Source organism: Phodopus roborovskii, unplaced genomic scaffold (assembly GCF_943737965.1).
Source record: "Phodopus roborovskii unplaced genomic scaffold, PHOROB, whole genome shotgun sequence".
Classification (NCBI taxonomy): domain Eukaryota; kingdom Metazoa; phylum Chordata; class Mammalia; order Rodentia; family Cricetidae; genus Phodopus; species Phodopus roborovskii.
The window spans coordinates 7,025,894-7,167,446 of NW_026126645.1; the positions used below are offsets into that span (position 1 = coordinate 7,025,894).

At 48.1% G+C, this 141,553-nt stretch overlaps 3 protein-coding genes across 3 annotated transcripts; all 3 read left to right on the forward strand.

Moving 5' to 3' along the window:
* Window positions 1-2,651: 2,651 nt before the first annotated feature.
* On the forward strand, window positions 2,652-63,132 carry Fbxo42 (F-box protein 42). The gene is made up of 10 exons (XM_051173758.1): window positions 2,652-2,759; window positions 20,274-20,539; window positions 24,989-25,105; window positions 33,656-33,790; window positions 53,144-53,297; window positions 54,123-54,233; window positions 56,570-56,666; window positions 57,118-57,174; window positions 57,937-58,053; window positions 58,476-63,132. The coding sequence occupies exons 2-10, from the start codon at window positions 20,290-20,292 to the stop codon at window positions 59,589-59,591; spliced, it is 2,154 nt and encodes a 717-aa protein (XP_051029715.1). The 5' UTR covers window positions 2,652-2,759; window positions 20,274-20,289; the 3' UTR covers window positions 59,592-63,132.
* Window positions 63,133-68,667: 5,535 nt separating this feature from the next.
* Window positions 68,668-73,911, forward strand: Cplane2 (ciliogenesis and planar polarity effector complex subunit 2). Its single transcript, XM_051173696.1, has 6 exons — window positions 68,668-68,834; window positions 69,104-69,253; window positions 72,211-72,363; window positions 72,864-72,988; window positions 73,250-73,386; window positions 73,553-73,911. The coding sequence occupies exons 2-6, from the start codon at window positions 69,142-69,144 to the stop codon at window positions 73,800-73,802; spliced, it is 777 nt and encodes a 258-aa protein (XP_051029653.1). The 5' UTR covers window positions 68,668-68,834; window positions 69,104-69,141; the 3' UTR covers window positions 73,803-73,911.
* Window positions 73,912-95,917: 22,006 nt separating this feature from the next.
* Window positions 95,918-105,970, forward strand: Arhgef19 (Rho guanine nucleotide exchange factor 19). The gene is made up of 15 exons (XM_051173670.1): window positions 95,918-96,361; window positions 96,695-96,964; window positions 97,114-97,222; window positions 97,290-97,366; window positions 97,567-97,829; window positions 98,640-98,800; window positions 98,882-99,034; window positions 99,225-99,354; window positions 99,721-99,795; window positions 99,883-99,972; window positions 100,113-100,273; window positions 103,161-103,319; window positions 103,603-103,682; window positions 105,242-105,346; window positions 105,674-105,970. Exons 1-15 carry the CDS (start codon window positions 95,944-95,946, stop codon window positions 105,829-105,831), a joined length of 2,409 nt encoding a protein of 802 aa, XP_051029627.1. The 5' UTR covers window positions 95,918-95,943; the 3' UTR covers window positions 105,832-105,970.
* Window positions 105,971-141,553: the final 35,583 nt, after the last annotated feature.

Below are 141,553 nucleotides of genomic sequence, written 5' to 3' on the forward strand. Positions count from 1 at the left end.
ACCACTGCCTACAACTTCAGCTCCAGGGTATCTGGCACCTCCCCACACATGGTGAGGAAACATACACTCGGGCACACACAAATATTTGTGTGTGTGTGTGTGTGTCTGCAGGTGCCCTCAGAGGCCAGAAGAGCTGTAACTGGAGTTACAGGCAGTTGTGAGCCTTCCTATGTGGGTGCTGGGAACTGAACTCAGGTCCTCTGCAAGGATGGCAGGCACTCTTAACTGCTGAGCCATCTCTCTAGCATCCTTCCCCACCCCCACCGCAATAAATTTTTTTCTAAAAAAAGTTCTATGACTTTCCTTTTTTAAATTTAATTTTTAATTTTTTAGGTTTTTCGAGACATGATTTCTCTGTATTGCTTTGGAGCCTGTCCTGGGACTAGCTCTGTAGACCAGGCTGGCCTCAAACTCACAGAGATTCACCTGCCTCTGCCTCCCGAGTGCTGGAACTAAAGGCATGTGCCACCAGTGCCCAGCTCTAAATTTTATCTTTTGAATATATTTTTATTTTATGTAAATTGGTCTTTTGCCTGCATGTATGTCTGCGTGAGGGTATTGAAAAACTCCTGGAGCTGGAGTCATAGACAGTTTTGAGCTGTCATGTGGGTGCTGGGAATTGAACCCAGGTCCTCTAGAAGAGCAGCTGCTCTTAACCACCTAGCCATTTCTTCCACCCTCATTTATTTTTTCCTTTAAACGAGGGAGTTGGATCCCCTGGAACTTGAGTCACAGACAGTTGGGAGCTGCCATGTGGGTGCTGAGAATTGAGCCTCAGACCTCTGGGAGAGCAGCCAGTGCTCTTAACCACTGAGCCATCTCTCCAGCTCTGACTTTTCTTTTCTTTTTTTTTAAAGCAGTTGCTCAAGCTAGAACCCAGACCCTCATATTTGGCAGGCAGAAGAACCCAAGTTCAATTCCCAGCATTTCAGTGATGGTTGTGGGGTCATAACTGCTTGTAATTCCATTTCCAAGGGATCTGGCACCCTCTTCTGACCTCCAAGGGCACCCACACATGTGGTACACATAATGTACTCAGGCACACATAGCATTTATTTGTGTGTGTGCAGGCTCACAGTGTTATTGTTAGAGAATGAAGGTCAGAGGGTAAGTAGTGGGAGCTGGAGTTGATTTTCTCCCTCTATCGTAAGGCTTGGGGCAAGAACTCTTACCTGCTCAGCCATTTTGCAGTCTAAGACTTCTTTCTTTTTTGGAGATGGGTTCTCATTATGTAGACCTGGCTGGCCTTGAACTCAGAAATCTATCTACCTCTGCCTCCTGGGCTTAGCAGTGAACTACCACACCATGTCAGTGGAATTTCTTAGTTTCTCACACACTGTATGCCAGGATTTTTTGTAATATTCGTTGGAGGAACATAAATGTTTCGTAGACTGAAACTCCTCAAACTGGTTTTGAACTGCTGGAATCAAGTAATTCTTGCCCTTAAGCCTTCTGCATAGCTGGGACTTAAAAGGAGTGCCACCACACCTTGTGGTATTTAGCTTCTGACCCAGTCCTATGTCCCAAGAGCTAGCCTAGGAGGTCTACTTTATCCCAGGGCAATTTGCTCGACGTTTTAGGATGTTCCAGTTGCACAAGAGGTGAAGCGAAGCCCTTGAGTTCTCTGTATCTGGCATTTATTTAAACCAAACCTGTAGGGATAGTTTCTAGAAGGTTCTCACCTACACAGGTTTTTTTTGTTTTGTTTTGTTTTCTTCTTTATCTGAGATAGGGTTTCTCTACGTAGTCCTGCCTGTCCTGGAACTTGCTCTGAAGACCAGGCTGTCCTCAAACTGAGAGATTCACCGGCCTCTGCCTCTGGGATTAAAGGCATGAGCCACTACTGTCCGGTTATTTTATTTTTTAAAATAAAGTAGTTCTTTTTATTTTATTTACTTTTCCTTTTAAGACAGAATGTCTATTATGTAGCTCTGGCTGTCCTAGAACTCACTATTTAGACCGAGCTGGGATTAAAGACATGTGCCGCCACCGCCTGTCTCACAGATTCCTTGAAGTGAGACTTTGCGGGACCCCACACCCTGATGATGGCGACAGTGGGAAGCACAGAGAAACACTGAGGCCTGTTTCCTCCTGGGCCCACGCTCTACGTGGGTAGCTTTGAGCCTGGGTTTCCTCATTTATTTAAAAAAAAAAAAAAGGAGGAAAAAAAAGGGTGGTAGCAACATAGGTGTTGCTACAGTTTCCAAAGTCTTCTACCGCGGTGAGATGACTCTGGCGATATCTAAAGGCACTTGCATTCGCCTCTGCCCTTCTCTGTGCTCAATGAGAACCCTGGGGCACAGATAGATGACTTAATCTGAGTAAGTCTTAAGTCTCAAACCAACCGGAAAATAGCCCAGGTACCCGCGCCGATTCCAGACGGAGTGCAGCTCCCTTCGGCCCTTCTCAATATGGCGCCGCCCAGCGGCCACCGCGCACAGGCCGGCCGCGTTGACGTATGTGCGCGCGCGCGCTTCCTCCGCGCCCCGCCCCTGAGCATGCGCACTGCGCGCTGTCTTCTCCCAGCCTGAGCAGCAGCGGCGGCGGCGGCATCAGGGACAGCGGCGGCGGCGGCGGCCGCGGCGGCGTTTGAGTGGAGGAAGATGGCGGCTCCGGGCTGCCTCAGGTCCCGCCAGCTGTGACGATCCCCCGAGCACGGCAAGCACCGGCCTGCGGCACAGCGGCCGTGCCCTGGCCCTGACTCCTTCGCCATCGTCGCCGGAGACGCGAAGCCGAGAGCGCGGAGCGGGCTGGGCCAGGTGAGGCCTCTCCCGGTGCGGGGCCGCAGCCGGGCGCCGACGCCTCCTGCGCTCTATGTTCGGGGACCCCGGGGCACCCCGAGTCCGGCGCGGGCCCGGTGTACTGCGCGGGCGTGGGTCTTGGCGGGCCTGGGGTCTTGCTGTCGTCATCCTCGGTTCCCCTGGCTGAGGTGGGGACAGGCGCCTCTTCGCTGCCTGCCCTCGGGATGGGTGCAGACCTGTGCCCTCTCCTCAACAGGGTGGTTCTGGTCCTCACCCGGGCCAGGAGAGGATGCGTGGCCAGGCAAGAATGGCTTTCGGGGTGCCATCGAGCCTCACCCCGCCCCCTGAAACCCTTAAGTCCTCGGAGAAAAGCGGGAGACGGCTGCCCTCCCGAATTAGGGCTGCGGCGGCGAGGGGCTGGCATCTGGGAAGCTGCGGCTACAAAGAGATGATTTTTTTTTTGGAACTGGCTGACAAATTGAAACACAAGCAGTTCCTTTCCTGACCCCTAGCCGTTTGAATGTTCTCTTAGGAGTGGGAATTGCAGCTCTCCTTGCTGGAGACAGCAGTCCACGCTGTGACTGAGGAAGGCTTGCCCTGGTGAGAATTGTCTGTTCAGAGAACTGTGGAGGGTGGGAACGAGTTTGTAAATCAAGAAAAGCACAATTGGGTGAAATCCTGATAGTCTCAGCAGAGAAACTTCAGATGATGGAGTTGGTTCGAAACCTTTGGAACACCCGATTGCATTGTCTGTTGGATCTTCTGAGTTTTAATAGGGAAATAAATGCTTCGTCTCGTTTCTCAATGGCCAAGATGTTTGGACTCTTCTGTAGGAGCGTTCCAATGGATCTAGATGCAGAACCAGACACATAACCGGTTTTCACTTGCTGGAGGCAACACTGTACTATTTTGTTATTGTTTTTTTCCCCCTTGCAACTTTTTGTTGATGTTGTTGAAATACTAGTAATTGAGACACTTTGTTTAGTTTTTTTCGGGTAGAGAAGACTGTTTGATGCCTGGTGGCCTTTTCACTGAGGAAGAATGGCTTCAGTTGAAATTGTGTTGTGAATTGTTGGGACCATCTCTTTTTCTTGGACACACCAAACGTCTTTTGTAACAAATCGGGCTTTGCTTGTGCTTAAGAATGATGACATCATGGATTTAAAGGGACAAGGGAAATTGCCTTAGAAACATCCTCACTTAGAATTCAATCTGTAGCTCTTAAGCTAGAGAGGGCTCAAATTTCTAACTGAGCTTGTTCAGTTGTCTAGTGTGGTTGGGTGTCTTTTCTGTTGCACGTTGATCAGTTTATATCTTATAGCTGCTTGCTTTAGATAAGCCCAATTTAATGTAGCATTCAATCTGCATTGAGCCATGAGTGGTTTTGTTTAGTTTGCACTTCAGCCAGCTTTCAATGACAGCTATTAAGTTAAAGTGACAGTTACTTTATCTAATATTATCTAGTTTTTTTTTTTTTTTTTTTACCATTTTTCCTGCTTTCTTAAATCAGCGTTTCCTATAGAAATGTATAGATTTCCTTAGTGTCTTTGCCAAAGCCAGAGACTTGAACTTAGGGTAGGAAATTGGAGGGCCATTCTTTGTGTTAATTTGCTAGTGGAGGGTCGTGATGGTTTGGCATCATCTGTTGTGTCACCGTGCTACATAATCATCAGCTGTTGATGGAACTCTGTGTCATCATTCACTCTGCAGCATTTCAGCTTTGTTTCCTTACCTGTCTCAGGTACGAAAAGAGAAAGAGCAGGAAAAAAACAGCTAAGGCTGTCGTTGTTGTTGTTGTTGTTTTAGCTTTATCCATTTCATTTCATGTGTATAGGCGCTTTGTCTGCATGCCCATTTATGTGGGCCATGTGTGTGCCAGGTGCCATGGGTCCCCTGGAACTGGAGTTATGGGTGGTTGTGAGCTGCCATGTGGGTGCTGGGATTTCAATCCCAGTTCTGGAAGAGCAGTTGGTGCCCTTTAACCTCTGAGACATTCTCCAGCCCCCAATTTATTTTTATTATTAAAAATTATGTGTGTGTGCGTGCATGTACACACGCCTATGCATAAGAGAGAAAGGGAGAAAGAAATTTAGGAACAGGGCTAGAGAGAGAGAATCCATGTGTTAGCAGAAGCCAGAAGCATCAGATCCTCTGGAGCTGGAGTTGCAGGTGGTTGTGAGCCATTTGGTGTGTGTGCTAGGAGTTGAACCTGAATCTGCAAGAGCAGTAAGCACTTTTTAACCACTGAGCCATCTCTCTAGCCCTAGCTGTGTGATAGCAACCTTCTCTAAAGCGCGAACAAAAAAGAGCTAGCCAAACCTTGGCTTTATGAGAATGTTGAAGTCTCCAGGGAGGCTGATCTAGAGAGAAAGAGTATGTGATTATGTGTTTTCAGGAGGTTTTAGTTAGTGAATTAATTCTTTATAAAACCCAAAGCCCCTTGATTCAATAGTAGTATTCTCACTTTCCATATCATTATGTAGATAAAAAGAGATAATGCTTGTGAAAGTGCTCAGAAAAATGTATACTTTGAAATATGTGAAATAGTTGGTCTTGACCGTGCAGGCCATTGATCCCAGTACTCGTGAGGCATAGGTAGGCAGATCTCTGTGTTTCTTCTAGGTCAGTCTAGTGTACACAGAGTTCCAATATAGTCAGGACTTTATAATAAGACCCTGACTTTAAAAAAAAAAGTACAATACAAGGGAAATAGAAGAGTATCTCTTCATTAGAACATCTATTAAAAGGCTGCCTTTATGTGTTGGGTACTTAAGGAAGGAGGTACTAATGATTCTAAGGACAGCTTTTTATCTAAAGTTGCCTAGAGCCTGGTTGGAAAGGCAGACAAGAAAACCAGTGCACTTGTCCAACTTGGAGAGAGGAGAGAGGTTCTCAGACTTGGGGTAATTTTCTCCAGCCTTGCCTATTCTATTAGTCATTTATTTCTTAATTTTTTTGAAATTTATTTTATGGGTATGAATTTTTTTTCCTGAATGTGTATTCACCATGTGCTTATTTGGTGCCCTCAGAGTTGAGAAAGGAAGGACATGGGATTCCCCACCTGGAGTGGTGGATGGTTGTGAACCACCATGTAGCTGCTAGGAATCCAGCTGTTGTTCTCTGGAAGAACAGCTGCTACTCTTAACTACTGAGACATCTCTCCAGCTCTGGGATTTGTTTATTTATTTCTTGTCTCAGGATGTAGCCCAGGTCCTCACCATCTTCCTCCTGCCTTCCTTCCCTAGGGTTGGAATTCTAGGTGTGGACAGCCACACATGGCTTATGAAAACTTGAGACTTTTTTTTTTTTTTTTTTTTTTTTTGGTCCTGAGTTCTTTTCCCTTTTATTCATTCACTGTCATGATGCTTCTTACATAGCCTGCCCCAGTTAGGCTTTCTGAATTGTCAAAGATCCAAGCAGTCTTGGGAGAGCCTTTCTGAGTGAGTCACAGGCACAGGCAGGAAGCATTTCCCTCAGCGAATGTCCCTCAGGTTCTGAATGAGGAAATTTTAGAGAGACACTTTTTATGTTTTGGGACAAACTGGCACATGAGCATTGTGTTTGTTGCTGCTACAGGGCTGGTGATCATGGGGACTTAGCCCTAGCTTTGCCATTGAGCTCCATCCCTAGCCCTGTTTTTATTTTGTTTTGTTTTGTTTTTCGAGACAGGGTTTCTCTGTGTAGCTTTGTAGACCAGGCTGGCCTCGAACTCACAAAGCTCCACCTGCCTCTGCCTCCCGAGTGATGTGATTAAAGGCGCGCGCGTGCATGCACTCGCGAGCACACCACCACTTGGCTCCTGTTTTGTTTTTATTTTTCATTGTGTGTGGGTCTTTTGCCTACATTGTGTATGTGCACTATGTGCATTCCTGGTGCTCACAGAGGCCAGAAGAGAGGGCATTGGATCCCATGAAACTGGTTGCAGAGGTTTCTGCTGCCATGTGGTGCTGGATTCCAATTCAGGTCTTCTAAACAAGCAGAGAATGTTCTTAATTATTGTTGGGCTATCTTTCCAACCCTTTCTCCTTCCCCTGTTTGCTTGTTTCTTTTGAGATGGGTAGCAGAAGATAGATGACCTGGGACTTCTGATCCTCTTGCCTCTGCCTCCCTAGCAATAGGATTACAGGTCTGTACTACCAAGCCCAATTTATTTGGTGCTAAATCTAGCTATAGGCTGTGTATGCATGCCAGACAAGTACTCTAGCAGCTGAGCCACTTACCCGGCCATTTGTTATTCTGTATTATGACAGTTTGTTACATGGAAGTAGAATCTGACATATATACATATAAAATTTTAAAATTACCTAGAATTGAGTGCATCATGTTATTTCTGAAATTGTTCATGTGATATTACAAATCTTGGAAATTATGACTTAGTGGCATTCCTTGAATTTTTGCATTTCCTTACTGATACATATTGTAGAAGGCAGTTTTACTGTGAATTCTGGATGTTCTTCTTTTATTAAAATTTTTACCTTTATTTGTAAAAAAAAAAAAAATCATTTTATTTTTTCCCAGTGTTAATCTGTTTTGTTTCAGAAGATGGAAGTATATGGTGTGTTTTATGTACATATATGAATCTGATAAACATGTCGGTATTATGTAAAATTTTGTTGTTCAGGATTGTAGCTTAGTTTAGATAACACACACCTTCCTTCTTTTCCCTCCTGGCTCCCTCCCTCCCTTCCTTCTGAATTGAACCGAGGGACTTCTGCATGCTGTGGTCACAGCCCCCACTCTACCACTTGCCCCCTGAGCTGTGCTCTAAGTCCCTGACAGTAACTTTCACATTTCAACATGGTCACATGCAGTTTTGAGGCAATTCAGTTAGTTTCTACAAGGGCAAATGAGTTTCAGTAATGTTCCTAAGACTAGTTAGCCATGCTCTTCCAATGCTCCTTTATTCTCCAGGCAGCCTGTTTAGATTTTTTTGCTCTTCATTATAAAGTTCCTTTTTAACAATTTAAATTTAAAAATTCAAAAGACTCTCTCTCTCTCTTTCTCATATGCATGTATGTGTGTCTGTCTGACTGTCTATCTGACAGAACCTGGAAATCACAAACTGGCTAGACTGTCTGGCAAGTAAGCCAGTATTGGGACTACAGGTACATGCTGTTCTGCCCTGATTTTTGTGTGGGTGGTGGTCTGAATTCAATACTTTCCCACTGAGCTGTCTCCTGGGAAGATTGTGGGAAGATCTAATTCAGATATTTCTAGAAGTAGGCCGTGTAAGTCACCTGGCATGTACTTGAAAAATGTCGGAGCTGTTGATAGTATACAGAAGCTGGGGCAGGAGAGAATGGGAAATGTATAGCTGATGAGTGTGGACTGTCTGAGATGGATGGTAATGTGTACAACTAGCAAAAGGACTTAATGCTACCAAACTCTACACTTCAAGACAGTAGTGAGTGAAATAGCTTATTACAAGAAAAGTTGAGATGTCAGGGGATTGGGGCGGGAGGCGACTGAAGAAATGGCTCAGCAATTAAGAACACTTGGCTATTATTCTTCCAGAAGAGCTGGGTTCAGGTCTCTACAGGTGGCTAACAATTGTTACTTCAGTTCTGTGGGACCGGATCTCCTCTTCTAGCCATTGAGGGCACTTCATGCAAGTAGTGTACAGATATACATGTAGGCAACACATTAATTCACAGAAAATAAATAAATTTTAAGTTTTTTTTTTTTTTTTTTTAGTTTTTCAAGACAGGATTTCTTTGTGTAGCCGTGGAACTCACTCTGTAGACCAGGCTGGCCTTGAACTCAGCAATTCACCTGCTCTCCTATTCAGTATTCCACCTGCCTCAGACTCGGCCTCCTCAGTGCTAGGATTAAAGGCATGCTCTACCACACTGGGCTAATGTAACGAAATTTTTAAACAGATCTGGGGATATGGTAGAGTATTTGCCTGATGTACACAAGACCCTGGTAGGGTTCAAATCCTCAGCACCCCCCACACACACACACAAATAATAAAAGTAAAGAACATGTCAGGACTGGGGAGATGGTTCAGTGGTTTAGAGTGTGTAGCGCTCTTGCAGAGGACTGAAGTTCATATGGCTTTTCTGGTTCTTGCTTTGTGGCCCAGGCTGGTCTTGAACTCACTGATAATTATCTGACTCTGCCTTCTGAGTGCTGGGATTAAAAGTGTGTGCCGCCTGGCAAAATTATTTATTTTTATTTTATGTATATAGTGTTTTGACTGAAAGTATGTCTGTATATGAGAATCAAATCCCTTGGAACAGCAGTTATAGGCAGCTCTGAGCTGTCATGTGGGTGCTGGGAATCGAGCCCAGGTACTCTGGAAAGAGCAGCCTGGGCTAAGCCATGTGTCCAGCCCCTAAAAGCAAATCTTAATAAAATGACATGCTAATGGCCTTTTGGTTTAAAGAACAAGTGTCCAGGGGGTTGTTTGAGACAGAGTCTCAATGTTTGCTTAGTATGAGTGACCTAGAAGGCATTTACTATGTAGCCCAGGCTGGCCTTGAACTTTTCTTGAGACAAGAGTCTCCCTGTATCTTTGACTGGCCTGGAACTCTCTATGTGGATTAGGCAGGCTGGTCTTAAACTCAGAGATCCATGTGCCTCTACCATGTCTGGCTATGTTACAGTTTTTGAGTGTGGAGGTGCCATGTTACAACCTGTGGGAGTTATTTCTCTTCTTCTACCACATGGGTCCTGTAGATAGAACTCACGATCATAACCCTTGATGTAGAAACTGGCCAACAAGAGGAAAGTGAGCAATTTTTTAACTCTATCCTTTAAATGCTGGCCCTTAAACCCTAATTGCAATGTTGCTGACTATAGCCATCCCCACTTTCCCACCTGTGGCAATACATTATGGGGCGGCACAGAAAATTGAGGACAATCTGTAATGGCACTTTCCATGTATCTGGACCTGATTTCCTTTTGTTTTTGGGTAGTCCCAGCTGAGCTGCAATGTATTATGTAGATGAAGCTGGTCTTGAACTTGTAGCAGTCCTTGGTCCTGGGGATTATTACAGCATGAGCTGAGACTGTACACTTTATCTTTTTGTTTGGTTGGTTTGGTTTTTTTGAGATGGTCTCACTTTGTACCTCTGGCTGTTCTGGAACTCACTATATAGATCAAATTGGCCTCAAACCACAAAGATTCACATATGTCTGTCTCCCAAGTGCTGGGATTAAAGGGTAATCACCATCTGGCTAGATCCTGTATCTTGAGGCTTACTTGCTACCTTAAAGCAAAATTCTGGCTGTGCGTGTTACATCTTATTATCTTCCTGCTATTTATTGCCTTTGTCTCCACTTCCATGGAAACCATGGCAAAGAGAAAAGAAGTGTGGGTTTTAATTAGGTGATTGGTGGGTAGAATCTAACTTGTAAGGTGGTAAAAAGCAGCAGCTCTCTGCATGGTTGTCTGAGTTGGCTTTGGTCTTGTAGGCCATCTCACTCAAGTGTTGACACAGCTCTAAGATGATGAAGGGGTAGAAGGTCAGGAGAACTTCACTAGCTGAGGGTCCCACTGGGGAGGACTACTTCATAAGTGGGGATGGTCAGCAAGAACAGAGGTTCAAAGAGATCTGAAGATGTCTGAGGACTAGGGGCTCAGTGGCTGACGTGAAACCTGTGGGACAGACCACTAATCTCACTGGTTATTCCCTGGCCGCAACATGGTAGATACTGTCTGACGATTCTAGTTTTTGTTTGGAGTCAGTGTTTCTCTATATAACCTAGGCTGGCTTTATACTTGCTCTGTGTACCCAGGCTGGCCTAGAACTCAGGGTCCTCTTGTCATGGCTTCCATGTTGCTAAGATTACAGGAGTCCATCTCCCCACCCCACCGTAACCAAGCAGCAGAATACACCAATTAGGTATCCTCTAATTCAGTCACTCATTTAATTGACACTACCTGAAGTTATTGGTAGTTTTAAACACCCAGATTGAGAGTTCAGGACTGCCAGAGTAACCCAACTCCCCACTCTGATGTCAACTGTAAGTCTAGTTTCTCATGATTCCTTTTGACTCACCTCTACAAACACTACAATACTGCATTGTAAAGATGGCGATGGGGTACTGAATCGAAGGATGTCTGCAGCATTTGGTCCCATATAACAAAATAGATGTGATCCCACACAAGATCACAGCACTGAGCAAGACCCTGACAGAAGGATTGCAGGAATTTAATGGCCACCACCCATAAAGACTAGCTCCAGGGTCAGTAAGGGACCCTGCCTCAAAGTAATAAGGTGGAAAGTGATGGAGGAGAAATCTCCTGGCTTCCATGTGTATGCACAAGACACACACAAGCACACACACTCAAAACTCTAAAGGCTATATCTTCTAGATGCCTCTACATGCTCAATATATATATATATATATATATATATATATATATATATATATATATATATATATATGTAGTAGTAGTAGTAGTCTGGACTCTCCCCAAACCCAGATTTCATTTGCTTCTTTTTTTGTTTGTTTATTTGCTTTGTTTTGTTTTTTTAAGGCAGAATATTGTATAGTTCAGACTGGCCTCAAACCATCTATTATAGATGAACATGACTTTGAGTCCCTGATCTTGCTGCCTTAGCCTCCTGAGAGTTGGGTTACAGCCTTGTACTTCCATGCCTAGTGCCTTTTTGAGTTTGATTGATTAAACCCTTGGCTATTGGTGATCAAGTTAGCAGTGGAGGGTGGGCCAGTGTGCTCCCTTTTAATCATGCCTTAATCTTGCGTGTGAGCCCAATCCTGAAGCTCCTGGGGCTGTAAGTTATAACTCAACTTACTACAGAAAGATTGTACTTTGGAATTCTCTGGTTTTTAGGAGTTGTGTGCCAGGAAACAGAAGAAAGGACAATTATATATTTCACAGTTATCACAGTCACACAGGAATCCTTAGCATTTCAAGGTTATTTTTTTACAACCAGTCATTAACATTAACTTTGTCAGTAAAGGACTTTATGGTCATTTCATTAGAGTATTGACAGCCAGGCATGGTAGTACATGCCAGTGATCCCAGCATTGGCATGGCAGAGACAGGGGCAATGTAAATTTGTGTTCAGCCTGGCTACATATCAAGTACCTGCCTTAAAAAACAAAATGCAGAGGCTGTTGAGGTGGCTGAGCAGTTAAGAGCACTGGCTGTTCCTGCAGAGGACCTGGGTTTGGTTCCCACCACCCACATAATGGCTCACACCATTTGTAACTTCAGTTCCAGGGGCATCTGATGTTCTCTTCTGACCTCCCAAGGCATCGGGTATAAATGTGATACACAAATATATATCCAGGCAAAACACATAAAACAAAACAAGGTGATAAAACAACAACAAAAAGGTGTTAAAATTGCCTGGGAGTATAATCAGTTGATAGGGTGCTTGCTGTGGGTTTGATCCCCAGCACTGTAAGAAAGCAAAATATTGATACTGATAAATCCTTATTAGTATGCTGGAGAGGTGAAGTTTTAAAAGCAAGCAGGCTTCCTGGTGACATCCGTTGGAGATTCGCAAAGGTTAAAGGTTCATTGATGTTAAACATTAGTAAGCCAAAGTTCCTCGTGGAAGAATGCTTTAGATACCTGTGGAGCCCACTCATCTCCACCTAATGTCAGTTTAAATTATGTGGTTAACAAAGGGGCAGTTGATGCTGGTTTAGCTACTATAGTGAGCTCTACACTAGGACAATCAAAGAAGGGGACTCAATATTTTTTTGGGTGGGGGTTTCAAGACAGTGTTTCTCTTTGTAGCCTTGGATGTTCTGGAGCTCACTTTGTAGACCATACTGGCCTTGAACTCACAGATCCACCTGCTTCTGCCTCCCAAGTGCTGAGACTAAAGGTGTGCGCCACCACTGCCTGGCTGTGGGACCCAGTTTTAGTCACCTCAGCTTTGCAGTTTTTTATTATTACGAGGAAGGTGCTCGAAGCTGCCTCTACACATGTGCTGTGTGTATATGACTGTTTGCAGTGGAAAGGTGCCTGAAAATTACCTTGCTCAGTCAAGCCCCCTCCCCTGTTTACATATTTAAATGGCTAAATGTTGCCAAATGAAGTACTTAAACTTTTCTGTCCTCTGTTTTTCTTTCTGCCTGTGCAGTAGCAGAATCACTTGGATGGCATTTGCAGATGCAGCTAGGAAATGTTAGGAAAGAACAGTTCCCTCTGCAGAACTGGTGTACAGAGCACAGTGGATTAAGCTAGTAAGTAAAGCTGGTCCTTGTATGGACACAGACCTGCTGTGGATGAGTGCATGGCTCTGTTTCTCTTAAACTGGAGTCATGATGCAGTAGTCTCCTGTCACATGTTCCTCTGCAGCATGTGAGTTTTCTGGCCTGTATAACTTTGTAATAAGGTTTGGACTTTCTCTTCAGTGGCAATAAACTAATATCATGTGAAAATCCATGGGATAAGGTTATGAAACTGACCTGACTAATATATTAGAGTTTTTTGATATAATCAGTTGGAGTTTATTAGATAAAAGTACAATATAGTGTAAGGTAGTTAAATTTTGTTAACAATATAGACCTGAATAATGTAATAAGAGAGCTGTACATGGTGGCACAGGCAATCAGGAAGCTGAGGCAGGAGAATTACAAGTTTAAGACTAGCCTGGACTGGATAGAGACCAGGTCTGGAAAAAAAGGATTGTGTGTGGGGGTACTGTTTGTAACTTCCCTTTTGATTTGTACTGTATTTTACAACAAAGTCTTCTGTTTAAAGTTAGTTATATACCAAATTGTTATTTTTTAATTCTTTGTTCTTAACTACTGAGCCATCTCTCTAACTCCTATATACCAAATTATTAAAAGCAGGGTTATCCTATATTTTGCATGTTTGTACCATCTTTTCTTAGATGAAGAAATTCAGGGCTAGTGAGGTGGCTGCTTGGGTAAAGCTGTCTGCTGTACAAGCCTGGCAACCTTGTTCAGTCTCTGCAACCCTCAGCCTTGATAGAGGTGGAAGGAGAGTTGTCTTCTGACCACACATGTGGAGAAACCCTGTCTCCAAAAACCAAAACAACATTAAAAAAGTTTGCGTATTACAGTTTGATTATGCTTTTTCTACAAAGTACAGAATGTTGAGTCTTTATAAGAAAAATTTGGAACCTGGGATATCTCTACTGATTGTTGAAATCAGTGTCCTTTATACCAGCATATGCTTAGCAGTAGCAAATCCTTTGACTGCTACATACAGACAAGGAGAGTGAGTAGCTGTGAGGCTGGCCAATTTCTATAGCCCTTTGAAAGTCCTAAGGTACTTTTATTTAATATTGGCCGTTGTAAAGAATGGTGTAATTTGGGACTGGAAAGATAGCTATATGGTTAAGAGCAATGGTTGCTCTTCCAGAGGACCCAGGTTCCATTTTTAGCATCCACATGGCAGCTCACAACAAACTGTAACTCTAGTTCCAGGGGAATCTGATACTCTCTTCTACCTCCAGGGTGCTAGGCAGTACGTGGAGCATCAGGTACACATGTGGTACACAGACATACCTTGTAGACAGAATTATCCATTCACATAAATATGTATATATTTTTAGTCAGGCGGTGGTGGCGAACGCCTTTAATCCCTGCACTTGGGAGGCAGAGGCAGGCAGATCTCTGTGAGTTCGAGGCCAGCCTGGTCTACAAGAGCTAATTCCAATACAGCTTCCAAAGCCACAGAGAAACCCTGTCTCAAAAAACAAAAATACAAACAAACAAACAAACAAAAAAGTATATATTTTTGAGCGTGGTGCCACTTGCTTGAAATCACAGTGTTTTGGAGGTTGAGGCAGGAGGGTCACTTAGAGAGTTCTAGGCCAGGGCTATGTCAAATGACTGTCTCTAAACCAAAAGAATGCATGCTGGGTGGTGGTGGCACATGCCTTTGGTCCCAGCACTTGGGAGGCAGAGGCTGGTGGATCTCTGAGTTCAAAGCCAGCCTGGTCTACAGAGTGAGTTCCAGGACAGGCTCCAAAGCTACACAGAGAAACCCTGTCTCAAAAACAAAACAAGAATGCTGATGGGAAATATAGATAGGTAATTTGAGGACATACTTTATTTTCTTATTTTATTAAAGGGAATCCTAATTGAGTAAGAGACATATTAACCATTGAAAATATCCTCACTCCTGCTGACATCTGTTATTAAATGTGGGATGCTTTATAGCAGCCACTCAGTGGTGTCTGTGTATCAGAGGAGTTCAGTTTGCTAATAGCAGAAGTACAGTGGTAGCTGTGCCAAAACGTTCTATTCCTAGACTTTTGTTAAATCATTGACTGCCAGGAGTGAAGGAATCTCCTGATTATGAGCTTCTATTACTATAGATATTTTAGTATCATGAGTGTGATCAGAACATCTGTTTGAGTGCCAAATGGATTTTACCCTTTTCTCTAGTGTGTTTTTCTAACTGGCAAGTTATCAGCTTAAGAAATAATAATTTGAAACCCTTCTATCTCCACTTTCCTTTTGATTCTCTGAAACCGTACCTGTTAGCCAAATAGAGTTCAGCACATCTCTCTAGCATCTTACAGTGGGTAGGTCCTCACCTCCCTTGATCTAATCAAGCTTGTTACCATGCATAATTTATCATATAGCTCTGCTATTGCTCATGTATGTGTGACTAGCTATTAATGGGATCATTCTCTTTTTGTACCTTCTGTGAGATCCAGACAGTATTTTTCATAATTGAAACACTTTTATTTATGTGTGTGTGTCCATCTGTACATGCCGCAGTGGATGTGAGAGGGCAACCGTTGAGAGTTGGCTTTCTCCTCCCACCACAGCGCCATCCTTAGTGCTGTATGACAAGTGTATGACAAGTACTTTTATCGTCTCCCCAGCTCCGAATATAGTCTTTTGGTCTGTGTACGTGTTACATTGATATTTGTTGATTGCACAAACTGGGGCAAAATATTATCCTTTATAATTTTCCACTTCCTGTAACTTTTCATTTGACTTGCCACGAAGATGATGATAATGGTGGTGTACTCTTAAGGCTTAGGATGCTCTTTGGGTGAACTGTGTTGTGACTGTGTATAGATTCCTCATCCAGTAGTGTTTGTATTATCAGGAGCTCACACTGGCCCCTGTGAGGTGGGAGCCTCCTAGCTTCTAACAACACCTGTGTGATTATAGTAAAAAGCTTTGGAAGTCATGAAGAGCAAGCTGGAGTCTGTTCTAACTCTTCAACCGCATTTTAAGTGAATCAACTGAATTTCAGTTTTGTCTGTGTCTGTGTGCGTGTTCTTTGGTGCATGTGGGGAGGTGGGAGAGAAATGTATGGGAACTGGTTCTTTCCTTCTACCATGTGGGTTCTGGGGATTGGACTGAGGCCATCATGCTTGGGGTAAAGTGTCTACCCATCGAGCCATTTCACCTACCTTTTAACCTTATTTGAGAGAGGGTCTCCCACTAATGCTGGAATTCAGTAGTGCAACTAGTGTGGCCAGTTAGCAACCTCTTGGCAAATAAAAATTGGTATTCTTAAAAACAGACCAAAAAAAAAAAAACAAAAAACAAAAAAACAAAAACTCAACAACAACAACAAAAAATCTATTCTTTCTGCTCCCCTCTTTAAAAACAAAACTTCAGAACTTAAGGGACATAAAAATCATATAAGGCCCAGCAGTGATGGCGCACACCTTTAATCCCAACACTTGGAGGCAGAGGCAGGCGGATGTCTATGAATTCGATGCCAGCCTGATCTGCAGAGCAAGTTCCAGGACAGGCTCCAGAGCTACACAAAGAACCTTTGTCTTGAACACCACCCCCCCAAAAAAAAATCACATGTTAGTTTTGGCCAGCAGACTATCTTGTCACTTAGTTACTGATGGGGGTGGGGGTAGGGTTTGCTGTACTGTGACTTGGTTTCTATTATAAAGTGAAGTGAGGTCAGGATACAGGTGCTCTAAGAGTGTGATAATCGTTTGAATGTAATTGGCCCCCATAAGCTTATGGGGAGTGGCACTATTAGGAGGTGTGGCTTTGTTGGAGTAGGTATGGCCTTGTTGGAAGTTTATCTTTGTTGGGGTCGTAAAGTCTCATAATATGCTCAAGCCATGCCCATTGTCTCAGTTCACTTCCTGTTGCCTTTGGATAAAGATATAAAATTCTCAGCACCTTCTCCAGCATTATATCTTTCTGCACGCTGCCATGCTTCCCGCTATGATGATAATGGACTAAACCTCTGAAATTGTAAGCTGCTACCCCAATTAAAAGTTTCCTTTATAAGAGTTGCCAAGGTCATGGTGTCTCTTCCAGCAATAGAAACCCTAAGATGGAGGGGAAATATCTAGAAACCTTATGTTCATTGGGATGACCCAATGGAAGGCAAAGAAGCCCAGTTAAGCAGTGTGACTTGGCACTCTATGTCTATTGAGATGACTTCAGGTTGTGAGTTTTCCCACAATCTGAAGAGATCTGATACTGGTGAGGATGAGAACTTGCCTTTTTTAAACAGCTTCATGAAAACCACATTCCTTGAGTTAATGCATTTACGTGGGAAATGCTTTAGGCAAAATGAAAACAAAAAACAAAAAAAAAAAAAAAAAAACAAAAAAAACCCGAAACAGAATTCAGAGTGTCAAAAAACTGCCTTTATGCCCTCAGGAGCTGGGAGTACTTGATCAAAGACTGAGAAGGAAGCTCTGTGTGAAGGGGTGTGAAGCACACAGTTACTGAGGAGAGGTATCGGCCACCCTGTGTCAGGGCGGAGCTAGCAAGGGGAGCCTTTAGGGCATGGGAGTGATGTTTCTGTGAACCCAGCAAGCGTTGATAGTGAAAGCTCCTTAAAACTTACATAGGCAGTGGGAATGCTGCCACACAGATTTGCTAATTGTGCTTTCAGAAGATTTGGACAGGAGGTAAATTGTGAGACAGATGTACTCTACATGGGAAATGACCTTCCATAGCCTCTTCTGGTTCAGTTATTCTGAGGCCAAGCTGGGCTCACTGTCAGTGTTGTGTTGGCTGCCTCATGTATTTGAAGTAGATATGAAAAATGACCTCACCCAACGGGTCTTTTTCTTGGGTAAATTTAGAGCAGAGTGAGGTTAACGTAACTGTGAATCAGCAAAGGGAATCAGTTGTGTGTATGTAGAAATAAAAATAGGAGCAAAACTCTTTAGGGGACACAGGACTGATGAGCCCGGTGAGAATGGGACTACAAGGGGAAGGAAGATGGGGAAGTAAGCTCAAAATACTTCATGTACTTGCAAAAGTAGGCCAGGTTAACCCATGGCTTAGCCAAATAGTGATACAGGAGCTTCACTGTGTCCATCCTTCACCAGGTCTTCCTAACTGGCTGTCTTAGTAAGGTCTGCGAGACAGACTTGGCCAGCTTGGCATCATGATCTGTGTCTCCTCTTGTCTGATCCCTGTTTCTCCCATACCCCTTAGAGAATTTTCTCCCCACTAAACTTTTACAGTCCTAATTCTGCTTAGCACCTTCTCCTTTCAGTCTAACTGGGACATAAGACAGGGTTCCCCTGGGTAGTCCTGGCTGGCCTTGAACTCCAGAATTCCTCTTGCCACTTCACCTCTCAAGTGTTGGGGTTAAAGGTGTGCACCACTATACCTGATCTTACATAATGACATTTCCTTAATTTTACTGTTTTATCTTAGGCTTTGGACATGCACATGACTTGTTTCTCTTTGTGTATGATACTGAATTTCCTTTGTAGAAATTTCTGGGAATAGAGCTAAGCACAAAAGGAAATTTAAATTATCTATACTGTCTCCACTAGAAATGTCTACTAACAGGAGCATATTCTGATCAACTCTTGTGAAGTACAAGAGTATTCCACCCATGACTCTTTCACAAAACATGTTCCCAATTAGGAACAGAATTTTACCAGGACTTCTGGAACTTTGTATGTTAATCTCTGTCTTCACTTATTATAACACAGATTAACTTTGAACTTGTGTAAATAGTGTAGTATTCATTCTGTCCTCTTTGCTGAGTGTTGCTTCTGAGAAACATATGTCATGCTGTTGTGTTTTTGTTTTTTGTTTTTTGTTTTTTTTTTTTTGAAACCAGGTTTCTCTGTGTTAACAGCTCTGGTTGTCCTTGAACTTGCTCTGTATAGACCAGGCTGGCCTTGAACTCACAGAGATCTGCCTGCCTCTGCCTCCTGAGTGCTGGGATTACAGGTGTGTGCCACCATCACCCAGCCCATACCTGTCATTCTTGACTTCATGGGTTTGCATTGTGAATGACAGTTCACACTATTGATTCTGTGGTTAGGCATTTTGGTTTTTGTTTTTATTGCCTAGATTTTTCATGTTTTCTGTTGCCTATATTGCTTTATAGTTTGTGGTTTAGCCAATTAAGTCTGTTCTTAGTCCTGTAATTGAATTTTCCTGTGTAAGGGCCAATACTCTAAGCATGCACTCTACTGTTGAACCATAGCCCCTTTCAAACTGATATACATATATATATGCATATATGCATACACACACACACACACACACACACACACACACACAGGCACACACACACATCTCCCTGAGGCAAGTCTCATTATGAACCTTAGGCTAGCCTCCAACTACTGCTACTTCAGCTTCCCAAGTACTGGGATCACAGGTGTGTGCCCTTATACCTGTCATAAAGCTGCTGGATTTTTGTTTGTTTGGTTGTTTGTTTGTTTGGTTAGTTGGTGGGTTGGTTTTATGTTTTGAGACAGGGTTTCTGTGTGTAGCCCTGGCTGTCCTAGAACTCCCTCTGTAGATCATGCTGACCTCCAACATAAGATATTTACCTGCCTCTGCCCCCAGAGTGCTGGGATTAAAGGTGTGTGCCCCCAACTCCCCATGCTTAAATTGCTCTTTATTAATTCTTTCCAGTGTTCTTCTCTTTTGTAGGACCCAGAATAAGTTTTTCCTTGTCAGTGGGAGGTTTTGGATCATTGGCTGTTACCTGAATCATGTATTAGTCAGATCTCTGAGTTAAAGGAATTATGAAAGAACAGATTTTCCAGGTTGTTTTTGCTTGCTTGAGACAGGGTCTCACTATGTAGTCTTGGTTGGCCTAGAACTCACTATGTAAACTTTAGAGTGGTCTAAAACTCACAAAGATCCACCTGCCTCTGCCTCCCAAGTGCTAGAATTGAAGGTGTTATGTTACCATGACAAGCTTGGTGGTGGGTTTTGTTTTTAAGATTTATTTTTAATGTGTTTGCATGTTTACCTGAATGTATAGTCTGTGTACCTGTCACATGTGTGCAGTTCTCATAGAGGCCAGAAGATGGTGCTGAATCCTCTGGAATTGGAGTTCAGGCTATTGTGAGCCACTTTGAGGTGCTGGGAACCAAACCTGGGCCCTGTCTATAGAGTACTCTTTACTGCTGAGCCTTCTCTCTAGTCCCAGTTTCCCTGTTTTAAGATTATACCAGAACTTGAGTGTGATTCTAGGGAGAAGGAGAATGTGATAGGTTTGGCATTTGAACTCTGTCAAATTAAGATGGCCCAACTAGTGTGGGGAAGTGCTGGAGCTAGTTCATGCTATGTAGGAAAGAGTCCACGAGCACTTCTGTGCTCCGAAAGTTGTACACTAATGTTTATTTCTTCCTGCAGCTTCAAGTGGGATGTCATGGCCAGCTCCTCGGACAGTGAAGATGATAGTTTCATGGCTGTGGACCAAGAAGAAACTGTTCTGGAAGGAACAATGGAGCAAGATGAGGAATCCCATCCAGTGCTGGAAGTTGAAGAGACAAGACATAATAGGTCCATGTCTGAGTTGCCAGAAGAGGTTTTGGAGTATATCCTGTCCTTCCTTTCACCGTATCAGGAACACAAAACTGCTGCTCTGGTCTGCAAACAGTGGTATCGGCTTATCAAAGGTACCATGGAAAAGACAGGCTATTTCAAGTGTTTTAAAGAGATTATTATTATTTGTGTGTGTGTCTGTGTGTGTCTGTGTGTGTCTGTATGTATATACTCCATGTGTGCAGGTACCCATGAGTCCAGAAGAGGGCATCAGATCCCCTAGATCTTGAGTTACGGAAGGCTGTGAGTCACCCACTGTGGTAGCTGGAATTGAACTCAGCCCTGTGGAAGAGCAGCAAGAGTCATGGTTATGTTATTGTTATTTTATTAAGTAATTAGTTTTAGATTACCCCTTCTTCATTTGTATTTATCTTTATTTATAGAAAATTTATATGATATATTCTGATTTCCCCTCTAGCATCTCCTCCCAGATACTCTCCACTTACCCGCTCCTCCAACACCAATCCTTCTTTTTCTTTCTTTTTTTTTTAATTTATGATTTTCCCCCAACATAATATTTTTATTAATTATTTTGGGATTTCACATCATGCATCCTTATCATACTCACTTCTCAGTCCTTCAAAGTTTGCCCCTCCACCTTTGTGATTCCCTCACAAAAAGATGAAGAAAACAACAAAAGAAAAACATGTCTAACTTGTGTTGCCCTTATACTCACTGTAACATGATTAAACTCCTGGTGGCCAGCCCCCTTAAAGAAAACTGTGTCCTTCCCCACCCGTACCCCCACCAGAAGCCATCAGTTGTGGGGAGCTACACTTCAGCATTCTTATTACAGTTTTTAAGAGTTCCCTTTGATCACTGTATTGACATTCACAGTCAGTACTGCCACTGAAGACCATGCTGAGGTTTGGGGCACGTGCTGAGGCCAGAGACCATGTGGATGTCCGTGGTTCTTACTATCACTAGAAACCTCGTGGAAGTTCATGATCCATGCTCCTGCTGACCTTAAAGGGCAAGGAAGCTACCTTTACAGTGTTATTAATGACACACAGTTGAGAAAGAGGGGCAAAGAAGGCATCTATGACAATCCCTGCTCCTACTCTGTCCCCCCAAAAAGTAACAGCCTGGACAGAAAGTCATTGAAGAGAACTCTTAGACTCCCTTTTTTCTTTTCTCCCTTAAAGACATTATTGTTGTAAAAATTAGTATTAGATACGTTAACACATTTTTCTTATCTTGGTTAATTTTATAAACAGCCGGAACATTACTATTATAATACTATATACAGTTATAGAATAGTGATACTATTTGATTAATTTGCAGTTTCAAAATCATGTTTGTTTTATTTTTAAGGATTGATTTATTTGGATGGGTGGTGCTGGTACACTCCTGTAATCCCAGCATTTGGGAGGCAAGAGGCAGACAGATCTGTGATTTGAGGCCAGCCTGTTTTACAAAGTGAATTCCATGTGTATGAGTGTTTTGCCTAAATGTATTGTCTGTGCTCCCTGTGTAATGCCTGATGCCTGTGGAGGTCAGAAGAGGGCATCATATCTCTAGAACTGGTGTTACAGACAGTTGTGGGCCTGCTGTGTCTGTCTTTATCTGTGTTTGTGTATGTGTGTGTGTTGTTTGTACCTGTTATTATGGTTGTATGTATGTGAGTGTGTGGATGTGGAACCTGAGGCTGACTTCCAGTGCCTTTCCGCAAGTGCTCTTGGCCATTTTTGGGTTTTTGTTTGTTTGGTTGGTTAGTTGGTTTTGGTTTTTTGAGACAGGGTTTCTCTGTAGCTTTGGAGCCTGGCTTGGAACTAGCTCTGTAGACCAGGCTGGCCTCGAACTCACAAAGATCTGTCTGCCTCTGCCTCTTGAGTGCTACGATCAAAATCGTTCTCCACCAACACCTTTGCTTGACCTTCATTTTTTTAAATAATCTTTTTTCAAGATTTTATTTATTATGTGTACAGTGTTCTACCTGTATGTTTGCCTGCAAACCAGAAAAGGGCACCAGATCTTATTATAGGTAATTGTGAGCTACCATGTGGTTGCTGGGAATTGAACTCATGACCTCTGGAAGAGCAGCCAGTGCTCTTAACCTCTGAACCATCTCTTCAGCCCCTTAAATAATTTTCTTTTTAAATGAAGCAGAAGTGGGGGACAATAGAGGCATTTTAATATATTCTAAACATAAAGGGAAGAGAAAGAAGAGTATGCTAGAGAGATGGCTTAACAGATGTGTCCTTCCAGAGGACCCTCAGCACTCAGGCGGCAGAGGCAGGGGGAATCTCTGTGAATTCAAGGTCAGCTTGGTCTACAGAGTGAGTTCCAGGCCAGCCAGAGCTACACAGTGAGACCCTGTCTCAAAAAGAAAAAAAAAAAAAAAAAGAAAGACCCTTTCCCAAAAAAATAGAGTTGGGGCCACAGTGCTCCTTGAGGCTGGGCCCACACCTGGGTGTACCTGTGTTGTCAGTGTCTCTGAGTACTTTGTGCTCTCAGGCTCTCGTGGTTTTACTTTAGAATCACAGGTGAGTGTGTCTGTGAGAGTATATGCCAGGTGTGTACACCTTCAGAGGCCAAAGGTGTCAGCTTCCCATATGAGCTCCACTTGTATACTAGCATACAATACATTTCTTTCTCTGTTTCATTTTCAAGTTAGGGTTTCTCTGTGTAGCCCTGGCTGTCCTGGAACTCACTGTCAACTCACAGGTCCTCCTGACTCTGCCTCCTGAGTGCTGGGATTAAAGGCATGCACCACCACAGTGATTGCTGTTCTTTCAGAGGACCAAGTTGGATTTGCAGCAAACATAAGAAATTTCAATTCCATGGCATCCAACTCCTCTCTAGCTTTCCCAAACACCAGGCATTCACACAAAAACAAAAAAACCAAAACAAACACAATATGACTTTAATGAAATCAGTTATTAGAATGATATATTAGAAAAATAGATTGTTCCACAAGCACAGAGCTTTTAATTTTTTAAAGTCTACTATATAAATACACATGCTTTTTGAAACGAGGTCTCCTTGTGTGTAGCCCAGGCTAGACTTAGACTTATGAGCCTACATCTCAGCTTGGCTTAATGCTCTGTTTTTGGAGGAATTGTAGGTATATGGCCAATAGTGGTAGGCACAGAATTTGCTATTCACCTATGCCCGTGCACACTAATAGCCTCATTTTTTGTTTGTTTGTTTTACAAAACAGGGTTTCTCTGTAGCTTTGGAGCCTGTCCTAGAACTTGCTCAGTAGACCAGGCTGGCCTTGAACTCAGAGATCCAGCTGCCTCTGCCTCCTGTGTGCTGGGATTAAAGGCGTGTGCCATCAACACCTGGCAATAGCCTCCTTTCTTGTCAGCACTGCCTGCCATAGTGGTACCTTGTTGCAGTTGAAGAACCTATATTGGCATATCATTACCACCCAGAGACAGACCATCCATCCATCCATCCATCCATCCATCCATCCATCCATCCATCCATCCGTGAAATGAGGTCTCATCATGTAGCCTGGCTGGCTTCTCACTCACAGTAACCCACCTGCCTCTGCCCTCCTAAATGCTAGAACTAAAGCATACATATACCACTATGCCTGGGAAGCTCTTAAGTTAAAAAAAAAAAGTTATTACTTTTATATGTATATATGTATGTATGTGTATGTGACTTGAGTATATGCTCATCAAGTATGCCTGTGGAGGCCAGAGGAGTGCATTGGATCCTCTGGAACTGGAGTTACAGATTTGAGTTATCCAACATGCTGGAAACTGAACCTGGGTCCTCTGCAAGGATAGAAAGTGCTCTTAACCACTGCACTAACTCTCCAGCCCCAAGCTCCTAATTTCTATCCATTTATTTTTATTTCATGTGTATGGGTGTTTTACCTGCATGTATGTCTGGGTAACACATGTGTACCTGGTATCCACTGAGGCCAGAGTGTGTGTTGGATCCCCTGGAGCTGGAGTTGAAGACTGTTCTTAGTCTCTGTGTAGGTGCTAGGAAGTAAATGGGGGTCCTCTAGAAGAGCAGCCAAGTGCTCTTAGCCACTAAACCATCACTTCAGCCCATTCAAGCTCTTAATTTTTAAGACACACACTCAACACTTCATAATCTATTATATAATAATCTATGTTCTTACCTACGCTGGGGAATTCCTGATTGTCATGCTCTAACTGCAGAGCCTTTTGAGCAGCTATTGAATTACAGGCACTGCTTTCTCATATTCCTTCACAAAGACAAATTATTCCCTACCCCCTTTGCTTTGTAGTAATGCTACCCATTATCTTTATTGCCACACGATATAACTGAAAGTGGACAAAGGTTATCATGTGAGCCAATTTAGTAACCTTGGGCACATTTCTGAACCTCCTGGACCTTGGTAAAATGTAATTCTTTCAGTTTTGACATTTCTTGATTCTGTTTCCTTTCTTTGAATGAAAATGAGAGAAAGTTGGACTTCTCAAAACATTTATGACATATACAAGTGATAAAACAATTAAAAGCTGCATTTTTAATGATTTTTCCCTCCCCAAATTAGGTATCCAAGCTGATGCCTCTGGTATTTTCATCTTTAGGTGTAGCCCACCAGTGTTACCATGGTTTCATGAAGGCTGTCCAAGAAGGAAACATTCAGTGGGAGAGCAGGACTTACCCTTATCCTGGAACTCCTATCACTCAGCGGTTCTCCCACAGTGAGTATCCACATTGGGAAAGCAGGTCCCACCCTGCCTGTACTTACATTTCTAGAAACTGTTTTGGAGGCGTGCATTTTGTCTGGCTTTTAAATGAAGAGATGTAAAATGAGAGTTTCTAATAGAATTTGGAAAAAATTAATCTACACATGTCCTGAAGACTGACGTGTAACTCAGTGGAAGAGTGCTTGCCTAGGCAAGGATCATGGTTCAGTCCCTGATATCTCCACAACTGAATTGCCAGGCTTTGTTAACTTGGTATTATGCTTCATTTGACTCTCCTCCAGCCCCAATCTCCTGAAGGCGAGGATTTCAGACACATGCCATCATACCTGGCTGTATTTTAAGCTTTTTGTAGGAAGGAGCATATATTTGTTACTGATGTCATAAAAAAAGTGACCCCTAAGCTGAGCACTTAAAACAGTATTTCTTACCTGTTCCTGAAGGTATGGGATTTGGAGATGGTGCACTGAGTCCTGGGTTAGGAGTGTTTCATAGAGTGGCCATCATCGCTCTCCAGAGCTTCACTGTCCTGAAGCTTAGTCTTGGGATTGGGTGACCTTTCAAAGGAGGTCTTCGTTTCTTACTGCATGGACCTCTAGCTAGAGCCAGCCACACTGTCAGCTGCTTACTGTAGAGCAGGTGGTGATGAGAGGGTACCCATGATGGAAGGAAGCCAGAGTAGTTTTTCACAGTCTCTTCCTTTCTGTTCTCTTGGTTACCAGGAGGTGAAGATCCTTTGGTGCCACTTACCTCCAGATTGTTTGCTGTGCTTATGTCTGAAGATGTTCAGGAATAGTTATGACCAATAGTTTATTGCTCTGGGGTTGGATGGAAACAGACCAAAGAGACAGACAAAGTGTCACGTGTGGCTCCAGGAGCTGCTTTTGTACTTGTGCCGCTCTATCCTGCTCCAAGGAGGACATCCTTGATACACCCGTGGGACTTACTGTGAGTGTGTGACAGTGGAAGACACTGGGTTTACAAGAGTTGTTGAAGATAGGTGACAACTCAGCGGGTAAAGGAACTCACTGCCAAGCTGTTACGTGTGTCCCATCTCTAGGACCCACATGGTGGAGGAGCCTCCTGTTAGTCATGTTTTAACTGTAAGGTCCTCTGACCTCCACACTCACGATGTGGTACATGTCTCCCCCCCCCCCTTCCCCCAGTGACTCTATCAATAAATGCAATGGGAAAAAAAGAGAACGGTTCAGTGGTACTGCCTTGACCATGCTGAAACACCAGCAGTCACCCCAGTGCTTCTGAGGTGTTTGTGCCATTGCCAGCACAGTGAAAAATGGATTGCAGGGGTAGGAGGGTTTCCAGACCAGCAGGGCTGTCTAGCAGAACTCTGTCTCAGAAACAGAAGGCAAGTGGCATCATCACTGCTGGTATTGAAAAGGTCTTAACTTTTCTGGAGTTTGCAGATCGTGATTTAGAATGGCTAGACTAGATAACTTTCATCTCTCAGCATCCATATTTGATTCGGTGTGAGTTACTACAGATAGAGGAAGGGACGCTGACTGTTATAATTAAAAATACAGCGAGAAGGAGTTATGCCATACAACAGGGCTCACATGGAGAGTTTCTTTATTGGGGGAAGGGAATGAGAAAAGGGTGGGCAGATAGAGAGAGAGAGAGAGAGAGAGAGAGATATGAAACAGAGGCAGAGAGACAGGGAAAGAGATAGCCAGAGAGAGAGAAAGGAGGCAGACAGCAGGGCCTCACCTTTTAAAGGAGGGGGCATAGTTGTAATACTGGCAAGCTCATCCTGCCAGGAGATGGGGCAGGCCAGCATAATGCCTGAATGCTAACACTGTCAGGGTTTCTGAAGACTGTTGGTCTGGATTTTGCAAGGCCGGGGATTGAAGTCAGGGCCTTTTGCTAAAGGCAAGCTCTTTACTACTGAGCTATGTCCCCAGCCCTGAGATTGTCCCATAGTGAGAGAAGAATGAGTCTGGATGCATTCATTAGTGAGTTTTATGTCACCACCCCAGCACACCGGAAGTGCTCAGCTTCTGAAGGGAAAGGGTTACTTACCTCACGCTGTTGGACATCCCAGCCAGACATTAGAGGCCCTGTTACTATGAGCCTCCGGCAAGGGTGGCTCACCATGCTGCTGGAAACCCAGGAAAGAGTCATAGTTAATCTCGTAAAAAAGGGGGGAAAGCTTCTATCTCATCAGTTTTTCTTTTTCTGCTCTGCCTATTTTCTTCCATGTGTCTCTTTACACTGCCCAGCTGACTGACAAAATGAGAAGGACCATTACAGAAAAAAGGGCAATTTGCAAAATAGATTAAAAACTAAGAATTCCAGGACTCACAACATGGTTCAACGGGTAAAGGTACTTGCAACCAAGGCTGCCAGACTGAGTTTAATCCTCAGGACCTATATTGTAGATGGAGAGAACCAATTCCCCAAAATTATTCTCTCTCCTCCACACATATACCTTGACACATGTGTTCTAACACAGGTACACAAAATGAATGAATGAATGAATGAATGAATGAACGAACAAACGAACGAATAAATAAGTGTAATTTTGTTTTTGTTTGAGACAGTGATTGTCTGTGTACTCTTGGTTATTCTGGAACTCACTCTATAGACCAAGCTGGACTCAGAGATCACCTTCCTCTGCCTCCCGAGTGCTGAGATTAAAGAAGTGTGCTAGCATCACCCAGCTAATAAACATAATTTTAGAATTAAAACTAAGGGTTTAATTTTTGCCCCCTTGGCTCCTTCCTTTTTCTATTTTGTATCTTTGATCCCTCTTTCATATCCCTAATTCATGTTGATTCAAGATCTGCATTTTAAATTCTTCACTTATGTTACCATGGAGATACGGGATGGTTCATATTCAGTTAGCTAAAAGTAGAGCTCAATGCCCCCCTCCATTCCCAGTTTTCGTCCTTCCTTAATTTAGTGAATGTCACCATCATCTTAGATACACAGACTTGAGGTATTGGATTCATTCTCAGTTCCTGCCCTCAAGATCCAAGATGGATGTGATAATACATGCTTGTAGTGGAGCCAGGAGGATCAGGAGTTCAAGGTCAGTCCTGGCTACTTAGTGAATTTGAGGTCTGACCAGGCTGCCTGAGATTATGTGTGAAACAAAACAAAAAAACAAGTTTCTGTTCTGCCTTAAGCCTTTTCTTCCTTCCTTCCTTCCTTCCTTCCTTCCTTCCTTCCTTCCTTCCTTCCTTTCTTTTTTCTTTTTTTCTTGAGACAGGGTTTCTCAGTATTGCTTTGAAGCCTGTCCTAGAACTAGCTCTGTAGACCAGGCTGGCCTTGAACTCACAAAGATGGGCCCACCTCTACCTTCCGAGTGCTGGGATTAAAATTGTGCACCACCAACACCCAGCTTTTCCCATCACTCTTAATTCATAATCTGATCACTACATCTCTACGGCATCATAATATATTCCTCATATGGTGCTGGAGGTTAAACCCTGAGTCTCATGCAAAGCAAGCATGAACCGAATACTCCTTGCCCTCTCACCCCCCCCCCCCATACATTTCTGAGTGTCCTCTTCTCCATCCCATGTTAGACCCTACTCCATACAAAACCAGAGTCACTCTGCTCAAGCACACCCTTTCTGCTGAGGATGCCACACTGTCCCTCTGTTCTTCTGACACTCGCACCTGCCTAGTTACCGTTGTCTTTGTCAACAGCAAAGACCTTTGCACCTGGGAACCAAGCTCCTCGGGCTTCTTACCCAGTTTCTTTATTTATAAGATGTATGTAGCAAATACTGTTTATGTTACAGGTTGCTGAAAAGTGTAGTTAGGAGGCAGCTCCCTAAGCTAAGTTCTGTTGTATGTTCCTTGATGTCTCCTAAGCAGATATGTAAGTAAATTCTTTAATAACATCAGTTCTATTTAAGTGCCTTCTACATCAATATGAATACATTTTAATAATTGTCAAGATTTATAAGCTTAGATGCAGCAAATATGGGCCAGTGGCGTAGCAGGGAAAGGCACCTACCACCCAGACTGAGGACTTCAGTTCAATTCCCAGGACCCACACAGAAGAGAGAATTGGCTCCTGCAAGTTCTCTGACTTTTGCACATCTTGGCATGCATATATATACAAGAGTAATTAAAAATATTAAAAAGCCATATATACAACAAATATATGTCCAGTACAAGATCTTCCTTATGTTAAAAGCCTGGGACAGAAAAGGCAGGTGAAATGAAAAGGCCAGTTTTGTAATCTTTGGTGAATGTCAGCAAGTCTAATCACGCCAGCCCTGGTTAATGGAGGATACCCTTGTTGGTTTATTATAGAGAATCCCAAACATTGAAGTGTTTAGACTTTTCATATGGTCTGGCAGTTCCACACACTCTTGATCTGGCACTTGCCGGAGCCTGCAGGCCCAGACTGGATCACCACCCTTGCCTGTCCTGAGTTATGTAATTACAGACCTTATCAAATATGTTCCAGCTTGTAGATGGGAGACACATAACAGCATAGTCTCTTTCTGCATGGGATAAATGCCTCAGGGCCTTTCCCTGGTGACAGTAGGGAAACAAAAGAGAGTTTAACATCTGAAAGTCTGGAAAGTTAAGAGTGTGCAGCTTACTCGGGGACCATTTGGGGATTGTTCCAGGCACCGTGGAAATCCAGATTCCTGAAGATCTTTGTGCTTGAGATGATTAAAGTTCAGTAGAAAGCTATTGTGGTCTGTGAAGAACTGTTGGCTTGCCTGTGTACAGTTAAATTGTGGCTGTGTGTGCAGCTTGCCTTTAGATAGAGACTGTTGACAGTTTGAGATAGATGTCTTTGTGATAGCTGTTCATGCAGCAGGCAAATCTACTTGGACAAGTTTGGAGATTTAACAGTTGGAACACAGAGTTTCTAGGTTGCTTATTGCAGTATTCATGCTGCTGTGAGCTCTAGAGATCTAGATGTTCTGGAAGGAAAACCTATTTGGGTGGAGAACTTGAGTAAAAGGCAATTAACAGTTGGATGGGACTGAGAATCGTTAACATTCATTTTGTTGGGTGTTCCCATTGCCACTATCACTTCAGTGTCTCAAATAAAAACAAGCGTGAACAATGGGATGCTTATTAGAATTTTGAGATTTAGGATTTTGAGATAGAGTCTCACTATGTAACTCTGGCTGGCCTGGAATTCATTATATAGAACATATTATCCTCAAACTTACACCATGATCATTAGTGTGATATGTTCTTGTTCTACTGTATCTGAGCTCTGAACATTGTTCTCTAAATTGACTCCTTTCTCTCCCAGCTTCATTAATACTTGACCATGGTCATTGAAACTCAGCTGTGTGTCACTTCCATCTCAGTACCTTAGCTTTGGGCCCCATGTTCCTGCCTCAAAAACCTTTGTTTGTTTAGAGAGAAACAGGAAAATGCAGCCTGCCCTATTTTAGTATAGGATTAAAATACATGTGAAGGACCTCATGGGGCCCAACAGGCTGGGTTTTCAATCCAAATAGAGGAGAAGAATGTTTGCTATCTCTTTGAAAAATAAGGCACTCTGCTCATGAAGGAAACTGCCTCTAAGAGTTTGTGTATAGACTTGGGGCAACATAAACTAGCCTTGACTATGCTAGTAGGAAATCAGGGATTTGTTTTACCATATATTATTTATTATTTTTTGTGTGTGTCACACTGCCATGTATGTGGTTTCCAGGTCATCAGTCTTGTCCACAAGCACCTAGAATACTGTTAGTACTTCATGATTGCCTCGTTCATTGAAATTACTAGTTCATTCCAAGTCTGGGGGACTCCAGATAAGTAATCCATACTTATAATCCTGGTACTCAGGAGGCTGCAGCAGGAGAATCACCACAAGCTCAAGGCAAGCTTGGATTGTATAGTGAGACCCTGTCTCTGTGGGACCAACATAACCTGGAGCTGGCCAGTTTCTTTAATGGAGACCCAGATGTAGCACCCGGAATTATCCTCATCCCTCTCCTGCCGTTTAACTTAATTCTTTGTTATTTACAGTTCTTAGCAAATGTGAGCAATGGAATTTTAGTAGACTCTACTTTTTTTACTCTATTTATTTATACTACTTTATATTATTTTATTTTTAGACAGGAGCTCACAGTGTGGCCCTGATTAGCCTGGAACTTGCTTTGTAAACCATGATAGACTCTACTTTTTTTGTTTATAATTTATTTAATTTTATTTGCATTTCTTAAACCAGAATTACAGACAGTTGTGAGCTGCCATGTGGATGCTGGGAATTGAATTGGAAGAGCAGCTAGTGCTCTTAACTGCTGAGCCATCTCTCTAGTCCCTAGACTGTATTTTTTAAACAGACTTTCTTTTATTGTGAAGACAAAGTAACTCATTTAGATATAAATTCAAAATTATTATTTAAAAGATTTTAAATTATTTATTATATGTGTATGTTGGATGTTTTGCCTGTATGTATGTCTTTGTGCCATGTGCATGCAGTGCCCTTGAATGCTGGAAGAGACTGTCAAATTACTGGGACCAGAATTATGGATGTTGTGAGCCTCCATGTGGGTGCTGGGAATTAAACCCCAGTCCTCTGGAAGAACAGCCAGTGCTTTTAACTTCAGAGCTGATAAAACTTCTAGCCCCTCAAAATTATTATTTTTTAAACCCAAAACAAGAGTCATAAATGGGTGAACATTGAAAGGCCAGGCGTGGTGGCGCATACTTTTAATCCCAGCACTCGGAGGCAGAAGCAGGGGACTCTCTGTGAGATCAAGACCAGCCTGGTCTACAGAGTAAGTTCCAGGACAGTCAGGGCTACATAGATTGTCTCAAAAAAAAAAAAAAAAAAAAAAAAAAAAAAAAGAAAAGAAAAGAAAAAGAAAGGAAGGAAGAAAGAAAGAAAGAAAGAAAAAAAGAAAGAAAGAAAGCATCAGATGAGAACACTTAAAGCTCCATATACCACTGTATATGCTGTGAGTGCTGGGCAAGCAGTGGGAACGAGTCTGTGATAGCACTGTATTTATTGTTACTGCAGTGACATCTGCAGTCATTTACTCCTTTACTGTGGCATTACTGAGCAACTGATAAAACACACGGCTGACATGGCCTCTGTAATGAGCTTTCTTACACACGGGAGAACTGCTAACTTCCAGAGCTGGAGCCTACCACTGCTGTCATTGTAATAGTGACAGCAGGTAGGGGGTGGGGTTTGGTGTAGGAGCATTTCCTTTGTTCTGAATTTGAGTTAGTGGCATTATATAATTGAAAAGAGACCTGAAAGTAGTGGTTTGTGAGACTGAACTGCACCTGTGGATAGCTAGTGTCCCTGCAGTGAAGCACTTGTGTCTCAGAACGCCTTCCTTTCCTGTGACACCAACTGTTGCTTTCCTATGGGAAATGAGGGGGTGCCTCCCCTCAGCCTGTATGGCATGATGTGGACACACAGAGGCGCTTTGCTCAGTCCCTTCCTGGGGCCCACTGGTAAACGTGAGGCTGCAGGGCTTGTGTTCATCTTTTCCTAAGGACAGTGGCTGGGTGAGCCTTCAGGGAGATGCCAGCGGAGCTCAGTTTTCCCGCCTCTCACCAGAACTCAGGGTTAGGTCTCTCCGGGTTTAGCCTTTTTCTTTGCCTGTTTCTTGGGAATGCTCAGGTGATGTGCATGTAATCGGGCCTTCTGTGGCCTTGCTTCCCTTCAGGTATTTCCTACTGTCCTGATTTAGTCCACACTGACCAGCATGCCTAGGGGTCCAGTAGCTTTCTGCTTTTTCCTTCGGTTGCTTTGGGCTTGAACTTCTGTTTCCTTTGCTGTACTTTCACTTCAGAAAAATCTGTCTCGCTTTAGTCACAATGGTGTCTGTGTGGTTTTCATGGCACTGGTTAGAGCTGTTTTCACAGTTGTTAAGTTTCATATCAAGATTTGTGCTTTAGGTTTCATTTGAAAATACAAAACTTAGAGAAAAATCCATGGGAAGACAGAGGAGGGACATCTGTGGACGCTGGTTTTGCCTTGCTCTATAGGACACGGTGTGGTTTAGATAGTGACAGCCTGGCCTCCGAGAAGCTTCCCTCTCTATGTTGCTCTTCCTGGAATTCTGCTATCTTGCTCCATGATGTTAGGTTAGGTTAGGTTATGTATGGTTAGTGCGTAGGAATAAGATGTTTAGGGCTGGAAAGATGGTTTGCCTGTTAAGAGCGCTGCCTGTTCTTCCTGAAGAGTTGGGTTCAGATCCCAGCATCTAAACAGCAGCTGTTCCAGGACACCTAACATCCTCTTCTGGCCTCCATGGGCACTGCACATACATGGTACACATTACATATGTGCAAGAAAGACACCCATAAACATAAAATAAATCTTTAAAAAATTGCAAACATTAACAAAAGAAATGTTCACAGCTTTTCCCTGGGCTTCCTTTGCAAGGATAATGCGACATTGATCTATCTGAGGACAAGATGTAGGGATAGGAATTTGGTGCCTGGTACAGAGTTGTTGAATGTGTGGAATAATTAGAGTTTGAAAAAATATGGGTTATGGTAAAGGTGTTGAAGATAACTCTAAATTAACCTTGAGTCACTTGTTTCTTGCTTCCCCTTGCCCTGCCCCTATAGGTGCGTGCTATTATGATGCCAATCAGTCTATGTATGTCTTTGGAGGCTGTACCCAGAGCAGTTGCAATGCTGCCTTCAATGACCTCTGGAGGCTCGACCTAAATAGCAAAGAGTGGATTCGACCATTGGCTTCAGGTAAGTGATGGACTGCTGATTTCTGCCTTCTCACAGAGGCCTTCTTGGCGTGGACTCAAGCACATGTTACTGGTGTCTCAGGTTCCTTGACAAATGTGCTGTGTAATTGCTTAGGGTCATATGTTCATATAAGTCTTTGTATCAAAAATAAAATTGTAGCTGGGTTTAGTGGAACACACCTTTAATCCCAGCATTTGGGAGGCAGAGGCAGATGTTTCTCTGTGTTAGGTCAGCATGGTCTACATAGAGTTCTAGGATAGCCAGGACTACAAAAAGAAACCCTATGTCAAAAAAATTAATAAAAATAAAAATAAATTGCATTTTATCTCCAATATCAGTTTTGGTACCTGTCCAGAGTCACTGTGCCACTGTGTGAATCCATTGGTGTGGGTTTCTCAGGTACTTACACAGGTGTGATTTGTGTTTGGAATGAAGTCGAAGAACAGAAGCAGTCGTGAGAACTGTAGTTGACTGACAGGAGCTATTGTCCCAGGGCTGAGGTCTCTGAATAACACTTGTTCTTGCCAGCTTAGATATTCAGGAGTGTATGGGACGTGCCTCTGCGGGTTACTTAGGAGTGTGGGAAGATTCCATAGTATGTACATTCCTACACAGTCCCAGGATGGTAGAATTACCCTGGAAAACAGATTCCTTTTGATTTAATCTTTAATAATAATAGTAATAATAAAGTTGTTTTTACACTCATGAGAGTCCTGTCAATTAGAAGTGTCAGTCATAAGATGGGAGGGGCTGGTGCCATGGAGAAATTGGGTTCCTGGGGTATAAAATGCTCTGCTAGATTCATTGCAGGCTTTTTCCTAATGTTCTTCATTTGGCTCTTCAAGGTTGGAACTCAGTCTCAACACCAAGAAGACTTAAGTTTTTCGTTTTCCTTGGGCACTTATTCTCCCATACTGGTTGGCTTAGGTTGGGGTCAGCTTGGCCTTGTAGAAAGGGCCCTGGTGAGGAGGCGGGAGCTTCCTGTCTGGCATGATCTCAGTTCTCAGTGACTGTGAGTTGCTGACCTCTCAAAGGTGTGGACTGGGTGAGCCTGTCTTAAAGGCTGGGGAAGCCCGTTCACATTCCCTGTGTTTACAGAACCGCTGCTGGGAAGCTGTGCCCAGAGGCTGACATCTGCTTTTAGAGCTGACAGCTCCGTTCTTTTCCCTACTACAAGCAAGTAGAGCAGGAACATGCACACAGGGTCCCTGGTGTACTCTGGGGCTGGGGCTTGTGCAGGCCTGTTTAAAATATTGAAAGTATGGCTGTTAATCTTACAGAAACTCTGAAGGCTAGTACTTGTTCAGGGCTCAGAGTTTTATGCTTAGGAAGGCCTCCTTTTGTAGTTCCCTTGTTCCCTATTCAGTCAGTGAAGTGTTGATTCATAAATATTTGGAGTCATAAATTCTTTTTTAAAAACTATTTATTTTATGTGTTTTGCCTGTGTGCACATATGTGAACCGTGTGCATGATTGTTTGGATCTACTGGAACTGGGTTAATAATGTTTGTGAATCATCATGTGAACATCAGGAATTGAACCCCAGTCCTCTGCAAGAGCAATTGTAGTGCTGATTCTAACTGGTTTTAATAATAAAAACCCAAAGTCAGATATAGGGGTTAATGCTGAAAGATCAAAGAAGCAAGGTAGCCAGCCACTAGTTCTTACCTCTACTGAATCCTCAGACCAAAGGGGTGATCCTGTCCCTACGAACCCTCAGACTGAATGCAATGAGCTCCTTTCTCCTCCTGCCTTATACTCCTCTCTCTGCCCAACCATATCACTTCTGTCTCCACCTCCCTAGTGCTGGGATTAAAGGCGAGTAACTCCCAAATACTGGAATTAAAGGTCTGAGCCACCACTGCCTGGCTCTGCTTCTTCTAGACTTGATCAATCTCGTGTAGTCCAGGGTAGCCTTGAACTCACAGTGATCCAACTGCCTCTGCCTCCTGAGTGCTGGGTTCAAAGACATGAGATCCCAAGTGCTGGGATTAAAGGTGTGTGACACTGCTGCCTGGACTCTATGGTTAGCTAGTGGCTAGCTCCGCACTCGATCCTCAAGCTAGTTTTAGTTGTTAAAGCACAAACAGATTATCACCACAAGCCTCACATGCTCTTAACTGCTGAGCCATCTCTCCAGCCACTTGAGTCACAGATTCAAAAACATTGAGGCTGGAGAGATGTCTCAGTGGTTAAGAGCATTTGCTGCTCTTTCCAAGGACCCAAGTTTTGTTCCCAGCACTCACATGGTGACTCACAGCTATCTGTAACTCCAGCTCCAGAGGATCCAACACCCTCTTTCTGGCTTTCCCAGGCACCAGACACATACATGCAGATAAAACACCCATACATTAAATAAATAAACAAAAAATTTAAATGTGGGACATCTTTTCAGCTTAAGTGCCCTGTGACCACTGTACCTGGCGTGTGTCCTAGAAGCCACTTCAGAGCAGGCTCGATTATGCCAGTCACAGTGCTGGGCTGGCTCTGCCTTGTCTTCTCACTTCACACCTTGGTAATCTGCCCTAGGTATTTGTTGTTCCTTCCTTTACAAATAGAGCTCTGGGTTGGGGATCTTCACAGCTTTCTCTAAGATAGATGTTAAACTTTCTTTTTTAGTTGTTTTTGTTTAGGTGTTTTTGTTGTTTAAGATTTATTTTAGGGGGCTGGAGAGATGGCTCAGCAGTTAAGAGCACTGACTGCTCTTCCAGAGAACCCAGGTTCAATCCCAGCATCCACTTGGCAGCTCACAACTGTCTCTAACTCCAGTCACAGGAGATCTGACACCTTTACACCAATGCACATAAAATAAAAGGTTAAAAAAATATTTATTTTATTTCCAGGTATGTAGTGTGGGGAGGTGCTTACAGAGTCCAGAAGAAGATGTCAGATTTGCTGAGCTGGTATTTAGGCAGTTTTGAGCAATCAGCATGGATGTTAGGAGCGGCACTTGAGTCTTCTACATAAGCAGTGTGTTGTTTTTGCTGAGCAACCTCTACAGCCTGTTTAACCTCTAAGTTTAAAAACTCTGCTTTGAAATCCCCATAGTAGACTTGGAGGAGTAACTGGTTTGGTGATTCAGAATTTATGTGGAGAATAGTCACTGAGAATGTTCCCTTTAGGTTGATTGATTGGTGGAGACAGGGACTCATAGCTCAGGCTAGCCTTCATGTAGCTCTGCCTGCCTCTGACAAGTGCTGCGATTACAGGTATGCACCACCACACCTGTTTTCTTTTTAAAACAAGTCTCTGCATGTTTAAAGTCATTTTCTGTTGAAGTGCCTTAAATGAATCTAGTTGCCACCTCACTCAAACCTGTAACTAGAGCCTAGTTTTTTGAAGGGAGTTTTTTGAGATACCTATTTAAAACAAAACATTTAATAAAGGATCTTATGAAATTCTCATTTAGGCAGAAATTCCTTGGGATAATTCCCTGAATGTTTGTGTGTGCCGTCCTGAATCCCAACCCAAACCACTTTCTAACCGAAACATTAGTGTCTTTCGGAACAAAACACAAGTTGTTCATGTGTCTGCTGTGTCTGCTGCACTAGTGCATAGAGGGATAGGTTGGAGGAGGCCGCTACACTCTTCTTCTGGTGCCAGCCATGAGGCAGTTTTGTTGAATTGAGTGGGTGCTGCCCATGCTTGCAGCTTGCAGTGTGCAGTCTTCAGACCCAGAGCTTCCGCAGAAGTGAGAGTGGAGCTCTTCTGCCTGGGAGGGGGTCTTGGTGGTGACTGCTCTAGCAGGAGTCTCCTGACAGTAGCTTTGGGTGTGTCACGCAGAAGCCTGTGGCGGTTCTGATCTGGCTGGCATCATAGCTTAGGCTGCCGCAGCCAAGTTTTCAGGTCCCCCTATGCTACAGACTGAGGTGGCAGCAGTGCTCCAGCTGGATTGGGGTAGGAAGGGTGACAACACTCACAGTGGAAATAGATGGCTGTTGGTATGTGTCACTCCAGAAAGAACTAATGTAAAGCTTATACTGGCAAAAGCCAAGGTAAAATTACACAGAAAGGACCAAGCAACAAAATGTAAACTAAGAAGAGATGGCAACTTTAAACAGGAGTGCTAACTGAAGTAGAAGTGAGTGAGAATTCCTATGCAGAGACCTTGGGGCAGCAAAGGGGAAGGCGTACTAGAGGAGCTGAAACACGTCATGAGCATCTCAGTCACTGTTGTACTGCTGTGAAGAGACACCGTGACCAAGGCAACTCTCATAAAGAAAACATTTAACTGGGGACTCGCTCACAGTTTCAAAGGTTTAGTCCATTATCATCACATGGAGGGAGGGGCCATGCCAACACTCACGGCACTAGAGCAGTAGCTGAGAGCTACATCCTGGTCCACAGGCCAAGAGAGACTGGGCCACCTACATGTGCTTAAAGTCCACCCCCCACTGGCACACTTCTTCCAACAAGGAAGTAAATCAAAGAGGCTCCATCACAGTAGGAGCTGCGAGAGATTATGAAGGCTTGGACTAGAGTCTTGGCGTGGAGATAGGATGAAGTGGATGACTTTCAGTTGGACCTTTAGATTAAAATGAATTTGGTGGATTGGAAATAGTGAGGGCCAGTCAAGGCACATATTCACATCTCGTGCATTTAGCTACAAAGTGGAGTCTTTTTTAGGAGTAGGATACATAGTGGAGAGAGGTGTAGGTTTTATTATTTTACTTTTTTGAGATAGGGTCTCATGTAGTCTAAGATGACCTTGTTTCCTGTTGTAGAGGTTGAACTTGGGACATTTTATCTTCCTGAATGCTAAGATTACAGCTGTTGTTAATCCTACCAAATTTGAAGCAAGCTTTAATTAAGTAATGACTAGAACAATGGACTCTGGCCAGGTCTATTCTGGGGTTCCCAGAAAAGGGCCAGGTTCTTATAAAGGCAAATTTGCAAGACTAAGTACCTTCCACCTTCCTCCAATCAGGGGCAAGCATACACCCTGACATACTTCCTGCCTACTTGTAATTAAGCACATCCAGTGCAGTTGTGTCAACTAAACTTGTCTAGGGAAGTGAAAACATGTGGCTTGTTATCTTACATGAACAACCTCTAGCGTCTCAGGAGGTAGCAGTCCTTTGGTGAGGGGCTTACAAATTACAGGTATTTTCCCCATCCCCTCACTTTTATTCTTGGGTTACAGGCTCATATTGCAACACATGGTCTTTACATGAGTGTCAGAGACCTTAACTCAGATCCTTCTATTTGTGTGTTAGATAATTTACCCACTGAGCCATCTCCTGTACTTTCCCCTTCATTTCAAGTAACAGATATTTAGGAGCTGCCCATGACGTGATCTTGCTTGTGTGATTTGAGATATTTGGAGTTAGTGGCAGACAGAAATCCCAACTCCTCCAAATCCACAGAGAAACAAACAAATCCCAATTCTGATGGACAGTGAATTCAAATAAGGAGAGGGGGTAGTTTTATTTTTGTTTTTTATGTTGTTTGGTTTGTGTTTTTTCAAGGCAAGGTTTTTCTATGTATCCCTGGGTGTCCTGGAACTCGATCTGTAGACCAGACTGGCTTCCCCTACCTGCCTCCCAAGTGCTAGGATTAAAGGTGTTCACCACAGCCACCACCTGGCATAACCAGAGTGTTTAAAAAGACAAACAGCCAGGGCGTGGCTTTAACCCCAGCACTCAGAAGGCCGAGGCAGGTGGATCTCTTGAGTTTGAGATCAGCCTGGTCTACAAAGGGAATTCCAGTGCTTCACAAAGAAAACCTGCCTCAAAAAACTAGGAGAGAGACAGATGGAGACAGAATATAGTTTTGTGTCAAGCCTAAATCTTTTCATTTGACTAAAAGGGGAGTTGTAGTGAGATATCCACCCCACCCACACTTGTTGCACTGACCACGCCCATTGGGGGTGGGGACATGTGCGGGTGTGACCTGGGGGAACTAAGTCTGGGGTTGGGGACCCCAGCAGCTCCCTTTTGCTTCCTGGTTGGAGACAGATAGTATCCGGAGGCATCCTTGGAACGGGAACCTTCTGGGGGGGGGGGCGTCATCTGTTTCTGTTTTAAGTTATTTCTCCCTGAATAAACATCCATCAGTCTATCTGTTTTCCCAGATTCTTCTTTATCCATGATAGACAAATACGGAGCTGTACCTGTGTACCCGTAGTCTTGAGACTGAGGCAGAAGGATCATGAGTTCAGTGCCAGTCTGGGCTACAAAGTAAGGCCCTGTCTTAAAAACAAAATAAAATAAAAAAAACAAACCAATATAGAAAACAAATACATGGAATATAGAATGTTAGTTTTAAGTAGAGGAGGAACTATTAGATGGGTGTATGGGGACTATACCAGGGGAATCATGATAAGGGGATCAAGGAGAAGGTAACATTGGAACAAAAAACTTGATGAACACAGGGACTGGAAAAACTATTCAGTGGTTAAAAGCACTGGCTGCTCTTACAGAGAACCCAGGTTTGGTTCCTGGCATCCACGTGGCACCTCAGTACCATCTGTAAAACTCTAGTTCAGGGGATCTGATGTCCTCTTCTAGCTAACTCAAGCACCAGATACACATGATGTATGTATGTATGTGCGCACGCGCGCACACGCACGCACACATATATATGCAATTAAAAATTTGTAAATATAAGATGAATGTTGTTTAAAAAAAAACTTGGTGGATGCAAGAAACAAGTGAACAGGGCTACAGGGCTATGTCATCTCAAACAGTGCAAAGACCCAGAGGTGGGAATATGTTTGGCATAGCCTAGGATTTTAGTGAGCCAATGAAACAGGAGCCAGAGTGAAAAAGAGTGTGGAGGGCAAGTGTCTAGGCAGAACAAGAAGGATAGCATATCCATAAGGCATTCAGCTGATAAGAGGACTTTGGTTATAGCCTTGGAGTGAAATAGCTGGTTGGGTTTCTGAGGTGAGTTCCTGTCAGAAGGTAACATGAAGGTAAAGAGAATCTAAACAGCTGGTAGTGATCTCTAGATGAGAAATGATGCCCACTCAGAAAGTATGAGCAGGAGGTTAAGAACCAGCTAGCTAAAGGAACCCGCCTGTGGTTTGTAGAGTAGGAAGGAGAGTTAGGTGCCAAGTGACACGGGCATAGGATTGAAAGGGTAGTTGTTTGACATTTGTTTTTATTGTTGGGTTACATATATCATGTGTCTGGAGTGTGGGGGATATATATTCACTAGAGTGTTGGCACTCCAGGATGCCAGAGGTGTTGAAGCTGGAGTTACGGTGGGTTAAGAAAACTGGCTGACATCACTGCTGAGAACTGAACTCAGGTCCTCCGGAAGAACAATGGGTGCCACTGAGCCATTTCTCCCACTCTTGGTTGCTTTTTTGAGATAGAGTCTCACTGTGCAATCTGTAGAACTTACCATGTAGACCAAGTTGACCTTGAACTCACTGAGATCCACTTGTCTCTGATCCCGAGTGCTGGGATTAAAGGTATGTGCCACCCAGTCCATTGAGAGGTTAGTTTATTGTTAAGGCAGTGTATTTTCCAGGTGAGACAAACACCTATAGTTTCCATACTTGAGAAGAAGAGACAGGAGGATCACTGCAAGTTTGAAGTTCGCCTGGTCTGCATAGTGAATTCTAGGCCAGCCATGGCTATGATTTTATAGCATGCCTGCATGCCAGTGAGTCAGACTGAGGGGCACAGTTGTCATCAAGTGGAGGAGTTGGCAGAAATGGGAAGGTTGACCGTCCATTGATAGGAATGAAGGGTATATGGGCAGTGGGAACTGGTACAGGCTTTCTACTGCTTGTATTATCAGTCATGACATCATGGAGGGTGGAATGGGAAAGAAGCCATTGGAAGTCATGGTTACTTGTGAATGAACAATTGTGTGTACATAATTCTAGTCTTTGCCAAATAGTTCCAGGAAATTGACTGACCTTCAAGAATTGTACAAAGGTGCACTTTAATTCATAATCAGGTTTGTTTGGCTCAGCCTGTGTTTAATTCCCAAAGTAAATAAGCCATTCTTTGGGTGTGTGTTTCAAAAGACTAATGTTTAAACCACTTTCCCAAATAAATTACCCTTAATTCAAACTGAAGCTAATTCTAGCACCTATTTAATAACAACTGTAAGTCATACTGCCCTTTCAGTTGCTTTAAATCAAGATAAAATTAATAATTTTGCATTTGGTAGTTCTGTTTTTCAAAACTTCCTAAAGATTACCCCACTCTCATGTGCAAAAGAGGAGAGAATTTTAGTTGGTGAGGAAAACACATTTCCTCAGTTAGAAGCAGCTTTAAATACTGATGGAGTCTATAAATATTAACAACGCAGAGCTCAGCCTGTTGTGTCGTAAATAGCCTTGGAGCTCTGTTGATTTTCCCACCACTTTCTCCCATAGAATTTTCCAAGGATATTTTTTTTCCTTCCCAGTTTCTGCGCCTTCCCATGGAGTTCCCAGTACTGGCCTGTGGGTTCAGAATCTTGTTTAGAAGAATTTACCAAAGGACAAGAACTACAGCCCTCTTTCCTGTTTACTCTCAGCCCCACACCTTCAACTGGGTGTCTGTGAACTTTGCAGCTACTGTGTCCTCCAGGCCCCGATTCCCTTCTCTGTAAGAAGGAGCATAAGCTCCTAAAAAGTGCATCTGACAGGCCCTGTTCATCCACATCACTGGTGTATTTAGGTGTAGTGTTTGATCCTAGAGAAGACTCACTCTTCTAATGTGAGGAGTTGGGGGTGGGGTGATGGATTTGGAAATGTAGTGTTTTATATGTGTGGTGTATGTGCACACATGTGGAAGCCAGTGGAGGGTGTCAGGTGTCCACTATCACTCTCTACCTTATTCCTTTGAGTCAGGGTCTCTCCCTGTACCTGGAACTCGAATTGATTTGACTAGGCTGGTATCAGGCATCCAGCAAACCCCAGTAGTCTTCGTGTGTCTGCTTTCCACAACACTAGGGTTTTAGTGCTGGTGAGATTATACCCAGCTTGTTACATAGATTCTGGAATACCAGTTCAGGTCCTCATAGTTGTCATTGCAAGTGCTCCTAACCACTGAGCCACCTCACCAGCATTAGTTACTGTTATGATGCAGAATCCCTGACGGGGTACAGTAAGGAAGGGCTTATTCTGGCTTATAGTTTGTAGGTGTTCCTCTCTGTAGGGAAAGGCAACTTTGGAGTGATGAGTGTTTGTGGTCAGCTAGCTGAGACCCAGGGATGATAATCACCCCAGTTAGCATGGGCTTTTCACCTCAGTTAACCCAGCCCAGTCTAGGAACTCCTCACATGCATGCACAGAGGCATGTCTCCTAAGTGAGTCTAGGTTCTCTCAGGTCGACAGTCAGGGATAACATTCTCCTCAGTCCCAAGCAGTCTACTGTCCCAAAAGGTCAAGCTGAGAGAACCTAAAATCACCAACATAGCTGGCAGTCAGGAGCTCTGCCGTGGAAGGGAGGAAGCCCTTGCTGCTCAGGGCTGCTCACAAAGAACAAACAGTCTTACCCTCAGCTGCCTGTGAATTCCATAGAGAAGCTTGGTTTCCTTTTGGAGCCAAGGTCAGGAAGAAGAATATCATTTATGGAGATGTCATAGGAAACTGTTACCTCAAGGCTGGAAATTGCTGGAACTCTCCAGAAACACCTGCCCAAAATGTCACTGGTTTTTGTTTTGTTTTTTCTTGAGTAAATGATACCTTTAAAAAGAGTGACAGTGGGAGCTGGAGAAATAGCTCACTTAGAAGCACTGGTTGCTCTTGCAGAGGCACGGGGCTCAGTTTCTAGCACCCATGTGGCAGCTCACCTTCAGCTTCAGCTCCAGGAGATACAGTACCTGTGGGCACAGCATGCACATGGCGCACACATACACTCAGCACTCAGAGGTACACACTCATACAGAGTGCTCTGTAGCTCCAGTTCCAGAGGATCTGATGCTGCCTGTCTGCCCGCCCGCCTGCCCTCCTTCTTGCCTTCCCTCATTTCCTCTTCCTCGTCCTTCTCAGAACTTGTTCAAACTCCAGGTGTTAGTAGAAGCCCACTTATTTTTATCTCATGTTCACTGGTGTTTGCCTGCATGTATGTCTGTGTGAAGGTGCCAGATCCCTGGGAACTGGAGTTACAGACAGCTGTGAGCTCCCATGTGGGTGCTGGGAATCATCCAGTTTCTGGAAGAGCAACCAGTGCTCTAAACCATTGAGCCATCTCTCCAATCCTTAATCTCATTGCTTCATTTTTGTTTAATTTTATGAATGAGAAGATTCTATTCTACCTTTAGATTCTCCTCTCCCCCCTTTAGTTACCACATGCATTGATTGTCAAAATGTTGTTGGCTTTTTCTTTTATACTGAAAGCCCTTTTGCTTTTGACTTTGAGTCATTTAATCAAATTCAGGTCCTGCAGTGTCACTGAAAATAAACAGAATCCTCAGCTTTTAAGTCTACACCATGGTTCCTCTTGGGTTCCCTATGCAGTAACACTTTCAAGTAATCTTGGACTGCCTCTGTTTACTCCCAGGTGTCCATGGAATCCACTATGGTTTGTTGGAATGAGTCTCTCTGTCCTGCCAGTCAGTTCCCAAATAATGACATGGAAACTTCTTATTAATTATGAAAGCCAGCATATAGCTTAGACTTGTTCCCACTTATATCAATCTGTGCTCTATCATGTGGCATTGCCTCTCTTCCATCTTGCACATCCTGTTTCCTTTCTGTGTTGTGTCTCCTGGTATCTCCTGTTCTCTCCCTGGAAATCTCTCCTACCTAGCTATTGGCCGTTCAGCTTTTTATTACAACAATCACAGCAAATACATCTTTACACAGTGTATAAATATCCCACAACAGTTTATGACACAATGAACTTCATTTTATATGTTGTCTTATATATCTCTGGTGCCATCTAGATGTTAATCTTTTATTCCCTGGATGAAATTGGGTGGTGTGTGTGTGTGTGTGTGTGTGTGTGTGTGTGTGTGTGTTTCCTTTTTTTCGAGACAGGGTCTCTCTTTGTACTTTGGAACATTTCCTGGAACTCACTCTGTAGATCAGGCTGGCCTCAAGCTCAGATCTGCCTCCCAAGTGCTGGGATTAAAGGCATGTGCCACCACCACCGATGCCTTGGATGAAATTGTAGAAAGCCAATTCTAACTGTGAGTCAGGTTTTATCCTGACTCATTTTTAAGTTATACTTTCTCAGTATGATAGTTTGAATGAGGCTAGTGTATTTGAAGATTGATTCATAGTCTGTTTTGGAAAAGATCCCCAGCTCTTGCTAGGCAGAGGAGCACTGTGATTGTCATTATTGACTTACAGGTGTCAGCTTGAATTCTGGGTGGAGATTGCTTCATCCTTCAAAGCTCAGAAGCCAGCTGGCTCCCAGCCCTTGGGAAATGAAGTTGAACTACCCTTCCAAGAGTCTACTTTTCAAATAAGTAGTACCCTGGAACTTCCTCTCTCCCAATCTCTACCAGTGCCTTTATATTGAGTATGGCTTTCACTCTGTATCCTCTTTTTTATTGTTACCATTGCTATTTTAATAAGCTTTCTAAAATTTTAAAGTGCTATTTGATTGACATGTGTCAGTGACATGATGGCAGCATTTTAAATGAGGAGTGATTGCTTAAAAAACAAACAAAAACAAAACAAAACAAACTCATACTTGGAGCTGGAGAGTTGACTAAGCAGTTAAGAGCATTGGCTGCTCTTCCAGAGGACCTGAGTTCAGTTCCCAGCAACCACATGGTAGATAAAAACTGTCTGTAACTCCAATTCCAGGGGATCAGACAGCCTCACACAGACATACATGAAGGCAACACCAATACACATATAAAAAATAAATAAAAATTAATAAATGCCTCAGTTAAAACACCCACATGTGGGGCTGAGAGATGGCTTAGTGGTTAAGAGCACTACCTGCTCTTCCAGAGGTCCTGAGTTCAATTCCCAGCAACCATATGGTGGCTCACAACCATCCGTAGTGAGATCTGGCGCCCTCTTCTAGCAGGCAGATATGCAAATGGAACATCGTATACATAATAAAGAAATCTTTAAAAAAAAAAAAAAAACTTGTATGTGTGTGTGCACATGTGCGCATGGGTGTGCTTTTGTGTGTGCACACTTGTAAACATTCGTGCACTATGGCATATGTCTGACGCTCAGGCCAATGTTTCTGAGTTGGTTCCTCCCCCCCCCCCCCTTTAGATTCCAGGAACTGAATCTTGAGAGAAAGTGTCCTTACCCAATGAATTATCTTGCTAGTCACAGCAAGAAGTTTAATTCTACTTCTGGTTGTTTACTAGTTAAAGTAGCCGGTGACATCATGTAACAACAATGGGGAAAATGGGGAAATGTTTACAGAAATTGGCTGTTTTGTTTGAGGCAGGATTTCACTATATAAATCTGACTGGCCTGTAGCTCACAGAGATCTGCCTGTGACTTTCTCAGGAATGTGGGGATTAGAGGCTGCTGCTACTCTCTCCCCCCCCCCCCCCCATTTATTGGCCCAATGAGGGGTGGTGCTGGAGAGATGGCTCAACAGTTAAAAGTGCTAGCAGCTCAGGTTTGATTCCTGACACCCATGTGTTATCTTACAATTATCTGTAACTCCGGTTCCAGGGGATCTGTTCCTTCTTCTGTCCTTTGGGCACCAGACATACTTAGGCAGGCAAAACACACTAAAAGTAAAATGTTTTAAAAGGGCATTACAAAGGAGGCAGGTAAGAAAAGATGCATGGGTGGGAAGGAGCACAGGGGTTCTGTGTATCCCAGGAACCTCTCCACCTGCTCAGCCATCCAGATACTTCAGACTTGATTAGGGCTTTCATACAGATTTCCTTGCATATTGGGTGCTGACACACTGCAGGGCGACCCAGCCAGGCCTCTGTCCAATCTTTGTGGTCCCTTAGCATCATTCTTATCTCCCAGGTATGGGGCAGGGCCCTTTCCAAAGTGGAACTCTCATTATCTACTATCAAGCATGGTAGGCCAGAATATTGCTTTATGGCAACTCCAGTACAGGACAGTTCCATGCCTCGGCTCAGCCAGAAGTTCTAGTTTCTATGGCCTGGGCCAGGAGCAAGAACCATGGACAGCAACCTAACCATTTCTCCTAACACAGCAGTTATGAGTGATTGCCTAGTTTATGACACAAATAACTCCAGGCAGTGGTGATGCACACCTTTAATCCCAGCACTCAGGAGGCAAAAGCAGATGGATCTCTGTGAGTTTGAAGCTAGCCTGATCTACAAAGTTAGTTCCAGTTCAGCCAGAGCACACAGAAACCCTGTCTCAAAAAACTAAAAATAGAAATTACTCAATTTTTTTTTACCATATTACCATATATATATATATATATATATAGGTTAATTAATTATTTTTTGAAGACAGGGTTTTTCTATGTTGTCCTGCCTATACTAGAACTCCCTATGTAGGTCAGTCTAGCATCGAACTTATAGACATCCGCCTGCCTCTGCCTCCCAAGTACTAGGATTAAAGGCATATGTCACCATGCCAGGCCCCTAAGGCTATTTTTGCCATTGTATATTCTGTGATCCAGGTTGATGTTGTAAAGGGCAGAGGCTATACATTTATTGAGAAAGATTGTGGGCTTTTCCCACCATTTAAAAGATTTTAATGTGTGTGGATATTTTGCCACATACACATACCCAGTACCCAAGGAGACCAGAAAAGGGTGTTGGATCCACTGGAGTTGGATTTATAGACTGCTGTGAGCCACCCCGGCAGGTGCTGGATAGCAAACCCAGGTCCTCTGGAAGAGCAGCAGCCAGTCCCTGAATACCTGTCTTGGTTGGGGTTTCTAGCACTGTGAAGAGACACCATGATCATGGCAACTCTTATAGAGAAGGAGCTAAGAATTCTATTATCTTGTGGGCAATAGGAAATGATCTGGCATGGCTTGAGCCTACTGTGATATACTTCCTCCAACAAGACCACACCTACTCCAACAAGGCTATACCTCCTCTGGGGTGCCATTTTTTCTTTTTCTTTTTGGGGGGGGGGTTGGTTTTGAGACAGGGTTTCTCTGTGTAGCTTTGTAGACCAGGCTGGCCTCAAACTCAGAGATCTGCCTGCCTCTGCCTCCAGAATGCTGGGATTAAAGGTGTGTGCCACCACCGCCTGACTGCCATTTTCTTTCAAACTACCATAACCACTAAGCTGTCTCTCTAGCCTCAAGGCTGTGGATTTTTATGTACACCAGTTTTGGTGGCTGCAGTGCCCTTTTACTCAAAAAACATCTTCAGTTGGTCTCTGAGTGAGTGGAAACTTGGAGTAGACCTTATTTACCATGTTAGGCATGAATCATTTTGTTCTGTTTAGCCCAAAGACTAAACTAGGGTCTTCAATACCATCCAAACAGTAGGGTTTCCCTCTTAGGAGACACCCTAACATAAAAGAGAGACAAAAGCAGCATGCTCGTGTGGTGCAGGGCGAGGGCTGTGTGTGTCCATGAACTGCAGCACCTGAGAGGGGGCACTGGAGAGGGGAATATGGGGTTCCTGGGCTTGCAAGTAGGTCTGTCCCCCGACCAGGACTTGTCAGAAGAGTGAGAAGGTCTTGGAAGGAATTGGGGATCCACAGTTGGCTATCATCACACATTTCCAGCTAACACTGCCAACTCTGTCTGTTAGGATGCTGGACACAGTATACTCGGCACAGCCTCCACTCCCACTTTTGTTAGAGTCCAGGGGCTACAGGAGTGTGTGCCCCTGCCTCCCTCACTTCTGCCTCCATCCTGCATTTGCGCGTGGGCCTGCTGTGTCCTGTCCGGAGGCAAGAGGGTACAATCAGGAGGAGCTCAAGGCCAGGCATTTCTCTTGGTTGGCTGCTGCCAGCCTCCACTCTTGCTGGCAGACAGGAGAGCCTCAGGCGACTGGCGCACACAGGCAGAGGAAATGGCTTGATTAGAGGGCTTCTCCACCTTTCATTAGCCCACTCTGGCTACTCATTCTGTGTTTGGAGCACAGTCTATTGATCTTACTCTCCTTGGGTGGCAGCTTTGCCTTCTTTCCTCAGACCCAGTGCAGCCCTGGAACAGTCTGTGTCTATGGTCTCAGGGTGTGTGGGGAAGAGCAGAGGGAAGAAAGGAATTTCTGTTTATAAAGTTCAGGTGCTGGGATTTTTCTAGAACACGGTCTTTTTGGAGATAGATAGCATTCTGTGCTGCTGGAGAGAGGAGCCAGAACTGCCCCATACAGAAAGAACTTTGGTGACCTTTGGTCTGCCCAAGAAGCATGAATAGACGGGCATATTTCGGGGCTAGTGGGCCTTTCCTGTTTCCCACTTGAAAGGTGCCCCTGACTAGGGCTGCAATTAACAAGTTACCAGATGCAACCTCTCCTGCCTGAGAAATTGCATCAAAGAGAGCTTGCAGTGGAGGCAAGGAATCCATGCTGTTTTTAATGTTGTAACTTTTTAGCTGGTAAGTGCTCCCTGTTCATGCAGTGGTCTTTCATGTGGCTTTGTTTCTTGGCAATGGGAACAATACCCATGGAGTTGTCTATGCTCATGGCTGTAGCCTGCTTTTCACAGCAGGTCCTGAGGTCCTTGCCATTAGGTGTTCCATAACTACTCAGGGATGCCTTAAAAGCATGGGTGTGGGGTATAAGAGTCAAAATGTGTATCTTTAGTTTGCCAGGGCAGCATATGCCTATAATTCCATCACTGCGTAGCCTGAGACTAGACGATTGAAGCAAATTAAGGTCTCCCTCGATCACGAAACACATGGGGAGATCAGATCTCAAAACAAAACAAAGCCACATAGTGAAATGTGTGTGTGTGTGTGTGTGTGTGTGTGTGTGTGTGTGTGTGTGTGTGTGTGTGTGTGTGTGTGTCCCGTCCATGTGCCAGTCTGTCCTCAGGTTCTAACATCAGTGAGTTTTTGTATCAATTAATGACTTGTCTGAGCTTGCTGAAACTGGGGAGTGAAATAGAGAGGGGAAGCCATTGGAGAGAAATGTTTAATGCCAGGAGTGGTGATACACACCTTTAATCCCAGCATTTGGGAGTCTCTGTGAGTTCAAGACTAGCCTAGTTTACAAAATGAGTTCCAGAATAGCCAGGGTTACACAGAGAAACCCTGTCTCAAAAAACCCAAAATAAATAAATAAATAAGAAAGAGAAATGCTTGGATTTATTGTGTTGAGATGGTAGCCACTGCCTCCAGGCTGTGTCATGATTATAGAGTGCCAGCTCTGTCCCAGCACAGGAGGGACCTATCATCAGTAGGCTTCGATGATGGGTTTCAGTTCATCAGATGTTTTCCTAAAAAATAGAATTGGATTTAAAGGTGTGCACTACCACCACCACCCCACACCCACCCACCCCTGACAACCTAGCAGGAAGATTCTTAACATCCATGATGTTTAATATCCATGATGTTTAGCCTTCATGATGTCTAATTATGATGGGCTCTGGAACCAACCAAGACATGCATTTCTGGGCAGGTCCTTGAGAGCATTCCCAGAAAGGGTAGTCTGAGAGCAGAAGACCCTCAGAAGGGGTGATACCCTCCAAGGGGAGCCCCTCATATAGAAAGTCAGAGGAAAAAGCAGTATTGCTGCTCCCTGCCCACCAACCCGAATTCCATTCCTGAAACCCACAAAATGTAAGGAAGCAACTGCAAGGAATCCTCTGACCTCTCTATACACATGCCTTGACAAGTGTGTGCCCATCACCAGCGTGCGCGCCCACACACACCCCCCACATGATTTTTTACTTATTTTAAATCTTAAAACTAAAATAACAATCCTATTTGTTGAGACTACACATGAGTTTTGAGAAAGTGATGGGATTGTAAATCTTCCTATTGTCTTGTGACATTTGGCTGTTACTGCCATGAACCCCCTGTGGGTTCAACCCACCCACATCAATAATTAACCAGAAAATATCCTACAGACTTTCCTACAGATAGTCTGGTGGGGGCATTTTCTCAATTGAAGACCCTCTTCCCAGACAAAGCTGTGCATCACAGATTCATTCATTTGCTCAAGGAGCTTATTAACCCCATAAATAGAACCCTCACTCAGTGTAGGTGCTCTAAAGATTGTTAATGCAGATGTATTTTGAGGGGCTAGAGAGACAGATCAGTAGTTGACAGCACATACTGCTCTCGCAGAGGATTCAAGTTTAATTCTCAGCATCCATATGGGCAGACAGCAGGACCTGCAACTCTAGATCCAGGGGAGCTGATGCCTCTGGTCACTCACATGTGCGCACACGCGTGCGCGCACACACACACATACACACATCTTAATAAGTAAATAAAAATAACTGGGCAGTGGTGGTACATGCCTTTAATCCAAATACTAAGGAGGCAAAGGCAGGTGGATCTCTGTGAATTGGAGGCCGGCCAGCTGACCTGGTCTATAGAGCAATCCAGGACAGCCAGAGTTGCACAGAGAAACCCTGTCTCAAACAAACAAACAAACAAGTAAAAATTGCACTTTTGTTCCATTGTGTGGGAGACCCAGTGTTAAATTTCAGTTTCTGCACTTGACTGTGAAGCAATTTCTCCAGGTCTCAGATCAAATCCACGTGATATTCTGGAGGCGTAAGTCACTGAATATCACTCACACCTGTTAAGAATGGAAAGGTTGAGACAGTAGGTCAGAAGTTCATTGTCATACTTAGCTATAAAGAAATAAGTTTGAGGTCAGCCTGGGCTACAAGAGACCCTTTCTTAACAAAGAAAAAAGGAGTAATAGTTAAAAAAAATATTCTAGGGTAGTGGAGGCAGAGGCAGGTGGATCTCTGACTTCAAGGCCAGTCTGGTCTACAGAGCGAGTTTCAGGACAGCCAGGGTTACACAGAGCAACCCTGTTTTGATAAACAAACCAAAAATATTAATTTTTAGTTTATTTTGTGTGCTTGAGTATTCTGCCTGAATGTGCATCTGTGCACCACGGGTGTGTGCTAATACTTACGGAGTCCAGAAGAGGGCATCAGATCCCCTGGAAGTAGAGTTACATCGTGAGCAGCCAGCCAGGTTCTGGCAAGTGAACCCTGATCCTCTGAAATAGCAGCCAGTGCTTGTAGCTGTTTTTCTTTTTTCTCTTTGGGGATCCGCCACCCAGCTCCCAAATAAATGTACAGAGACTTATTTTTAGTTATGAATGCTCGGCCTTAGCTTGGCTTCTTTCTAGCCAGCTTTCCTAAGTAAAACTTTTAGTTAAAGTTTCTCTTTAACTAAAATTTGGCTCTGGGCTTTTTATCTTTCTTCCTTTCTTACTCCAAGGCTGGCTATGTGGCTCGAAGGCTGGACCCTGGTGTCTTCCTCTCTTTCTCCTTTTCTCGTTCCTTGTTTCCTCTACTGCTCTCTTTCCTAGATTTTTCCTCCTGTTTCTCTCTGCCCTCCAGCCCCATCTATTTCTCTCCCCTGCCTAGCTATTGCCATTCAGCTCTTAATTAGATCAGTCAGGTGTTTTAGGTAGTCAAAGCAACACAGCTTCACAGAGTTAAACAAATGCAACATAAAAGATGCAACTCATCTTTGCATTATTAAACAAATATTCCATAGCATAAATGAATGTAACACATCTTAAACTAATATTCCACAAGTACTCTTAACTGCTAAGCCATTTCTAGCCTGTTAAATTTTTCTGATACTCCAGTATTTTCTGACCCCTAGATATTGGGACAAATTACTTTAACCATTCTAACAGTGAGATACCCAGGGAGGAATTGGGGGAAATAGCAATGATCATTTCACAACAGAAACAGAAAGATATGTTCATAATCCATGAGATATTTGTCATCCTAGCATGAGACAAATTCATTTCTTCTTTCCTTCCTTACTTCCTCCCTCCCTCCCCTCCCTCCCTCCCTCCCTCCCTCCCTCCCTCCCTCCCTCCATCCCTTCCTTCCTTCCTGTTAGGTTTCATGGAGCCCAAGCTGTCTAAAGCTCAATGTGATTTATGATAGGGTTATGGCCCAATGAACCCATCATACATGGGAAGTATACATACTATACCTGGCCTTCCAGACACCCCAGCCCAGCCACACAGAACGGTATGCAGTACCCACCATTCCTGTGGCCAGGAGACTGACTGCACTACCAGCATTCTCACTAGCCTATAAAAGATGATATTTCAAAGGAGGATTTCCACTGACTGTAGGCCACTACAGCACCACTGTAAACTTAAGTAAGCTGGGACCTTTTGAGATGGGTACCCAGCCCACTCCACCATCCAAAGAAAGCTGAGTAACTTTCTCTGTTGGTTCTAAAGATGTTCAGATCTTTAGTAATGAGTCTCTCAGACCTGAAAACCCAGCCTCTCCCCCTGCCCACTCTTCTGCTGTGTGACACTGGTTCCCTACTTGTCCTTCCAAGGAAAGATGACCCTGGCTAGCCTAATGAATGGTAAGTTTCTAAATCCTAACCATGGTGCTGTTGCCTTTTCCTAGGGTCCTATCCTTCCCCAAAAGCTGGAGCCACTCTAGTCGTGTATAAGGACTTGCTAGTGCTATTTGGTGGCTGGACGAGGCCAAGTCCCTATCCCTTACACCAACCAGAGAGATTCTTTGATGAAATTCACACATACTCACCATCTAAAAATTGGTAAGCCACAAAGATAATCCATTCTATATCTGGAAGAAATGAGTTTCATTGTATTACATTTTAGTTGTGTATATGTTTGCATGCTGTAACATGTATGTGAGGGGCTCTCCTTTTACCATGTCAATTCTAAGGATCAAATTCAGGTTGTCAGGCTTGATGGCAAGTGCCTTTGCTGGCCCGAAAAAGTATTAACGAAACAACAGAATAACAACAGAATCCCTTGAAGCATTTGGTGGAAGCTAAAGTTGTGCCCAGGTGAAGGAGCACAGCAGGAGTTTGCTTCTGGATTGAGATGCTTTGCAGTGCCCTTTCCCAGGAGAAGCATCTCTGAGGAGAGTGGGCAAGCCAGGTGGAGAAGGAGCTCTCAATGTCTGCAGCTCCTCTCCAGGAGCACAGGAGCAGTATCACCAGGGGACTCCTGTATTCTGCCACATTCTTGGATCAAACATGGTGTTTCTCAAACATGTTTGCCTAGTTTTGGGTTTCTGGTTTTTTGAGGGAGATCTTTCTACATAGCCCTGGCTGTCCTGGGACTCACTCTGTAGACCAGACTGGCCTCAAAGTCACAGAGATCCACCTGCCTCTGCCTCCTGAGTGCTGGGATTAAAGGCATGTGCCACCATGCCTGACAGACATGTCTTTCTTTCTTTTTTATTCCCATTGGTGTTTTTGCCACATGTCTGTCTGTCTGTGTGAGGGGTCACATGTCTGTAGAAAGGTGACAGACTGTATTTGTTAGTGGATGCCAATACTTCTTTGTGCCTTACACTTTCAAGATGGAGCAGGTTGTTCTAACATTTGCTTCCTTCCCCCTGCTTCCATTAGGTGGAACTGCATTGTCACCACCCATGGGCCTCCTCCCATGGCTGGCCACTCCTCCTGTGTGATAGGTGATAAAATGATTGTCTTTGGTGGCTCTTTAGGATCCCGGCAAATGTAAGTATTTCTGATTTGGGTCATGCTAATAAAGGTAGAAATTTCTGGGCATAGCAGGCCAGAAAGGTGAACTAGGCAACCATGTCCCTGAACATAGTTCTCCTTTGCCCAGTTGACTACTTCACCACAGCGTTTAGTTCTTCTGTCTCTCCATCACAAATCAATAGGTTGAAAAATCTGCTCCTTAAAGTCAAAGTTAAGTGGAATTTCTTTCTGTTTAATCCAATGGGATCAAGTTCTTGTGATGCCTCCCCCTTGTCTACTGTCTTGTGCCTATGGAAGGTCACCTTCCAAGAAGCAGGATGCTCTGTTGCGCAGCTCAGGCCATCCAGGAGAAGGAGAGAGGTATATTTACAAGATGGGCAGAAGTTGTGCACTCTCCAAATGGGATATGAGATTGAGAGGGTGAGTTAGAGGCAGGGAACTCTGAGGGAGGCTGCTCCCCACCGTGCCTTCCCTATCACTCCCTCCCTGTGAAGCCCAGAGCCAGGACAGCAGTCAGTCTGCACCACTGCTATGAGAGGAACCACAGGAGTTTTCTGTATGCTGAATAAAACAGAGATGAGTTATGAGGAAAGCAGACCAGAGCTTGCTCTCTGACAGGACTCATCAGCTCTGTTCTAAAATTGTTATGGAGGCCTGGAGAGATGGCTTGGTGGTCCTCTTCTAGAGGACCCAGGTTCAGTTCTCAGCACCCACATGGCAGCTCACACCTGTCTGTAACTTCAGTTCCAGGGCTTCTGACACCCTCACACAGACAGGCAAAACATGAATGAACGTAAAATGAAAGTAATAAATTATAAAAAGAGACCAGCCTAGCCTATTAAAAAAAAGTTATGGAAGAGTTCAGGGTTATTCTAGTCTATCTAGACTAGCACATTTGAGGCCAGCCTGATCTATATGAGAATCTGTTTTAAACAACAAAACAAAAAAATGTGAACTAAGTATAAAATATTTATAGAGAGAAATAAAAGGAACTGCCCTCCAGATGAGATGTTTAGGATTTAAGTTTGGGAGTCCATATTTTGTATCATTATGTGTAAGTAGAAGACCTTAAGAACAGCTAACCATGAGCTCTACTGACAGCCAGGAGTCAGTCCTTGTACATCCGTCCGTCCATCCATCTTCCCTCCCTCCCTCCCTCCCTCCCTCCTTCCCTTCCTCCCCAAAGTCTTGCTTATAGCTTATAGCTCTGTATGACCTTGAATTCATGCAATCCTTCGCCTGATGAGTGCTAGGATTGCAGTGGGGAGATGTCCATGCCAAGGTCATACTGCTCCTTTCCTTTGGCAAGGGGAGCTGGTGTCTTGAGACAGGGTCTCTCTGGCTGGCCTGGAATTTATAGAGGCCAAGCTAATCTTGAACTCACTGTGATCTGCCTGCCTTTGCCTGGTGTCAAAGGTGTGCACCACTTCACCCAGCACTGCTGACTTCTTGAGTTGGATATAACAGTTGATTACTGAAAACCAAAGCTTTTGAGCCAGTGCTGGTGGCAGACGCCTTTAATCCTAACACTTGGGGGGCAGAGGCAGGTGGATCTCTGTGAGTTCCAGGACAGCCAGGACTATTATACAGAGAAACCCTGTCTCAAAACAAAACAAAAAACCCCAAGGCTTTTATGAACCACTGTGAAATACTGTTACCAAGATCAATGGAGTTTTTTTTTTTTTTTTTTTTTTTTTTTAGCTTCTGCACAATGATAGATGCCTTTTTTTGGGGGAGGGTCTCTCTTGTAGCTTTTGTTTTTTGGAAGGTGGCCACTTGACCAGCTAGCTACCTCCTGCTTGTACTTTGGGTCCAGCGTGTGGCTGCACACTCAACTCAGCTGAGACCTTATGAAAGGTTGAGAGATCTCTGGGTGGTTTAGTGCTGAGTATGCACTGACACCTTTATAATGTGAATAATCGTCCCCTGCCAAGACAGGATTTCTCTGTGTAGTACTTACTGGCTGTCCTGGGTCTCACTTTGTAGACCAGGCTGGCCTCAAACTCTGGCCTCTGGCCTCCACAATCTCCTGCTATGATTAAAGGTGTGTGCCACCATGCCTGGCTTGTGCTTGGTTTTGGTCATATGTAAAATCAGCAGTGTTTCTGTTTCATAGGAAAGAAAACCAAAGGTTTCTTGTTTAAGCTGCAAAAGTAGGGTTCAGCCATGGTCTCTTTTCTTCTGAAGCCCCCAGACTCTGAGGAAAGCATCTCTGAAGCCTCCAGCCCAGAAAGGCTTTGTATATGAAAGTGGTGTAAGTTCCCTGCTGGGCACAGGCACCAGAGACTCCCAGCCACCACTGTGCCCCCTGGAGCACCCAACTTGCTTATGACTGTGTTCTTATCTCACAGGAGCAATGAAGTCTGGGTCCTTGACCTGGAGCAGTGGGCGTGGTCGAAGCCGAACATCTCTGGCCCCAGTCCTCATCCCCGAGGTGGCCAGTCTCAGGTGCTAAAGAGTTTAACTATTGAGCAAGCACTGTAGTGTCTTTATGGGAGTGAGGTGAGGTGCCCTGTGCAATAAGCCAAAGAGAATTTCTTTCGGGGTTTTGTTTTTGTTTTTTTTGTTTTGTGTGTGTGTGTGTGTGTGTGTGTGTGCATGCGTGCTGCTTTTTCTCAGCTTCTATTGCTGTATTGCTTATAGTGGCCTTAGTGGGGGGTTTATTTCTTAAGCAAATTGTTCACTTTCTGTGGTTAACACTTTTGTGTTCATATGTTTTCAAGTTAGAATATACTGTTCAAGGGTCATCTATTCAAAGGGCTAGGATTGACATGGATTGGGTAGAGTGGGCGTTGGAGCACGCACTTGGGAGCTGAGCATGCCACTTGTGTATGTCACTGAATCATGAGTCAGATGCCTGTGTCTTTGTAGGTTTATTTAAATTTCTTCATCTTCCCAGATTGTTATAGATGATGCAACAATCCTAATCCTTGGCGGTTGTGGTGGTCCCAATGCTGTGAGTATTGCAGTGACACTGCCTCTACTGCTAAGTCCTGGACCATGCTTATCCCGCTTGTTTAGTAAGACAGAGTCCTCTTTGGACATGCAGACTCAGAGGATACCCTCATGCTTTGAGTAGGTAGTGTTTGCATTTTCTGCCCTTTTCTCTGTTCTTTTTCCAGAAGGGCAAAGTGGAGTGAGAGGGGCTTTTAATCAGAAACATTGGTCTCTTACTAAACATTGATCCCTCCATTCTTTCTAGCTCTGCTCCTCTTTAAGCTATAAAGTTTGCCAGTAAAGGGGGGTAAAAAAAAAAAAAAAAAAAAAAAAACGGATAACAGAAGTGCATGTGGAATTTACTTAAGAATGCATACCGAGAAAGTTAACGGATATATTCTCTCTCTCTCTCTCTCTCTCTCTCTCTCTCTCTCTCTCTCTCTCTCTCTCTCTCTCTCACACACACACACACACACACACACACACACACCAGTTACAGTTGGTGTGTGGGTCACAAGAACAGTTCCATATGCCAGGATAGTCAGTGTCCATGTATGAGATTGAGGTAGGAGTCACAGATGCAGAGAAAGCTGAATATGAATAGCTGGGGACTCAGGATGTCTACCCTGCAAAGCCCACACACTTTAAACCAGGCAGCGCAGCTTTAAATTCTGCCACACAGTAAATAAGTAAATGTAGAGCAGTTGTAAGTGAGGCAGCAGGCGAGTGTGTGTTGGAACACATGCCAACCCTGAATCTGTCATTGGTCCTTCTCTTGCAGCTGTTCAAAGATGCCTGGCTGCTGCATATGCACCCAGGTCCCTGGGCCTGGCAGCCACTCAAGGTAGAAAACGAAGACCACGGTGCCCCAGAACTATGGTGCCATCCAGCCTGCCGGGTAAGCAGGGAATAAACAGTCGACAGAAAATTCCCTACACTGGAAAAAGGAATTAATTTGTTAAGCTTACAGAAGTAGAAAACAGTTTGGTGCCATGTGCTCTTGGTATTTCCCATGTCCATGAGCTGCTTGGTAGGAGGATATAGGTACACATGTTTTACTTCTAGCCTTAAGGATCTATTTGTCTACAGAAAGTTCCCCAAGTCCCTCAAACAGATACCCTGTTCCACAGCTGTAACTGATGACAGCACCTCACATAGTAGCAGCAATCATTCTTGCCGGTACCGCTGTTCCTTCCATCTCCACAGCTCAGGCCTACTGACCCCCTGGCCGTTCCCAGTGGCTGTGCTAGCAAGTTTGATAGTTGCAAGGATGATCGGAACTATAGGCAAGGCTATGAGCACAAGTCCTTTGTCTTCCAGGTGGGACAGTGTGTGGTGGTCTTCAGCCAGGCTCCTAGTGGGAGAGCACCACTCAGCCCCAGCTTGAACTCTCGCCCATCACCTATCAGTGCCACTCCTCCAGCCCTGGTTCCTGAGACCCGAGAATACCGCTCCCAGTCTCCAGTGAGGAGTATGGATGAAGCTCCTTGTGTTAATGGCCGCTGGGGAACACTGAGGCCCAGGGCTCAAAGGCAGACTCCCTCAGGTTCCCGGGAAGGGAGCCTCTCCCCAGCCAGAGGAGATGGCTCTCCCATCCTCAATGGTGGAACCTTGTCTCCAGGAACAGCAGCTGTTGGGGGTGCTTCCTTAGACAGCCCTGTGCAGGTGGTATCTCCAAGCACCCCATCTGCCTCTGAAGGGTATGACCTAAAAATGGGACTTTCCCTAGCACCCCGCCGAGGGTCTCTCCCAGATCAGAAGGACCTTAGGCTAAGCTCCATTGACCTGAATTGGGACCTGAAGTCTGCTTCCAATAGCAGTCATGTGGATGGTACAGACAACAGGACAGTGGCGGGGGGTGTGAGACACCCTCCAGAACAGACCAATGGTGTTCATACGCCACCACATGTGGCCAGTGCCCTTGCTGGGGCTGTATCCCCCAGTGCCCTGCGTCGGAGTTTGGAAGCCATCAAAGCGATGTCATCCAAAGGCCCCTCAGCCTCGGCCACGCTAAGTCCTCCTCTTGGGTCTTCTCCAAGCTCCCCAGGGAGTCAGAACCTGGGCAGTGGAGAAACAGTACCCATCCCCCGCCCAGGACCAGCCCAAGGAGATGGTCATTCCTTACCTCCAATTGCTCGACGCCTGGGCCACCACCCTCCACAGTCCCTCAATGTTGGCAAACCCCTCTACCAGAGTATGAACTGCAAGCCCATGCAGATGTATGTGCTGGACATTAAAGACACCAAGGAGAAAGGCCGGGTCAAATGGAAAGTTTTTACCAGCAGTTCTGTGGTGGGGCCTCCTGAGACCAGCCTGCATACAGTGGTACAGGGCCGAGGAGAGCTTATTATATTTGGAGGGCTCATGGACAAGAAGCAGAATGTGAAGTACTATCCAAAAACAAACGCCTTGTACTTTGTACGAGCAAAGAGATAATGTGTTCAAAGTCCTTTCCCTTTCTGTGGCTTTTCATTTGGAATTTTCCAGTATACAAGCGTTTGGACCGAGACTTGGGAAAACAACACAACTCCCACAAACCAAAACTCCAATTCCATGCCTAATTCATTCCAGGCTGGGATCAAATCTCCATTAAGGAAAAGATTATATATAAATATATACAGATATATTATATAGCCAACTCTGTTTACAAATAAAGGTGAGATCTCCATCCTGGTTCAGATCAGCTGTTGCTGTCTTAGTAGAGGCTGTGCTGGCGTTTTCTACTCTGCTGGTAACCAGACAAGGAAATTAGGAACAGACTAACAGCAGTAATTTCCCACAAGAAACAAGCTGAAGAGCTCCCTGGATCTTTCTGTGGCCTTCTCAGACACGACACCAGGAAAGAGGCTTCAGACACCCATGCTGCAGGGCCAGAGTCACTTACAGAAAACAGTTTGAACCACAGAGGACCTGTGACGGCTCTGCAGAAGCACTCTGTGCCTGGTCCCTTCTGTGATCCAGAGAAGTCACCAACAAGAAATATTGTTCCCCTCACACTGGAATCACAGTGAAACAATGTTTATAGAGCCATCCATCTGCCTCTTTCCTGTCTTTAGTCTTTTGAGTTTCCCCTACATGTCTCAGCAAACATGCAGTGTCTGATTATGGGATTTTTCTGACAATCGTGTTTGATTGCAAATTGCCAAAAAGCATATTGTTTTCCTTTTAGAATTGGTCCTCAGAGACCTCTTTTCCATCTGTAGGCTACTCCCCTGCCCTTTGGTGGTTTGCTTTAGTTGCGGGTTTTATTTTACTTTTTATTTTGTTTGGGGCATTTGACCTTTTTAAAAAGCATCTGAACTTACGTTGCCCCTGCTTCTCTGCCTATGGAAACCAGATGCTCCCTAGCCTTCCCTGCATCGCCAGGGCCAGTATCCACTGCAGTGGGGGAGGGGGCACACTTGTAACCCTAGCACTCAGGTCAGAGGCCGGATGATTTCAGATTTAAGGCTAGCCTGGGTTATATGATGAGACCCTGTCTCAACAAAACAAATCAAGATGACAGAATCATTAAAAAAATCTCAAAAGTCACCTCTCCTTCCATCCCCTCCCCCAGCAGAGTCTCACTGTCACTCACAGAGACCCCCCCCTGCCTCTGCCTCCCAAGTGCTAGGAGGGAAGGCATGGACTACCAGGCCCAGCCCAAAAGCTATCTTTTTGTCCGCGTGTTTCTTTTATCTCCACATTACAGTGGGCACGCCCATTCTTATTAGTAGAATGTAGGAGTTGGTCTTAAAAGGGAATCTGGGAACAGTTCCTTCCAGAAAGGGTCTCCTCATTTGTGATACACCTTTTGCTGTGCTGTTGACAAGTGACTGACTTGATTATCGTGTCGTTAACCATGGAGATACTTGAGAGTGTTTATTTTGTTCAGAGGACACCAGAAATCGCTAGTCTTTCTGGACATAGAAGACGTCAAAATGAGATTATTTTAAATGGCCATGCAACTATGATTTTGGTGGTTTCTCATCAGTGGTCAAGCGTTTTCATTTTGCCTTTAAAACTGAAATTGAAACAAAAATGTCTTCCCCACTCTCCCTTTTTCTTGTTCGCATCTCCCAGGCACAAGCTCACTACAGTTGGCCCTGGGTCCTGGCTCACAGCCAGTGCTCTACCTGTCTGAGTGTGTATCTCCTGCTTCATGCTCCGTCTTCCCTTAGCCAGTAGTTTTGCTCTGGTGGTCTCAGCAGGAAAGTCCCCCTGTGGAAGCCCAGGGAAGGGCCAGCTCCGGAGACCGAAGGTGCTCTGGAGCTGCTCCCTAAGGAACACCCCTGTGCCTACTTCCCGTGTGCCCCCCCACTTCCGCTCCCTGCTCTGTTGCTTCTGCCAGTCCTTTGGCCAAGACTGTTTGATCCTGTGGGGCCCTGACTTAAGAGGCAAGGTCAGCGGATGAGCAGCCTGGCATTACTGACCCCTGGCTGTGAGGTTTGTGTGTGGATGGCGCCTCTGGAATTGGGTTCTGCTTGCACATCAAGTACTCAGACACCTGGAGTTTGTAGTCTTTCTTTTCCTTCCCCCATGGCCTTCCTAAGCTGGCTGTCAACTGTTGATTCTTCTACTTTTCCCAAGTAGGAAGGTGACAGAGATACTAACCTCTTAGAAAGCAATGGGTTCCTCTGACCTCGGGGGTCCTGGGGCTGCCCACACTGCTGAGTATCTGGTATCTGCAGTCCCTCCAGAAGGAACAGAGGGAGCCTTGCATGCAGCCAGCAGTGTAGGGTTTGGTGGCTCCCCGCCCCCGTGAGACTGTGTGCCAGGACTTCCAGTGTCTCTGCAGGGTCAGCGTTCCCACAAGACCGGCAGTTCAGATTTAACCACAACTCCTTGTGACACGATACCAATTTTGTCTTAAAATTCACTGAGAGACATGAGACAAAATATTTTGTTTGAACCCTCAGGAGCACCTAAAGCAAATATTTATCAGTATTTAAGTATTTAAAATACATCTTGTTTCTACTTGAAGCTTTAACCCTTTCCATTCCTGCAAGTGTGCCTTTGAGAGCCCTTGGTCATATTAACTTCAGTCATTTGGCTGGCCTCCCTCGGGTGAGAGTTCTGGGCACTGCTCTGCTCCTGCACAGCCTCCTGGTCATTGTCCCACACACCATGCAGCAGAGAGCATTCATTGTCATTCCTGTTTCCGCCTTCCCTGCTTGGGAAGCCTGCCTCCCCCGCATTTTGGGAGCACCAATAAGGTATAGAAACAAATGTCTGTTTTGTTTAATGCTGGGGCTTGCTCTCCTCCCTGCCCTCTGTGGGCTGATTGATTTTAATGTTTGAGCTATAGCAAGAACCGAAGCCGCGAACCGTGGAAGAACGGCCTTGGAACTCCTTAAAACACAGAGAGGAGGAAGCGCCATTGCGGGAAGGCTCAACTCTGAAGGACAGAAAGCCACTGGGGGTCCTTCTTTCCTTTACCATGTCTTTCTGGGTTCTGCTTTGCTTTTCCCTTTCCCTTCAGAGTGAATCACCTGCTTGGTCTGTCCGTCTGTCTGTCCTTGTCCTCGTGGTGACCCCAGCATGGTGATGTACTCTGCTTTGTGTTACCTGTAGTCCCACCAGTGCATAAGACGGTGGAGAGGATTGAAGGGCCAGGGCAAGGAAGCCTGGCCTCCGGTACTGCTTAAGGCATGCTCTGCTGTCATCAGTAGGTGGCCTCTCACCCCTCCGTCCTTGTGAATGAAAGCCAGCCTCTTTGGCTCCAATGTGCTCGCGCTGCTCGATCTGCCCGATCTGCCCCCTCCTACCAACCAGGGCTCATGTCAGTGCGCACCTGTGCCCTGGCGAAGCTGGTGCTGCGAGTGATGTTCCCATACAACTCAGGGGTGCCGGGGCTCACCCTGAGAGTCATGTTAGGCACATCACAGTGTAGGAATGAAAATGGAACCCATGGATATTTAAATCTGTCAATTTCATTTTTGTTAATGTTTTCCCCTGATGACTTTTTAGCAGTTTAACAAATAAAACAAAAATGGTCTGAATTGTCTTGACTGTTTTATTAGTAAAATAATAGAAAAGAAATAACAAAAGAAAGGGGGGGGGAATCCCTGGGATGGAAGGCAGTTGGGGGTGGGAGGAGGTGGTTGGAAGGTTGTGTTTGCTGAGAGGGAATGTTGTCCCTCTCCACCATGCTTGAAGGTCACAGCATTGCAGATGTTCAGTCTCACTTTGTGATGGAGCCGTGGAGGGGAGGGAAGGAGTGAGCAGAGCACCAGGGTAGCCTTTGCATCATGAGTTACCTGAGCAGAGGTCAGGTGGGGCCTGACCAAGGGGTTTCCAGGCAACACAGCAAACGCCCCTGTTTACTCCTAACAGCTGGGGGCTGCTTGTTTCCACCCTTCCACAGGAAGATGCCATGTAAAGGGATCTTGTACCTGGCATATGGTAAGTTGTCACCCCCTGCAGGCCCAGCACAGTACTCCCCAGCCAGGGTAGCCTCCCTCATTTGAGTGTAAATGACCAGGAAGAGAGACAATGCAAACTCACCAGCCCAGACTGTCTTTATCTTCTGGAAACCCAAGAAAGGTCCCTTAAGAGCTGTGGGTCTGGAGCACCCTTGTGGGTTTGGCAAAATAAGGACACCACCTCCAAACCTAGCAGGCTGGCCACATGACTGGGAATTCTCTCCCTCCACCCCACTGGACAAAATCCCTTACCTGTATTAGCTCTTCTACAGTATTGCCTATTGCCAGGGAATAAGTGTGAGAGTGATTTCACCATTGCTGGAAGTGTTGAGCAGAGAAACTGACGAGCTGCGAGCTGCTGGGGAGGTGACCGCTGGTTTATACATGAGATCAGGAATGAGATTGGACTCAGAAGTAAGAGGGGTTATAGTGCAGGCTTTAAACCAAGATAAACTTGGAACCAGAGATGAGTCAGGGCAAGTCTCTCACTTCTTTGAACCTCAAGCTTTGTCAGTAAAGAGACAGTGTTGGGAAGCCACCTTCTAGCAATTTAGCTGGAACCAGGCAAGGCTTAAGCTTTTGAATAGTTGTGATTCCCCCAAAGACCACTTGGAGGAGCCCTAGGAAAGGCTTTGTGTGAACCTGCCTGTGTCATGTTCAAAACAGTAGGGAAAGAGACCAGATGGCTTGCCCATCGTTCCTCTTTCAGAACCCTGGCTGACCCTCCTGATTAGCCTGACTCACCTTCAGAGTGCCACCCCTAAGCTAACCATTGCAGGCCCAGCACAGCCCACCCAGTGTTCTCCGCCCCAGCCTCCCGCTGTAGGACACTTGGTATCTTTTTGAAGCTGGGCTGAGGGTTGCAGATGCAGTCAGTATACCTGGAGCCAAACTGGTGTCTTAAGACCTAGAAGTCCTAACATATTCTCCCCCACCCAGGGACTTCAGCTGCCCACCCCCTACAGGAGAGAAGGGCAAACACTTGTCAGGAAGGCATGCGCTGTTGATGGTGGAAAGGTTGGCACTGACCTGGGGAATCCTTGACTCTCAACAAGCATCCCTTGAGCATTTACTGACCCTCACTCCCAGGCAATGGGATACACTAGTGACCCAAAGAAACACCCCTGGTGGAGCTTCTGGTTTCCTCACAAATGTTTCTTCACCTCAGCTGTCAGCAATGGATCAAAGGAACCGTTCCATCCTATCCCAGTGAACAATGGTGGGGTTCTTTGCAGGAGCATAGGTGACCCCAAAACAGTGGCTACACCCCAGCATGAGTAATGAACTCCCCCAAACTGTGAGAATGACATCCACCCTTTAATTTTCCTCCTATATACCCTACTTCCTGAGACCACATGCAATTGAGACACAATTGCATACAGCTGGGTGGAGGAGCAGGAGGGAGTGATTACACTCCCAGATGAAGGTCTAACACCCTCCTCACCCCTCCTGTGAGGAATTGTCAGAGGCCTGATCGTTGGGGGTGTGTCTCCATACTTGGGTACTCTGAATTAGGCTAGTAATGGCTATTACTGCTGGCAGACTGTTGGATGACTGTGATGACCTGAGTTTATCCTCTGGGGGGTGGCAGGGAAAGATCACAATCTGAATCCCCAGTAGAAGGAGAAAGTCTCTGGGAGACCAGACCAGCGCTGAAGGGCTCAGTGCAGAGTTCTCTCTGGAGCAAACTCTTTGAGAGACGACCTCTGAGTGGGAGACCCTGCCCACCATGCTTCCCTGGCATTCAAGTAAGCCTTCAACACTGAACATGAGCCCCAAGGCTGGGGGAACAGAGGATTTTAAAGGGGGGGGCTGGGTACTTGGGGGAGAGAGGCAGGTGGACCTCTGAATTCCAGACCAGCCTGGTTTACAGATTACGTTCCAAGATGATAGCCAGGGCTACATAGGGAGACCCTGTCTCAAAAAGCAAGAAACAAGAAAGAGATGAACTAGTGTTTACCTGGAAATTACTGAACTTAAATGACTGATTCAGGGTTAAATTAAAAAGAGACAAGAGGTTAGGAAGCGGTGGTATACTCCTTTAATCCCAGCACTTGGAAGGCAGAGAGGCACGCAGATCTCTGAGTTCTAAGGCCAGCCTTGTCTACAGAGTGAGTTTCAGGACAGCCAGGGCTTCACAGAGACCCTGTCTCAAGCAAACAAACAAACAGAAAGTATTTTATTTTGATCTCTCCCCTTCCCTGTGCGCGTGTGTGCGCGTGTGTCTGTAAGTAATGCCCGTAAATGCCAACGGGGTGACAGATCCCAGTGGGAAGACTGGCCTTGGCGTCCAGAGACAGCAGCAGCAGGGAAGAGGAGAGAGGACAGAGAAGAGAGCGACAGAGGGAGACAAAGGAGGATGAGAGGTGGGAAGGCCCTTTTAAAAGGGAACATGGTGGCTGAGGTGAGGGCGTGTCCTGTCAGGACCCCAGGGATAGGCCAGTGCAGATGCCTGAATACTAACAAACACTGTATACATGATAAGTGAATTTAAGAGAGAGAGAGAGAGAGGCAACTTGCTGAAGCTGGGGGCGAAGGCAATGAAACTTGAACCTTGACAGCTCTGAACCTGTCATCCTCTGCCTGTGTTGGTCGCTCCCTGTCCTCAGCAGCAGGGTTTATTTAATTAAGGCCCTGCTGAGGACTGACTTGTGTCTCTGCAAAGCCCACATGTTGAGGCCTGACTCTAATAGGACTGTATTTGGATCCTTTACGATGGGAGTTAAAATTAAAACAGGTCATGATGGTAGGGTCCTAATCCAACCAGATTAGTGTGCTTACACAGTGTGACAGCCAATGTGCTTTAGTCCCAGCACTCATGACTGCAGAAGCAGGCAGATCTCTGTGAGTCCTACGCCAGCCTGATCTACATAGCAAGCTCCAGACTAGCCAAGGCTGCACAGTGAGGCCCTGTATCAAAAATAAAACAAACAAAAACAAGAGAGAGAGCAGCAGAGGTTGGTGTGGTGGGGCACACCGAGTTTTTATTTTGGTTTGGTTGTTTTGTTTGTTTTTGTTTTTTGTTTAGTTATTTGCTTGTTTTGTTTTTGTTTCTGGGTTGTTTTTTTGTTTTGTTTTGTTTTATTTTGTTTTGTTTTTGGAGACAGGGTTTCACTGTGTAGCCCTGGCTGGCCTGAAACTCACTCACTCTGTAGACCAGGCTGGTCCAGAACTCAAGAGATCCACCTGCCTCTGCCTCCTGAGTGCTGGGATTAAAGGCGTGCGCCACCACCACTCAGCTGGTAGAGCACACTTGGAATCCCAGCACACAAGCAGCTGAGACAAGAGGATTAGTAGTTCACCAGGCCAAACTGGACTAATACTGAGAGCTCATCTGAAAAGAAGGAAACAGCAGCAGGGGATTGGGCAAAGAAGAGGCCATGTCCAAAGGTGGAGCAGCCAGAAGCATCAGAAACCAACCCTGCAGTGACACTGGATATGCGGCCTCTGTTGTTTGAGCCCCCAGACTGTGGTACTATCAGAGCAGCACAGTGCATGTTAAATTTACAGACTCACATCTCTCCCTAGGCCCTGAGGCAGAATCTCTCTGGGCTCCCAAGTGAAGCTGGGCCATCAAGAGTCCTTTCCTGATTTCAGGCAAGCAGTGAAAACTAAACTCCTGCCTGACTCTGTGGCCACCAGCTTCTCTATCCATCTACCTCCCTGGCTGTTCCCACGAGGACTTGATGTCTCACCAGGCCCCCAGGTTAACACCAGCTCACTCTGCCAAGTTGCTGCATTTTCTCATCCCCTCATTGTGCCTCCACAAACCAGGCCTGGGCAAGGCTGGGTGTGAAGTCTAGAAGCCCAAAGACTTCTAGATTCAGACCTGAGCGCTCCTGGCCTGTGGGGAGAGCTGTGCACAGCTACGGACAATCCTGATTTGGCAGATTTCTCAGTACTAGGGAGACAAACAGGAGCATGAGCAATGGATTCCAGCCACAGAGTCCTCTCGTACTTCTGCCTCCACGCAGTGTAAGCACCCGCTCTTGTACCCGCCTCCTCCCTACCCTACCCTCTTCCTGCTATTAGCTTCACTAGCCCCTCCTAGGTGAATGAAAACCCCAAACCCGATCTGGCTGAATGGACACGCGTTTTTAGAGTCAGGTAACTTACCCAGGCTTCTGAGTCTGTTTTTCCACTGATGGGCTATGTGGCGGGTGTAACCTCAGACAAGTCCTGTCATCCCTCTGAGTTTCTTCATCTGTAATAGAAAAGACATGATGCTGTTTATATGGAGATGAATGTTCAGAGACTCCAGTGCCCCCCACAAAGCCCCCTTCCCTCATCCACTGAACGCCAGTGGCAGCTGGCCCCACTCAAAGACACTGTACGGGATGCTGGTGAAGATTACACGTAATAGCTGCCTCTCAGAGGTGGCCCATGTCCTGGCCCGCTCACAGGCATTTATTGAGCAGCCAACTTCTGGGTTGCTCACATGCCCAGGCTGGAGCATCCAGTCCCAGGGCAGGACTGTGGCTCACCCTTGCTTGCACAGCACAAGTTAGATGCTGAACACACAGCTGGGGGCTGGTCGTTGCTGAATGAAAGGAATGAATAAATCAATCAGTAAACAAATGACTCTTTATTAGGATCTCTTAGAAAGTCCCTTGACTTCTCAATCCAGAGGTGTTTGACGCTGGACCTGCTGAGCAGGATTGATGAGGCCGTGACATTAGTAACATCCACATAATAACTAAACCCGCTGAGCTGTGTTGGCCAGACACTGTTGTAAAGAACACTACAAGGTATGGTGGTGCACACCTTTAATCCCAGCATTAGAGAGACAGAAAGGATCTCTGTGAGTTCGAGACCCGCCTTGTTTACATAGGATGTTTTAGTTCAGCCAGGGATACATAGTGAGGCCATCTCAAAAAAAAAAAAAAAAAAAAAAAAGAGGAAGGGGGGGAAGCATTTAATGTTAATGTGCAATTTGTAGAAGAGGAAACTGAGGTACAGAGGGAACTGGAGAAGCCTCCATCCCGGGGGTGAGAGGAGTGATCACGTTGAGAGGAAAATCTGAGGTCAGACTGGTAAAGCCAAAGAAGCTCCAGCTGAGGGAAGGAACTGCAGACCTTGCAGAACTCACAAAGACCAGCCTGAATTCAGGAGCCGCGCCTCCCCCTGCGTCGCCATGGCAACATCCTGCACATGCGCTTCGCCGACCGCGTCTAGGCCAGGCGGAAACAGGCTCTGCGGGCAGGGCAAGAACACAGGGCGGGCTTTTAAAGGGATCATCCCTTCTCTAGCCGGCCTGGTTACCCGGACTGTGAAGGTTGGTGGTCCCGGGAATCGGAGTCTAGGAGACAGAGATGAAGTGGAGCTGTGAGGCCCTCAGAAGGTGTTAGGGCGGAAGAGGCTTGTGGAAATATCTTCCCAGGACAAGGATGGGATATTTCCCCAGAGCCATGTGGAGGAGTGGGGCTATGGAAATGCACCTTCGGGTAGGGAGCCAGGCTCCAAGGGGTAGCCAGAGAGAGATTAGGAGGAACCACGGGGCCGGCTTGGGATAATGGTTACCCCTCTCTCCACTCTTGCTCCCAGTGTTCTGCCACATCCTAACCTCACCGGCGTGCTCAGCCATGGCCAGACCTCCCGTGCACGGTTCGGTGATTGTCACCGACTGGCATGAGACAGTCGAGGGCAAGGAGTACTTAGCCTGCATCCTGCGCAAGAATCGCCGGCGGGAGTTTGGTAAGTGCCTCACCTCGCCACACCACATGCCAAATGTGCGCTCTTGACATTCGCTAGAATGACAGTGATGGCTGAAACAGGACAGTGGGACCTGGACCTGCCTCACAGCAGTCCTCACCATCAAGATCCCTTGGACGCTGTCTCTAGCGCCCCTTCACCCAAATCACCTTAGAGCAAATTCCATCAACAGAGCCAGGAACATGGAAGCAGCCCATCCCTGCCAACAGCAACTGTCACCAGAGATGCTGTTGACTGAGCCCTCTTCACCTGGGGTCATGGCCTCTACTGGACACTTTGCACAGTGGCCTTCTATGCAACCTTTTTGTAGACAGGATTTCACTATGTAGCCAGAACTCGTTATATAGACCAGGCTGGCCTTGAACTCAGAGAGATTCACTTGCCTCTGTATTCTAAGTATTGGGATTAAAGGTGTGTACCACCATCCAATTTTCTTCCTTCCCTCCCTCCCTTCCTCCCTCCCTCCTCCCCTTCCTTCTTCCCTCCCTCTCCCTCCCTCCCCCTTCCCTGCCCTTTCTCCCTCTCATTCTATTGTTTTTTGTTTTTTGAGACAGGGTTTCTCTATGTAGCCCCTGGCTGTCCTGAAACTTTCTATACACCAGGCTGGCCTCAAACTCAGAGATCTGCCTGCCTCTGCCTACCGAATGTTGGGATTAGGAATGTGCCACCACGCCGGGCCCATTCATCATTATAAGCAACACCTTTTAGAGACTTGCTTAGGGCCAAGCCCTGATGAGGAAGGAACCCCTTCAGTGTCTTGCTGTCTAGGGTCAGACATTAGTGTCCCAGGATTAAGCAGATTGCCCAAGCAAGGCCCTGGTTAAGGCTAGGAGGCATGGCATCCACTTTGGGAGTCCAGCACCAGCAGGCTTCAGACCAAGGCTACTGGAGAGGCTGGAGCAGGAGGATCACAAATTCAGGTGTTGCCTGGGAAACACAGAAAGATTCTGTCTCATGAGGGCTGGGATATAGCTCAGTGGTGGAGCTGTCACCCCGCATGCCAAGGTCCCTGGTGCCACAAAGCAGAACAGAACAAAGACCAGCTCACAACTCAGGGCTTTAAATCATTAGGTGAGGGAATATCATTGTTTTTTACTTTTTTATGTGCAAGTTTTCTATTACTAAATATTCTTTGTGTGTATGGGTGTTTTCGCTGCACATGTATCTGTGTACCACATACATGCAGTGCCTGTCCTCAGAGGTCAGAAGAGGAGGGCAGATCCCCTGAGACTGGAGTTACAGATGGAAGTGAACCACCATGGAATGGAACCTCTGTCCTCTAGAAGAGTAGCTGGTGCTCTTAACCACTGAGCCCCTCTCCAACCCCGATGCACAAGTTTTAAGAACTCATAAAGATATCAATGAATTGGTTTTATGGGATTTATTCCTAGTAGCTATAAATAATTTTGCTTGTATTTCCCTGTTAAAGAAGAAATTGTAAAACACCTTCTTTTGTGTATGAGAGATCCAGATTGAATAGTTAACAGTGTCAATAGAAAATATTTCAAAACTTGGCACTGGTGGTGTATGCCTTTAATCCCAGCATTCAAGAGACAGAGGCAGGTGGGTCTCTGTGAGTTTGAGGCCAGCCTGGTCTACAGAGCGAGTTCCAGGACAAGCTCTAAAGCTATACAGAGAAACCCTGTCTTGAAAAACAAAATTTCAAGCATCAAGTTTCAAAGGGACCTGGAAGAGCTGGAGAGATGGCAGTTACGAGCACTAGCTGCTTTTCCAACTGGCCTGGGTTGAGTTCCCAGCATCCACATAGTAGATCACGACTACCTATTACTCCAGACTCAGGGAAATCAAACACCTCCTTCTGGCCTCTGCAGGCACCAGGCATGCACATAGTATGCATACAAACATGCAAGCACTCATCGAAATAAACATATATGTAATCTTCAACAACTGTTGTTTGGGGGTCAGGGAGATGGCTCAGGCAGCGCAAGCTTTACAGCTTGAGTTGGATCCCCAGAAGCCTGATAAGATGGGAGGAGAAAATCAACTTCACCAAGGTCCTCTGACCTTCACAAGTGTAATGTGACATGCACATAATAATATAAAGAATAATAATGCGTCATACAAATCTCACATTGGTTAGCTCTTACACCCGTGAAGGTTGGGCTGGAGTCATTTGTCACTGATGATGGTAATGACCACAATTTGTAAATAACTCACTTAAAAATGAAAGGTATAGCCAGGCGGTGGTGGCGCATGCCTTCAATCCCAGCACTTGGAAGGCAGAGGCAGATGGATCTCTGTGAGTTCAAGGCTAGCCTGGTCTACAAAGCTACACAAAGAAACCCTGTCTCGAAAAACCTAAATAAATAAATAAATAAATAAATAAACAAATAAATAAAAAGTATAGCCATGAGATAGAGGTGCTCACCTTTAATTTCAACACTCGGGAGGCAGAGACAGGCAGATCAATATGGATTTGAGGCTAGCCTGGCCTACAGAGTGAGTTCTAGGATAGCCAGGGCTACATAGAGAAACCCTGTGTCAGAAAAAAAAAAAAAAAAAAATGTGTGAGGGTCTGGAGATGGCTCAGCAGTTAAGAGCATGGGCTGCTCTTCCAAAGATTTGATTCCCAGCGCATACATGGTGGCTCACAACTGTCTTTAACTCCAGTTGTAGGGAGTCCAACACTCCCTCTGGCCTTGACAGGCTCTGGGCACACATATGATACACAGACATACATGCAAGCAAACACTCAGTGTTTGGTCTATGTTTACAGCAAAGTGTGCCCAGAGGAGTATGCCATCCAGGCCCCCAGCAAAGATCTAGAGCAGTTGACAATTTGAACAGATAAACTATGAGATCCTAAGCCGTCTCTGAGTATTCTGGGCCTCTGTAGAGCTGAGCCGAAGGCTGAGAACCAAGCTGGCCAGTTAGCTTTAGATATTGGGTGTCTCTCCCTGGCTCCCTCCTTGCCACAGGGTTGCTGGAACGGCCGGTGCTGCCCCCTTCAGTGGCCATTGATACTGCCAGCTACAAGATCTTTGTGTCTGGGAAGAGTGGTGTGGGCAAGACCGCATTGGTGGCGAAGCTGGCAGGCCTGGAAGTGCCTGTAGTGCACCATGAGACCACGGGTGAGTGGATCTGTCCCCCAGCCTATCCTTGGTGGCCTTCCATGAGATGGAGGCAGGAACCTGGCCCCAGATTGCATTAGCGGGGGTTCATATACAATACGCCATTTCTTCTGTGACCTTGGGAAGTCATGTTGTTTGGTCTAGTACTAGAGACAGTGGTGGCTACATGCCTCATGTCTAGTTGGTTTAAAGGTAGAAGCTCAAGACCTGCCCATCCCCCCCTCACCCCCCGCCTTGTATGTCCCAAGACTTTTGAGGTCTCCCTATATAAGCAGTGAGACCGTTTTCTCCTGGCGTGGGTCAACTCTGCCTAGTCTACCAAGAACTCCTACAGACCAACTCTTTCTTCCTGATCTGGGGATTCTCCCATGCCCTCCATGTTGGGATGGTGGCCCACAGGGTGGGGATGTAGCTCTTCTTCATACCCCCTTCCCATACCCCTTCCCAGCCCCACCCCACTCCCATCCCACTTCTGAATGGCTGATCCCAATTCTCCCCAGGTATTCAGACCACTGTGGTGTTTTGGCCAGCCAAGCTAAGGGCCAGCGACCGTGTGGTCATGTTCCGCTTTGAGTTCTGGGACTGTGGCGAGTCTGCCCTCAAGAAGTTTGATCATATGCTACCGGTGAGCTGGCCAGGTGGGCCTGGGTGGGCTGTGAGTGGAGGCTGTCAGAGACCCACCCTGTCCATAGGAGCCTGACATGAACATTGGTTACCTGAGGGCAGTGTACTGGGCTGCAGGGCTCTGACTGGCACTGGGGACTGTGTCCCAGCCACTCTCTGCTCTAGGCCTCAGTGTCTCAGTCTGTGGAAGGAGGGTATGCTATTGATCATTCTTGGGCCCATGGGCCCATGGGCCATGTGGTCACATGTCACGTGTCCTCAGGCTTGCAAAGAGAATGCAGATGCCTTCCTGTTCCTCTTCTCTTTCACTGACCGAGCCTCCTTTGAAGACCTTCCTGGACAGTTGACCCGCATAGCCAGCGAGGCTCCTGGGGTGGTCAAGATAGTCATTGGCTCCAAGTATCCTTTAAGTGGCCCCTAGCATGCACTCCTGGTAAGGTTTTCCGTAAAGGGTGTCCAGGACCTACCCCAGCCTCTGGGTGTGGCCTCTAGAGAGGAGGCCAAGGCTGGGTCTGATGGGGTGGTGAGCTGAGCCTCTTGGCTAGGAGCCTTAACCCTCCTCCAGGTTTGACCAGTACATGCACACAGATGTACCAGAGCGAGACCTCACAGCCTTCCGGCAGGCCTGGGAACTGCCCTTGCTTCGGGTCAAGAGTGTACCAGGGCGACGGCTGGCAGATGGGCGTACACTGGACGGGCGGGCTGGGCTGGCTGACACTGCCCATGTTCTCAATAGCCTTGCAGAACAGTTGTGGCACCAGGACCAGGTGGCAGCTGGCCTGCTCCCCAGTTCCCCAGAGAACACCCCTGGATGAAGGGGGACGACATCCTGAGTGGTGACAGGGACTGATGATCCCACACTATATCCCTTGGGTGACCCAGGGAAGATGATGGAACCTAGGGCCCAAGGCTCATGCAAGGACACTGTTCCGACCTCAGGACCCGCTGAGGAGGGCCCTCCTGGCGGTAAGGTGGTGGGGGCAAAAAGCTCCCCAGATGACAGCTCCACTGCTCTTCACCCTGTGCAGCACCCGAGGGTACGGTGTGGGGGAGGGGCACCTCAGGAGGACCCTGGGCCTCTCTTGACTTCTGCCAGGAGCTTTATTGGTTCAAGTAACACCATTTGCTCTAACAGATAAACTCTGGCCTCTCAGTGGCTGAACTCTGTAGAGTGGGATGTTTGTTTGTTTGTTTGTTTGTTTGTCTCTCCCTGCACCTGTGCAGAGGCATGTTCCCAGTTTATTAGCGTCCCATCAGCAGATGTGGGGTGAGTGTGTGTAGAGGGCTCCTGAGGTCTCTGGCCACACGGCGCTGGCCAGCACCCAGTCACATGGTACTAGAAGGGAACCTGAGAGAAGAGGTCCACCTGCGAATCCAGGAAACCAGCCCTCTCTCTGTGACTCTCCACCCTGACTCCCACGAAGCTGTAAATGGGCCTTCAGATATGGGCTTTGCCTAGGAGTTGGAAAACACCACTGGGCAGGGCCAAGGACCTTCCCTGCTAAGTAGAGGGTAGGATATGGGGTAGCCTGAGCTAGCTCTCCTGTATGGGAAGAGGGTGAGTGTAAGCAAGGGCACAGTGAAACTACCGATCTAGACCACTTTGTGGGTAGAAAGAAGGATTTACTGGGGTCAGCATGCCAAGGCTATCTCTTGCTAGAGGGGTGGGCAGAGAAAGCAGCGAAATGATGGGAAGCGAACAGATTTTATGTGACAGTTAGCAGGGTAGGATTTGTGAGCTGCCACAGGCCATTCAGATTAATTGGGAACTTGATGCCCAATGTAGTCGACCTTTGGGACAAATTAAGGGTGGGGGGGGCCCTAGTTAGCAGGAACCCAGTTTAAGGTATTCCTCAGAAATCCCAAATTTAAGTTTCTGTTTACCCAGTAACAATTCTGTTGACCCAGTCAGGGTCCTTCTGTTTAGGATCTTATCACCAGCACTGCTATTTTGGGGGCTGCTTTTGACCTAACAGGGAGCAGGCTCAGCTTTTGTCACCCAAGCCCATCAGTCAGACACTGAATGGAGGCTATGTCGACGGATATTATTAGCTTTTGTTTGTTGTTTGTTGTTTGTTTGTTTGTTTTTGAAGACAGAGTTTCCTTCGCCAGCTCTGACTGTCCTGAAACTCACTCAGTAGACCAGGCTGGCCTCCAGCTCGGAGAACCACCCACCTCTGCCTCCGAGTGCTGGCATTAAAGGCGTGCACCACCACTGCCGACTGGACTTCAGTAACTTATTATAACAAAGTGACAGAAGCAACTTGGTCAAGGAAGGATTTATCTGGGCTCATGGTTGAGGGAACTTTAGCCCATGCTGGTGAAAAGGCCATGGCAGGGTGAGGAGCTCAGTCTGTGTTGACAGAAGCATCAAGTCCCTATCATACTGTGACAGGCAGGAAGCCAAGAGAGCAAGACCAGCTGTGCTATACTATAAAACCCCACTCTCAGCCAGGCATGGTGGCACACCCCTTTACTCTGGATGCAGAGGCAGGTGGATCTCTGAGAGTTCAAGGCCAGCTAACTAATGAGTTCCAGGACAGCCATGGCTACATAGTGAGACCTTGTCTCAAACAAACAGCCCACTCTCAGCATGCCATCTTCATCACCCGGAGCTCAGCTTCCAATATAAAAGGTCACAACCTCCCAAAACAGCACATCTGCTTAGGAGGTGTTCAGACAGCTGGGCCTGTGGGAGACAGATTGTTGGGAACCAGCAGTCTGCTGACCCTGCCCCCCGATGATAGGTGGGATGCTCATGGCCTTATCTAAGTCTTATCTAAGCAGCCAGGCTGCTCAAGCTTTACCTGGCTGCCAGGGGACTCAGTTAGGCATGTGCAAGTTTCCCTTTTAAAGCAAGCGCGCCTCCCTCATTGGCTTCTTCTTTCTCTCTTGCTCCTTCTTTCTCTTTCTCTCTTGCTCTTTCTCGCTCTCTCTCTCTCCTGCTTTCGGTTGGCCACCAACTACCCCCCCCTTTCTCTCCCCTCTCTCAATAAACTCCACGTGGACGCTGAGTCTCGTGTTTGTGTTTCATAGGCATTAGCTGCAGCAAAAGAACAACACAGATAGTGCAGACCCAGGCCGTCACCTTCCCATAGGCTCATGGCTATCCCTGCTGGAGTCCCTGTCACAGTCCCAGAATAAGTTATGTACGTCTAACTCACAATGAAACCAAGTCAACAATTCCGTTCCAAACGGAAGGATCCGGAGAGAGGCAGAGTTGGAGCCCAGCATGGCAAATGTTAGCCCCAAGGCCCCATGCCTTTTGTCGGGTGTCATGGGAACCCCCTGTGCTTACCCAGCTTTTCCTCCACCGTTTTGCAGTACACCCTCAGAACCTCCCTCTTGGGTTCCGTCCATTTGATAGCTACAGCTTTCTCCTGGGATGTCCCACATTCCTGAAACCTCCTGAGACTCCCTGGAGGACGAAGGTGGTGATGGGCACCCCAGATGGGATCAGGGGTTGACCTGGACTTGGAAGGAATGGCTGAGAAGAAGGAACCATTAGCTCCTCACACTTTGAGCCTCTGGGCTTTGGAGCTCCGGAGAGAGCCGGTAGGAAGGAGGTGGGGCTATCTTTCCTTGGACTAGGAGGGTGGGGATGTATATGCAGCCAGGTCCAACCCCACTGTTTCTCTCATGACTCCTTAGCTCTCTTCCCTTGCCTCCTCACATTCTACAGACACAGTGGAGCTGAAGTCCAAAGAGGAACAGGCAGCCAAGGTTTCAGAGATGCAAACAGCCCTTGTACTGGTGGGTCTAGTCTTCCCACTGGCTTCCCTTGCCCATCTCCTACCCAGCAGGAGGGGAGATACCTCACTGAGGACTCCCTCCTCCTCCTCCCCTCCCCTGTCCCTGTCCTCCTCCTCCTTTCTTTCTCCATCCCTGCTCCTTCCCACCCCTCCTTGGCCACACTGAGCCCCTAGTCAAGTTCTTGCCAGTTGAGCAGCCCGGGCTTAGGATGCCAGAGAGGATCCACAGCAAGGTACTGGGGCACAGGACCAGGTCATGCAGAGGCTGCTGGGTAGGTCACAGGAGACCATGGCTGAGTCGTGGGTGGGGCCTGAGTTTTCTAGCCAGGCTTCTATATCTTACTCCCTGGCCAGCCTGCCTCTGAACTAGCCAGGTCTAGACTACGGGAGGGAGGAGTGTGTAGAGTTAGGAGCAGGGCTAAATATCAGGGCAAATCAACAGAGGACTAGTGGGGGGGGGATGAGATAAAAGATGGGGGCTAGGACAATGCCAGGAGTGAGTGCTCAACTCCTTTAAAAAGCACAGGAGAGGTACTGAGGCTCACGTAAGGGGTGGTCCAGCAGGAAGATGAGGGAGAACTGAGTGAGCATACACAGTTGTCACCATATGCTCAGCTGACATGCTGTCCAGGGGAGGTGACAGCAGCATGCACTCTACCCATATAAAAGTTTAGCCCTGCCCAACACCAAGATAAGGTGCCATCATGCTGGCTGTTGCTGAGGTCTTCCTTTTTTGTTTTGTTTTAGAGTATCTTCCATTCACTGACAGTTTCACACATGTATACAGTGTGTCTTGATCTTACCTGTCCAAGATGGAAGTTTCTCTGTATATCCCTGTCCTGCCACCTTCCAGTCCCAAGTAAACACACAGAGGCTTATGTTAATTATAAACTGTTTAGCCTATGGCTCAGGCTTCTTATTGGCTAGCTCTCTCTTAATTATTAACCTGTTTCTATTAATCTATGTATCTCCATGTAGTTTTGGCTTACCAGAGAATGCCCATCGTCTTATCTTCCTGGTAGCTACATGGCATCTCTCTGGCGACTGCTTCCCTGCTTCTTTCTCGTCCCAGAATTCTCCTAGTCTGGTATCCCCCGCCTATGGGTCCTGTCTGGCTACTGGCTAATCAACATTTATTCATCAACCAAGAGAGAAACATATATTCAAAGCATACAAAAGGACATCCCCCATCAGCTCCTCCAACACATCTCTGTCTCATCTTTGTGTGCATTCTTTTTTTGTAACCCACTGAGTCCAATCAGTGCCACCTGCTGTTCACTGATTTCATTGGTTTGATTGAGTGCAGGTAACCATAGTTACAGTGAGTTCCTGAGTGCAACAGCCATGCCATGCCCAAAGGACAGAATTTCACACTTATTTTCTCCATCCTTTGGTTCTTACATTCTTTCTGCCCCTGTTATGAGCAGTTTTCCCGCCCGCCAGCCTGGTCTCACAGCCCCATCAGCCCTAAATAACACAGAGACACTATTAGTTATAAAGCTGTTGGCCTGTTACAGTGTTTCTTATCAGCTAGCTCTGTCGTAAATATTAACCCATTTATATTAATCTAAGTGTTTCCACGTGGTCTTATCTTACCAGAGAGAGGGTCTGGACTTCTCTCAAGTCCCTACATCTTGACTCTCCTACTACATCTCCCAGACTCCTCCTTGTCTCTTAGTCCCGCCTATCTTGCTTTCCTATTGGCCAACGGGGGCTTTATTCATTAACCAATAAGAGAAACATATTTACAGAATGACATCTCCCATTATGCCCCCTCTTTGGTGTTGCTCCTTGAGCCTTGGGCTGGGGGTGGGTTGAAATATGTTTGTCCTATTTAGTTCTGAGCACTCAACAGTCACATGTTCTCTGTAGTTTGATTAGTTATGAATCTCTGCACCAACTGCTACCCACTGCAGAAAGGGGTTGAGAGCTTCACTAACCCATGGATTTGAACAAATATTTAGAAAGTAGTTTGACAATGTGTCCATTTAACAAAGAAACAGTATAAGGCTCCCTGCTAGAGCCTATGACCTCCAGAGCCTTTGACCAGGCTTACAATACCAGACATGAATCCCTCCTCTTCTGTGGCAGATCTCAGATCCAATCAGAAAGTAATTGGTTACATGATTACTCCAAACTTGATTACGCCAAAAGTTTAATGTCACAATTGCACCAGTGCAGAGGTCATCCTTGCGACAGAGGTGACCCTCAGGCTGAGAGTATGGAGGGGAGTAAGAAGGGACTCAGGTTGGCTTCTTTATTCTATCTTCAGCTCAGATAAGTGACAGCGAACAGAGAGATGGGTGGCCCAGCTGGGCTGCTTGAGCAGCTTCCTGGCTACTACAGATCTGATTACCCATCTCTTCCACCTAAAGCAATGATGACCTGCAGACAAAAACCCAGAAATGACCAGGGTCTCTGGGTACCACGGGGACACTCATGTGCTGTTCCCTAGTGGCAGCATTTTCTTCCAGATGAGAGACCTCCACCCCACCAAGGAGGCTGGAGTAGCCAGAGACAGTGTCTTTTGAGCAGTCTTTCTCCCCAAGTGCTGCAACAGCTCATTTCCCACTTCTTGGAGTGGTTAGTTGTGGGGAACCTGGTCTGCCTTGACACCTGGCTTCCCAAGAGCACAGCAAAGTGATGCTCTTGGCATCCTGACCTTGTCATGGGGACTGGTGTTATGCTAGGCACTGAACCTGTGTGCATGCTGCAGGAAGAGGAGGGGTGGGGTCATCTGAGGGATGGAGTCTCTCCAGGTGGCTCAGTGATTAAGAGCACTGGTTGCTCTACCAAAGGATTCAGGCTTGGTTCCCAGCACCCACATGATGGCTCAAAAGGGTCTATAACTCCAGTTCCAGGGGATTCAGCATCCTCTTCTGGCTTCTTCAAGCACCAGACACATATGTGGTACACAACTCTAGTTCAAAAGGATTTGGTTTCTGAGGGCATCAGGCACATATGGTGCACATACATGTATGCAACTCAAATACTGTATACATCAGATAATAAAATTATTTTAAAAGAACTAATGTTGCATCCTGCTCACAGCCTTGCTGTGTGCGCTCATACGGGACACATTTGGCAATCCTTCCAGACTCCTCACAATGCCTGGTCTGTCTCACCTCCACCAGTTCTTCGACTGGCACTACTGGATCCTTGAGTAGAGCACATCCACTTACACCCAGCACCTTGGTACTGACTTATCTGCTGGGATTCTCTCCACTCAGACTTTATGTTGATTTAGGCATCAACATTAACACCACCTTCATAAGGGCTTCCTTGATCCACAGAATCCCTAGAGGCCTTGTCCCTTGAGCTTTGTCACAATATTTATCACTCTAGTTTGTTTGTTGTCTGTCTTCTGCCACTAGAATGAACTCCATGAGAGCAGAGACCTGATGTGTCATGCCAACTGCTTTACCTCCAGTGCCCAAAATAGTCTTTAGCATGTAGATGGTGCTTAGTAAAGGGTTGTTGAATGACTCCATGAATCTAGCTCTCTGTCTATCTAGCCATCTGTCACTAATCCATTCAATGGTTAGTGTTTTAGGGAAGCAAAGCTCACTGTTTTAACAGGGAATTTAATATAATGTTTGGATACATTGGTATTGGAAAACTGAAAGAAAAAAAAAAAAGAAAGAAAAAGTGGAATTGAAGTAATGAGGTAAATGTCAATGGTTCCCTCCAGAGCCACAGTACACAACTCACATGGCTTTCCAGAGTGGCCTGGCCCTTGTATACTGGCCCCCACTACAGCTGAAGTTCTTCCTCCTACTGTCATCCTATTTACGCCATTTTATCTTCTAGGTCTCAGCTAACAGTCATTTCCTCTGAATGTCTGTCCTGCAAAGGTTTTCCTCACAAGGACCTACTCACAGCTACATTTCTCTGCTCCTTTGATGTCATCTTCCCAGCTAGTCTGCAGACTTCTTCAGTATATAGACTTCATCTAGTGTGTTCACTCAGAATTATCATCACTGTGGGATACAGAAAAAAACAAAGAAAACAAGAAACCATCACACTGGATACCCAGTGTCTACTGCAGAGTTGCACACAGTCAATTAACACTAGTGAAACTGGTAAATTAACCTTCCTGCCTATCCATCCATCCTCATATCTACCAACCATCCAACAAGACTTTCATCTGCTTGGTCATTCACTCATCCATCCATCCACCCATCTGTTCATCTAGCCATCCATCTTTCCACCCACCCACCCATCTGCCTTCCCCACCCACTTGTATGCCCTTAAAGAGAGTTACTGATTGCTTTTCCAGTTCAGCCTCCTGCCTAGCCATGCACTCTAGCCCTCTGCATGTTATCTATCCAATTATTTATTTTTCTGTTTATTCACCTATGGTCAACTCCTTTACTAACCTACACTTTCACTTATCTGTCCATCCAAGTACCCATCCATCCATTGATTAACCCCCACACTCATCCATTCACCAACTCACCCATCCACACAGCCATCCATCCACCTACCACTTATCCATCCATACAATTCATCCATCTATCTACCAAACTGCCCACCATCTATTTATTCACCCATTCATTCATCCACCCATTTACCATCTATCCATATTTTTGTTTTTTTGAGACAGGGTTTCTCTGTAGCTTTGAAACCTGTCCTGGAACTCACTCTATTGTTCAGGCTGGCCTTGAACTCAGAGATCCACCTGGCTCTGCCTCCTGAGTGCTGGAATTAAAGGCATGTGTCATTACTGCCTGACCCACAGGCTCCTAAGTAACCCTTGGGATAAAAAGCATTCAAAACCAAAATGATGCCAGGTATAGTGTCGTATATCATTAAGGCCAGCATGAAGGAGGCAGAGACAGACAGATCTATGTGAATTTGGAGCCATCTTGGTTTACATAGCAAGTTTCATGCTAGTCAGGCTACATAGTGAAACCCTGTGTGGTAGTTTGAATGTAATTGGCCTCCATAATCTCATAAGGAGGTGCAGCTTGTAGGAATAGGTGTGGCCTTGTTGGAAGAAGTGTGTCAATGTGGGGGTTCGTCTTTGAGGTTCCCTATGCTCAGGATGCTACCTATATCTCAGTCCATTTCCTGTTGCCTGCAAGATGTAGAACTCTCAGCAACTTCTCCAGTACTGCGTCTGCCTGTATACCTCCATACTCCCTGCCATGATGATAACGGGACTGAATCTCTGAAACTGTAATGTTTTCCTTATAACAGTTGCTGTGGTCATGGTGTCTCTTCACAGCAATGGAAACCCTGAGACACCTTGTCTGAAAAACAATGACAAAAACAAAAACCAAGATGAATCTGGTTTTTCTCTCATCTCTCATGCAGGCTGAGACATCTGCATCTCTGCTCCAGGATGCAGTTTTCTGTTGTCCCTTCCAGCAGGAATGCCCATTGCTTTGGCCACACTGATGACTTGGGACTCTGTGAACAGGCCTGAAGGAATCCTACTTCTCACAATGCATCAGCCTGCAGCTTTGCTGCAGTACTCCTCATGGAGAGAAGGCTTTGATCCCTTGTTCTAGAACTGACTCCTCCAGGTGTATGAGACCCTAGTGGTCCCTGCTCCCTCTATGAAAACCCTCCCTGCTGCTGCAAGTCTTCCCACAGAGATGAGTTTTCTAGTGTCTATCATAATTTACTATGGTCTTCTCAGCATTGTTCTGTTCTGAGCTAGCAACTCCATGTTCCTGACCCAGGTGCACTCCCTATGGGGCAACGAAAGGCAAGAACACTTCCAGGTGATAGGGGGACATCAGCAGGTCCCTCCCAGTCTTCCAGTGGTCCCAGCTAATGTCCCAGCCCACCCCTGAGGCTGGCAATGTTGCCATCAGCAGCTGTACCACACTCAAGCTGGTGTTCATCCTAAGCCTGGGACAGCCAGGTCCACACCTCATAGCTGGACATTTCATGAGATAAGAGTATATGAAGCTGGGCAGGTGGTGGTGGCGCACGCCTTTAATTCCAGCTCTCAGGAGGCAGAGGCAGGTGGATCTCTGTGAGTTCGAGGCCAGCCTGGTCTACAGAGTGTGTTCCAGGACAGCCATGGCTACACAGAGAAACCTTGACTCAAATAACAACAACAACAACAACAACAACAACAATAATAATAATAGAAGAAGAAGAAGAAGAAGAAGAAGAAGAAGAAGAAGAAGAAGAAGAAGAAGAAGAAGAAGAGTATGTGAAGCTGTAAGTAGCAGGGCCTCTTGTCTGATAGGAACTGAGAGCCCAGAGGCAGGGCTACCCATAGCTCTGACTTTGGATCAGGGCCTCCTGGCTGACATTAGGAGATGGTGGGTTGTGGAGCATGACACTGACCTTTGTACCTAACAGAACTCTGACCAGCTCTGTCTGTCCCCGAGGTGCTCAGGACCCTGACTCTGCACAAGGACAATTATGTTCAAGGTCTCATTACCTACTTTGTTGATTTGTGTCCCTTTACATTTAAATTTTGTTTTGGTTTTTGAGACAAGGATTTTTTGTGTATTCTTAACTGTCCTGGAACTTGCTGTGTAGACCAGGCTGGCCTCAAACTCACAGAGATCCACCTGCCTCAGCCTCTGCCTCCTGAGTGTTGGGATTAAAGGCATGCACTACCACTGACCATCAATTTTTGTTTTTGAGGCAGGGTTTCATGTAACCCCAGTTTCTCTGGAACTTAATATAGAACCAAGGATGACCTTGAACTTCTAACCCCCATTTGCCTCTGTCTCCCATGTGCTAGGATATAAAGAGTCCTTTTCCTGTCCTGCCAGCTGGCTCCCAAATAATGACATGGAGACTTCTTATTAATTATGAAAACTCAGCCTATAGCTTAGGCTTGTTCCTTACTAGCTCTTGTAACTTAAATTAACTCATTTATATTAATCTACATTCTATCATATGTCTTTTTACCTCTCTTTCATCTTGTACCTTGTTTCCTCTCCGTGTCTCTTGCCCCCCCTTCTTCTTCCTAGCGTCCTCTGTGCCTGGAAATCCTGCCTAGCTATTGGTCATTTAGCTTTTTATTAAACCAATTAGAGTGACACATCTTCACAGTGTGCAAAAAGGTTATTCTACATTTCCTCCTTTTTGTCTAAATAAAAAGGAAAGGTTTTTAACTGCAACACAGTAAATTTATACACAATAGGAACAATTATCAGGTGAGAATTACATTTACAATATCCAGGTCATTTGTATTTGGCCTATTCAGATAAAGTACTGTACTATCTATTTCGTCTTGGTGAACCAAAAGTTTTGTACCTAATTTGACTTTTATCATAACTTGTATTACCAACATAAAAATATTTTTAGACCTTAAAACATTTTCTTAGATAAATAACTGAAGCTTTTATGTCTCTTAACCTTATACACTTTATATCTCTTTTGTAAGGATTTTTAAAAGTTGATAACAAAGAAAACTGTAACTATAACTATCTTGTCTTCCACTCCACCAGCGATCTGAGAAGGATAAAATATTATTTGAGTAAACAGGAAGTGTAGAGTAAACAACTTCCAAATTTATAGAAACAACAGAGACATCTGGCTGCCTGGACAGTCACCCCAAGGTTCCTCTGCAATGTTGGGGCATGCATCTTCAACCTACAGGCCTCGAATATCTGACAGACTTTTCTGCTGAGTAGGGATTTTGAAGGACTGTCCTACTTTGTCTTGGCAAAGTCCAACAGTCACTTTCTTTTGTGTCCTGCTTGTCCAATTTGAACAGCATACTGTCAGTAGTCAAGGTAAGGGCAGTTTATTACCCAGTGGCAAATCCATATGGAGGTTCTTCAATGCCCATCATTCTTTTTTGAATAAATTAGTGCTTCCAGGAACACACATGTCTCACAGTCATGAAAAGCCTTAGGTTACTAAAACAAATTACATGTCATATGCTGTAGATCTTTGAAGTGTTTGAAGACCACCTGTATCTCTAAAATATATCTCATTTTAATCTTGAAAACATCCCTAAAGTTTGATTATTGTGACTAACTACCAACTTGTATTTCTTAACTATACATTTTTAAATGAGTTGCATAGGTACAATACCTTAAACAAGAGTAGAAACATATATATAGTATAACAAAAATAACTTTAAATTTTTATCAATAAAAATCCATACCAATATAAAATATTTAAGACTAGTAGTTGCTTTTTAAAGTAGATTCAGCAATCTTCCCTTTTATCCTATCCTTTCCATATCCTCCCTCTTTTTTCTTTTTTCTTTTTTCTTCAGAAAAAGATCCTTAAGTTCAATCTCCTTGCTTAGTTTTCTCCCTCACCATGACCAGTAACAATCTGCAACCAAACTCCCTAAAGAATGACAAACATTCATAACCCACTGAATGACCAAAAACCACCCACCTCACCTCTTGGAAATGTGGGTGTTGTGTTCGCTAGACTGCTTCCTATTGTTTGGGGGTGACAGCATCTTTAGGGAATCCTGAGAAAACTGGGATAATGGTCAAGTCCTGGAAAAGCTCACTGATGTCCAGTCTCAGACTGAAGAAAAAGGCAAGACTTATCTGACGTTCTGGCTGGAGCAGTCTGTGAGGCTGAACCATCTCAGCTAGAAGCTTTGAGTTGTTCTGTGCTGTGGAATAATCTGTTTGTACACTGTGAAGGTGTTTTGCTCTCATTGGTTTAATAGAGAGCTAGTGGGCCAATAGCTAGACAGGAAGAGGTTAGGCAGGAGAGTCAGACTGAGAGAATGCTGAGAAGAGGGCATGGTCTCCAGTCAGATGGGGAAGCAGGAGGTGAACATGCTATGCTGAAAAAAGGTACTACCACATGGTAGAGCATAGATAAGAAACAAGGGTTGATTTAAGAGTACAGTTAGTTAGTAACAAGCCTAAGCTATCAGCTGAGTAGTCATAATAAATGTCTCTGTGTAGTTATTTGGGAACTGGCTGGCAGGACAGAAATGTCTGCTAGAAGTTTTGAATGCAGAATTTTTAGGAAACTCCAACAGAGGCATTCTGAGATGCTGGCTCATCTGGGCTACTTGTCTTTATTGGTGTCTGGTCAGTTTTTTCTAAAAATATATAAACTTTTACAGGTAACAAATATATCTACATTGACACAAGTATAAAATATGCAATGTGCACAAAGTCAGCTAAAAATGATTTTTTTGTTGTTCTATATGTTTGAGCAGGAAAAAAGGCTTCTGTCAACTTTTTGTTGCTGTTTTGGGTTTTTCTTTTTTTTTTTTTGTTTTTTTTTTTTTTTTTTTTTTTTTTTGTTTTTTGTTTTTGTTTTTTTTTTTTTTTTTTTTTTTTTTTTTTTTTTTTTTTGTTTTATTTTTTGAGACAGTGTTTCTCTGTGAAACAGTCCTGGCTGTCTTAAAACTCACTCTATAGACCAGGCTGGCCTTGAACTCACAGAGATCCACTTGCCTCTGCCTCCTAAGTGCTGGGATTAAAGGTGTGGGCCACCAAGTCCATCCAGCATCAGTCAACGTTGTAAGTGTGTATAGCCAAACTTTCATAAGGACTCTGTAGCCCACAAGATTTATCACATCTCATCCAGTCTCAGAGCTGTTTCCATGTAGAGGGATCAGCATACATGTCACTGGTATTATAGTCTTTTGTTTTGTTTTGTTTCCTTCATGTTTGTAGCCAATATTTTCAGGAGGTTTCCCCCAATCAAATCTGATCTTTGTTAATTTTGAAGAAAACCATAACTTATTGTTTCCTGTGGAAACAAAGGCATAATCTCTCCCCTGATGAAACATAATTTATGACTTCCATTTGAAGTTAAGACATTTTAAAAATATATAGGTTGGTTTAATTTAGCAGTATTCATAATCCAATGTCTCTCAGCAGCTATTTGTTTTTTTTTACATTAGCATTTAAAAAATTCAAAGTCAACAAAGTACCATATGGGATCCAGACACCTTGTATATTTTCCATACTACATGGCTTGTGTGTGTGTGTGTGTGTGTCTTTGTCTTTAAAGACTTTATTATTTTAAACTATTAATTTTGTATGGCTATCAATACCTTTTTTTTTTTTTTATCTGGACCGCTTCACTGCCCACCTGCAGCCTTCTCTGACCCCATGAGGCAAGCTTTAAACCCTCTGCTCAGCTCTGGGCTGGTGGCTGACGGCTAGCTCAGTCCTGCTCAGGCCCATGAGAGCTGAGCCCATGGCACCAGCCAGGAGCAGAACTTAGCTGCCCAAACTCTGGAGATTTGCTGAGCCCACCCTGTTTCTACTTAGTGCTGACTGCTCAAGTGCTCGATGTGCAGAACAGTAAGCCACAAGCACTGGGTCGCTAGGGAATTGTGCTGAGTTGTTTGCTTGTTTGTTTTAAGATTTCTCAAGCCGTGTGTGGAAGTATATACCCCTCATTGGGTGCCATATATAATGAATCTTTTTCTGTTCCATCAGCTAACTCACAAATAAAGACATGGAGACTTAATTATGAAAACTCAGCCTATAGCTTAGGCGTGCTCCTAACTTAAATTGACCCATTTATATTAATCTACAGTCTATCATGTGGCATTTTACCTCTCTTCCATCTCGTACCTCCTGCTTCCTTTCCGTGTCTCTTGCCCCTCCTTCTTCCCAGTGTCCTCTGTGCCTGGAAATCCTGCCTAGCTATTGGTCGTTCAGATTTTTTTTGTTTGTTTTTGTTTTTGTTTAAGACAGGGTTTCTCTGTGTAACAGCCCTGGCTGTCCTGGAACTCACTTTGTAGACCAGGCTGGCCTTGAACTCATAGAGATCTGCCTCCTGAGTGCTGGGATTGAAAGCGTGTGCCACCACTGCCTGGCTTCAGTTTTTTATTCAACCGATCATAGCGACACATCTTCACAGTGTACAAAAAAGATAACTCCACAAACTAGGATCACAGGCATGCATCTCCATGCCCAGTTTACGAAGGCTGAGGATGGAACCCAGGGCTTCGTGAATGCTAGACAAGCGTTCTGTCAGCTTGGCCACATGCCCACTCCTCCCTTTTTGTGACAGTTTTATTTTTAAAAATTTATTCATTTTTATTTTATGTGCATTGGTGTCTTCTGTACTTATGCCTGCTTGAGCTCACAGTTGTGAGCTACCATGTGGGTGCTGGAAATTGAACCTAGGTCCTCTGGAAGACCAGACAGTGCTCTTAATGTCCAGCCCCTATGTGGCATTTTCAAAATCAAATGGGGATAGTCCTCACCCCCACTCCTTTTAGCTGTTTTCTTCCCAACCAAGGGCCTGGTGGAGGAACAGCACCTTTGGACTCCAGAATCATCTTACACAGGACTGGCTGATGAGCTTGAGGCTGGCTTGCCATCTCCTGAACTGGAACTTCCTCCGCTGTAATGTGGCCCTTTTACTAAGTAGCCCAAGCTCTCCCCCCTTCATTCCACCTAAGGGGAGGGACAGAACCCATCCCCCTTAGCTGCTTGAATGCATCAGTCTCTTCTGAGGGGCCAGCCTGCAATACATCCTGGATTCATAGTGGGGTTATCCAGAAGGGGGCCCCAGAAGTGACTCAGAGCTGTTTCTTTCCCTATGGGAGCCTCTGGTCTTTAATGAGGACTGGTTAGGAGCCACAGTGGGTGGAAATCCCAGAAGATGCTATTACTATGTAATTACCACTGTCGTTGTCAGGGTGGAAAGAGAGTCTCCAAAAGAGCCATATTGCATCTTCTGGCACCACAAATGTGCCATCAGTCAGTCACAGGCTGAACAGTAAATATAGGCGGGAGGTTGTGCCCACTTCACTCTTCTGCGTGCTGGGATTTTTGTCTTGAACGTGTGTGGGTCTTACACATGCTGTCGCCGTCTCTGAGTTCGTATGTGCGTCTGACCTGTTGAGTCTGAAAAATTCAGTTTCCTTTGGATTCAGCTACCACCTCTGGCTCTAACAGTCTCTCTACCCCGTCTCTGGAAAAGATCCCAGAGCCTGAGGGTATGATAAACATCTACCATTTAGGGTTGTGCTACAAAGCCTTTCAGAGAGCTATGGATCTCTCTGTTAATTCCCATCCCATCCAGTGCTAGAAGCTTCTCTGATGAGGGTTGAACGATGCACTGATCTACGGCTATAGCAGTATGTCTTTAGGAGTCATTGCTATGTTCATTAAGCAGAATAATAGTTTGTTTTCCCCTAGGGCCCATGACCTAGCAAATCTCAGATCAAGCACAGCTTAGTGTAAGCAGTTGGACCTGAATGCGGGGTGAGATGTGTAGAATTGGCTCTGGAAGGCCTACCGCCAATTGTTTGCCACACCTCCAGTGCCTGTTAGAGTCCCACAGCCAGCAGAGTGCCTTTGCCAACTTCACGCTGGTGCCTGTGCCCTTCACCTGGCCCCGATCCAGAGCAAGCATACTCACACCCTGCCTGTGGAAGACCCATCAGGCACACAGGAGGGTGGGGAGCAACTGTAAGACACTGCGCTAAATCTGGGTGGGACCAAGCCTTCCTGGGAGGGGGCAGTGTGCTGAGTCCAGGAGGGGTGAAGCCTGCCTGGGTGGGGCAGGGCCTCCCTGGGAGGATCCCAGTGCTAAGCCTAGATAGGGCAGGTCCTGCCCTGGAGGGTGCTCAACCTAGGAGGCGGGTCCGAAGGAGGCGGGGTGGTGAGTTTGAAGAGGAGCAATGAGCTCTGACTCCAGAAAAGAGGGATCTAGCAGGGACCACAGGAGGCTGAGGCTGTCTAGTACACAGCTGTTCAGCGTCTGCTGGGTGGAAGCTGCAGGACCAAATTCTATAAACAGGAGTGCAGAACTCAGAGTCCACACCTGAGAGGTTCTTGGAACCTCCCCCTCAACTACTGGAAAATCCTGGCCATGCATCTGGCTTCAGGTCTAGGACCTGCAAACATGGTTGAGTTCAGGTCCTGACACTGGTCAACCTGCAGTAGAAGGACATATAGTATACAAGATCCTTGTGAACATCCATTTCCAAGGAACTGGAAAGATGGTTCAGCAGTTAAGAGCAAGCACTAGCTGCTCTTGCAAGGACCCGGGGTTAGGTTCCCAGCACCCACATAGTGACTCATAACCCTCTGTAACTACAATTTTCCAAGGGATCTGACACCCTCATCTGGTTTCTGTGGGCACCAAGCACGCACATGGTGCACAGCCATGCATGCAAGCGAACACTCGTATAACGTAAAATAAATCTTAAAGTTTTATTTATTTTTATGCATATGAATGTTTTGACTGAATGTGCAGCACATTGTATGCATGGTGCCCACAGAAGGCATCGGATCCTCGATAACCGGAGTTACAGACAGTTGTGAGGAATCGTGGGTGCTTTGAACCTAACCTGGGTCGTCTGCAGGAGCAGCCAGTCCCCTTAACCTCTGAGCCATCTCTCCAGCCCCAAATTAATATTTTTCAAAACAACTGACAAGCTGCATGCTTGTCATCACGCACTCAGAAAAGATGGAAGCAAGAGACTCGGGAGTTCAAGGTCATCCTTAGCTACACATGGAGTTCAAGGCTAGCAGGGGCTGCCTAGTCTTTTTGAAGCCAGCCTGAGCTACAAAAGAGAATCTATCTGCACACAAGTGAAGAAAGATTGCTATGGTAATTGTTCTCTGGTCCCTCTTTCCCCAGCTCTTTCTAATCTCCTGCTTCTGTTAGCTTGGTTCCTGTGAAATGTGCCCCCCTGTGGTGCCAAGTCCAAGTGAGCCCCTGGCGGTCCACCAAAGGCCGCTAGGTCGGGAGGACTCACGGACCCCGGCTCGATCCACCACCACCACACCCCGCACCTGGCCTCAGCCCTTTCAAGCCCCGCCTTCTGAAGTGGAGCAGAGATTGGCCAGATTCTCGATAAAAGCTTCCGCTTGGTCCTGCACGCGACACGCCCACCTTTACCTTGCCGTCTCAGAGGACAGGGGGCTCCGGAGATTGGCCTGCTTCACCTGGCCCCAGACTGTGCAAGAGGCACAGTCCCCTGGAGTAATCTAGAGCTCCCGCCATGTCCCACGCCAAGGTCGGAGGCATCTGGTTTCCAGCGAGGGGACAACAGAGCTGTGCCTCTTGGGAGGATGAGAAGGTTGGAGTTTTTTCTCCACCTTCTTCCTGCTCTCTGTGCTATGTTGACATAACCCTGTCTTCCCCCCACCCTCTTTGGTCAGTGTCCTCTCACAACATAATGGTTGCTCAGGGATGGCAAAGCAGACAGGAGGAGCAGAGGGCTCCGCTCGGAATTTAAAGTCTTCAATAAGAAGCTAAGGAACAGGAAAGCCTCCAAAGCCACGGAGAAACAGTCTGGGAGAAAAAAGAAAGAAAGAGAAAGGAAGGAAGGAAGGAAGAAAGAAGAAAAAGAAGCTAAAGAACCCACTCCGGGGAGAGTTCACTGAGGTCTGGGCATGAAGCACAGCAGGGCCTGTGGTACAAGCTTAGCTAGGGGGCTGGAGATGCAGGCCTGGCACGCAAGAGGGTCTGAGCTCAACCCCCTGCACTGTGTAAACTGGGTGTGGTGATGTTCTGTAATCCCAGCACTCAAAAAGGTAGAGGCCGGAAGCTCAATATCCCAAGAGCTTCCTTACCTACCCACCAAGTTTGGAAAAAAAGGATGGGGACTGTACTTAGGGTAGGTCAGCTGGGCATCTCCAACCACACAGTCAGTGGTGAAGGATGTAGACATGCGGTGGGATCACACAGACCCAGACTCAATACTAGCCACTTCCTTCCTTTAAGACGTATTCATTTTTATTTATTTTGTTTTGGTTTGGTTTTTTGAGACAGGGTCTCTCTGTATAGTTCTGATTGTCCTGGAGCTTGCTCGGTAGACCAGGCTGGCCTTGAACTCACAGAGAGCTCCACCCACCTCTGCTGGGATTAAAGACCTGCATCACCACTGCCCGGCTCATTTTATTCTTTGTGTGTATGAGTGTTTTCCCTGCATGTCTGTAAGTGTCAGATAACCTGAAACTGGAGTCGCACACGCTTGTGAGCCGTCCTGTGGATACTGGGGATTGAGTCTGGCTCTCCTCTGCAAGAGCAGCAAGTACTCTTGACCACTAAGCCATCTCTCCAGCCCCTGGCTGCTCTTGTTCGTGATGCCCCTAGAACCTCAATGTCACCATCTGTAAAAGGTGAGGGGTCCTCACAGATGGGGTGGTGCTTAGGGGCACAAGCCTTCTATATGCACCTGCTACATAGTAGCAGTCATGGTATGAGCTTCAAGGGTCCTGATGGACAGTAAGAAAACCCTTGCAGGTGAAGTGCTTTACACGCAGGAAGTGTACGGGTTGTAGCCCTGTGGGCATCATCTTTGTACCCACCCTACACACTCCCATGAATAGCACCCACTTGGCAATTGGCCTTTTCCATAGGCTTGGCAAAGTTGTGTGTCTGGCACAGAGCATGGAACCATCCCCCCTCCTGCTCTTTGGGGAGGCTGCCTTGACTTCAACTGTTTCATTGACCTTGCTGAGAACTCCCTCCCAGTAGGCTGGACTCTGGGAAGATTTCACTGAGGAGGCAGCTGCTGGGAACATAGAGACTGGTCATTCCAGCAGGCAAGGGGCACTGGTAAGGAGCGGCCTGCTGGAGGCAACATCTAAAAGATAACTAACTTTCAAGATTGACTTCTGTTTCCCAGCCATGACGTTGAGTGTTCCCAATTTACAGCTGTGGGGCAAGTTCAGAGAGGGGCAGAGGATCCCTGTGGGGGACTCCAGGTTTGGAGGTTCCTTTACAAAGCTTCCAGGATGTCCTCCACTCCCACAAAGTCCCAGCCTGTCCCTAGTACTTAGGAAGCTCCAAAGAGGGGTGGCCCACCTCTTAGGAGGAGAACTCTGTTAACGCCATCTTTAGGCAGCTGTCTGGGGTCCCTCAGAGCCTCTGGGAGGCATAGGACTCCCATTGTTCCAGCCCCCTCTTGTACCTGACTGGCCAAACCGGTTCTGGGGAAGGGGGGCGGGGAGCAGGCACGTCGAGACAGCCGCCTGCCTCTGCGAGGCTCCCTCACCTGGCCTCCCCCCTCCCTGCCCCACACAATACCCAGGAGCTTGCATTGCCCAGCATTGGAGCCATGCTGGCATGGTCCTCTGAGGACTTGGCTACAACCCCATTGCCCCCAGGGTGGCCTGGAGCCCTGGAGTGTACCAGCCGCTGGACAGAGGAGCTCCCTGGCTGAGGTAGGGCCCTGGGTCAGCAGCCCATCTCTGTTTGCTGTGTCCCGAGGGAGTGAGTCCTTTGTGCTGTACCGCCTGCCCCGCTGCTTCTGGCTTCAACCCGTTCTTGGCCTCCTGGGGCTCTGCTTGATTTGGAACCCCCTTTCCAGGCATGACCTCCTACTAGATTTTGTCCCTTAAGGAGCAAGGGATTCTGCCAGGGTCTCCGTTTCTCTGAGCAGGGAGCCAAGGGGTACTAAGAATGGAGGGGAAAGCTAGCTACTGGGGCCAAAGGTGCTGTCCCAGATGCAGCGGTGCCTAGGGATGCTAGACAGGCCTGGTGCCCTCTCTAACGAGTAGTGCCTTGCACAGATCACTCCTTGGCCTCTGCCAGTCCTTCTCAGCCTGCAGAGACACCAATGCAAAGGTTTCATAGAGGAGGCTTCTAGTGGACCTTAGGGTCGCTTGACACACAAGGATACCAAGGCTCAAGGAAGGGCTTACAATTTGCCTAAAGCCTCACAAACACAGGACCTTGATCCTGGTTTCCAGACTGACCCTTGCCTCACCAGAGCACTGGTTTGTCCTGGAAGCACATCTGGAGCCAGCCACCTGAAGCCAGCCCCCCTTAACAGGAAAGTGCTACACATTAGCAAACCCAGATCTGACCCAGATCACTGATATCAAGGCTGGGTGGGCTGAGTCCTGAAAAGCTACTGGACTGGCATTCCACCTTTTTGGCCAACCCATGGCCCCTGGGCACAGTGGAGGCCAACCCACCCTGCCACCCTGTTTTATCCTATATTCCAGAAAGCCCTGCACATTCCCTCAGCTCCCCCAGCCTTCTCTGAGGTCTTAATTGAAGATGCTCCTGCCTTAAGTTCCAATGTTTTGGTTATTTAGCCTTATAAGTCACAGAAAAGGGGCTCATTTCCTGCCCCCTAGGGGATTCTAGTGCGGGGTATATGTTCTTATGCTTAAAAGAGACCTGTGTAGTGGACAAAAGCTAACCGTGTCCCCTCCTACTGGCTGCTGGCCCAAGCCATCCCCTGCCAAAGACTGAGAAAATAACAACACTTGGGGGGCTGCCTATCGATGACAAGGCTCCCACCATGCCCTGTACCCGAGGCACTTCCTGTGCACTGCTGTTAATTCTTGTATTAGCTAGCAGTTAGGAAGTTGTTACCAGCTCTCCTCCTTTGCTGGCTGAGGAAACGAAGGTTCACAGTGACTTACCCAGATGGGCACTTAGATTTGAGGGGCAAAGGCTAAATGAGGGAGGAAGGGAGGGAGGGAGATACAGCTGCTGTTTTTGTTTGGGAAAGGGTCCCTGAGAACCAGCCAGCCTTTCCCTCAGGTCCCCCAAGCCAGGAGTACTGGGAGAAGCAGCTGGGGCTCCGTGGAGGTCCAGTGCTCTACAGTGTACCCAGATGCTGGCTCTGTTTCAGGCCAGCCGGGGATTACTGCCTCATCTCTTTTTACTGGGCCCTTGAGGGTTTTAGTCTTGCAACAGTGAGCTGGGACCTCCTCCAGGAAGCCTTCCTGGCATACTCATTGGGCTTGGCCCAGCCCCCTACTGTGTTAGTGCCTGTGGCTTGTTTCTTGCCAACTCAGATTATAACCGCTTTTGTTTTTTGGTTCTCCCACCAGACTGGCAACCCTACTGGGCATGAGCTGTTATTTGTTCATCTGTCTCCCTGTTTTTTATTTGTTTGTTTGTTTGCTCCCTGGACTGCCCATCTGCCTGAGCATCTGGAGCCGTGGAAATCCTCGGTTGTCTCAGGCTCTGGGCTTCAAGTGTCTTGGCCTCTGTGGTTTCTCTTCCTCGGTGTCTCAGAGTCGGTTCCGGAGCTGTTGTCTCCAAGGTCGATGTTTCTCTGGGTCTCCCTCTTGTTCCTACAGACTGGGCACTGCCCCTTTGGCCTGTGAGGCCTCTGCAGGGGTCCTTGCTGCCCAGACTGCCCACAACGCAGCCAAGCAAGTGTAGGCCCCCGCCCAGCCCCAGCCCGCTGCCTGCTCCCTCCCTCTCCTCGCCTCACCACAGGGTTTGATGAATCAAACCCTTTGTCTGGGTGGGATCTCCCCCAGCCAGCTGGGCAGAGAGAGGGCTTCCCCTGCCGGAGCAGGCAGGCAGCATCAGCAGCAGGCTTCGGTCTCTGCTGAGGAGGTGAGGGGCAAGAGGGAGGCCACAGAGGGCCCCAGGGCAGAGGCTGAAGGGGCTTGGACCTCTGGGCTCATCATCCTGTCCTGGGGTTGCTGGGCAGACTGCCTGGGGGATGGCGGTCTGCCCAGAACCGGCCCATTCTGCCTGGCTTGATCTAGTGTCTGGGATCTGGGATGGGGATAAGCCCCTCTGTCATCCCAAACTGGGGATTGGACATCTTCTTGCTCTTCTCTGGGAGGGACTAATCTGGGTGGTGGCCCGCCTGCCAGTCTGTGACCCTCCCAGCCAGCCTGGCAAGGGTGTAGGCATCACTCAGCATGAAGGCCTCGAGTCTGGGAATGGAAGGGGGTGGATAACCTCAGAACAAGGACATTGGGTCCCGTATGTATCTGAATCCTGGTGTGTGTGTGTGTGTGTGTGTGTGTGTGTGTGTGTGTCACTGAGAAAAAGTTTCTAAACCTGTGTAACAAAACAAAACAAAAAAGTATGTGAGTGTATATCTGCATTTGAGATGTCTTGAGTTATCTACAAAAGTACATGTACCAGAAGAAAAACTTGTGGCTGTGTGTTGGAACATGAATTTGTGCGACAACTTATGTTATCTATATGTCTGGTCACGTGTCACTGTGTGTTAGAGAATGTACAGAGGTGGCTAAAATGAAGATGTGGAAGCCTACATGGGAATCCTGGCTCTACCATTTGGTAGATAACCACATGTTTGCCTCACTCCCCTCACCTACAAAATGGGGGAAAGGCATTGGTTTTTGAAGGCTGCTGGAGATTAAATGAGATGTTGTGTGGGTGCTTACTTATTTACTAAGTACTGACCAATACGATTACTGAATGGGCATGTGGGTGTGTTTGTGTAGCTACGTACATGTGTACAAGAGGGATTGTCTGGGCCTCCAGCAATGGTGTCTCACAGGCCCTCCCTGTTGAACTATATCTGAGTCTGATCCCTTTTCCCACGGCAGGCCCAGGAGGGTGGCAGAGCAAAGGAGGAATGGACTGTGGGCCACCTGCAACCCTCCAGCCGCACCTGGCTGGACCACCTGGCTCTGCCCGCCGCCCAGTAGCAGTGTGCCAGCAGGAAAGCCTGTCCTTTGTGGAACTGCCCACCCTGCATCCTCCGAGCCCAGTGTGCGTGGACCTTTTTCCCATTGCTCCAGAGGAGCTGCAGGCTCCTGGCAGCCGTTGGTCCTTGGCAACCCCTGCCCCTCTCCAAGGACTGTTATGGCCACCATCCCCAGGAGGCCCAGATACCCATATCTCCACCAGTGGAGGAATGAGACCCAGCAGGGCTGGCAGCTGGCCCCACTGCCCTGGTGCCCAGCCCCCAACTCTGGTGGGACCCTGGAGCTCTCAACACATGCAGCCTCAGCGCAGGGCCAGCCACGGTGGCTCAGAGAAGAAGTCAGCCTGTGAGTCACCCTGGTGGGGGGTGGGCTTTTTGGGGCAGCTAAGGGAGGGACTGAGTGTCTCTTTTTGAACTCTTTAAACTTCAGAGTATCCCAAAAGACAGGACAAGTTTTAACGACAAGGGAAAGATGGCTCATAGGGTCCGAGTGACTTGCCAACATTACATAACCAGTTGGGCTGCCCCTGTTCCCTTTCCCTTGCTCTATGCAGTCACGACCTCTGCTGTCCCCGTTGCCCTGGGGATCTCATTTTGTTGCTCAGGGTCATGCCACCACAAGGAGGAAGATGAGACCTACTACAGTGGGTGACAATTGTTATCTTACCCCCATACCTAGGGCGCAAGATCCAAGTGTATCATAATGAAGAGGCCACTGGTGGCACCGAGATCCCCACGGGCCTTCTGGAGACTGGTCAGGCTGCACAAGAGCAGGCTCTGTGTGTGGAAGAGCCCAGGTCACAGGAGCTTTCTGGAAACACCAGAGGGGGCCTTGAGGCTCAGGAGCGAAGGAGATTCTCAGCCTCCGAACTTATGACAAGGCTGCACTCATCTCTGCGCCTGGGGCGCACGGCCAGCAGGGCTCTGACCTCAGGAATCACCCGGGAAGGTACCCAGCTATTATCCCGGGCACTGAGGGCAGCCTGAGCCTGGCGGGTAGGGCACAGCCTACCCACCCGTGTTAACAGCTTCAGGTGATCAGCCGGGTGCCCCACGTCGTTCCCTGGATCGCCCACTCCCAGCTCTTACTTTCTCTAGGGAAACTGCCTGTGAGGGATTCTCGAAGAGCAGAGATGAGGATGGACAGCGTGTCGCTGCCAGCACCTGTCGACCCAAATGAGGTCCATGGTGGTCTCCTGGAACCCAGGTACCCACCTCTCTCTTGGGGCTCGGGTTGGGGAGGGATTTAAAGAGGTCCTAACACTCTTTCCTAGGCTGGATACGCACGAAAAGCCTTCTCAGGATCCCAGCAGCGCCACCGAGCGGCGCCAGTCCCGCTTCCTCCTTAACTGTAGGTGCAAAGTCGCTGCGAGGGGGGTCAGGGGGGATGGGGCCGAGGCGTTGGAATCTGGGAAGCCTGTTTTGGGGGGAGTTGGGAGGTAGACGACAGTGTGCAAGGGGGAGAATTGCAGTACCAGTGTTTAGCAGGTGGGCTGGCATGCAATTAGCGTTTCTGGCATGGGTAAATGAGCTCCCCCCCACCCCGCCCAGCTGTCCTCTACCAGGAGTACAGCGACGTGGCCAGCGCGCGCGAGTTGCGACGGCAGCAGCGCGAGGAGGAGGGCCCCGGGGACGGGGCGGAGGGCGCGGAGGAGGGGCCCGGGCCACCGCGCGCCAACCTTTCCCCGAGCAGCTCCTTCCGCGCGCAGCGCTCGGCCCGAGGCTCCACCTTCTCGCTATGGCAGGATATCCCCGACGTGCGCGGCAGCGGCGTCCTGGCCACGCTGAGCCTGCGCGACTGCAAACTGCAGGAGGTGAAGGGCGGGGCTAGAGGCAGGAGATGGGGACCCACGGGGATTTAGGGGCTGTCCACGTGGAGAAGGGGTGGAGGTCCTGGAAAAAGACTCGGGAGCCCAGAGGGAAAGCCAGGAAAGGGGTTGGGTAGAGCGGAGCCTCGGATGCGGCGAGGTCAGAGCAGATGATGGGGACCCTAGGAAATTGAAGGGCTGTCAACTTGCAGGGTGGGCGGGAGGGAATCTATGAAGCCAAGAGAAAACCTGGGGGGGGGCGGGTCTAAAAAGGAGAGAGGAGCTTATGACAGGAGCTGGGCCAGAAGTAGTTGATCGGGCGACTTAGCTGGGTCCAAGGACTGTCAAAGCGGGGGTGGGGGTCGGGGGGGGGAAGGCTGAGAAGGTAAGGCTCCTAGAAGCCAGCTGGGAAGCCAAGAGAGGGATCGGAGGGGCGGGGCCTAGGGCGGGGCGGGGCCAAAGGCAGGTGATCAGGGACTTAGTAGGGGTGAGGCATTATCAACGAGGAGAGTAGGTGGGAAGACCCGGGAAAGTAAGGGTCCTGGAAGCCCTAAGTGGAAGCCAGGGGAGAGGGCGGGGTCAAAGGTAGATGCTGGGCGTAGCACTCCATGGGCACACTCTTGGGAAAGACTTAAAAGTAGCGGAGCTTGTCAGCTGGCAGCTTCGGGCACGCCCAGGCCGCACCTGGCGCCAGATTATCCGTAGGTCTGGGAAGGGACAGGGAAGTATGGAGGCTTCATCCTGTTGGGAGATTTGAGACCCTGATCCCCGGTGGCCCGACTTTGACCTTACCACCCTGACTCCACCCTCCCTTAGGCCAAATTTGAGCTGATCACCTCGGAGGCCTCCTACATCCATAGCCTGTCGGTGGCCGTAGGCCACTTCTTAGGCTCCATGGAGCTGAGCGAGTGTCTAGGGACTCAGGACAAGCAGTGGCTATTTTCCAAACTGCCCGAGGTCAAGAGCACCAGTGAGAGGTGAGGGAGTGACCTGGCCTGGCTAAGAGTGGGAACAGAGGCCTGGAGCGGCGCCGTCCTTGACCTTGGCTCCCCTGGCAGGTTTCTCCACGATCTGGAACAGCGTCTGGAAGCCGACGTGCTGGGCTTCAGCGTGTGCGATGTGGTTCTGCAGCATTGCCCTGCCTTCCGCCGGGTCTACCTGCCCTATGTCACCAACCAGGCCTACCAGGAGCGCACCTACCAGCGCCTGCTGTAGGAGGGGCTCTGCGATGGGGGGCGGGGCATGGGCAGGTGAAGGTGCAGAGGACTGGGTAGGCAGGCTCCCTCTGGGAGGCGAGGGCTTGGGGGGGGGTTCTATTCCTGGGATAAGTGAGACCCACTGCATGGGAGCAGGTATGCTGAGAGACCCACCTGTGACAGCACGTTCCTGCCCACTGTCCAGCCTAGAGAACCCCAAGTTCCCTGGCATCCTGGCTCGCCTAGAAGAGTCTCCTGTGTGCCAGCGGCTGCCTCTCACCTCCTTCCTCATCTTACCTTTCCAGAGGGTCACCCGCCTCAAGATGCTGGTGGAGGTAGCTCACTTCAGGAAGGGTGGGGAGGGAGAGGCTAGCCTACCACTGGTGGTTATATTTTTGTTGTTATATCAAGTTTGTCTTCCTTTTATTAACATATATTAATTATGCACAACAGGTTACAGTGACATTTCCATACATACATAGGTCATACTCAACTACCTTTTCCCTTGTGTCCCCTCCCACTGATCTCCTTCTTCTTCCCCAGGGAGCCCCCCCCCCCGCCATTCCCGTGTCTTTTCCATATGAGACCCAATGAGTTTCAATGGGGCGGCTTAAGGAACTCAAGTGAGGGGTTATTTGCAGGAACGTGGGTGCCTTACTAGTGACTACAGCACTCAAGAATGTGTCTCTCTCTCCCACCAGAACATCTTGAAGCGGACGGCTCCAGGCTCCCAAGACGAGGACATGGCCACCAAGGCCTTCAGTGCACTCAAGGAGGTGAGCTGGGGGGGGCAGAGCTGTGGGCTCCTGAGGGCCTCCTCTTCCCCTAGGGGGAGCCCAAATGACTCCCCATCCCATCCCCAGCTGGTTCAGGAATGCAACTCCAGTGTGCAGTCCATGAAGAGGACTGAGGAACTCATTCACCTGAGTAAGAAGATCCACTTCGAGGGCAAGGTAAGAGACAGCCCTTGCTTCACTCTTCCTCTGGGGGGAGGGGGCCTCTAGTCACTGCCCATGGCCTCCTTTCCCTGCTCTGGACTTGCCCAGTGCCCCCTGCCTCACCTGCCCTCCCCATTGTCTACCTCTTTCTCTAGATCTTTCCACTGATCTCACAGGCCCGCTGGCTGGTGCGGCACGGGGAGCTGGTGGAGTTGGCTCCCTTGCCCGCTGCGCCACCCGCCAAGCTGAAGCTGTCCAGCAAGGCCGTGTACCTTCACCTTTTCAATGACTGCTTGCTACTGTCCCGGAGGAAAGAGTGAGTGGGGAGGGAGAGGCCAGGGAGGTCGGAGACTTCGTTCTTCACCTACTGTGCAGGGGCTTGCCTCCTGGACCCGCAGAGCCTCCATCGATGCCAGGCTGAACCACAGGGTGTCCTGGGCCTTGGAGGCTCTGCAACAGGAGCAGTGAGGCAGGTCCATCTATCAGGCAGAGTTGAGGGGTAGACTGTGTCCTGGGGGCTTGTCACTGCTCTGAGCCTAGGGCAGTGACAGACCCGCAGCCAGGCTCAGCTCTGCCACAATCTTATGAAGGTAAGTAGCAAGCACCCGGGAGCTTCCCTGTGCTGGCACACTGCATGGACTGTTCCTGTCTATTCAGAAGATGCCTCCCTGGCAAGCAGGTCCCCTAGTCAGTCTCAAGGTCAGGGCCTTAGCAAGTAAAGGAGCCAGGAGATGGCCAGACACCAGCTTGTTACCCATTGTCCTGCTATGTCCTCCCCCCCCCCCACAGCTATGCTTTTACTAGTGAGCAGGATGAAGAGAAAGAGTTTGGGGGGCTTAAGACGGGAGAGGGGGGGCTGGAGAGATGGCTCAGAGGTAAAGAGCACTGTCTGCTCTTCCAGAGGTCCTGAGTCCAATTCCCAGCAACCACATGGTGACTCACAAACACCTGTAATGAGATCTGGTGCCCTCTTCTGGCCTGCAGGAATACATGTATGCAGAATAAATAAATCTTTAAAAAAAAAGACTGGAGGAGGGTGAAAGGGCAGACATCTTTTAAACTTTTTTTAAATTTGATTTTATTTGTGTGTGCATGTGTGACACCACGGTGCACATATGGAGGTCAGAGGATAAAGAGCAGGGGTCATTTCTCTTCTTCTATCGTGTGGGTCTTGGGGATCAAACTCAGGTCACCAGGGTTGGTCCAGTCTGTAAAGTGTCCCTGTATAGCTGTGCTACACTGGCTGTGTGTTGCATGCTGAGACATAAACGGGAATGAGATTTGTTCTCTGTCCACCCAAGGCCAGTAGACACACATCTTCATAACCACGTCACTGGTTTTTTATGTTTTTGTTTGTCGTTGTTTTTGCTGAGCACTTTAGTCTTGAGACAGAGTCTTGCTAAGTAACTCTTGACTGGCCTGGGACTCACTATGTAGAGTGGGCTTGCCTGCCTCTGCCTCCTGAGTGCTGCAGTTACAAGCGTGGGCTACCATTTGGTTGTTTTTGTTTGTCTTAATTATGTGTGTCTGTGTGGATCTGATATGAGCAGGTGCCGCCAAAGGCTAACTCCTGGAGCTGGAGTTACAGGCGGCTGTGGGCAGGGGTGCATGTGAACCCTCTACAGGAGCAATATGTATCCTAACTGCCAAGCTGCCCTTCCAGCCCGCCTGGGTTTTAATGGGAGGATTTGCTTAGGTGGGATGAGTAAAATAACCACAGGAGGAGATATTGGGGCTTATTTGGTTGTTTGTTTTATTTTGGTTTTGAGACAAGATTTCTCTGTGTAGCCACAGCTGTCCTGCAACTCTCTCTGTAGATCTGGCTGACATCAATCTCAGATCCACTTGCCTCTGCCCCTACCGAGTGCTGGGATTTATTATTATTATTATTATTATTATTATTATATTGTTATTAAGATTTATTGTGTGTGTATGGATGTTTTGCCTACATGTATGTCTGTGTACTGCCATGTTTATGCAATATCCAAGAGTCTAAAAGGGCATCAGATCCCCTAGAACTGGAATTACTGATAGTTGTGAGTTGCCGTGTGTGTGTGTGTGTGTGTGTGTGTGTGTGTGTGTGTGTGTGTGTGTGTTTTGGGTTCGGTTCTGAGCCCATCACCTCGGAAGAGCAACAGGTGCTCTTAACCACTGAGCCATCTCTCCAGCCCTCGGGCTGTGTTTTGAAGAGTAAGAGTTTTGTGTTGAGAAGTGGTTTGGAAAAGACAAAAAAGTTGTTGCAGAACAGAGTGTGCCTGGGGGATGGAGAAGTCAGGCTGGGGACTGGAGGAGAAAGTAGAATGCCAGGATGGTGGCACATACCCTTAGTCCTGGCACTCAGGAGGCAGAGACAGAGATGGACAGCAGCCTGTACATATCAAGTTTCAGGCAACAAGGGCTCTGTAGTGAGAGCCTGTCTACAAACAAGCAAGTAAATCCAAGAGAAGGGCAAGAAAAGGAAGAGGAGGTGTTGAGGTCATGTTAAAAGCTGGGTTTGTTCTCAGGGTGTGGGGGGATGTGGGGGTGGGATGTGCAGAGCATCGGCATTCTGCCTCTGGCAGTTTGGATGGTGATGGTGGGAGGGACCAGAAACTCTTAGACAGGTAAGCATAAATGGCCAAGAGGTGGCAGGTGCTTTAGGACGGGAACGGGAGGGCAGAGGAGGGACCTGCTCTCCCTAGTGTTGTATGGGGGGAGGTGGACGTGTTGGTGGGTCCTCCTACCCAGCGCAGTGTTGCAGGAGGAGAGCTGTGCTAGGGTAACAAGCCCAGGGCCCCATCCTGCCTCCTAGCCTCTTCCCCCAGAGACCCAGCAGCTCCTGGTTCTGACTTCAGGTGAGAGAAGCAGCTTCTGCTGTCTTGGTGCAAGCCACATGGGAGTCCGGCCGGAGCCAGGGAAGGGTCTAGAAAGACACTGAGACTGTATCTGGGGTGGGGCCTGGCCTCTGTTACCTTCTGCCTGCAGAGACCCAGGCAGTTGAACTCACAGCAATCCTCCTGCCTTAGCACCCTGCGCTCTGTTTGGATGCCCTGACTGGAGCCTTACTAGTTATGAGGAAATGGTTCCCAGTGAGGCCAGGCCTGGAAGAGCAAATGACCCTTCCTCCTTTCTGCTTTCATCAGCTCACCTGGCCCTGGGGAAGCCCCGAGGGCAGGACCTGGGCTCTGTTGACCCTCTCTTCCCTGTTGGCATCTGTCCTCCAGGCTCGGGAAGTTTGCTGTTTTCGTCCATGCCAATATGGCTGAGCTGCAGGTTCGAGACCTGAGCCTGAAGCTGCAGGGCATCCCAGGTCACGTGTTCCTGCTCCGGCTGCTGCACGGGCAGCATGCCAGGCACCAGCTACTCTTGAGAGCACGAACTGAGTAAGCACTCCAAACCCTGAGCGAGGGTCCTGCTGAACCCCATGGGCAGAGAACAAGGTTGGATGGCCAGAGCAGTGCCTGAATTCTGGCAGGTGGCACCGGCCCCTGTGCCCTTCTGTCAGGGAGGTGGCATGAGGCTGCAGTAGCCAGAGTTGGCATGCAGAAGCAGCGTGGGTGGGGACGCAGGCCTGGAGATCTGCATATAGCCCAGGATGTTTGGGTTCCCAACTCCCCTCTGGGCCACTGTACATTGCCTGTTACGATCGTACCTCCCTCCCTGTAGAAGTGAGAAGCAACGGTGGATCTCAGCCTTGCGTCCATCCAGCCCCCAGGAGGACAAGCAGGTCATCTGTGATGGAGAAGGTAGGACCCAGAACCCTCTAGGGTGGCTCTGGTGACCACTAGGGGCTGGGCAGGGTGCACAGGCTCACCCCATATGAGTAGGCAGCCCATCTTGCAGATTATGAAAAAGAGATTCATAGAGGATAAGAGCTTCATCCAGGTTCTCCTGGCTAGACAGAGCTGGGTCTGGAGCCCGTTGTCTGTCTGTTTGTCTGTCTGTATCAGGCAGGCCTGGTGTGTAGAGAATGTGTGTGGGTTAGAACGATGGTGGTAGCAGGGTGAACATGTGTTCATTTGGGATGGAGGCAGCTCCCTTGGGTGTGATATGAGGCTAGCAAGCCAGGCTACATCTAGCTGGAGAGGATCTTGGCAGTGGGTAGTGGGTAGCCATGGAAGGTGGTTGAGAAGGGGCACAGGGTTGGGTTATAGGTCTGGGAGGGGGAAACGGGGAGACATACTTCAGCACATACCTGCTGTGAGTCAGGCCAGGGACTGAACTCTGTAATTTCACCCATTTTATTTAATCCGCATAGCGATCCTGTTAGCTAGATTCACTGTCTTCATTTTTTCACACACCTCTGAAAGCTGAGGTTCAGAAAAGTTAAGTACTTTGCCCAAGGTCACAGAGCCAGCAGCTGGCAGAGCTGTGGATGGAGCCAGGTCTGGCCTCCCTCCCTCCCTCCCTTCTTGCCTTTCTGAGACGGCCTTGCTATGTAGCCCAGGCTGGCCTTGAATTTGTAGCAAACCTTCTGCCTCAGTTTCCCTATGCACTGGTATTACAAAGATGAGCCGCCACTCCCAGCTCAAACTTGTTGCAATGTCCCTGCCCCTCTGCTCTGTCACAGAGAACTGAAATGACACAGATTCTCTGGCTTGGGCTTGGAGTCCCGCTAAGGCTGAGGACACGCCCCCTACTCCAGACAGATGGTCAACAGGCCCCTGGAAAATGGCCCTGAAGCTGGGAGAGGGTCTCCTGGCAGAAGGCCCTGAGGCAAAAGGGACCCCAGGAGCCCCATGTGACAGGAACTGAGAGGGAAGAGGGAGGGAGAGGAAGTGAGCTGAGTGTACAATGTCAGCGCATGAAGCCTGTGGTTTTGTTTTGGGTTTTTTTGTTGTTGTTGTTGTTTTGTTTTTTTTTTTTTTTTTTTTCTTGGTTTTTTTTCGAGACAGGGTTTCTCTGTGGTTTTGGAAGCTTGTCCTGGAACTAGTTCTTATAGACCAGGCTGGTCTCGAACTCACAGAGATCTGCCTGCCTCCCGAGTGCTAGGACTAAAGGCGTGAGCCACCACTACCCGGCGAAGCCTGCCCATCTTGAGAGGTCTTTGGATTTGAACTTTAGGCTCCCAGAGAACTGTCCAGGGGCACGTGCTGGGCACCTGGGGTTTGTGTGAGAGTTTAGAGGTCAACACAGTGACCTGCAGTGAGCTGGGGAGGTCAGTGCCCTTGACCAAGAGCCTCAGCTTAGGGCGCCTCAAGCCCAGGACGGGCCGAGGAGCAAGTGTGGCCCCTCCCCTATTGTCTTCTTCCTGCTGCCTCTCACCTCTGACCTGGGGACTCCTGGACCCTCTTTTGGCTCTCAGACTGCCCCCAGGTCCAATGTGTGAGGACCTACAAGGCTCTGCAGCCGGATGAGTTGACCTTGGAGAAGACAGACATCCTGGCCGTGAAGACCTGGACCAGTGATGGTGAGAGCCAGGCCTTCCCAACAGCCCTTTTGAGGGGCAGGAGGAGGAGGGGCGGTGACCAACCTGTCACAGGGGAAGGTTATGCAAATGGTGACCAACCACAGCATTTGGGAATCTGGTCAGACCAGAGGAAGAACTTCCTGCTGGAGAATGGAGAGTCATGGGGAAAGTGGGAAATACCTTTCTCAGAGAGGTTGGGTCCTTCCTGGGAGCTGGTGGTGCTATGGTAATGTCACCTGGCCCCAGGCGGCATCGGACCCAGTTGTTCCTTCCCAGGCCTGCCCAGCATCCCTTCGATGCCACTGATACTGACTGCTGTGTTCCTAGGCTGGCTGGAGGGTGTGCGCCTGGCCGATGGTGAGAAGGGGTGGGTGCCACAGGCCCACGTGGAGGAGATCAGCAGCCTCAGCGCTCGACTTCGAAACCTCCGAGAGAACAAGAGAGTCACCAATGCCAGCAGCAAGCTGGGGGACCCGCCTGCCTGATGCTCCCCTGAGGCCCAGCTGGGTCCACTCCCATGCTGGGAGCTTCTGTGTGTCTGGGGGCTTCTCTGTAGGCGCTGGGTGGTAACAGTTCTGTAAACACACCCTGGCTGCCTCTGCTTGATGTCTGATCCCAGGGCCTTTGCACTGGCTCCTCTGCCTGGAGAGCCCTGCCCCATCACGAGGGTGCTGGCTGTTATCACCCTCAACTGTCTCTAGGTGTCCTGAGGGCAGAGGGACTGTGTGTCAACCGGCTACTTTCCCCTCCAAGTAGCAAAGTGTCAGATCCAAGCGGGCTTGAGTATTAAAGAGACTCCATGAGTTTTTGTAGTTGCCTCTTGGCTTGTGCTAAGAAAACACCATCCACTGGGGGCCTTGAAACTCTCCCGCTGCTGCTCAAGAGGCCAGGCTGGGCTGAGCTCCAGGTGGAGGTGGTGCTGGGCCCCAGCAGGGTCTCAGGAGAATGCTCTGTGCCTGGTGGTTGGCCAGTGAACTGTACTTTGCAGCCATGTCCCAGTATGTCATATCCCCATGACCCACTTCATGTCCTCATCTGCCTCCTGTTGTAAGCCTATGGCTTCGTCTGAAGTCCACCTAGACCATCTCAATCACAATCTTGGCAAAACCATCTACTAACACACTTCTCCTATGTTCTTCTGTTTAAAAACCTTTTTTAAAAGATTTATTTATTTATTTATTTTGGTTTGGTTTGGGTTTTGAGACAGGGTTTTTCTGTGTGGCCCTGGTGGGCTCCCCTGCTCTCCACTGGGCCCCGTGACTTCGAGTTGCCTGGCGCGGGCAGTCCGGGTGCGTTGGCCATACGCGCCATCCCTATCCATCCTGTCACTTCCCTGTCTGCTGGACTTGGAGTCTCAGTTTTCCCTTGTTTTTTTTTTTTCATGACCTGGGTAATTTTGAGGCATTTGGGTTGGTATTTTCTAGACGATCCTGCAATTTGGGTGTATCTGATGTTTTTCTCATGACGAAGCAGGAGTTATTGTGGCTTTGGGTAAGAACACCACAGAGGTAAACAGAGTCCTCAGCTCATGAAGTCAGGAGGCGCGTGACAGACGCATGGCTCACCACAGGGTTGATTTTTCTTTCTTTCCTCACCACTCCTTCTCTTTTTTAGCATGGTAGCCCAGGCTAGCCTCAAACTCCAGGGCAATCCTCATACCTCTTCTTCCCTTCCCAAGTGGTGTCATGACAGAGATGAGCCTCCAAATCCAGATGCTGTTGATTAAAAAAAAAGAAGTTTCAGAGAGAGAGAGTCTCTTTAGAGGAGCCTAATCCTCCTGCCTCTACCTCCTGAGGGCTCGAATAACAGACACATGCCGTCACACGCCACGTTCAGAAACCATTTGGGGAGAAGATGCTAGAAATGTTTGACTCTTCCTCCTCCTCTCCCTCTCTCGCCTTCCCTTCTTTCTAGGACTGCAGATGGAACCCAGAACCCCACACAAACCTGGCAAAACCTGTAGCATTGGTCTAGACCCAAAGCCTCTCCTGGATCAGGTGTCCCCAAGTATCATTTGTGTTCCTTCACCATGAAGGTCCACCCTACACCTCATTCAGCCTGTCAGCCTGTCCTGTCTGTCACCATGGATTCCTTATTCTTTGGACTGTGACCCATTATCACAGTGTTTACTTTCCCTCGACTTGTTCTAGCTAGCTGGGTGTGGCCATGCACACCTATAATCCCAGCATTCCCCTAGAAGGGTGAGGGGCTCAGTCAGGAGGATGGCAGCTGAGGAGGCCAGCCTGAGCTATATAGTAAAGCCCTACTATGTGAAGAAAGGTGGGGTGTTAGGGCTGGGGAGGGACATAACTTAGTCAGTGGAGCACTTGCCCTGAGCTGGATCCCTGTATTCCATAAAGCAGGGGGGATGGTGTCTGCAATCCCAACACTCAGAGACGGAGGGGACAAGGAATTTAAGGCCACTCTTGGCCACACTCTGATTCAAGGCCAGCCATGGGCTGTAGGAGAGCCCCTAACCTTGAGCTCTCAGGGGTTGGACTGTCTCCCATGCGCATTCCCTCAGGCACCACGGGCTCTTTCCAAAGCAAAGTGTGTTCATTGCTGCTGAGGCACTATGGCCTCTGGGCCTCAGACAGAGAGGAAATTCATCGATACATTAACACATATCAATATATTTTAATTCATTTATCAGGAGGGTCTGTGTGTGTCACTGCGCCTGTGTGGGGGTCAGAGGGGATCCAAGGAGTCAGTCCTCCCCTTCCACCTGTGGGTTCCAGGGATTGATCTCGGGTCACCAGGCTGGGTGGCAAGCACCTTTATCTGCTGGGCTAACTTGCTGGCCCAAATTCATAAATTTTACACCCACATACCATGAATCTATGGAGGCTTCTTGCTTGAGCTGCAGACAGGGTTGACAGTGACAACACTAGAGCCCAGAGGGATAAAGTTGGTGCCTGCAACAGGCTGTGCTCTGGACGATGATACCGACAAGCAATGGCAGTTTTGTGCTTGGAGCTTCTGGCCAAAGCACAGGGCTTCCTTCCCTCCAGCCCCTGAGGACTCCAGTCACTCCGGCCAAGAGTGTGCATCCTGAGTGAAGTGTGGACCAGGCCCTGAGATCCTCCAGTGCCGAGTGTTGCTGCACAGGGGCAGCCAAGGCTGGCACCTCCCACAGATGAGAGCAGGAAGCTGCGCATGCTGCTGTATGAATAATTCCAGATCTCATTCAGGCGGAGCTCTGTGAGTTCTCAGCCAGCCTGGTCTCCTTAGTGAGTACCATGCCAGCCAAAGCCACACAGTGAGAACCTGCGTTCAAAAGCAAAGGGCAATGTGGGCAGCGGTGGCGCACACCTTTAACCCCAGCACTGGAGAGGCAGATCAGAGGCAGGTGGATCTCTGTGAGTTTGAGGCCAGCCTGGTCTACCAGACAAGTACCAAACCAAAGAACAACAAAGCCCAAAAAACAAAAACAAAGGAGGAAAAAAAAGCCCAGAGGAAGGCTGCTCCCTGGCACATCTGAACCCCTCTGGCAGAGGATCCAGGCTACATACTGGGAGCCAGGGCTGATCTGGCACACGCAGCCAGGCAGCAATTGATGTTGCAGAAGACCTCCAAGCATCCCATGCCCCACTCTCCACCTGCCCCCTCCAGGCAAAAATCACAGGGTGCACCTCTCTCTGAGATGCCTGCCTCTGCCCAGGAGGCCCTGACCTGGCAACCAGCCTTGGCCTTGGACTGAGGGCCCTGCCTCTGCTTGCTGCAGAAGGAGGTGCACTGGCTGTCTGCAGGACAGGACATGGGAGGGCACGGTGGGGCAGAGGTCTGGCTCCCGCACTCTGTCCAGCTGGTCTCCAGGCCCTGGCCCTCAGAAGCTGGCTTCAAAGACGGCTGGAACTTCCTCTCCACCAGTTTCACTAGTACCTGCTGGCCTATCCAGTCCCATCCCCGTCCCCCTCACTCCCACCCCCCACCCCATCACCAAACCCAGCCCACTGTTCCGAAGGCTGCTGGAAAGACCCTCACTAAAATTAGAGTTCAGCTCACATATTTAGCACACAGGAGGCCCCGGATTCCATCTCTGCTCTGCACCCAAACAATGGCAGTAAGGGACATGGGACATGTAAAACTGTCCATTTTGGCTGGCATGGTTGTGCACACCTGTAGTCCCAGCACTCGGGAGGGAAAGACGGGAAGATTGTCCCTCTAGTGAGTTCCAGGTCAGCCAAGACTACACAGATCCTACCTCAAAAATCATATATACTAGCAGGCAAGGGAGATAAGTGGCTCAGTGACAGGAGGGGACCAGTTTGGGTCTCAGCACCCATGTCCTGTGACCCACAATACCTGTGTGGTGGTTTGAGTGAGAATGCCTCCTGTAGGTGTATCTGTTGCGTAGGTTTAAGTTGTGTGGCTCTGCTTGTGTGTCACTGGGGTTGGACTTTGAGTTTTCAAACCGTGCACCATTTCCAATGTGTGCTCTCTCTGGCTTGTGTTTGAGGTTTATCCACAGCATCTACTCCAGCCACCATGCCTGCTGCCACCTCTGTTCCATTATCGTGGATTCTAACCCTCTGGAACCATAAGACCCAAATAAATCCTATTTTTCTCTCTCTCTGTCTCTAAGATTTTTTATATGATGTAGACAGTGTTCTGTCTGCATGTATGTCTGCTGGCCAGAAGAGGGCACCAGATCTCATTACAGATGGTTGTGAGCCACCATATGGTTGCTGGGAATTGAACTCGGGGCCTCTGGAAGAGCAGCCAGTGCTCTTAACCTCTGAGCCATCTCTCCAGCCCCACTTCTCTAAGGCGCCTTGGTCATGGCGTTTTACATCACAGCAATAGAAAAGTAACTGAAGTGACCTGTAACTCCAGCTCCAGAGGATCTGACGCCCTCTGCTGGCCTTTGTTGGCACCTGCACTCGTGTGCACATACCCATACACATGCACACACTCATACACACACATAAATAAATGAAAATTATAAAACAAATCTTTAGGGGAAAAGTGAAAAACAGGGCTAGCAAGATGGTTCAGTTATTAAAAGGCACTTGCTGCCAAGTCTGGTGACAAGTTCTGCGTCCAGGACCCCCCACATGACAGAATGAAGGGCTGACTCCTTCCTGTAAGCTGTCCTGTGTCTTCCATACATGTACACACACAAATGAGAAAGAAATTAATTAAAGCAATAATGTTTACATTGAAAAACCTGGGCTGGGGATGTGTGTGTAACACCTTACTCCAAGACTGAGACTTCCCATCCTACAGGGGAGATCTTTAAACGGGGAAGGTAAAAACAAAAGCAGCTGGGCGGTGGTGCCACACACCTTTAATCCCAGCGCTTGGGAAGTAGAAGCAGGTGGATCTCTGTGAGTTTGAGAACAGCCTGGTCTACAGAATGAGTTCCAGGACAGCCAGGGCTATTAAATAAAGAAACTATGTCTTGAAAAACAAAAATAGGGCTGGAGAGTTGGCTCAGGGGTTAAGAGCAGTTTCAGAGGTTCTGAGTTCAATTCTTAGCAACCACGTGGTGGCTCACAACCATCTGTAATGAGATCTGGTGCCCTCTTCTGGCCTGCAGGAACACATGCAGGCAGAACACTGTATACATAACAAACAAACAAACAAATAAACAAAGAGTTCCGAACAGGCTCTAAAGCTATACAGAGGGACCCTGTCTTAAAACCCGTCCCCCAAAAAGATTCATAATAGTAACAAAATTACAGTTAGGAATCAGCAACAAAGTAATTGTATGGTTGGGGGCCCCTGAAAGTTGAAGAACTGTATTAAAGGGTGGCAGAGTTAGGAAGGTTGAGAACCACTGCTCTAGAGCATCAGGCAGCTCAGGGCCCTGTGAACTGTGTTCTTTGGTTTTTTTTCCCTCCTGCCTTCCTTCCCTCTTCCTCTCATCGTCTTTCCAATTCCCCTCATCCTTTCAACCTCTTTGTCCCTATTTGTTTGTCTTTATCTCTGTCTGTCTCTGTCTCTTTGTCTCTGTGTCTGTCTGCCTCCCTCCTTCCTCAGCCTGTGTTTTCTACCTGCAAGGACTCATTCTTAACCTCAGCGTATGTGGTTCCCCCTGCTGGTTACACAGGGAAGTGCAGGGGATCCAGACCATCCTGAGGCCTGACCTCTGTGGAGGCAGTGGGATTGTCCTATGCCGCCTGTGAGAGGGTGTGAATCAGAAGGATGGCTCTGAGAACAGCTCACTGCATCTGCTGGGCTGCGTCTCCTCATGAGTCACAGTCTGCTGCCCTCCTTGGCCCACACCCAACATAAAGGGTCCGGATGTCCCCAAAGAGCTGTTCACAATACTAACCACTGTCAAAATAGCAGAAACCACTAGATGCTTGTCAATGCTAAAATGATAATTATGGTGTCACACAGCAAAACACTTACAGAGATGAGAATAAAACACAGCAATACATGAAGACCTGGATGGGATGCAAGAGAGCCCAGACCACAGAGAAGCATGCTCAGGAGTTCAAGCAACTGCCTGGGCAACACAGCAAGACCCTTTCTCATGAAGAAAACAGATAGGGCACAAGAGACAGCTGAGTGGTCAAGAGCATTTGCTGCTTCTTGCAGAGACCCGGGTTCAATTCCCAGCATCCACATGGTAGCCCACAATTATGTGTAACTCCAGTTCCAGTACATCTGACACCCTCTTCTGGCTGCCATGGGTACTGCACACACATGGTACACACACATAATACACAGGCAAAGCCAAATCTTTTCTTAAAAAAAAAATAAATAAAATAAAACTAATGCCTGATTGTCATGATCTGGATCTAAAATGCCTCATAATGTCTGTAGGCTGAAGATTTTGTCCAATCTGTGGCATTACAGGGAGGTGGAGACTGCTGGGAGGAAATTAATTGCCATTAATAAGTGATTGGTGGCATCTTATGAAGGAGATATGGCCACCCTGGTCCCTTCTCTCTCTTTTTTTGTGCTTGCTGGTTGCTATAATCCATTAGTTCCAAATAAACACAGAGGCTTATATTAATTATGAGCTGTTCAGTGGTGGCTAAAGCTTCTTATTGGCTAGCTCTGTCTTAATTATTAACCTATTTCTATTTATCTGTGCATCTCCACGTAGCCTTGGCTCACTGGAGAATGACCAGGCATCCTATCTTCCAGCAACTACATGGTGTCTCCCTGGTGACTCACTTCCTCTGTTCCTCTTCTCAGAATTCTCCTAGTCTGGTATACTTCCTGCCTGGCTACATCCTGCCTGTCCATTGGCTGAAACAGCTTTATTAATCCACCAATAAGAGAAACATGTATTCACAGCATACAGAAGGACATCCCCCATCATTGAACTCAAGAGATCTGCCTTCCAAATGCTGGAATTAAAGGCATATGCCACCACCACCTGGCAATCCCTTACTTTTTTATTATTACTATTTTTACATTTATTTATTTGGTGTGGTTTTTTAAAAATAATTTATTTACTTTTCATGTGCATTGGTGTTTTGCCTGCATGTATGTCTGTGTGAGGGTGTCAGATCTTGGAGTTATAGACAGTTGTGAGCTGCCGTGTGTGTGCTGGGAATTGAGCCTGGGTCCTCTGGAAGAGCAGTCAGCGCTCTTCACCTCTGAGCCACCTCTCCAGCCCTGGTGGGTGTTTTTGCATGCACATGCTACATATAGCACATCTGGAGACTGGAGGATTGTGGGAGTTGGTTCTTTTCTTCCACCCAGGGAGCTTAAAGATTAGAATCAACTCATCAGGCTTGGAGGTGGGCACCATTAGCTGTTGAACCATCCTGCAAAACATTTTTTTTAAAGGTTTTTTGTTTTGTTGTGGTTTTGTTTTTGGCTAGGTATATTGTCACACTCCTTTTGAGGCAGAGGTAGGCAAATCTCTGTGTGCTCAGGGCCTACTTAATGAGACCCTGCCTCAAAATAAATAATTTAAGCAGAAGGTTCAACAGAAGGGATCTGATGTCCATGGAGCTGATGACAAAAACTATTCACAATAGAGCCATGACCTTCTTACACAGGAAGATGCCTACAAGGACTCTACCCGACAACTGTCTCATTTCGGAAGGACATCACCATCAATTCTTGCAGACAAGAATCACTGTTCAAAAATGCTTTCAGGGTGGTGATCGTGGGGCATGTATTTAACCTCAGCACTTGGGAGGCAGAGGCAAGCAGATCTCTGTGAGTTCGAGGCCAGCCTCATCTGCCTGGTTTACGGAGCAAGCTCCAGGACAGCCAGGGCTATACAGAGAAACCCTGTCTCAAAAAAAAAAAAAAATCGAAACTAAAAAATTAAATAAAAAATGCTTTTGTTAACCTCCCTGCAGACCTTCACAGATTTCTCCTCACAGTTCAGGCATCGGGTGCCACCCGCTCACCTCCCAATGGCTGCTGCACACGCTCTCTCCCAGCTTTTCCTCAACACCATGGGTTCCCCATTGGCTCATTTGTAAATTCGTTTCCCCTGTTGGGCTATGAGGTCCATGAGGGCAGGGACCTCGGCGGCTGCTCTGCAGTGCTGTGACCACCTGTCAGGCCAGGAGTCACACCCAAATCTGCATAGCCCTGAGTCTGAACCCCCCCCCCCCCAGCAGCCTCCACTCTATGATACAAGTGTGGCAAGAGTGTCCTTGGGCCGAGCAGCACTGAGAGACCAGCTTGGCTACTCTTGACACTTTGACCCGGGTTTGAACTGGGCTGAGTTCTCACTTCCTGTTCCTGAGTGACTCTGTCCTATTCCAGGGTACCATTCTCAAATGTCCTCCCAGATCGTGTTTCTGACACCCCTGGGAGAAAGAACAAAAGGAATGGGCGTGGCGTGGCATTGGGAGGGACCCTCGCCTGATACTGGCAGGGTCTACCTGCTGTGGGGGTTGTCACAAGCGGGTGGGGTGGAGGGATGAGCCTGGTGGCCATTGTAAGGTACTGGCTGCTGTTGGCCCGTGAGGGGGTTCACTGGCAGGGCCTGGTGGTCCAGTGCTGGTGTGAACATGGGAGGCAAGGCCAGGGTTCTCTCTGGGTGGGGACGGGGTGGGTTGTGTGAAATGGAGACCAGGCCTGAGCCCTTACTTTCACCGACAAGCAAGTTGCCTTAGCTTGTCACATCCCCTCTGTTCCTCAGTTTCCTCACATATTAAAGGAGGGTAACAACGTGGATTGAAGGAGATTCAGCCAAATATTTTAATGGCGATGTCTGTAATCCTAGCCCCTGGGAAACTAGAGTACAAAGACAGGAGTTTGAGGCCAGCCCGGGTACACAGCAAACCCTGTCTCAAAAACAGTTCATAAAGCCAGGTATTGGGAGTGGGGCAGCTTAGTTTCAGCCAGTGTGCAAGTTCTTGTCCAACGGATCTCCTGATGAAGCAAAAGCTTCCAGGGACAGTCTCACTCAGCACGATCAGTGGACTTTGGGGACAGAGCAGAATACTACTGGGACAGTGAGGCCTGAATGCTCTCTTCTCTCTCTTAATACTGATGATTCTCTTGGAGGTTTTAGTATCATTTTGTCAATCATGCATTGGACAGATGTGATCATTTCTGGAAGCCCCATTTATTTTTCTCAAATTTCTTCCCCTCAAATTCTGTGGGAGGTAATGCCTCTCAGGTTTCTTGTCGAGGGGTGCCAGCTGTCACTTCAGGCCTTGGGAGCCGTTCTAATTCAGTACCAACAGGACAGGAGGCAGATCACCCCATTTCTGTAAATATGCTTTAAATGGGATTGTTGTTCTTGGACATCTGAACTGTGTCAATCACCTTTTAGCTTTGTAAAGACAGGATATATGACCAAGCTAATGAAATGCTCAGTGTTGTTTTTAGTTTAAAGAAGTTTGAGGTGGGGTGGTGGTGGCACACACCTTTAATCCCAACACTCGGGAGGCAGAGACAGGCAGATCTCTGTGAGTTTGAGGCCAGCCTGTTCTACAGAGTAAATTCCAGGACAGTCAGAGCTGTTACACAGAAAACCCTGTCTGTGAAAAAAAAAAAAAAAGTGTTGATGTAAAAGTTGGGGGGGGCACAATTGATATATTTGTTTTTGCTGGAGGTTGGAGGATGGGAAAAGTTGTTTGTTAGCATGGAAAAACATGCTTGTTTCATTTCTTTGCTTCAACACCCCTTCCCCATCTCAGGACCTGAACCCAGGCTGCAGCTGGACCGCAGCAGCCAGGTGTGGTGGTACATGCCTGTAGCACTTGGGCAATTAGGGAAGATCATGAGTTCAAGGTCACCCTTGACTGTCTCAAAAAAAAAAAAAAAAAAAAAAAAAAAAAAAGGAAAGAGAAGGCTAGAGAGATGGCTCAGCATTGAAGGGCACTTGTTGCTCTTCAGAGGACCTGAGTTCAGTCCCCAGAACCCATGTGGGCATCTGACTCCCTCCCCTGTCCTTTGTGGGTACAGGTGAACACACCTGTACACACACACATACATAAAAACTTAAAACACAATATAAATGAATAAATAAATGATAAACAGATCCTGTAAAATGGCTCAGCAAGTTAAAGTGCTTGCACAAGCTGGTTTGATCTGGAACACACAGTAGGAGAGACCCGATTCCTGAAAATTGCCCTCTGACCTTCACGGTCATATAGGCGGTGTTGTGGGATTTCTGTACACTAAGTAAAAAGCTATTGCTGTGGTTGGTTTAATAAAGAGCTGAACGGCCAATAGCTAGGCAGGAGGTATAGGTGTGACTTCCGCCAGAGAGAGAGGAAGGAGGAGATGAATCTAGGTGTGAAAGCTGCCGTGGAGACATAGAATGAGTGAGAGAGAGAAAGGTAAAAGCCACGTGGTAGAATGCAGATTAATAAAAAAAAAATGGGTGATTTAAGTTATAAGAGCTCGTGGGGCAAGCCTAAGCTAAGGCCAAGCTTTCATAACTAATAAGAATTCTCTGTGTCACTATTTGGGAGCAGGCTGGCAGGACAGAGAAAGACTTGTATACAGTGGCACACCTATGCCTGTAGTTACACTTATACTTACGGTAAGTGAATAAGAGCTTGAGAAAGTGATGTGCAAACGGGAGTTGCCTCAAGGATTCACGGCAGAAATGCTTAGGTACCACGCTTTCGTGCTGGTGCTGTCTGCTACTCAATCTTGGCATCAGGCATCTCTTAATCCTTCCCACACCCTATTTTCATCATCCCACTGTACAACCCGCTGGGGCTCTGAAAGGTGATACCATGCCAAGGCCACATTCCACTGATTATATCCCATCTGAGGGCTGAGGGAATGGCTTAGCATGCAGAGGGGCTTGCTGCCAAGCTTGACCACCTGAGTGAAGAGAACCGACTCCCTAAGTTGTCATCTAACCTCCACAAGTGTGCTTCCTCTGCCACAAAACAATATGAAAGTGGTCCTGTTCAGTTTCAGTTGGAATCCTGCCATCTGTTCTGTACATCCTAAGACTGATGGAGGACCTTGCATTTCTTTAGGAGCGTCGGTTCTCTTAGGCAGCCACCAGGGGGCAGCAGAGGCTGGTGCTGGGCTGGAGGACTTGGCGCACCACACCCTATGGGCTCCCTGTGCTGGTGGTTGGAGTGGACCTGATGCTGAATTGTGTCGTGAGGTGGGGTAGGGTAGAGGCAGCTGCAGCAGGCTGGACAGGGGCTGAGGGAAGGCACAACCTCTGCCATCAGTAGTCTCAGCTCCAAGTCTGGAAGAAGCTTTTCCCAAAGGCTGGTGACCGGTGGCCTGGGCTGCCCCAGCACTTTGCCCAAGTTCTTGGCAGAACAGTTGCCAACATGGACAGTGGTTTACCAGCATATCAAGCTGTTTACCAACGCGCCTTCTTTAGCAGCAGCCCCAGGAGCCCGTTCTATTTGTATCGTCCAAATTTGACCAAGCAGGAAACCAAATCTCAGAAAGGGGCTGTGACTACCCTGAGCTCACATAGCAAGAGGCTCCTGGGAATCGAGGCCTACCTGACCAATGGTCTCCCTGTGAAGCCTTTTGAGTGAGTGTGTGGTGTGATGTTAAGTATGGGGTTAGGGTGTGTGTGTGTGTGAGAGAGAGAGAGAGAACAGAAAGTGGTGTGGGGGTGTATGTATATAATATATATGGGATGTGTATGTAGGGAGTTGAGTGTGTGGCATCCCAAGCTATCATTCTCCACCTTATTCCCTTGATACGGGGTCTCACTGAATCTGGAGCCCCGTTTCTGCCTTTCCAGAACCCCTTCCCGCCCCCCCCCCAGAGTCTCCTGTCTCAGCCCCCATGGGTCTAGGGTTACAGGTATGTGCTCAGACACACCCAGCTTTTTACATGAGTGCCAGGCATCCAAGCTCAGGTCTTCATGCTTGCACAGCAAGCATTCTTACCCAGGGAGCTGTCTCCCAGTCTAAGGCCCTCACAGCAACCTGGTAGGGCTGACAGTTGGGGATGGGGGCTGGAGAACAGCCAGGCTGCACTGAGGCCCCCTCAGGCAGGCTCTCAAGAGTAGCTACCCCCATGTAGCTACCCTGCTAGGGAGCTACATGCCGCTGCAGACTGGCCGCAGTGGAAATACCCAGGGAAATCAACTTCCCCACTCCTGCCAGCCAGTGCCCCAGCCCTGTGCCAACAGGGTTCCACATTTACCAACACATTTATTACCGTCGATGCCCTGGGAACCACTGAGGCTGGATAGGACAGGGAAGCCCAGCCCCCCGCCCCCGTGTTTCAGTTCCTCTGCTGGTCCTCATGAATGCCTTTGCCCCCCTCTGCCCATGCCCCATCTGGGTGTGAGGACCATTGTAATTTGCAGCAGGCCACAGTCCCTGATCCCATTATCCCCTCCAGGGTGTGACAAATCACCGTGACTGCCCCTGTCAGGTGCCTGAGGACTGGGGTACTCCTGAACACCATCCCTCTTCTGGGGCCCAGCTGGGCAGTAGGGTGTCTCAGGGCCAATCCCATAGAGGCCTTTGAGTACCTCAAGTTGGTCCCCTCTGCAAAGTAGCTCTGAGGTCCCTAAGGAGTTGGCACAGAAGACTGTCATACAGATTTCCTTCCACGCTGCCCCTCAGCGTGGGACCAGGCGACTCTCTGCGGAAGGCAAGTGAGGGCATGTCCCAGGGGCTGTGCTGTTGTGTGGCTAGGGTGGGCATTCAGGCCCCGCCCGCCCTCATAGGTCCACAGTGGTCCTGGATCTAGGTATGCAGAGGAGGCGCCACGGCACTCAGAGCGTGTGGGAACGAAAGGGGAAATGAACTCAGGGCTATGTGTATGCCAGGCAAGCACTCTATCAACTTGGCAGGGCAGGAGGGGTGCCCACACCGCCTTCTCCCCAAAAGGGTGCCTCCCTCCCTAGCGCCACCCCCACCTCCCCCACCGCCACCTCCCATGGCTGCTGTTTTCCAGGAAAAAGTCAATGCAATCCCTGACTCAGAGCATACAGTTGGTATTGCCCCAGTGGCCCCACAGGACAGGCCTGCTGCTTCCAAGGCCTGCAGGGGCCCTGGCCTGGCCAGATTCCCGTTACCCGCCCTGTACCGTGGCTCCCGAAGGCACCCGGCCCTGCCTCCCTCCCTCTTCTCATTTCTAGTCCCACCCTGTGGCCGCAGCATCACCTCATGCCCAGCCCAGTTTCTCTCCAATTCCAGATGTCTATCCTGCTGTCTCTGGGTAGGCTCGGGTGTCAGACTTGGATTTGAATGCAGGACCGTGCTTTCCTTGCTGTACAGTCCTGAGTTAGTCCCTTGACTTCTCTGAGCCAGTTTCCATGGGAATGAGAAGATAAACCATCATGTGATGTACATTAAGTGTCCCGTACTGTGCTGGGCATGAGGAGGGGACTCGGGAAATGGCTCTTGCAGAATCATGCTGGGTTCTTCCCTGACCCAACCTGTTCTCCAAGGGCCTGTGAGGAAGGAGGAAACAGAGCGTGGGACTTTCTGCTGGGTGCTGCTAGCTGTCAGTCAGTTCCCTTCGAAGCTCATCTGTGTACGGGCTCTCCCTCGGCGGGTGCTGGGGCTCTAGCTGCAGCAGGGCTGGCTTGAGTACCAGGTCTGGAACCCTGGCACTCTAGAGCCTGAGGTGTGGTAAACAGGCTTGGAACTTTGGAGGATCCAGAAGAGGAGAGAAGGGTGGGGATGCAGCTCAATTGGCAGAGTGCTTGCCTGGCAAACATAGAGTCTTGAGTTCAATTCCCAGCACCTCATGAAATGGTGCCGACTGCGGCCCAGGGTGTAAGTCTGGGGAACTTCCACTCAGGAGATCATGAATAGAGAGCCGGGAGGGGATCCGTCCCACCAAATCCTAGAGCATCTTAGCTGGCGTGGGTGAAGGGAAAGGGCCTGTAGCAGATATCAAGGGAGCTAGGAACAGGTCCGACAAGGGGATGCCCAGCATAAGGATCAAGAGTTTGATGTCAGCCAGGCAGTGGTGGCACACACCTTTTAATCCCAGCACTCAGGAGGCAGAGGCAGGCAGATCTCTGAGTTCGAGGCTAGCCTGGTCTACAGGGTGAGTTCCAGGTCAGCCAGGGCTACCTCGAAAAACCAACAACAAGAAGAGTTAAGTGTCATCTTGACTGCACAGAGTCATAGCCAGCCTGAAGACTAATGATAAAGATGGTGGCAGCGGCGGCATCGCTGGAACTGGACCTGGTGGCACAGGCTTATAGTTTTAATTCTTGGGACTCTGAGGCAGGATTATCAAAACTTCAGGGCTAGCTTAGGCAACTTAGTGAGGCCCTGTCCCCAACTAAAAGTGATGAAAAGAGAGATGAGGTGTGTCGCTCAGGGGTAGAGTGCCTATCCAGCAGGCCCTGGGTTCAGCTGTCTCTCACAGCTCCTGTGCTGGCCCTGGCTGGAGGAGGAACCTCAGGGGCTTAGAGCCCACACCCTGGTTCTGGTCTCAGCATGTTGTCCTGGTGCAGGCAGCTCCCTTACTGCTTGAGGTTTGGAGGAATGAAAGAACTGGAAGAATCATTAGTACAGTCAGGAATGGGAGAGTGGCCTGGGAGGCAGGAACCAGCCCGGGATTACCCAAGGTGTGACTGGTAAGGACAGAGGGCTGTGGGAGTGGTGGGCTGGATGAGGAAGTGAATCAGTGAATGAGTGAATGAATGAATGCAAATGTGGGAGCTAGTGCTTAAATGATGACGTCACCAGGCTTTATGGTTCTTACTAAGCATCTGGGATTGTCCCAAGCTCTTGTATGAATTTACTGAGCTGGAGAAAGAGCTGTTAGTGTCTTCATTTCAGGGGTGGGAGCACAGAGAGGTTAAGTAATTTGCCCACAGCCACACAGTTTGGATGATCTGACTGGCTCCAAGGTCTCCAAGTGGGACCACGAGGAGGGGACAGCCACAAGGGATGGGACAATGGGTGTTGACTTCAGACATCAATCATTCAGTCCTCTGTCCACTCACTCTCCATGTCTCCAGGCACCTGCTAAGCCATCCACTTGCTGTTAGGGCTGTGGGACTGTGGAAGGTGGTGTTAATAAAATTCCACCCTGCTTGGCTAGAGTTGGCCCTTCAGGGCTCACTTCAGATGCCGCCTCTTCTGGGGAGCCTGCTCCAAATTCTGAAGAGAGTCCCTAAGCCTGGATCCCTGATATCCCTTCCCTCGGGCTTCCTTCCCTGCTCTCTCCCCAGTCAGGAGTTCTTGGCACACAGTAGGTGCTTAGTGGGCATCCCCTGGTACTGGGCCTTCCAGTTCTCTGCTCCCCTAACCCTTTCTCTTCCCTCACTCCAGCCAGGATGTTCTGGGATTTGGTGGACGAGAGGGTGATATCCCCTCCTGTCCCCCCCCCCCCCCAAGCCATGATCTGTGGAGTGGAAACTCCCCAGACACAATCTCCTGCCCTGGGCCAGCAGGGCTGAAATTCACCGCTGCCCCAGAGAAGGGCTGGCCAGCCCTGTATCAGCAGCCAGGGGCAGCCTCTTCCTTCCCTGGCTCAATGTTTGTTTTCAAATTCCTGAGGCCTGTGTCAGCCCTACCAGGAGTGGAGTCCGCTGGCCCAGGGCCTAGCCTTCACTTCCTTCCTTCACTTGCTTGACCAGGCTGGTTTGTAGGGTGGGGCACCAGGCCAAACCTCTCCCTCTCACTGTCCATCAGTTAGGGCTAGACAGCCTTGAGCTGGCAACCTGGGGAGATAGCAGGCTGGTGGGACATGGGAGAGGGACCTCAGCAACCCTTGAAACCCCCTGGAGATAGCATTTGCTCTGTGGGAATGCTACAGGCCTTCAGGGAGTCATGGGCTGGTGGCCAGAATTAGTTATCTTCAAGCCTGTGTATACTGGGCTGGGGAAGCTGGGGGGGGGGCAGCATTGGGCATTGTCCCCTCAACTCTAAGCAAGACCTGGTCAGGACCAGGTGTCCCAACATAAGAAAACAAGGACCAAACACAATTTCTTCCCAGCAGGGAATCTGGGAGCAGCTGGGTAGTGGGTCTCTCATGTCAAAGTAACTGCAGGATCGAGTCAAAAACAGAGCCCGGAGTTCTGTGTCCCCAATGCTGACTCTATGGATCTAAGCCTGGCCTGGGAATCTGCATTTTACCAGGAGACTTTGATGTAGGATGTCCAAGAAGCTGAAGGGTAGTAACTGGAAGCTTGAAAAGGCAAATGCACATGCTTTTAATCCCAGCACTCGGGAAACAGAGGCAGGCAGTCTGAGATCGAGACTAGCCTGATCTATAAGAGCTAGTTCCAGGACAGCCTCCCAAATCACAGAGCAACCCTGTCTCGGAAAGCCAGAAAAAAAGTTCAAGACCAGCCTGGTCTACAGAGTGAGTTCCAGGACACTCAGTGCTACAGAGAGAAAGCCTGTTTTAAAAGAAAGGAAAGAAGAAAGGAAGGGAGGGAGGAAGGAAGGATGGAGCGAAGGAAGGAAAGGAAAAAGCTGTGTGGTTGAGGAAGCTGAGGATGACCTTGAACTGCTGCTACCCCAGCCTCAGGCCCCTGAGCACTGGCATGCCGGGTGTGTGCCATCACACCCAGTTATGCATCACTGGGGCTGGAATCCGTGGTTTGTGTGTCCTAGGCAGTTACTCTACCAACCCAGCCACAGTTCAGTGCCCCAACATACATTTACTTATTCACTCTTTATGACAAGGGCTTGCCATGGTGTGGCCCTGTCCATCCCTGTGTTATAATCCTCCTGCTTCTGCCTCCTGAGAGCTGGGATTCCAGGCATGTACCAACACATCCTGCCTCTGTTCAAGTCCACTAAAGTGGACAAAATTAAAGGCAGTGTTTCTTTGTTTTCGTTAACTTCGTTCCCAGTGCTAACGGTCACTGGAAGTGAGTGGCCACACCCACCCACCTGGCCTTCCACCCAGACAGCACTGTTCCAGAATGTCAACAAAGCCAGGGATATATGCCTGATGGATCATTGCTGTGTTGTCGCATCCAGTAAAGCGCTCAAAATAAAATTAGAAATCAGTAAACAGCCGCTTTTTCTTTTTCTCTCTCTTTCTTGGGGGGAGCAAAGGGTCTTACTAGGTACACTGACTGGCCCAGAATGAGTTATATAAACCAAAACTTGTTATGTAGATCGGGTTGACCTTGAACTCACAGAGATTCGTCTACCTCTGCCTTCCTGAGTGTTAGGACTAAAAGTGTGCGCCACCATGCCCAGCCCTGCATTCTTCATTTCATTTTTTTTTCTTTTTCTTTTCTTTCTTTGTTTTTGGTTTTTTTGTTTCTGTTTTTGTTTTGTTTTTTTTTTTTTTGAGACAGGGTTTCTGTAGACCAGGCTGGCCTTGAACTCAGAGATCTGCCTGCCTCTACCTTCTGAGTGGATTAAAGGCATGCACTACCACTGCCCCATTACATTTCTTAATTAAAAAAAAAATCCTTGTATTGTGTGTGTGGGTGTATCTGTGTGTGCATGTGTGTGTGTGTGTGTGTGTGTGTGTGTGTGTGTGTGTGTGTGTACTCTAGCCATGGCATGTGTGGAGGTCAGAGGACAACTTGAGGGAATCAGTTCTCTCTTTCTGCCCTGTGGGGACTGGAGACCCCACTCAGCCAGGCTTGGCAGCAATCTCCATGACTCTCTGAGCCATCTACCAGTCCAGTTTGGGTCTTTTATTGTGGCAAAATAAACACATCATTTCATCCTTTGTTTCAGTTTTCCCCTTTGGAAACGGTCTTGCTACCCAGGATGGTCTTGAACTTGCCATCCTCCTGCCTCAGCCAGCATGAGCCACCATGCCCAAGTCATTTTAGCCATGTTTACATGTGCAGTTTAGTGGTTTTCCATGTGGCAGAAAGTGATCGCTGTTGGTGGGAATTGAATGCTTTGTCCCGGGTGTGAGCTGCTGACCTGTTCGGTTCTGGATGGACTGAGTAGTTCATTGTCCTCTGCTGGGGCCTTGTTACACCCAGTAAATGGGGAGAGAGACTGGAACCTCCCCTTGCATGATGCTGTTATACATGCAGAAAGGCTGAGGCCTGGGGAACCCAGGAAGGCAGGGACAGGACTAAATCAGGACTGACAGCATAAATCCAGATGACACTATCCTTCTAGACACTTAGGGGCTATGCAGGGAATGAATGAATGACTGAATGAGTGAGTACTGAATGCAGTCCAATGAGCCCCATCTAGCAGATGGAGAAACAGACCCCAGAGGTTAAGCGAGGTACCTGACAAATATTTACTTAATTGATGACACAGTGTCATGGGGCAGGGCTTGCTGTCCCCTTGGGGCTCTGAACCTGTAAGCCTTTTAATCTCTGCCCCAAAGGGATAGTGAGGACTGTTGCTTGCCCTGGACAGGAAATTGTCATGATGGAGTCAACAGAGAAGTTAACTCTTAGTGACAAGGATGAGCAGTGCATTCCCTCGAGTTTTCAGGCCACAGGCTCAGGTCTGTCACCTGGCCTGAGACCAGGGATCAGTGAGTCTGCCTGTAGACTTTCTTAGACAGGGATCCCTCTGGGACACTGTGAAAGTGGTGGCCTCCAGCCAGGGGCTGGTAAATGTTTAACACCAGGCTCTCCGGAAGAGAAGCAGGGAGGGAGTGGGGAGGAGGAAGAAAAGAGAGACAGGAGAGGGAGGGGAGGGAGGGGGAGGGAGGGAGGAGGGAGGAAGGAGGGAGGGATGGAGGGAGGGAGGGATGGAGAGAGGGAGGAAGAAGGGAGGGATGGAGGGAGGGAGGATGGAGGGAGGGAGGAAGGAAGAAAGGAGGGAGGGAGGGAGGAAGGGGAAGGAGGAAGGGGGAGGGAAGAAGGGGGAGGGAGGGGGAGGGAGGGAGGGGGAGGGAGGGAGGAAGGAAGGAGGGAGGGAGGGGGAGGGAGGGGGAGGAGAGGGAGGAGGGAAGAGAAGCTCCATCAGAGATGGCCATGTGGTCCCTCACCTTCCCTCTCCACCATATTCAGAAGTCAGGCAGTGATCAGGCACTGGCTGGAGAGACTCCCTAACCAATCTCCCTTTACCTTGACTCAGGAAGGGAGAAGTCCCCTCTACCACCAGGACTCCCTCCTACCCTGCCCGGAGCCCTGGCATGACTCCAGGGCTCCCAGGGAGGTCAGCCTTGACAGTAGGGCCCCCCTGTGCCCATACTGTGCCCCTCTCCTCTTAGATGGCGATGGCATTCAAGGTCTACAGGAACCCGGGGGCCCCAGTACCTCAAGCCTGAGGGTTGGGGTCAGGCTGAAGGGGTGCCTGCCTGTTCCCTTTGGGAGGCAGGCTACATTCCTGACTAGAGGCTTCAGAATTTCCTTCCACAGGAGATGGGAACATGACGGGTGACAAGCATGACAACAAGGGTGGCACTGCATGCAGAGGCGAGCCTTGCTTGCACAGATGGGGAAGCTGCATCCAGGAAGGACAAAGGTCATATCCGAAGTCACAGAAGGACCTGTGACTCAGTCCCTGAATTGTCCAGCTCTCTTCCCACTGCCTGGCACAAGAAACAGGGATGAGGAGAGGTTACAATGTGAGTCCTGGGGGGAAGGGCCTGGCATGAGTCCCTTGTGCTAGGTGAACACCTCAGGAAAGGGGGTGTCAACTTCTTAGAAAGCATAACTCCCTGTTGGAGAGGACCCGAGAAGCACAGAGACAAATGTGACCCTGAGTCCAACTTAGAGAGGGCCTCCTCTTCATGATGGGAGGGCTGTGTCTGCCTGATTTCATCTCACTCCCATGCAGCCATAGGCAGTCATGCGCCCCTGGTATCCTGCTTTGCTTGCAGATTGGGAAATGTACCATGCCAGATGCTATAAGATACTGTATTTGTTTGGTGTGAGGTGTGTGTGTGTGTGTGGGGTGATATGCAGGTCTCCCCTTCCTCTGTGATAGGCAAGCACTCCATTTTGTTTTAAAACGTATTTCCAGCTTCAGGACTGCATCCTAGATGCTCAATGTAGACAAGAGACAGGGAGGAGCTTTTTGCCTGGAAGCCATGGCACAGGCAGAGGCCAGGACCCTCTGCTTCTCAGAAACTCCCTCCAGTGAAGGGAAGGACCCCCTCTGGGCTGCACCAGAGCTGGAGAGGTCGTCACATTTACCTCCTGGAGGCAAGGAAGAAAGATAGGGAAAGAGACAGAAAAATCAAGAGACAGAATGAGATAGGGAGAGAGAAGAGATAGACGAAGAAAGGGTGGCCCAGAAGGCCAGGAGACTGACAGAGAGAGGCAGGGAGGGAGGGAGGGAGGGGAGGAGGGAGGGAAGGAGGGAGGAAGACAGGGAGGGAGGCAGGAAGAATAGCACAGGCCCTCATCAGGGTTCTTTTGTTAAATAATGCTGACCCTAAGTCTCTGCTATTGATAGCTGGCTGTAGCTCAGGAGTGTGACCTTGGGGGTCCTGCCCCCTTGTCTGGAAATGAAGTTATGGCAGTCTGCCTTAGCCTCCTCTACTGGGGGACATTGTCCCTGTCACTGGCTCTGAGAGCTCCTGGAGTGAGACCCCCCAACAGAGAAGACCCTGATATTCGCAGATGCCCCCCAGGGTGATTGACAGTTGACCCTGTTGTTCATTCTTGGCTGGGAGAAGCCAGCCCCCAGAAAGCCGGGGCTGAAGCCAAGCAAAGGCTTTGGCCGGCCGGAAGCCTTTGAGAGGCACAGGCTGGGGCTCTTGCTTTAACTTGGGGTCTGATCAGCAGGGCTTGGACAGTTCAAGCAGGCAAAGTCTCCATTTCTCCCTAGGAACACAGCCCTCACACTGGCTGGAAGTGAGGTGCGTGTTCCCAGGTTGTGTTAGGGGAGGCAGAGGTTAGCTGTAAGCACCTGTTCAGCTTGACCTGAGCCACCATCAACCACATTGCACACAAGGGCACACAAGTATGTTCTGCATCCAACCTCTGCTACATCTCAGCCCCACACACTGAACCACAGAGAGTCCTCAACCGGCCCTTGGTAGCATCCATCACCATGTCTCCTATCATTGCTTTTAGTGTGTGTGTGTGTGTGTGTGTGTATGCAGTCTTCATGAAGCAGGAACTCGCATGTGCACACACACAAAAACACACACAAACACAAATACACACACATGCACACACACACACACACACAAATACATACACAAACACACACACACACTCATGCACTACTTTACGGGTGGAATCAGTTCTCTTTCCATTCACCCTGTGGGGCCCAGGAATCAAATTCAAGTCCAAGTTATCAGACTTCGGCAGCAGAAGTTTCACCCAGTGAGCCATCTCACCAGCCACCAGGTCCCATTTCAGTGGGCTGTGAGACAGGGACTCAGTGGCATTAAAATAGACCTGGCAGAAATGACAATATTACCAAGAGATGCCTGTGCCTTTCAATGTGATTATCAGACTATTGAAACAGTGGGCCCCAAATAAATAGGAATTTCCCCAGGAATCTCATAACGGGAGAAGGAAAAGGCCCCACCCAGACAGGGAGGGAACTGATCTCCTGGAGAGAGATTCCACAACAACTTGTTAGACCACCTTACAGGACTAGGCTGAAACCCAGACAATGATGGGCTGGTGGTGGGCGGGACCACAGCTCAGCCCAGACTGCTTAGATGTGCATATCCTTGGCCCTCCATTTAACCTTAGTCTCACTTCAGGAACCAGGACAAGGTGTGGGAAGTCTCTTTGTCCCTATTCCCAATGTATCCACAGCGAATAAATCTCCTTTTCCTGCTTTCCAGTTTTTGTTGCTGTTTTTCGAGACACAGTTTCTCTGTGTAGCCCTGACAGTCTCACTCTGTAGACCAGGCTGGCCTCCCATTGGGAGATCTGCCTGCCTCTGCCTCTTGGGTCCACCCACACCGCCCGGGCTGCTTTCCGCTTTTAATTGGTTTATTGAGGACAGGTGGCAGGACATGTCTTGGGGTATAGGTTGTGGCTCTCAAGTTTGGTAGCAGGGGCCCCTCAAGCTTCCAGAAGGGTGCCTCTCAGATAACAGCTGACCCTAGGGTTAGAGGCCCCGCCTCGTCCAGGCTTAGCAGTGAAGGGTGAGAGGAGGCCATGGTCCCCTCCTTTGTCTGGGCTGACAGCCCTGGACTGGCAGCTCTTCCAGGGCCTGGAGAGCTGCTCAGAACCTAAGGCGAAGCAAAGGTGTTCAGACAGAAGTGGTGAGGGACTGGGGTGCACACCTGGACAGACTCTGATTTTCCAAGGGCAATGAGCTGGGTATATCTGTCCATTGCAGTATTGGTAACAGGTCTCAAGTACCTCTAATTCAGACATCAAAATCTCAGTGTCCGGAAGTGGCACAAGGATGTGGGATCAAGTTCAAATTTTGGATTTTCAGAAGAAGGATGCACAACCTGGAAAAAAGTCTAGACAAATAGTCTACAATCTGGATTGGTTCTGGTCCAGAGAGGGTGCGAGATCTACCCAGTATCACACAGCATGACAGACACTAAATCAAGGAGCAGCTCTAGCAGGCCTGGCCCAGAGTCAAGGCTTTTATTCATGAAAGAGCTGTCCCCTCTCTGAAAAAGGACAAAGGCAGCCAGAGGAAGAGGAGATAGGAAAGGTCTGGACCAGAGAAAGGAAAGGGGGGGGGGCTTCCCTAGGGGTGCCCACTAGGACTTTAATCCCCGCACTCAGGAAGCAGAGGCAGGCAGATCTCAGTGAGTTCAAGGCCAGCCTTGTCTACAGAGATCCAGGGCAGGCTCCAAAGGTACACAGAGAAACCCTGTCTCCAAAACCAAACAACAAACGACAAATGAAGAAACCTGTGATTTCTTTCCTTAAAGACCTTGCAACAGTCCCTGACCTGGGGCTCCAATTGCCCCAAGACAGAAAGCAACTGGGTGGTGAGCTGGGGCTCTCTGGGAGGTGTGGAGGATGGAGGAAGCTTGTCACAGGCAGCCTAGTCCTGGAATTTGACTATGCTGTGCTGCCTCAGGGGGTATAAATCCCTCTGTAGGCAGAAGCCCCTCCGTCCGTCCAGGCTCTCAAAACCTCAAGGTTCCCCTCATCCTATCATGGAGGTGTGGAATCCGTAACTGAGGGTCCTCTCATGAGCGGATTCTTGGAGAAGCAGGCTTTCATGCTAAATCTGCTTTTCAGATAAAATCTTAGGTCCAAGGGCCTTGTCCAATGTCCCGTTGGCTGTAAAGATTCTGTCTCAGGACCTCAGCTTCAGCCCCTTCTCCCGAGGCCTACTATCTATTGCTGCCGACTGGACCCTGAGCCAAGGCTGCGGCAGAGCTCTGGGCTCTAGTGTGAGGGTCCCTCCTGCCCAGTGCCAGGGTGGCAAAGGAAGGAGGGGAGGCCCTTACCTGCCCCCCAGGTCCCAGCCCCCAGGAATGCTGCTACTGCATTCCTGTGGTGGGGTGTGGCTGCCCACAGCTCTGTTTGCCCAAGGCCTGGCCGGGTTGCTAAGTAAGCCTTAACTCCAGGTGCTGAGTCAGCAAGCCTGGTGCCCATCATTCTTTGGAAACCCAGGCATCAGTTAGTGGTGGGAGGCTGCTGGGACTCTCTGCTTCCCCTGGAGGAGGGAGGCTCAAATCTGGGGACGTCAGCAGCAGGAAGGGGTGGCAGAAGCTGGGCCTAGCTGTCTGGGTCACGGCAATAAGAACTTGGGGGTCACCGTGTGTGTTTCAGGGACCAGGCTGAGGATTTTGGACCCAGAGAAAGGGGACTACTTTGCTCTGCACCTGCGTATGACCATGACCGGCGCCGAGCTGGCTGCTGTTCCCACTCTCTTATCTCATGCAATAAAATTGACTCAGCCATCCCTTACCCTTGATTTTGCACGTGGGGAAACTGAGATGTATCCCAGGACAGGCCATGAGAGCCTAGACCAGACCTTCTCCCTCTGGTCCTCAGTTTCCCAAGCTGGCTGAGGTTCACAGAAGGTCTCCAGGGCCCAGAAGCAAGGAAAGGGAATGCCTGAGGGATCTGAGGACCAATCCTGTCCCTCACTGGCCTCTCCCCAGCCGCCTTTGATCGTCCAACAGTGCCGGCAGCCCGATTCTTCTTATCTTTATGGGCAGCACCTTGGCCTGCCGCCTCCCCACCCCAGCCTGGCATCCTGAGGGTAAGACAGGACTCCCTCCACAGAAACAGGAGTGGAGCAGTGTGGAGCAGAAGGCCAGAGTCACAGGGCCAAGAGACATCGGAAGTCTGGGACTCCGGCTTTCAGGGCCAGATCTTGTCCCTTGATCCTGTCCCTCTGGGCCTGTTGACAGCAGAATGGGCAGGGTGTGGGCACTGGTGCCAGGGTGGGGCAGAGTGGGGTGTGGGTGGGGGGGTGTCATGAGGCCAGGAGTTTCGATGGCTGGTTTTGGTGACTTTTGATAAGAACGGAATGGCAGAGTCGTTGGGAGCTGGGGTGGGTAGGGTGAGGGTAGCTCTAAGGTGGCCAGGAACCCTTTACTCCATCGTCCAGCTCTGAGGCCCTGTTGCCCCCCCCCCCCCGCCTGGCTGCCCCCTCAGAGCAGATGACACTGACTTGAGTCAAGGCCACAGGTGGCAGTGCTGCTGTGCTGATGGCCCCTTCTCTGAGAGGTTGACATTGGGGTCTCAGCACTGGGAGCATCCGCTGCCTCCGGGTGGATGGGTGGACCAAATGCTCGGCACTGGAAATGCCTGTGCTCTGAGGGAGGGGGCTTTTCCCTCCCCTTGGGGCATTCCCAGGCAGAGAGAGGAGGCAGGCAGGGCTGTGGTAGGCCAGTCTGGAGGTGAGGAAGGAATGGTGGGACCTCAGGACCCTGGGGTCAGGCCTGGATGAGGACAGGTTCACAGGAGGGGAGCCCCCCAGGTGGGCCTGAGGCATATGTTCAGGTCATAACACACGGGAGGCAGATGCTCTGGGAAAAACAGTTATTAGCATTGCTCCCTGGGTAGAGGGGCCAAGACAGAATGTCTATTACAGGGCAGCTGCAGCGGGCACCCTCCCTCCCCCTCCCCCTCCCCCTCTCTCCCTCCCCAGCTCCCACCACACACCTCTCACACTGTCCTGCGCCGCGTGCACCCACAGGAAGACACTCATGCCATTCTGTCTGTGCTTGTGGGGTGTCTGTGTGTGTATGTTCATGTATGTGCAGACACCTGTGGAGGTCAGAGGACCACCTGGGATGTCCTCCCTCAGGCTTACACCCTTTCCTTTCAGATAGGGTCTCTCACTGGCCTGGAACTTGGCAAGTAGCCCAGGCTAGTCCTTGCCCCCTCCTCCCCAAGGCTGGATTATAAATGTACTCCACACTCCTGACTTTTTATATGTGGGTTTGAATTCAGGTCCTTAGTATGCAAGGCAAGTGTTTCTTCAACTGAACTATTTCTTCAGCCCCTGCCTTGCTATTATTATTATGATGGTGTTGTTGCTGTTTCTCTGGACAAGGTTTCTCTGTGTAAGTAGGGTTACAAGAGCTTGTCTGTCACATCTGGCTTTTTTCTTTTGGTTTATTGAGATAGGGTTTCACTCTATAACCTGGGCTGGCCTGGAACTCACTATGTAGTTCATGATAACCTGAAACGCACAACAGCAATCCTTTTGCCCTCACCTTCTGAATGCTGGAATCACAGACACCCCCCCACCTCCACCCCCCCACCTCCACCCCCCCACCTCCACCCCCCACCTCCACCCCCCCACCTCCACCCCCCCACCTCCACCCCCCCACCCCCGCCACCACTGCTATATACTGTGGGCCGAGCTAACCTGGGGATTTTGCATGTTAGGCAAGCACTAGACCACCTGAGTTACATCCTCAGTTGTACGAGTGGGCTAACCTTTCATCTCTCCACGACTGTCTCCTCCGTGCAGGGTACTAACAGTGGCCTGTCTGATGCAGTTTCTCTATGACACAAAGCCTCTGTTCAAACTCAGATGTAGATACTTTCTCCTGACCCTGAAGCCTGGCTCAGCCCTGCCCTTGCGTGTCATGTGCTTTCACACAGAAGCCCACCCACGGGTCTACAACACGGAAGAACTGACCAGGCCTCCGAGAGAAGCCTTCACCCCCTCCACCAGCAGCTTGTTATCTCCAGGACAGACCCCAAGTTAGCCAGACCCCACAGGGTGCAAAGTTCCTGTGAACTCCACAGAGCCACCTTCAAATGCTGACTCAGTCCTTCATTCAGTCTCCTCACCCCTGAAACGGGCTGATGGACAGTCTTTGGGATGGACTCTGTGACAGGACCCATAGTGTGATGTGGGTAGAGTTCTGGGGTCAAAGCCAGATGCTCAACACACCTGTGTGGCCTCTGGAAGACAGGACCTCTGAAGTTGCAAGAGGACATAATTGCTGAATGCCTTCAACAAACCTGTCATGTTCTAGGCTCTAAGCTGGGCATTGAAGCCTCAGATTGACAATGGAATAATTCAGTCTCCATTTCTTGAAGATGCTCACCCTGCACCAGGATTGCATCAGTAGCTAGTTTTGAGTCGATGCAAGGTACACTGGAAATGCAGGGTACCTGAGAAGGAACAGAGTTGCCATTTGCCAGTGGGTAATGTTTGTCAAGTGACTTTCCCTCCTTGACCCAGTTTTCCCATCCATAAAATGGGCATGAAATGACCACCTGGCTAGACTACTGTCCACATTCAAGAGGAATGGGCGGCACCCAGCCTGAGGGTATGGTGGCTGAGGGTGGTTGCCACTGTGAAGTGGTGTCGCCTCTCCTTCTAAGCCTGTGTTGGGAAGGGTCTCAGAGTGTGGTCAAGTTGTCTGTTCCCATGGCAGAATCTAGCTCTGTAATCAGTCACTAGATCTCAAGGCCAGGAGGAGGCTGAGAATGTGCCTGTCTGTAGCAAGACAAGGCAACCCTCATCAGCCTGGCTTTGGGCATTTCTGGAGATCACAGACCTGGGCAAGGGTCAGGGATAGATTGGTCCTTAGCATTGCATTGTAGGAAAAGGCTGAGTGGGGGTACTCAGCCAGGCTGAGGAGGCAGGGTCTCCACTCATGCCTGATGAGCATTAGGATGTGGGAGTTGGCAGTCCCTTAGAGATGTCTAGACTCACCAACAGCTTGGAGAGCCCTACTCAGGGCCATAAGGGTGGCACTCATTGGCATTTCATGGTTCAGCAGGCACTGGGGGCAAAGGCTAGCTGGAGATTGCATCGCCTGTCTGTAGGTGTTCAAAGCCAGGGCTGGGTGTGGAGTGTAGCTCAGTGAAGGGTGCCATCCAAGATGTCCTGCTCAGCCTTCCTTTGGCCTCCTTCCCACTTTGGTATGGAGTTGCAAGAGTCTAATACTGGAGCCTTCCTTTTAAAATAATCTTAGAAATTACTTTGACTTTATTTTGGAGACAGAGTCTCACTCTGTAGCCTTGACTAGTCTAGAACTCGCTATGTAGACCAGACTGGCCTCAAACTCACATAGATCCCCTTGCTTCTGCCTCCCAAGTGTGGAGGTCAAAGGCAGATGCCAGGCCCTTATTTATTTTGTGTTTGCACAGGGCTGCAGCACGAGCCATGCAGGCAGGCTTGTGGAGGTCAAAGGATAACGAGTGGGAGTCTGTTCTTCGCTTTCACCATGTGGGCTCCAGGCATCGAACTTTGGAAATCAGATGGGGAAACTGAGGCCAGGTGATTTCTTTTTCCCCTAGCTGGTCCTTGGTTCATTCGAGGAACTGGTTTGAGGGGCCCCTGGTGCTAGACTTGAGGTCAAGGTTTACAGCGCGCTGTGACCACTGGTGGGTATTGCTAGAAAGCGCCAGTCCCCCACCCCGGCCCCTTGCAGGTGGCACTATCTGAAGGCTTCCTGGAGGAGGTGACTCTCAAAGGGGCTTGGGGAGAGGGGCGGAAAAGGGCGGCAGGGGGGAGGGGACCACCCGCAGGAGCTGGTGAAGTTATGCAGAGCGCGCAGCGGGAGCGTCCGGTGACCTCAGGCCGGTCTCACCCGCCTCTCCCTCCGCGGAGGATGCGCCCGGTTTCCAAGACGACGAGGCAGAGGCTTTTCAGGCCTCGACCCCCTTTACGAGGCTCAGAGCTGGTTCCTCTCCGCGGGGCGCAGACGCAACCGTGCCATAAACTTACGTCAAAGGCGGCACCTGCGGGATCGGAAGCCGGGACGGCCAGTGAGAGACTAGGGCGGGGCGGCTTCCCCAAGTCTGTGGTCTCCCCTCCCCCAGTGCTCGGGACCCGTCCGGCCCTGAGCGTTTTACTGGGGGCTCCTGGTTGTTAAGCACCCAGCGCTTGTTGCTGCCTGGCTCATCTTTTAGCAGCAGAAAGGGCAGATAGGCCGGGAGGATGGCAGTGAGTGTATTGGGCTGGTCTGAGGCTAGCCTTGGTCTTCCAGGGCAGGGCCGCCTGAGCCCTCTCATCTATGCACTGCTGGGGGCCCGCTGAACATCTCAGATTATGCTTGTGGATTTGTTTTATTTTGGTTAGTCAGATTCTCACATAGCCCAGGCTCACCGCAACAACTCTGATAAGTAGCCAAGGCTAGCCTTGAAATCCTCATCCTCTTGCCTCCATCTCCCTAGTGCTGGGAATTACAGTGTGTGTGACAAGACCAATCTCACTATGCAGCCCAAATTGGCCTCAAACTCACAGCAATCCTCCTGTTTCAACATCTGGGATTCCAGGTGTGAGCCATCACACTCCATTTATGTGTGTCATTTTGAAGCGGCCTTTGATGGATCTGGTGAGAAACCGAGCAACACACAGGAAGTACACACAGTAAACTAGCCATTCTCACATACCCTAGGAGGTTCCTAGTTTCCAAACACACCGGGTCAGTGACCCAAGCCTTGAGAGGAGAGGGCCCTGCCCTCCTGGCCCCTAATGGATATACTCATCACAAGTTCACACTCATGCTGAGAAGTGCCCAGTACCCAGCCAGAGTAGACACACACCTGTGCACCCACTTCTGCGTGCCCAAGAGAAACTGCCCAAGAGAAACTACCCTAAAATGCATGCTTTCCTAGTGGCTAGATCCCTAGGGTTCCCTGCATACCAACTTGGGTCAGGGCCCTGGACTCCTCCCCTGTCCCTGTTCCCCCTTCCCGTGCCATTTTCCATGTGTCTGTCTTTCTCCATTAGCCAGTCTCAGGGGAACCCCCTTGGCCCATTCATCCGGTGTGAGGTGTGAATCCATCTATCTGCAGCCGTCCCGGAAGGGAAGTCTTTCCTCACCGGGTCTTGTCCTTTTTTCAGCCACACCCACCCCAGCAAGACCCCTCTCCTTTCCTCAGCAGGGCCTCTCATCACTCATCCGGACCCCCACTCACCCATCCCTCATCCTCCGATCTGTTTCCCTCATCTGTCAATCTGTCTGTCTGTACATCTACCCGTCCATCCTTCCTTCCTTCCTTCTTCCCTGCTGGGCCCCATCTCTCTCAACTCTCCCTGTGTTCCATCCATCAACTTACTGACAGTCCTGCGTTGCCAGGTAGTCACCTCCTGGCTTCTCATCTGTTTGTCTGTCCATCAGCCCATCCATCCATCTATCCACTAGCCCATCCATCATGCGAGCCACTTGCAGGTTCTTGACACCATTGTCATACTCCCTGGAGGAGGCTCCCCTCAGTAAGCTCTGGGCACGGGTGTGTGTGCCCTTAGGTACCTTGGTGGCCCTCCTGATACCTCTTGTACTGAATCTAGCAACTGTACTGAGCCTGGAGCAGCAGGTTACCCACCACTGGGGAGGGGAGGAGCTAGGGGCAGGTTTAGGGGTTCTCACAGGCATCAAGCCCACAGCATAGCTTTCCCTACCCTTCTGCTCTTCCTCCCTCTGAGCTTCCAGCCAGGCCAACTGTCGGAAAGGAAGGGGGTGACACTTGACAAGTCCCATGTGAGCCTGGGGCCCCCAAATAGGGTGTTAGTGATAAAAATAAGCAGAGCTGATGTTCTGAGGACCTGCCTTGTGCCAGGCATGGTGCCAACTTTTCACACTTTCCTATCTGCCCCCACAAGGTGGATAGTGCATTATTTTTATCCCCACTTGGCATAGGAGGAAACAAGCTTGGAGGCCAGGCACACTCTTTGACCTCAGTAGAGGAGGGCCAGCCATGCTCTGCCATCCCACCTGCCCAGGGAACACTGGATTGTTTTTGGGTTTTTTTTTTTTTTGGAGGGGGCACAGGAGGCCACTTGGGTAGTCGAGCTGAACCAGGACCATAGGGTCAGATGGCTTTGCTCTTTGCCGCAGCGGTGTGGTGCAGGTTTGAACTGGTTACTTCATCTGTCCGTACCTCAATTCCCTTGCCTTTGAAATGGAGCCATAATGATGATGACATAAGACAATCCAGGGAAAGCACCTAGAATGGAAGGCCCCAGGGTCAGAGCAGAGAACCCTGGCACTCAGCTAGGGGCATTTCCTGGAGACCCCTTTGCCCCACCTCTGTAGCAGAGGGAATCCCCCACTACTCATTATCTCTGGAGCCTTCCCTGGGACTCTAGGCAGGATGCCAGGCTTTGTTCTAGGCATACCTGTGCCAAACTCACGAGCCTGTTAGTGGGTGAGCCCTGCATGTCCTCAAGGACATGTGTGGAAAGAGCAAAGACCCACTCACTGCAAGGGCTGGGGTGCGTGACTAAACAGGGCACTCTGGTGAAGGTGTCACAGGTGAGCTGAACCAGAGAGCAGTCCTGAAATGGGGGGCTGAGGGGAGGGGGAGTGATCCAGGCAGAGCTGACAGGAGGGGCGTTGCAGAGCCAGTGAGGAGCAGGGTCCCCGGATTTCTGCCTGTATTGCAAATGTCCTAGCACAGGGGTTATATGAAGCCTTTCCCGGAGCAGACAGCCCGCCCTGGGGAGACCTGACAAGAGGAGAGCACAGATCTGAAATCGGAAGTCCGGCCAGAGTTGTAATCCTCACTGTTGCTCTGGAATTTTCCATAAGCCCCTCCCCCCTCCGTGGACCTAGCTCTTCCATAATAAAGACGCAAAATGGGGCTGATGTGGCCCAGCAGGTAAAGGCGGCTGCTTGTGACCCACTTGGTGGCTGGAGACAACCAGCTGCCACGGTCTGTCTCCTGGAACCTGCACGCAGGCATATTAAATAGGTATATGCCAAAAATAAATAAGAGACAGGTTGTGGTGGGTGCTGGCCCACGCCTTTAATTCCAGCACTCAGGAGACAGAGTTTGGCAGATCTGTATGAGTTTGAGATTCGAGACCAGCTTAGCCTACATAGCAAGTTGCAGGCCAGTCAAAACTACATGCTGAGACCTTGTCTCAAAAACAAAACACACACACACAAAACAAAAAGCAGAAAAAGAAAAAAAAAAGGGGGGGGGGCTTGATTTCCCTGTGTTCCATACACCCTGTGTGGTGGGCTTGGCGAGGAAAGTCCGTTTTGTGGTGGAACTCGGGTTTTAGTGTGTAAAATGGGGATAGAATTCCGACCTCGGATGCTGCATACTGGCATGGTGTTCCTCTGGTACACAGCAGGATTCATAAACTCACATGAGCATGGCTTTCACTTTGATTCTCATTATGGAGCTCGGGCTGGCCTTGAACTCGGAGCAAGTCCTCTCCTGCCACCGAGACCCAACCGCTGGATTTGTAGGCCTGAGCCACCACACCTGGCTTGCTTTGCTTTTCAAAATACTTCGCTGCAGGCAGGCCTGGCACTCTGAGGCTAGACAGAGAAGGAAAGTAGGAATTCAGACTTTTAAACCCAGCTGGAAGGCCAGGAGGATGTGGACAGATGGGGGAGGGAGGGCCCAGCGGAATGAGGGGCGGGGGCTGGAGGAGGGGGCTGAGAATCCAGACTGGAGGTGGGCGGAAGGCACCCTGGTGACCCTGGGGACTGAGCGGAGGCCCCGCCCCTAGCGCGAGCCCCGCCCCGCCCCCCCCCCCGAGGGCAGGATTTGCGAAGAACCCACTTCAAAGGGTCCCAGGAAGCTCTTGCAAGCCCCAGAGGAAGCGGTGCAGCCTCTAATCCAGCTCTAGGGGTGGGTGGGGGAAGCCCCGCAATTACACACGGGTTTCCTCCTGTGCCACCCCCTTAAAATCTGGGAGCCCACACGTGAGTCCACGACCCTCCCCTCAAACCGCCTTATTCCCGGTGTGTGTGTGTTGGGGGTGGGGAGGGAAGCGGTGCTCAGCAAAGCTTTTACCTAGATCACCCCAAAGCCTCACCCGAAAAGCTGATTAGCCAATTTCATTTTTCCCCTGAGCTTGGAAAGTGAGTTCTTTTGAAAAGGAGGCTCTAGTAAAAGCCTGTATGCGATCCACAAATATTTGCTGAACACCTACCGTATGCCAGGCACCACTGGGGCCAGCAAGAGGGAGTGAACTCAGCCCCTGCCCCTGCAGGACCTTCCTGCTTAAGGAGGCGGTGGTACAGGGTACAGTACACCTGACCTTGGGTTCTCTGTGGATATTTAGTTGGCTCAGTCAGCCTTCAGAAGTGACTTGATTGTAGCTGGAATTTAAGGTCCATTGACTGTAGACCCGTTCGACTATGTGATCTCATGGAATCCCAGCCACTGCCCTGGAAGGTATGAACCCTTTATTGTGCCTTTTTAACAAACTGTACAGCTAAATCATGTTCACATATGGGCTGCACAGCAGGAGGCAGATAATGTTCCATCTTAGCGTCCATTCATCCGCCCAGCCAGCCTGTCCTGAATCCATCGTCCTTCTTACATTCCTTGGGTTCTCTCTACACTTCAGGACTTGGTTGTCTAGGGCAGTGGTTCTCAACCTTCCCAATGCTGTGACCCGTTAGTACAGTTCCTTCCTTATATTGTGGTGATCCCCAACCATAAAGTTATTTTGTTGCTACTTCGTAACTGTAATTTTGCTACTGTTATGAATCCTAACTTAAATACCTGCTATGGGATCCTAAGGGGGCCCTGACCCATAGGTTGAGAACCACTGCCCTAGTGCTCCATCAAGATAGGTTTTGAAGAACGGGTAAGAACTGTGCAGATGGAAAGAGCATCCAAGGAGAGGACATGGCTTGAACAGTCTGCAGGCTGCAAAGTTTATGATGTCCTTGGGTGTGTTGACTCACACATGTAGCCAGGAGATACAAGGATCAAGAGCTAAAGGCCTGCATGGGGGACTTATCATGTCCCCTGTGTTACTGTTTCAAAAAAAAAAAAAAAAAAGAAGAAGCCAGGGGCGGTGCATGCCTGTAATCCCAGCACTTGGGAGGCAGAGGCAGGCGGCTCTCTGAGTTTGAGGCCAGCCTGGTCTGGTCTATGGAGTGAGTTCCAGGACAGCCAGGACTGTTATACAGAGAAGCCCTGCCTCGGGGAAAATAAATGCATAAATAACAAATAAAAATGCAAAAGTGAAAAGAAAGCGAAGGGAACTGATTCAGAATGTTGCCATCAGAAGCAAACATCTGTGGAATGACTCCTGCATACAGGTTGCTTTTCTGTAGGTTCCGGGAATGCAGATGCATCACAGTGGAACCCTGCCTCAGGGAGATATCCAGGCTGGTTGGAGAGACTGAGACTATGCAGGGATCTGAGAAAGAGTCCTTTGGCTCAGTTGCAGATCCTCATTGTTCCAGGATGACTTAGGAGAGGACGCGGCCCCGGAAGCCACTAAGGGGCTAGTCATCACACTGGCCTGGAAATCTAGCTTGCAGACAGCCCACACATCATTCCAGGTGGGGGACTGTGGTCCAGCCTGAGCTCATTCCTTCCCAGGGCACGGTAGGAGCAGGATTGCCTGCCTAATGGGGGTCAACTTGACAGTTTGACAGTGTGCTTAGAACTGAGCCTGGCATGCAGTGAGCCCTTTATACACAATTGGCTCTAATGGTCTTTTTTTTTTTTTTTTTTTTTCCTTTCTTTTCTTTTCTTTTTTTTTTTTTTTTTTTTTTTGATTATATCTGGCTCTTGGCCAAAGGCAGATGCAGATCAAAGCTGGATGGGGAAACCGAGGCGTCAACATACTTGTGGGTGGTCTGTTTGTGTCTAGCTTGAAGCAGAGTCCTAGCAAAAGTGAGCACCTGAGCCGGCAGGTGAGCTGGTGTGCTCTCTCTCTCTGGTTCCACCTGCCTGTCCTGGAAGCCTTGTCCGATGCAGTGGCACTCAGGCCCCCAGGGCTCCTTGGGGCCTTTACAGGGTAATTCCATCTTCATTACAGCTGATTACGCCGCAATAAATACCACGTTCCAGGGCCAATTTATGAGACTCACTAGGGAACTTTCCCCCTTAGCATCCACTCTCACAGAGCCAGCCAGAAGAAGGGGAGGGTGTGCCAGCAAATGGGTGACTAAAGCCCCTGCCTCCTGCCACTGCGTATTTCTTCCCACCAGCCTCTGCTCGTGTTACATGAGACCACAGCCTTGTGCTCAGCACCTCCACACTCCAGCACACACCTCTCAGCATATGGCCCCAACATTGAGGCCTGCCAGCACCCTGGATCAAGTTTTGGGGGCTATGCATAAAACACATACATGGTACAAAGGAACAGCCCTGTGTGGAAACTAGTGCATCAGAGAATTGGCCAACACCCCGTTCGCTTACAGCTTCCTTCATTCAACAAAAGTTTTCTGATGAAAACCTGAATGCCAGGCACTGTCTGTTTCTACTAACATCCTTCCTTCCCTCCTTCCTTCCTTCCTCTCTCTCTCTCTCTCTCTCTCTCTCTCTCTCTCTCTCTCTCTCTCTCCAGGACTCAGTATATAGCCCTGGCTGGCCTGGAGTTCTCTATGTAGACCAGGCTAGCCTTGAGCTCCTAGAGATCTTGCATCTGCCTTCCTGGTGCTGGGATCAAAGGTATACAACATGGTACATGGCCCACAATATGATTTTTAGTGACATAATGAAAATACAGGACCTGTAAATGTCATGTCACACACATACGGGGTCTTACAAACAACTCATAGGGCTGAATATGTTGATGCACACCTGTAATCCTGGAACATGGGAAGAAGGAGGCTCAGGAGTTCAAGGCCAGCCTCAGCTACATAGTAAGTTCCAGAACAGCCGGGGCTTGTCTGACCTTGTCTCAACAGTCACATCATGGGACTGCAGAGATAGTTCAGTGGTTAAGAACATCCCCCTCTCCAGAGGACCTGAGTTCAGTTCCAAGAACATATATCTTGCTAGTCACAATTGTCTGTAACTCTAGCTCCAAGGAATGTCGTGCACTGTTTTGGCCTCTGAAGCACCGGAACACACATATATCAAAAAAGAAAAAAGAAAAAGAAAAAAGAAAACAAATCAAAAGAAAGCAAAAGCAACTGACAGGAAGTCAACACAAACCACAGTGTCCCCAGCCTAGCGTGTCCAACAGAACACTTACCCATACCATGTGTGTGCTATGCACATGCTCCACTCATCTAGGTACACATGCACGTGTCTGTCCGCAGGACCTTCGCACACCACATTCCCTGCCTTCCCAGATATGACTTCCTCTAGCTGAACCGCATGTAACTGTAATAACAGCTGCGATTTGCCTAGCAAGTTACACATCCTGGTCTGTGCAGTTTCCATGCGTGACCTTATTTGATCTTCACGGAGAATCTCCCAAGTAGGTTCTCAGTGTCCTCAAGGAGCACAGGAGCGCTCAGGGGAGCAACGTGACTTGTCTGGGTTTTTCATTGCTGCCTCCGTAGTCTGTGTTCTCCACTGCTTTGAAGGGTGGCGTGCCCAGGTACACACAGATAGACCCTCTCACACTCCAGCACACACTTTACATGCATGCCAATACTTGCACTGACAGACATCCACACTCAGTATCATACACAATGAACTCAAGAATTCCCCCCCCACCAGATACTCATACCCCAATCCATATACCTCTACTCATATTTATCAGAACGTCTACATGTAAACATGGTCACACATACATGTTCAGTCATTCTCAAGGACACTTGTGTGCTCACATTCTCAGAAGCCATAGGCTCCTTTCCCCATCTTGATCAAAGGCTTTAATTAACCCCAACATCTGTAATTAACCCTTTCTTTTCCCCTCCAGGGGAGATGTCTGCACCCGCTTCTTAGAAACAGGCGGCAAGGCCAAGCTGGTGGGTAGG

Bases quoted from the DNA above. Each gene is read 5' to 3' on its own strand.
- Fbxo42 (XM_051173758.1), top strand. From the start codon at position 20,290: ATGGCCAGCTCCTCGGACAGTGAAGATGATAGTTTCATGGCTGTGGAC. The intron at 53,298-54,122 runs GTAAGCCACAAA...TGCTTCCATTAG, and splicing joins TACTCACCATCTAAAAATTG to GTGGAACTGCATTGTCACCA. The intron at 54,234-56,569 runs GTAAGTATTTCT...CTTATCTCACAG, and splicing joins TCTTTAGGATCCCGGCAAAT to GAGCAATGAAGTCTGGGTCC.
- Cplane2 (XM_051173696.1), top strand. From the start codon at position 69,142: ATGGCCAGACCTCCCGTGCACGGTTCGGTGATTGTCACCGACTGGCAT. The intron at 69,254-72,210 runs GTAAGTGCCTCA...TCCTTGCCACAG, and splicing joins GAATCGCCGGCGGGAGTTTG to GGTTGCTGGAACGGCCGGTG. The intron at 72,364-72,863 runs GTGAGTGGATCT...AATTCTCCCCAG, and splicing joins AGTGCACCATGAGACCACGG to GTATTCAGACCACTGTGGTG.
- Arhgef19 (XM_051173670.1), top strand. From the start codon at position 95,944: ATGGACTGTGGGCCACCTGCAACCCTCCAGCCGCACCTGGCTGGACCA. The intron at 103,320-103,602 runs GTAAGCACTCCA...CCCTCCCTGTAG, and splicing joins CTCTTGAGAGCACGAACTGA to AAGTGAGAAGCAACGGTGGA. The intron at 105,347-105,673 runs GTGAGAGCCAGG...CTGTGTTCCTAG, and splicing joins GAAGACCTGGACCAGTGATG to GCTGGCTGGAGGGTGTGCGC.